Raw genomic sequence first — 143,729 nt, 5'->3', positions numbered from 1 at the left:
ATAGGGCGCGGGTTAGGTTGGCTGCATTGGTTTTAAGACTTTTCATTTACAAGCTTTTCTTTAGCTTGCCCTGTTTGATTATTTAATTTGTTTGGGTCAAATTTGACCCACTTCCAGTGGTCCGCTTGACTTGAAATTTGGCATACTTATGTAAATTTGGCAAAAACACCAATAATCCTGGTACGTATTTATCCCAGCGGTCCAAAGGGGTAATGCGGCCAACATCATGGGAACTCTGCCAGGCAGATCTTTTAGACGGGGTTTCTTTTTATAATTTTTATTTTTATATTAACATATATATATATATATATATATATATATATATATATTTAGTTAAGGTTTCTTAGGTAAGTTTTTTTTTCATCTTCTTATTATTATTATTTTATTTAATTCAATCTGTACTTCTTTTGTTTTTCATCATCATGATTTGATTGGGAACTTCACACGCACCATTGAATCGCTTCGCAGGTTGTGCAGGTTTCCTCACGATGTTTTCCTTCACCGTAAAGCTCGTGGTAAATTTCAAATGTAATTCCGCCACATGCATTTCGAAAAACTCAGAGGTGCGAGATGGGGTTTGAACCCACGACCCTCTGCTTGAGAGGCGACAGGTCAAACCCACTAGGCCACCACGGCTTTTTTGTTTTTTATTTGACTAAATAATTATTATATAGATAGATACATACTTAAATACATATTAGGCATATAATCTAGTAGTGGCATCTTGATGGTCCTCATGGTGGTTTATAACATTCACATTGGCTAACTTGAAAAAAGGGTTAGAACTGTGGCCCCAACAGTTTCAAATCTTAGATTTTGTCATTATTATTTGTTTTTAGGACTTAAAAGGTATTTTATATTATCACTAGCGGTTGCCCGCGACTCCGCCCGCGTAGAATTCGGTTATCACTGTCCCGCGGGAACTACGCAATTTTCCGGGATAAATACTATTCTATGTCCTTCCTCGGAACTCAAACTATATGTATACCGAATTTCATCTAAATCGGTTCAGCCACAAAACACATAGTTCAGAAGTCAGTCTCCTGCACTTCACTTTTCATACCTACGCTCGGCGGTCGCTCTAAGGTTGTCAACTATGGCTTATGCACCAAAAAACTATCGTGGTAGTGGCACTCGTATCTAGTGTTTGATTATTGTGAGATGAAACGGAAATAATGGTAAATAATATATAAATTAATAACTAAAATATTTTAATTATAATGTCATTGTTATATTATCAATTTGTCACAGAAAATAACTTGCGTCGATTTCGTTATTGGCGAAATTCTATGTGACAGTTGCTCGAGCGCACTTGTATGGAGATTGAATTCTGAACTATCTTATGTGAACTATGTTTTGTGGTTCAGCGGTTTAGGCTTGATGAAGTAACAAACAAACATTACAAACAAGCAAACGTACCTACAAGCCGTGGTGGCCTAGTGGTTGACCTTTCGCTCTCAAACAGAGGTTGTGGGTTCAAACCGCCTCGCACCTCTGAGTTTTTCGAAATTCATGTGCGGAATTACATTTGAAATTTACCACGAGCTTTGCGGTGAAGGAAAAACATCGTGAGGAATCCTGCACAAAAACTGCGAAGCGATTCAATGGTGCGTGTGAAGTTCCCAATCCGCACTGGGCCCGCGTGGGAACTTATGGCCCAAGCCCTCTTGTTCTGAGAGGAGGCCTCTGCCCTGCAGTGGGACGTATATAGGCTGGAATGATGAATGATGATGATATAGATTTTTCAAAAAAGCGCTATAAGTAGTTAAAATTTACAACCCAAATTATTTTTTCCTTCGCTAAACATTGCTTTTATGTCTATATTTTCATAATAATGTATAAAGGATAATATGGCAAATTCAGGAGTTGTCAAATACAGTATTGTGCAAATACGTGTATTTGCATTTTTGTTACTCATCACACAAATGAGTTAATGGATTTGGATGAAATTTGGCACACACGCAGCTGGATAAATACCAAAAATACTTTTCATATCAGAAAACTTCATTGTCCAAGCAGAATTTTTCCCAGGCCGAGTCGCAAGCAACAGTTGTAGTCCGCGATCGCGTGGCATAATCGCACCACCCCATCGTCGTCAAACCGCCGTAACCCACCGCCCCCTCTGAACCCAGCCCTATGCGCTGCGCACAAATCCCCGTATAGATCCAGTGCTCAGTTCAGCAGAGAGTGTTGGCAACAAAGCACGATGACACGGTAAGTAGGACAGCTTGCCTCCGTACTAGATTTTTCAGTGAACTTGTTACATGTTACTTTTTATTTACGACAATTTTTTCAACAGAATAAAAAACAAAATGGCTGATTGCTACTAGACATGGTAATGAAAATAGTCTTTGATATTTTAAGCCACACAACTAACATCTAATCTAACCTTTTGGTGGTGAATTTCTAGTTAGACAGACATTGATAAAATTGAATTAAATGAGTAGATGTTTTTATTCAAAGAATTTGTATGAAAAGTGCTGGTTTTTAGTCGAAATTATCGGCAGAGATTGTTTGATATAGGTAATACGCGCGAACAAAGAATTGTATGTATTGTAAAATATTGTAGGCTATTAAATTTTCAAGTTAAGTATTTAGCTTATACTTAAGTTTTATTCATGGTTATTTTTTCTTAATATGTTAATATGTGTATTCTTAGTTTCGATTAAAAAACTGTTTAAAATTCATTGAAAGCCAGGTCAAAAAACCTACTCATTAATATACTGAAAAACTCTGACAGCAGTATTTTATTATATATTTTAAGTTACTTCATTTATTGTATTTCTTTTCTAACACCTTTTTTTAGGATTCGGTACCCAGAGTGCCAACGGAACCCTATTACTGAGACTCAGTCCGTCTGTCTGTCTGTCCGTCTGTCACAGGCCTCTATCCCATGATCCGTAATAGTTAGACACTTGAAATTTTTACAGATTATGTATTACTGTGGCCGCTATAACGACAAATACTAAAAACAGAATAAAATAGATATTTAAGGGGAGCTTCCATACAACAAACGTGATTTTGTTTGGCGTTTTTAGCTTGATATTAATAACGGCAACAGGTAGACGCTTGAAATATTCACAGAATATTTAGTTGTATAATATTTAAGTCTGTTAATCACACTCGCAGACGTCTAAGATACAGGCTCAGCCTGGAGTCCGATAGACATGTTCTTTACTGTATCAAATATGTTCCTGTTAATAAAAATATTTGTATTTGTATCAATTTAAAATAAATAATTAACTACATTATAATAAAATAAATATTTAAGGGGGGCTCCCGTACAACAGACTTGATTTTTTGCCGTTTTTTTGCTAATGTCTAATGTTGTTGTTTCAATAGCGTCTACCTGTTGCCGTTATTAATATCAAGCAAAAACCGGCCAAGAGCGTGTCGGACACGCCCAAAATAGGGTTCCGTAGCCATTACGATAAAATTAAGTAATATTTTTCTAAGGATTTCGTATTTTATACGGAATCTTCCAAGTTTAGGTATATTTTATACCTTAGGCTGCTATTTAAGAGTAAAACTACTAATAATTCTCAAGCAAACTTAGCCGTTATAGTTTTCCTTAAAAGTTTGATATACTTACTACCATCCTGAATTTTTTCAAATTTTTCCACCCACTGGTTTAGATTTTAGAGGGGGGGACGCTCGATTTTATCGAAAAATCGTCTTAGCAAACCCCTAATGGTTTTAAAAGACCTATCCAACGATACCCCACACTATAGGGTTGGATGAGAAAAAAAATCACCCCCACTTTACGTCTATGGGAGGAGGTCCGTTTTAGCCATTTTGGCTCCGGAACCCTAAAAACGGCAAAAAAAACACATTTGTTGTATGGGAGCTCCCTAAAATATTTATTTTATTCTGTTTTTAGTATTTGCTGTTACAGCGGCCACAGTAATACATAATCTGTTTAAATTTCAAGTTTCTAGCTATTACGGCTCAAGAGATAGAGCACTGTGTGACAGACGGACGGACGGACGGACAGACAGACAGCGGAGTCTCAGTAATAGGGTTCCGTTGGCACCCTTTGGGTACGGAACCCTAAAAAAGCCTTAATGTAATTATTTAAATAGGTTGATGGTAGTACAGTTTGTTACGTAAAACCAAAAGATTGGAGTACCCATAAAACTTCTTCATTCCAAAATAATTCGATACATTCTCTTTAATTTAAGACAAACAGTATAGAAAAACAAGCTTAAAATTAATTCAACGTCCTACGCTTTTCGTATCAGCTTAGGCCTAGACATTTCGTCCCTAGGGCGTATTTAAACCCCTCTCAATGGCACTCCAGTCAGTAATAACGTTTGCGTTTTCTTCTTTATTACGAATCTACCACATTATCTTAATCGGATACATGCTAATACTTTTTACGGCCGACCCCGCTGTTTGCAGCGCGTAGAAAATTGCGTTTTGTTCCCTAGGGATTTCTTTCACTTTTTATTTGTATTACAGTATCCAATGATCTCTTGGTTCTTAAAATGTTTTTTTTTCTGTCAATGTGCTGCAGGAAAATATATTTTCTAATATTTTCCGTTTACATACTTTTGATAATGTTTTTTGGAAAAGTTGAAAATTATAATTTCAAAGTTCAATATCTCAAAAATGGCTGAATTAATTTTAATCAAACATAACTAAGAATTACCGCAATGAAAAAAAGCCGTGGTGGCCGAGTGGTTTGACCTATGGCCTCTCAAGTAGAGGATCGTGGGTTCAAATTCCGTCTCGCACCTTTCGAAATTCATGTGCGAAATAACATTTGAAATTTACCACCGGCTTCACGGTAAAGGAAAAAATCGTGAGGAAATCTGCACAAACCTGCGAAGCAATTCAATGGTGTGTGTATGAAGTTCCCAATGCGCACTAGGCCCGGCCAAGCCCTCTAATTCTGAGAGGAGGCCTGTGCCCAGCAGTAGACGTATATAGGCTGGGATGATGATGAAACTCGCTTTCACGTAAAGAAACCATATCAAAATTGATCCATCGATTTGAGAGCTACAGATAGACAGACAGATATTGGCGTCAAAACCTTTAACACCCCTCTTTTTACATCGGTGGTTAAAAACAAAGTATAATATGGCTCCTTGGTCAGGAAAGTTAAGTAAAGCTCTTTGCAAAAATTCAAACGTCTTTTTCTTTACTGTGTTCACAAGAGTACTTTAAACACCAAGGGCGCGAAACCGTGAGTTCCGCACTTAATTAATTTTACCGCTGCGCCTAACGAGCGGAGTGAAGTTGAATTACTATTCTTAATAAATGTCTTTTGTGTTCGAAATTAGATTTCAAAATAAAACAGGTTGTAAAAATGTACAATGATTTAATGTAATTTGGGTAACTTAATTTGAATAAACAAATAATGTTTCGTCGTAATCAGCTAACCCAAAAGAAAGTTTCCATAATTATCTAAGTAGGTGCTTAGAGATCCCAATGCTAGATTTATACAAAGGTCACTAAAGTACCTACTATTCCCGCCCTAGGGCAGAAAGCTGCTATCAAGATCCCCATTCCGGCAAAATTCTTGGAAGTCATGCTTTAATCATAAATTACGTTGGCCCAGGCTTAATGAGGTCATAATCCCGGGAATCCCGGGTTAGAAATCCCGGAGTGATAATTTATTTAACACCTGTTTTTACGATTTTACCCGGGAATTCCGATATGAGTACAAACATGTTGTTGTTGTTAGATTCAGAAAGGTGCGTAACCGTAACGCAAGGCGGTCTCTAGAGACGGTTTAGTGTATTTTTAACACGCTTATTAGTCTCAATGCTTAATTGTAATTTGTTAATTGGAGCTGGCTTGGAGTGGAGCTTTCGTGTACTTAGCTCAAATTTGGGCTCCGCAGAAAACTAAAGTTGCTGCACCCACTGTTTGCAACACATGCTGAGTGGGGACCCTTTTTCGGTGTCAATGAGGGCTATCGTTTTTTGTCTCACTAGATGGCGCACTGTTGCGTGAGGTTTTTAAGTATGGCTTGCAAAGTCTGTTATTACGGGCGTGAAAACAAAGTTTAGATGAAAATCATATTTAATACACCTTAAAACCGTATTATAAAATATCGAGCATGCCACAGTGTTGCATAGTCCCCGTTTTGTTCGGAAAAAAGGGAGGACAAAGGTTTCCGAAAGACAAAACTGTCTCAAAACACAGACATTCATTGCCCCGGAACGCATATTTGCCATAAACAATTTCAGATATTGCAAAATATTCACAAAATTATTCTAATTATAAATTAACCCGCGTAGCTCACCCAAAAACTATGAGATTTGACATTTCGGAGACCTCACGCTACACTAGCGCCTCTAGTGGCGAATTCATACGCGATAGCCCTCATTGGTGTCACCACCATTACATGTAATTATTATTGTTTTTTTTTGTTCCGTGGCGGTACTGTTGGGACCTTAGGTAAATAAACAATTTGTCTTTCTTCCTTTCTCTCTTCACCGGTATCTTTAAACTTGATTTTAACCCACTACTTACTGTGGCATTAACACGTAACTTGGCAATTATTAATTAGGTAGATTTGACGACAACACAATAATATCGTAACAACGAAACGCGTTTTTTGTTTTAGAGCCGTGGTGGCCAAGTGGTTTGACCTATCGCCTCTCAAACAGAGGGTCGTGGGTTCAAACCCAGGCTCGCACCTCTGACTTTTTCGAAATTCATGTGCGGAATTACATTTGAAATTTACCACGAGCTTTGCGGTGAAGGAAAACATCGCGAGGAAACCTGCACAAACCTGCGAAGCAATTCAATGGTGCGTGTGAAGTTCCCAATCCGCACTGGGCCCGCGTGGGAACTATGGCCCAAGCCCTCTTGTTCTGAGAGGAGGCCTGTGCCCAGCAGTACGAAACACGTATTTTTACAAGATGGAGATGTAAACCGCTTCAGTAAGCCACGTTATTTCATCGCAACCAAAAGTAACGTCTAATGGCCCATTTAAAACAGTATTTTTCTGAATCGGTAGATTTTTTGAAGTTCATAACATGCTCGTTTTATTTTGACCGTTAACCAGTAATTGTATAAAGTTGTGTTAAATACTTGTGATGTATACATATCATTTAATAATATTGTAAATCTGTTTTAAAAAAAATATATATACCTCGTTGAGTTTCTTGCCGGATTCTTCTCAGCAGAGGTTTTTCCGAACCGTGGTAGATTTTTTTTGACATTCATAAGTGCTTGTTATAGCCTAAATTGAATAAAGATTTGACTTTGACTTTGACTTTGATTGGTTTATAGCGAGCGCTAAGAGCCACTTTCAGCCCACGGAACGAAAATCTTATTTTTTTTGTCTACAGGAACACTATGCCCATTAGCGCTCTGCTGATCCTGGGCGGGTTGGCCACCGCCCACGGCTGGGGCGGGCTGTTCAACCGCTTCAGTTCGGACATGCTGGCCAACCTGGGGTATGGACGCGGGCCTTATCGGCACTACGCTTATGGACAGGTAACTTAACGTGACGTTTTCTTTAGATAAATAGAGTTTGCAGCACAAGCACTCTCATTCTGAGCGGAGGCCTGTGCCCAGCAGTGGAACGTGTATATAGGCTGGGATAAAACAGAGTTTTTAATGACAATAAGCAATTATCTAGTACAAGCTTTGCTTAGTTTGGGAGCACACATCACATAAACCCAACAATGAGCACCACACTATACGTTTCGAACTCAAGAAGAGTTCATCATCAGAGCAACACAACCATTCACAATGCTACGACATGGGAGACTAACATCTAACACAGTGTGGTGGAGGAGCTGCATGAACATACATTTGTTGCATAGACGTAGTTAGAGTTACCCTAAAGTCACAGGTAAGCAAAAATTAATTGTTTGTAGTTCATTGATATGGAGCTCGGCAAAGTAGCGACCGATTCAATAACTTGCTTCGTTTTAATCTTCTAAACCCTAAAAAGTAATTCTACATGGATGGACCCCAAAATATTCATCATCCCAGCCTATATACGCTCCACTGCTGGGCACAGGCCTTCTCTCAGAATGAGAGGGCTTGGGCCGCAGTTCCCACGCGGGACCAGTGTAGATTGGGAACTTCACACACACCATTGAATTGCTTCGCAGGTTTGTGCAGGTTTCCTCACGATGTTCTCCTTCACTGTAAAGCTCATATTAGACCCTAAATTTACCCGTGTAATTATTTACCCTTAGGGTAGATTTACGAAGCGACACAGCTCGGGAGAGCCCTTTCAGTCGGGTCTCAACCCATCAAGATTTTATACCCTTCTACTAAAGGAATACTTAATAACCCTAATGGTTCTAGAACGTGGCTTTTTGAATTGACTTGATTTCTTGTACTTATTATATTTTTAACCCCCGACGCAAAAAGAGGGGTCTAACAAGTTTGACCGCTATGTGTGTTTGTTTGTCTGTCTGTGGCACCATAGCTGATTGGGTGGACCTATTTAAATGCGGTTTTTTTTATCGGTTTTAACCTCGAGCATTAAACCCATTTTCCACTCGACGTGTCTATCCACCCTCGCCGTACCTACCCGGGTGGCTATATGAACGTCTCGGGTAAAATGAATCGTTTTATGCTCTTGTTGTACAATGGATCCTACAGCAAAAAGCCTAACCAACCAGAAAAAAATCGCAAGACCCCCGAAGTTATTATTTCAAAGTACAATATCTCAAAAACGGCTGAACTAACCTGAATAAAACATAGTTAAGAACCACCGTAAGGAAAACTCGCTTTCATGGAAAAAACGGTATCGAAATTGGTCCATTCCCTTGAGAGCTATAATGCCACAAACAGTCATTGAGTCAGGCGTCAAACTTATACTTAACCCTTAAACTAAAAGAATTTCTTCGCTCACCCGCGACCTTATGATATGCAAGATATGCGTGTTCATGCAGTTCGTCCACTCCACACTGTAAGAACAGACACAAATCACACCAACCTATCTATTACCACCATCACACTACACTGACCGTTTCGAACTCATCCAACCAGAGCTCATCTTCAGAGCAACACAACCGTACACCATGCTACCAGATGCTAGACTAACACACCATAACAAACGTTTAATTAGTCACTGTAACTCCCTAAGTACCTACCCACCTAATTTTTTTCTCAAACAAAACTACCCACAAAATATTAATAAATTTTAATCGTCATACAAAAAAAATACCTTGAAGTTTTATCTATTATACTGTAAGGACGTGTTTTATTAACTGTTATTGACGAAATTAGACTCAAGCCGTAGTAAGGGAAAAGACACTACTTTACCTGTTCAAATCCCTAACCCTAACCTAACCTAGAAGGGTTGGCTTATAACTACTCTTTATTGTAGGGGGTTAAAAATAATTAGACCACATGCGACTCAAAACTAGATCATCAAAGTAACACTGACCTTTCTTAGAATACCTGACCCTTAGCAACCCTAATTATAAACCTCACACCAAAAGGCGAAAGGTTAAAAGGTTAAAATAATTAAGCATTGACCTATACATTAATAACCTTTCTCGGATAAAATTACCTGAGTATTATTAGCGTCCATCTTCCAAAACGCTTATAATGGGAGCTATTTTTAGCAAGTATACGTCTAATTTCGATTACATCTATAGTTTAAAAATCATAATGGACAAAATACATAATGCTTGCTTGACATAATGGTCATTTCACATAATATAAATTTCTAAGAAATAGTCAACTTTACAAGGTTAGAATAGGTCACACGGTCAAAAAAGTTCGTGTTGTAGTTCGCTGTAATGACTTTCTATTTTTGGGCGTTTTCAAAAAGAAAGTGTAACCTTCCTTCTTTTTTTTAATTTTGGAAATAATATGGTTTTTCCTATTCAGAATCAAGAGCACACTGACATTCACTAATTAATTTTTGCAGGTGGTAGGTGGTAGGTAGGATCCAGTCAAATTAAAAAAAACATTCATTCTCCTTTTAAGTAATCGTTTAAATGGGGTAGGCAGAGCACACGAAACGTTACCGCATCGGAGCCACTTTTAGCAATTTTAGGTTTTACCTATACTTACAAACAGGAAAAATCCCAAACGAATACCCTCGGGAACCCCATTTCAAATCTGTCGTATATTTCCCTATACCAACACTTTCACGGTACCTTTCCCCTCTCCTTTACCCCTTAACCTACATAGAAATCGTTTCCAAACATCTTTCCCCAAATTACATTTACCTACCCTCCGATCTGAATGGAGATATGATTAGGGCAAACCCTTTAACAGAAAATCGACGCCGTCTTTGTTATACTTGCAGAAGGGCTAACACGAAACTCGAAACTCGAAGTTAGTGTGGTGCAGTCCCTCTGACACCCTATTTAATACGAACTTCGAGTTTCGAGTTTCGTAGTAGCCCTGCAGAGCGGCTCCGTCACCGAAATGTTGGATTCGGCAATTTCATGAAAGCTTTTGGTTAATGGTTTTCCTTGTTCGTCTGAATTAAACTGGTTCAAGGGTGTTTCTTTGTTTCACAGACAGAAATTTCATAGAATTTCGTTTCGTAGAAAATGTTTTTTTAAACGTATTATATTATAATTAATATTAATTCAATGTTTGTCTGGTCTCTGTATTTTTTATTTCGAATATTATTGTTTAAAGACTATTTTGAATGAAACATTTATTTCACAGAAACATGACTCAATGAATATTACAATGTAATTTTTTAATTCAATAAAGTTATGAAACAGTATAAAGTATTTTTTGACGAATATTGTTTGTTCGGTGTACTTTTTTTACATAAAACTGATCGTGATTGACCCCTATCTCACCTGATGCCACCATCATCATTTTCTATTGTGCGATTAGCACAAACCTTAGTAGGTTAAGTTAGGTTAAAACTGCGACCCCACCAGAAAACGAAACGCAATCAGAAATTGGTGCTAAAAACAGCGAACCCAACCACTGTTATACAAATAAATCATTCATTCATTCGTTCATTCATTCATTCATTCATTCATTAAATAGACAAAAGTACAAGTACCCCAACATAACGATACTTTTTAAAATAAAAGATATCTAGATATTTGTGGTAGAGCCTTAGTGTAACCACTTGCTGGATGCAGTTCGAATGGGCCGGCTCGACCGGGTTAGTACCACACTCCCACAGAATACCGGCGTGAAATAGTAGTTTTGCTACTGTGTTTCGTCCGGTGAGTGGGAGATTCGGAGGCCCAACTCCCCTCCCCCTCTCCACCCTCCCCCATTAGCCCGCTTTTAGGCCGGCAACGCACCCGCAGTCCTAATAATGCTGTAGGTGTCCATGGGCGGCGGTGATCACTTACCATCATGTGACCCGCATGCTCGTTTGCCAGCTATTTGTAATAGTAAAAAAAGTTTTATAATAACTAGGTAAATAGTACAATGATAAAAACTATTTCATTCGCTATTCTATGATGATTTAAATTTCTTCCAAGTAAGTATTCTGCGTGTTGATCATTCTATGAAACGGTAATAAAAAAGTTTTACGTAAAACGAAATTCTATAAAAATGCTGTCTGTAAAACAACGTACAACTATCCACTGCACCTGGCCCTATACCACGAAGTGCAAAACTCGAACTTCGTATGTCGCCGTCCCGCTTACGCTTATGTCATTTAATACGCGAGTGAAAGGAACGGTGCGATACGAACTTCGATTTGCGAGTTTCGTAGTAGCCCCTCTGTACCTACTGTACATTTTAAGCAAAATAAAGACATTGATTAATTTATTGGTAATTCCAACAGGACGTAGCCCCGGAGGAAGCTTATGCCGAAGCTCTGGAAGGCAACCGTATTGACGACGCCATGGAGGAGCCCGCTCACTGCTACAGCGCTCCCTGTGCCACCAACGGAGAATGCTGCCGCGGTCTCATGTGCCTCGAGACAGGTAAGACTATGCTAAAACCAGTTGGGGTCCAGCGAGCTCGTTGGGCAAGACAGTGCAACACATTTTACAGATTAAAAAAACGGCCAAGGGCGTGTCGGAAACACCCGAAATAGGGTTCCGTAGCTATTAAAAAAAAATAGTAATATTTTGCTAAGGATTTCGTATTTTATACGGAATCTTCCAAGTTTAGGTGTATTTTATACCTTAGGCTGCTATTTACTCTTAAACTACTAATAATTCTCAAGCAAACTTAGCCGTTATAGTTTTTCTTGAAAGTTTGATATACTTACTACCATCGTGAATTTTTTCAAATTTTTCCACCCACCGGTTTAGATTTTAGAGGTGGGGGGGACGATCGATTTTAATGAAAATTTTCACTTTAAAGTTAAATATTTTGGAAACACATCACTGAATCAAAAAATCGTCTTAGCAAACCCCTAATGATTTTAAAATACCTATCCACTATAGGGTTGGATGAGAAAAAAAATATTTTTTATTGTACCATTTTGTCGGCATAGTTTACATTAATAGTCTCTGAGCAAAGCCGCGGACGGACAGACAGACAGACAGACATGGCGAAACTATAAGGGTTCCGTTTTTGCCATTTTGGCTCCGGAACCCTAAAAATATCTGTCACAAATACTAGTGTCACAAGTACCGCTGGAGGGACGAGGTCCTGAATGACCTTTTGGACCCGGGATCGAAGGCTGGCAAGAGCTGCCTCAAGATCGCAAAGCATGGTGTAATCTCGTGTTGGAGGCCAAGTGAGCTAACTTTGGGGGCGGCAGACGTGAACTTGCCTTCGAAATCCAAAAGCTTAATGGTTAGTTGACCTGAAATGTATATTTCAGAACTAAATTATTGTTAAGTATTATTATTTTAAAATTTATGACGGTGGAAGCATTCTACACTTCCACTGAACGTAGGTATAGTTTAGATATAGTTAGTGTTTAGTATTGTAACTAAGGGACCCCATACATCCCTGTATTTTTATTATTATTATTTTTTGTATTTTTTTTTTCTTTAATTGTATAATATAGTTTTTAAGTATTTTATTTGTAATTATATTATTATGAAAAAATGACTTTCTGCCAAGTTTCTTGCGGCGCATTCTTCTTGGCAATGATGGTATTTCCGAAAGCGCTGGTAGTTTAAAAAATGACGTGTAAAAGTGCCCATTGCGGCCTATTTACTGAATAAATCATTTGAATTTTTGAATTTTGAATTTTAGACCTACTTTGGGTCATTGCGCCCTAGTAGTAAGTAATACGTAACAAGGGGCACTCACACGCGCGCAAACATTCGTACGTTGACAAAGGTTTTCACGCAAGCAAAAGTGCGGATTGAACCGAATCCAACCCATTGCCAAAGGTTTAGGCTTCTGTTGTTCTTTTTAACCCCGACGCAAAAAGTGTTATAAATTTGACCGCTATGTGTGTCTCTCTGTGGCACCGTAGCTCTCAAACGGGTGGACCGATTTGAATGCGGTTTTGAAATTAGGATTTCTAGCGATGGTTCTTAGACATGTTTCATCAAAACTGGTTTAGCCGTTTTTGAGATATTGAACTTTGAAGTGGCAAAGTCGGGGGTTTTCCTTTGTTGGTTAGGTTAGGTTATTACAGTGTCTAGTTGGTTCTTGTATTCTGGAAAATGTGGATACACATCCAGTTTTACATTAGTCGCGCTTACATTGTCATTAGTGTAAAATGTACAATAAAAGCCGTGGTGGCCTAGTGGTTTGACCTATCGCCTTTCAATCAGAGGGTCGTGGTTTCAAACCCCGGCTCGCACCTCTGAGTTTTTCCAAATTCGTGCGGAATTACATTTGAAATTTACCACGAGCTTTGCGGCGAAGGAAAACATCGTGAGGAAACCTGCACAAACCTGCGAAGCAATTCAATGGTGCGTGTGAAGTTCCCAATCCGCACTGGGCCCGCGTGGGAACTATAGCCCAAGCCCTCTTGTTCTGAGAGGAGGCCTGTGCCCAGCAGTGGGACGTATATAGGCTCGGTTGGTACAATAACAAGCCCGCTGATATTTCCGTGCCTTAACAGGGTGTCATGAACGTACTTATTTGCAATTCCATCCGTGGTCGTAATATGATATACACTAAATGAATATCAACAAAGTTACAACGCGCGAGCTCCCTAGGGCCTTTCCAAACACTTGTCTTTCTTACACACTGTCACCAAAATAAAGTCAATTTTGTGTCAAGACAAAAGTGCCTTCAACATCCAAGTATCACTGAAACATAATTCACTTAGCACAGCCTTACTTTTTGGCCACGGCCACAGGGCACAAGCGGAGCGACGAGTGATTTTCTGTTCATTTCGCGACCGAGACGCTCGCAAGTCAGTGGATTGGGCGTTCGAACTTCAAACTTCTTTATTTGCACAGAATAATATAGTCAAAAAGATGGTTGATTATAATTATAATTTACAGTTCTGAACGTTTTAAAAAAAAATTTACCTTTTCTTTCAAAATGTGTTTAACTTTTTCACACAAATTATATGACTCAGTTTTGTGACGCAACCGAGTGTACGGACTGTCGTAATGTGGCGGTAAAGAAAACTCTTTAATTTTTCATGCTACTTAAAAATCTGATATTTTTCTGTTAATTAGAAAGGTTTTTTTTTATTCGACTGGATGGCAAACGAGCAAGTGGGTCTCCTGATGGTAAGAGATCACCAACGCCCACAAACATCTGCAACACCGGGGGTATTGCAGACGCGTTGCCAACCTAGAGGCCTAAGATGGGATACCTCACGTGCCAGTAATTTCACCGGCTGTCTTACTCTCCACGTCGAAACACAACAGTGCAAGCACTGCTGCTTCACGGCAGGATTAGCGAGCAAGATGGTGGTAGCAATCCGGGCGGACTTTGCACAAATTTTTCGGACATTCACCATTACAATTAGGTATGCTTATTAATCATTCGACAGTTGAATCTTAGCCACATCAATAGGAGCAACAATTTCGGACAATCAAAAATATGCGGAACAAAGTGTATGCCATACGTTATTAGGACAAAAGACGTTATGCGATACAACGATAGGACTAATAATTGTATACCATCCGATATAGACCCCGACAGTGCCTCTAGTGTGGCGTTTTCACAGAACATTCGTTTACTATTCGAAGACGTAAATCGAACGTTCGATCGTCGATACGTAGCTACCACATGTGTGTGTTAACCTACACTCACAAAAGTTGTTGTGCAAGCTTTCCGCTAGAGGCGCTGTTCGTGTTTCCATACAAATTGAGATTTTAACGCGAACGCGATCGAGACGTATTTTGTTAATGGGAAAATACACTAAGCACACTGGACATACCCTGTCATTCAGTGATAGTTGTCGTCTCATCTGTAATTTTATTATATTAATGAAATTATTTTATTGAAAACTTTTTTACTTCGAGCTTTTTGGTTTTGAGATCGACTCGCCGTCAGGGCCAAAGACAAGTCTTGCTTTTTTTTACTCGTTTTTAGTTTGTATTTTGTATATGAGATGCTTCATTTATATATGAAGTGGAGGTATACAGTTCCCAGTTGGGCTCTGCGGCGTGTTTGGGTCAGTCGTCTTTGTTGATCCCCATTGGTTTCGTCCTTGACTGACCCTTTTCATTACAAACGGAAATCGATTTGTTTGCGTTCTTTCTGAAGTGATCTGTCACAGGCAATAAACAGAGATGGGGGAGGTTTACGTCCGACAGTAGACATCATACGGTTAATATAATGACGATGAATGAACAGAGAAAACGCTCCCCGCGCCGCCTATCACGTACCGCATGTCGTTAAGAAACTTAATTTAGTCTCGGCTCAAGCGCAAAAGCTTTTAAATAAAACATCAACTTGTGCTCTTGTTAAAGTGAATTCTGTAATCTTGGCACATACAGATGTTAGAATTTTGCATGAGTTTTTTACAGCTTGTACGGGGTTGTTGACGCTTTTATGTAGATGATATGACAAATTGTCTGCTTCTCACACGGAATGACAACTGTAATGAAGTCTAAGTCTAGGAGGCAGAAAATTCTCAACGAATTTTGAACCCTTATAGTTTCGCCATGTCTGTCTGTCTGTCCGTCCGCGGCTTTGCTCAGAGACTATCAATGCTTGAAAGCTGTAATTTTGCACGGATATATGTAAACTATGCCGACAAAATGGTTCAATAAAAAAAAATTTTTTTTAGGGTACCTCCCATTACCGTAAAGTGGGGGTGATTTGAGTGGGGGTTTGGATAGGTCTTTTAAAACCATTAGGGGTTTGCTAAGACGATTTTCGATTCAGGGATTTGTTTGCGAAATATTCAACTTTAAAGTACAAATTTTCATGAATAGCGAGCGTCCCCCTTCTAAAATCTAAACCGGTGGGTGAAAAATTTGAAAAAATTCAGGACGGTAGTAAGTATATCAAACTTTCAAGGAAAACTATAACGGCTAAGTTTCATCATCATCATCATCCCAGCCTATATACGTCCCACTGCTGGGCACAGGCCTCCTCTCAGAGCAAGAGGGCTTGGGCCATAGTTCCCACGCGGGCCCATGTGCGGAATTACGGCTAAGTTTGCTTGAGAATTATTAGTAGTTATTAAACCTATTTTGGGCGTGTCCGACATGCTCATAGCCGGTTTTAATTTAAAAACGTTTTTCAAATAAAAAGACTCGTCAAGATTGCTTACCCTTTTTCTAACGCTAAAAAAACGAAGTATAGGATCCTACCACCTATTTTGACTATGACAGTAAATCAAATTAATGTTAGATGTTTGTTTTCCTCCACTGACGTTTCGTAGAGGTATATGACCGTATCTAATTTACTTAAAACAAGGAGCGCCTGACACGCCGTGAAGTTGCACGAGCACTCTATTTGATTAATAACTTTGATAACCGACTAAAATATTAACGGAACAATTACAATTTTGATTACTACCGCGTTCATCATGGGAAAACCGGGAAAGTGCGAGTCGGGCTCGCGCACCGGGGTTCCGTACAAATTTGTAGGTTTTTATGTATAATCCAGTCCAAATTTCATAGAACTGGGTCAACGGAAAATACCCTACAAATTTTTATTCCCTTGAGTGTCGAAATATAAGTTTTTTGCGGCACAAGCGGCCGTATGTTTTTACAAGCTTTTATTTAGTTTCACCTGTTCCATTGTCTGTCTGTCTGTAATCAAATCTTGCAAGTAAAATTTGACCAAATTCCAGTAGTCAGATTGACTTGAAATTTGGAATACTTACTTATGTAAATCGCATGACAATACAATAAGTTAACAGCATCGACTTGGAATTTGATATGCAAATGTAGTTTTGGTGACAATTGCAAGTCCAGTCAACAAAAAATAGTCAGCAAAAAAGCTTGTATAAAAATTAAATTTTTATGGTTAGGTTTATTAACACAGTAGGTTCGCTGTTTGAAGTAAGGGATCACCAATGCGGATCGGAATTATTTTCAAATATCCCTGTCCTTGATATAATCATTAACTTCATAATACGCCTTAGATATTAACGTCTTCATAACAATAGATCTGAATGTCGTATCCGCTTCATTGGTAACTTTTTGGAATTTTATTGCAAAACCGTATGCAATTTCCCAAACACTTTTTGGTTTTAGCCAGTCTATAAGATGGAACTTTAAGCTTTCCTGACTGTGTTTCTAGTAGCCTTTGGCTTATCGCCTAACATACATGGTTATTTCAAAAACATAAGGCGACGGCAGGGTTAGGAGATCTGTTTCTTTAAAAAAAGATCTTAAAGATTTACGCGTCTTCACCGTAAAGCCCATGGAAAATTCACACGTGAAGTGCAAGCCCGGGTTTGAACCTAGGACCCTCTGCTTCAGAGGCAGATCAAACCACGCTACCACGGCTCTAGCTTTAAAAATACTGGTACCTAATTTGTTAGCACCATAAATACAATGTACATTGGGAGGCTGCTAGGAAATTCGAAAACCGAAGTTCGTATCGTACCGTCCCTCTCGCTCTCGTATTAAATATTATAAGCGTCAGCGGGCCGGCAAGATATGAAGTTCGAATTTCGCACTTCGTAGTACTGCAGGGCTACTACGAAACTCGAAACTCGAAGTTCGTGTCGTGCGGTCCCTCTGACACTTATGATATTTAATACGAGAGCGAGAGGGACGGTACGATACGAACTTCGAGTTTCTGCAGGGCCTGAATACTAAGGCCCAAGTCACGTTTAGGCCTACAAATTGCGGTTGCGCATAAATTGGTATCAAGTTACGCGACGCAGGTAATAATGTAGATTTTCTTCATAAGGTAAACACGGCAGGGCGTGGAATTTGCATATTTCGCGGTATTTTTAGACGATGTTTTAGGGTACCGTTGGAGTCATGAAAAAACAATGGCTAGGAACAAAATTGATAAAAATAGAAACTTTATTCACAACATTATACAAAGTTTAAAGTAAGTACAATAAAAAAATCTGACTCAGCATATACTGCAGTAACACTCAGTGCTGATATTCTGTAAGAAACCTTGTATATAACAGACAAATATATATTAACACTAGCTGTTGCCCGCGGTTTCGCCCCCGTTGATTTTTTCTATATTTCCTTCATAAAAACCTTCTCCTGACAATAACGAACATAACAAAAAAATAATTAGAGATATCGGTCCAGCCGTTCCCGAGTTCTGCGCTTAGCAACGCATTACGATTAATTTTTATTTATATAGATTATATACCGGGTGTGGCCTGTAACACGGGCAAATAATTAAAACATAGATCATACTCGTCAAACTGAACAGCATTAGTTCAGCGACTTTAAAAAAAATTTTTTTTTATTACACTTTAAAGTTTATTCGAAGAAGCAATGTAAAGCAAAATGTTTGATGTTTGTAGCATGACAGGCGACGTCAGTTGGGTTCTAGGATGGCGTACATTGAATTTAAGATTAGGTTTGTTAGAAAAAAAAACAAAAGTTAAGTTTTAATTTTAGGTTGGCAACGCGTCTGTAATACCCCTGGTGTTGCAGATGTTTATGGGCGGTGGTGATCTCTTACCATCAGGAGACCCACTTGCTCGTTTTTCATCCAGTCGAATAAAAAAATAAAAAATAAAAATTAAGTGGGACCATGATGATCCAATTACTGGTGACCTATAGAACCTCTGTTTTTAATATTATCCCCCGTTCTGGGCCACACATTGTAGATAAACAAAAAGAAATCAGTTCGGTAGGGGGTAGATTCAGATTCAGGACGTTGGTAGCTAACAACAAAATTATAAATAAAATATATACTTAATTATTATTATTGATTTATAATAGCTGCTCCTGTTCGTATTTCTCAACCGATTCTCATGAAATTTTGTATTCAGGTTCGTATTACGTAGAATTCTTTGCTGATTCAGTTTTTTTAATGGCGTAGCTTTGAGTGTCACTCCTCTACGAAAAAACAAAATTCGAACACTATACCACCTCACCTCTCACCTCACCTGCTGAAGAAGCGATAAGGCGACCTATTGCGTACCTTGGAAAATCTCTACATAGATACCTGTCTTTTCTGTACTGCTTACTATGTGTATGTATGTATATATGTAAACTCTTTATTGTACAAAAGAAAAGAAACAAAACACAATTGACAAACTTTGATATACTTTTACAAAGGATGAAAAAAAGAATGAATGGATGAGTTTTGTATTGCATTGATGTTGTATTGTATTAAATTTGTCCTCTTTTTGACATAGAACTCACGCTTGACGCTTTGGCGTAGGTGGACTTTATTAACATAAACATATTAGTTCTGGGAAACTCGTTTATTACGCGTCATGTGGCGGAAAGTTAAACAATGGCTTTGTGGCATTTCGTGATTAATTACATGTCATTAAATTCAGATTTAAAAATACCGTCATCATCATCATTCTAGCCTATATACGTTCCACTGTGTTTAACTTAACTTGCCCGAATTTCACTTGCCAAACCAACGTTTGCCATAAAATATATAGGACCTTGCTGCTTTCAGGATTTTTTTAAATGTCATCATATAGAATGCAGTAGGTCAGGTTAGGTTAGTTTAAAATCAAATCTGAGGAAATTACTATTTCAGAAATAAATCACTTTATGGCAAATGAAAATTTTAGAAAACGATTCATTCGGGCATATGAAATTCGGGCAAACGATAGAGAACCGTTCCACTGCTGGGCACAGGCCTCCGCTCGGAATGAGAGGGCTTGGGCCGTAGTTCCCACGCGGGCCCACTGCGGATTGGGAACTTCAAACACACCATTGAATTGCTTCGCAGGTTTGTGCAGGCTACGTACTTCAGTCAGTCTCAGAGGGGCTACTAAGAAATTCGAAAATCGAAGTTCGTATCGTACCATCCTCCTCACTCTAGTATCCATACTTCCATACTTAATATTATAAATGTCAGTGTGTGTGTTTGTGTGTTTGTATGTTTGTCCGTCTTTGACGTCGAAACGGAGCCACGGATTGACGTGATTTTTGGCGTAGAGATAGTTTATGGGCCAGAGAGTGACATGGGCTATTTTTTATCCCGGAAAAATGCACAGTTCTCGAGGGTTCTCTAGTTAAATAATATAAGCATCAGCGGGACGGCAAAATACGAAATTCGAAATTTCGTAGTATGTTTATGGTTTATGGCCAGGTTTAAACCTTTTTGTTGCTGGCGTCATATTGACATTTCATACATCTGCCAAAGAAATCATAGTGAAATAGGGATGTTGGCACCATTAAAAAATAATTCGAAGACACGACTCCAATAAAAAAACGCTTTATTTTAGCCCTGAAAACCAGATTAATTTTCGATTAACTGTAAAATTAGATTTTTTTGTTGCTTTGAAGTTCCCAAGACGATCCCATAATGATAGAGCTTATGGGAACGAAAGCAATACCATGCCCTCGGTACCGCTCTGCTTTCAGAGCATGACATGAGTTCGTGTGAGCTAACTTTGGGGGCGGCAGGCGTGAGCTTGCCTTCGAAATCCAAAAGCTTAATGGTTACTTGACCTGAAATGTAAATTTCAGTATTATTACTTATTATAATTTTTTTTTATTTATGACGGTGGAAGCAGTCTACACTTCTACTGAACGTAGATAATAGTTAGTGTTTAGTTTTGTACCTAAGGGACCCCATACACCCCTGTACTATTATTATTATTTTTTTGTATTTTTTTTATTTAATTGTATAATACTGTAGTTTTTAAGTATTTTGTTTGTAATTATTTTATGTTGAAAAAATGACTTTCTGCCAAGTTTCTTGCGGCGCATTCTTCTTGGCAATGATGGTCTTTCCGAAAGCGCTGGTAGTTTGAAAAATTACGTGTAAAAGTGCCCATTGCGGCCTATTTACTGAATAAAAGATTTGGATTTGGATTTGGAAATAGTTAGTTGATTGAGTGTGCGAACAAGTGACGTCATAAGTTGCTATTACCATTCAAACTCTATGGGAGAATTGTGTTTTGACAGCTCATAAAAAGTACGTCAATTGATTGGTGGTGTCAACATCCCTATTGATTATGAAAAGGTGTCATCCTTGTACGCGGTACAGTTTCCTTGACTGTACAGTCACCAGCACCAATATCTGGTACAAAAAACGTGCATAAATATCTGATACCACTCTATTTCTACGACCCGTAGGACGAGACAGATATTTTTTCACTTCTCATGCTCGTAAAGCTCGTGTTTATGGATCTGAAGACATAAAAGGATTTTTTATGCTCTAATGCATAAAGTAAAATCTTCGTCTAAGATCAAGGTAATCAGGTGTCAACAGCCACAAACAAAAATTTTTACATATATTTTTTTTTTAATTTACGTCAAATTAAACATCAATCAAATCAATCAAAATAAATCAATAAAACTAATAAAATTAAACTATACGAGTATAGTAATGCATGAAAAATAAAAGGTACATAGTGAACAATTGTTTCCACTGTTGCTATTTCATTTCCTCGCCATCGAAAAAAAAAGCAGTGTAAAACTCGAGTATTAAACCCATTTTTCCTCGACGTAGTGTCTATCCACCCTCGCCGTACCGGCTCAGGTGACTATTATAGACGTCTTGGGTAAAAATGGCTCGTTTTATTCTCTTGTTGTACAATATACTATTGCACGCTCCTTTGTGGCAGATGCAGATGACATTATAATTGAACTACTTTGTATCCAAAATCCTGTTTTAGCAGAGCCCTGCCCGCGGTTCACTCATTAATAGTGTATGTACACCAACTTTTTTCGAACCAATCCGTGGTTCCTTTTCAAGGTAACTGAGTAAAGATTAAATAAGTGCTTTTTGGTACTAGAAATGAGTTTTTGTTACCTTGTAGTCTTTTTTTTATAGCTTAGTCCGCGTGGAATTCGGTTATCGCGCGCTGTTCCCTCGGGAACCGATCATTTTCCGGGATAAAAAGTAGCCTATGTCACTCTCTGGCCCGTAAACTATCTCTATGCCAAAAATCACGTCGATCCGTCGCTCCGTTACAAACACAAACACGCACATTCGCATTTATAATTTTAGTATGGATTTTTTGTGTGCTTTACATGAAAATTGACGTGTGATTGATCCCTATCTCACCTGATGAGAAGTGCCGATGAGGCCAAAGGTGTAATCACTGGTACAATAGCAGCGTATTCACTCTAGCCTTGAAGAGCCCTAGGTTATCTATTTGGGAATACGGTTAAATGTTTCTAATTCATTAGCTAATGGAACAGTATCAAATTCCAAGGTGTGATTATTTAACTTGTCTACAGAATGAACTGAAAGTTGGTACACTTTATAGGGTGATTCAGGAGGTGATTTAGGTCATTTTATGCAAACTGCGCGAGTTTGCGATGTTTAAGCTTTTATAATAAAACATCAGTTTTATTTTTAGTTTATATTTAAAAAAAAAATGTTTGTAAACCACATTTAAAAAAAATCGGCAAAGTACATGTCGGACTCGCGCACGAAGGGTTCCGTACCATTATTTATAGGTACAACATTAGACATTAGCAAAAAACACGGTTTTTTTGTATGGTAGCCTCCGTTAAATATTTATTTTATTTTAATTTAATTAATTATTTTTAAAGTGAATGTACGTCTAGAACGAATGACGAGAATATTATGAATATTTCAGGCATCTACCTGTTGCCGTATTATTAATATCGAGCAATAATCGGCAATGAAAAACACGTTTGTTGTATGGGAGCCCCCATTAGATATTTATTTTATTCTGTTTTTAGTATTTGTTGTTATAGCGGCAACATATATAATCTGTGGAAATTTCAACTGTCTAGATATCACCGTTCATGAGATACAGCCTGGTGACAGACGGACAGACGGATGGACAGAAGGTAATAGGGTCCCGTTTTTACCTTTTGGGTATAGAACCCTAAAAAAAGTTGGTTTCTATTCGCAATGCCTACCATTTTACATTTAAATAAAAAAAATGTACAGAACACTTAACAGTGTGCGAGTCCAACTCACACGGCCGGTTTTTTCACGTTTGCAACCGCCGCATCGCCATTTTGAAAAAAAAAACTGAATTGTCACAAAATTTCATGAGACGGTGGAAAAAAGTGACTTGCAGATGAAACAACCGGCGATCCGACAGTCATTTTTTCCTGAGGAGACAGCGCGCTCAAACCGTGCGGTTAGCCGTGGGTTAGGTTAGCCGCATAGTGCTTACAACCTAAGCTGAAACAGAAACGCTTCGCTACCTCGGTCAATTAATTAAAATAACTTTCGTACCAAACCCGTAAACAATTTATTTACTATTCTAATTAGTAAAGTTTCACTCAAATGTTTCAGTTAATTCAAACTTTGATGGATTTATACAGTTGGTCCCCGGGGTTGTTGGGATTCTAATAAAGTTAGGAAATTCACGGGGATAAAAATAGGACTTCTGAGTTGGGAGAGCTCGTCTAATTTAAAGGATTTAATTTTATAAATGCTTGTTTTGTTTGGGTGTTCGGTTGGTCGAATCCTTTTTGCCCGAATGTGTTGTTGATCGAATGATTGCTTCGTGTAATTTAAACAGTCTACGGCAGGAGCATGCTGAGCACGATTGGGCATTGTGGCATTCTTTGGAGGATGTCTATGTCCAACGTTGGACATTTTTCGGTTGATCTTATAAACATTATACCGAAACTATTGTTTTTTCAGGATAATTACAAAACAGACCTAATCTAAAGTAGCAAATGTAAAGAATTCTACAAAATTATCACACTAAAAGAGCACTTATTACAAGCTTTTATTTCGTTTCACCTGTCCCGTTGTCTGTCTGAAATTCAAAACAAAATTCTGAATCTGAATTTCAAACGTAAACTCAGCCATATTCTACTAGCTGATCAGGAATATAAAAAAACCTGACGCGAGGGCACACTTCTATGTTTTATATTGCAACATTCTTTACACTTACTATACGATACCTACCAGTCATATTGACAACGATGTCGGTGATGTTATATAAAGGAATATTTTCTAATCCCTCAGACTTTTTCTATGCCAAATACTTTTATAAATTGTAAATTATTTTCCTTCTATGCTATGGATAGTCTTCGGCATTTTAACGCACAAAAACACAATACCACGCGCAAACAACGTTAAACTTTTACAGCAATAGACAGATGACATTTGAATTTAGTGTTACCAGTGCAAGAAATTAGTTCTATTGGTTTTCCGCAATATGTCGAGGTTTTTTTTAGTTCTGGTCAGCCTTTATTATGTAAAATAAGGACATTTTGCTGATAGTTCTTTAAATGAACAAATTAGTAATATAACTAGCATAATTGTAAGTTCTAATTAGTAACCATTCATGGGCATGTGTTCAAATTGAATATTATTATTATTAATATTAATAAGCAGTCGTGGATAAACATTTAACTTATTAGAAAATTTCATATTTTTTTAACTCTTTGTTGAATAAAGGCTTAGTTCACATAGCATTCAATAAGTAACCACATTTTTAGGTTTCCGTAGCCAAAATGGCAAAAACGGAACCCTTGTAGTTTCGCCATGTCTGTCTGTCTGTCTGTCCGTCCGCGGCCTTGCTCAGCGACTATCAGTGCTAGAAAGCTGTAATTTTGCACAAATGCCGACTATGCCGACAAAATAGTACATGAAAAAAAAAACAAAAAAAAAATATATCTCATCCAATCTTGTAGTGTGAGGTATCGTTGGATAGGTCTCTTAAAACCATTAGGGGGGTTGCTAAAATGATTTTTCGATTCAGTGATTTGTTTGCAAAATATTCAATTTTAAAGTGAAAATTTTCATTAAAATCGAGCGTCCCCCCCCCTCTAAAATCTAAACCGGTGGGTGGAAAAATTTGAAAAAATTCACGATGGTATATATATCAAACTTACAAGGAAAACTATAACGGTTAAGTTTTCTTGAGAACTATTAGTAGTTTAAGAGTAAATAGCAGCCTAAGGTATAAAATATACCTAAACTTGGAATATTCCGTACAAAATACGAAATCCTTAGAAAAACTACGGAACCCCATTTCGGGCGTGTCCGATACGCTCTTGACCGGTTTTTTTGAACTGGTCTTCTAAGTTGCTTAGGTAACTAACTGTCTGTATTTGCGTAAATAGCAATTGCTCGATAGACAGACAGATAAAAAGATGGATTTACAGATAATATGATTAAAACGGATTCTAGCCCGTACGTACCCGTAAAAATATTACTCCAGACGAAAGTAACGTTAACGTCCAAAAATCCATTTCAGAGACTTAAGTGAATTAATTTAGCCTTGGGGTCGAGACTTAATTATCAGTCCTCTTAATTAAAGACCCTGAGAGGTTTTTAACGTAATTAAGATATATCTACACTTTGAACGTTTCTTCGCTGGAAATAACGCAGAATATGTTGAAAGTTTCAACATATTTCGTGTATTTCTCATACCTTATGCTGAGTGAGTGCGACCGTTTTGCTTTTGCGAGGACACAGAAAATTGTGTGTGTGTGTGTGTGTGTATTATTTTCATGTGTGTTTTCATGTTTTTTTTGTTATTTGTTGTGTTATATTAATAATATTTATTCAGTAAATAGTCACATGAAAAATAAAAAAACTTATCTAAGAAACCTTAAGTAAATATTTATGTACTATATATGTTACTTTAAAAATAAAAATTATAAAAAATCTGCCTGTGGCAGGGTTCCCATGATGCTGGCCGCATTACCCCTTTGGACCGCTAAATTTTTTGTATTTGTGTGTCTTTATGATAGATAGTGAATAAATGCCTTCTTTCTCTCTTTCTTTCAATAATTCTAAGGTTTAGGTTAGGTCTCTGGACTACTGTTATGTGTAACTCTTCATCTCTCTCATCTCATTATCTCATCATCCCAGCTTTACGTCCCACTGCTGGGCACAGGCCTAACGAGAGTGCTTGGGATGGGAGTTTGGGAACTTCACACATACCATTTAATCACTTCACAGGTGCGTGCAAGTTCTCACAATGTTTTTCTTCACCGTAAAGCTCGTGGTGAATTTCAAATGTAATATAGCACATGAATTTCGAAAAACTCAGAGGTTCGAGCCGGGGTTTGAACCCACTATCCCCTGCTTGAGAGGCGATAGGTCAAACCACTAGGCCACCACGGCTTCACCATTATTAAATAAGTACTTAAATATTTAATTTTCTTGACTCTAGCGCAAAACTTATAATCTGACAAACCTGCTGCGCGCGCGCAACTTCTGCGACGTTTAACGCTATCCCGCGGGAGCTATGAATTTTTCCGGGATAAAAACTACCCTTTGTCCTTCTACGGGAGTTAAACTATATCTTAAATACAAACTGAGGCATGGATGCACATAAAAACCAGCCCCCGGTCCCAGTCCAGCGGTGGTGTAGGGATTATAGCACGCAGCACGGATTGCTGAGGACCTGGGTTCGATTCCCAGTGCTGGTCTCTTTTTCTGGTTTTTCTGTGCATCCATGTCTCAGTTTGTATTTACGGTCCAGCAGTGGTGTAGGGGTTATAGCACGCAGCACGGATTGCTGAGGACCTGGGTTCGATTCCCAGTGCTGGTCTCTTTTTCTGGTTTTCCTGTGCATCCATGTCTCAGTTTGTATTTACGATATGGTTTCACGGGATACCCGTAAAAGTAACAAATTTGGCGTTGAAATAAAAAATACGAAAAGACTCCAAAAATCAATCATTATGGCGGTTAAACTATCTGTACACCGAATTTCATCTAAATCGGCGCCGCGGTTTAGACGTGAAAAGGTAACAAACAAACAAACAGACTTACAAACTTTCGTATGTTTAATATTAGACAGTGTTAGTGGGAAATATAAATTACAGACTACATTATAATAGACCCGTAGGGCTAGGTTTTGAGGCTTCAAAAATATTAAAGTTGTTTCTTTTTCGCATATAGCTACCGGAGCATTTGCCCAACCTAATACAAAAAATTGTGTCATTTTGGGTACCTGCATAATTAGAAATTTAGGTATTAGTGTTTTCCATTAGTATTGGGCGAAAAAAAAATTAAAGACGAAAACTTTACTTTCTTATTGATATCTGAGCAGTAACTGATGTACATAGGCATTTTGTGTCATATCCATCCACGGGAATCCTGATTTTTAACCAGTACCTAACATGTCGCCCAACTAACTATAAAAGAATATTACAGTTTGTTAAAAAGATGTCAGACGTTTTAGAATACTGATATCTGCTATTCAAAATATTTTGTGTCAAATTCATCCACGATTTATATATAGTTTTCAAACTACTCAAAGGTCAAAGGTTAACTGGAAGACAAAGGTCAACTGGTTTCACCGGAAGACCGCTCTGACTCCATCCCAGGAGTCCGCATTTATGATGAGGCGATACCTTTTCGCTCACACACAAAATTTTATATTTTTTAATTAAATATTTTAATGTCAAAGTTTATATTTCTACTATTTTTGTAATCATGTGTGTGTCATCATTCATTTCATCATCATTTTCATTTCATTTCAACTAGAAGACAACCCTTTAAGGGATAAGTTCGCCTTTGTACATCTCTTTCTCTTGTTAACCGTTATTTTCATATGTTTTATGTACAATAAAGAGTTATACAATATATGTAATCCATATGGGTTTTCTTCACTTTTGTGTAGGTACGTGAAGGTAGTAGGCAAACAATAAAAATCGTGATGTTAATACAATTATTTCACAAAAAGATTAATTAACACGGGATTAGTGAATCCCGTAAAACACGCTGATTTACCAAAAAAGCAAAAGCCTACACACAGCAATAATAGCCCTCTGAAATCCCTCCAAATCATCCTGTACATAAATTAACAAGCATAAGCTTAATGAGAACATCCTGTGTAATCCCGTAAGCCCCGCCCGAATGTGCTAAGTTTAAATTTTAGGGTAAATATTTCATTCAGCATTTCAGACTGGAATATCTAACGCTAAATATTACGTACCCCAACCCAATGTACATAGCGCACTGCGACTTAGTTCTGGTTTAGTAAACACATATTGCATTTTTAAAAAGAAAGGGGTTGTAGATGTTGTTCTAAGTATACACACACAAACACGTTTCCCCCTATTTTTTTATATTAAATAAAATGGTTCTTGTTTTTCTAATTTGTTTTGTAATATGATGCGTAGTAAATGTGCACTTGAACACGAGTGCTCTTGTATGTGTGCGCATCTGCGTATGTGTATGTCTGTATACATGTACTGACATACCTACATATAATTATGTCGCTCGTCCAACAGAACTTCGACACAATTGCTTTGGGACTATTCCTTAAAAAAGTGATTTAAAGATTAAGATTGGTTTTTGGAATCTTTTTGTATTTTTTATTTCAATTCCAAATATTTATTACTTTTACGGTCATCCCGTAAAACCCATATCGAAATACAAACTGAAATATAGATGCACAGAAAATCAGAAAAATAAGATCAGCGCTGGGAATGGAACCCAGGTATTCGGCATTCCGTGCCGCGTGCAATACCGCTACACCACCGCTGGACAACGGTACAGACACAAATTTGTCTTATGCACCACATATCTCAGCCTGTTTTTGTTTCTTATTTAGTCACTTAAGCAGTGACACTAGCGACATCTATGCTGTAGCCCTCATCGAGAAACTTTCAGCACTCCATTGGAACTAACCGCTCACCCGGACAAGAGATATCGTTGTTAAGCAATCAAATTAAGATTGGTTTTTGGAATCTTTTTGTATTTTTGGATTTAATGATATCAAACCGTATTTACTTTTACAATATGTCATTATTCTACTGGATGAGCGAGCGTTATGCGCAGAGTTATAGCTATAGCTTAGTTTAAGTTATATTTAATAATACAAATGCACCAAGATAAGGTTATAGGTTATCTTGTCTTACCTTGTGCAAGGTCCGCCCGGATTGCTACCACCATCTTGCTCGCTAATCCTGCCGTGAAGCAGCAGTGCTGTGCTGTGTTTCGGCGTGGAGAGTAAGACAGCCGGTGAAATTACTGCACTTGAGGTATCCCGTCTTAGGCCTCCAGGTTGGCAACGCATCTGCAATGAGGGCTATCGTTTTTTGTCTTTCTAGATGGCGCCACTGTTGCGTGAGGTTTTTAAGTGTGGCTTTCAAAGTCTGTTATTACGGGCGTGAAAACAAAGTTTAGATTAAAATATAAATACAAAAACCGTACCATAAAAATATCATGCAACCACAGTGTTGCGTAGTCCCGTTTTGTTCGGAAAAAAGGGAGAACAAAAGTTTCCGAAAGATAAAACTGTCTCAAAACACAGAAATTAACTGCCCCGTAACGCATAATTGCCATAATTAATTTCAGGTAATGCAAAATATTCACAAAATTATTCTAATTATAAATAAACCCGCGTAGCTCGCCCAAAAACTATGAGATTTGACATTTCGGAGACCTCACGCTACACTAGCGCCTCTAGCGGCGAATTCATACGCGATAGCCCTCATTGGTAGTTTGATGTCCAGGCATATTCTGCTGCACATGCAACATACAAATATTGAACATTTATTGACTCCTTCTAAGGCTATGCATATTTATTTAAAAGTCTAAGGTTACATTCAGTTTCAAACAAGTTATACTACAGAAAAAAAAATGGCAATGTCAGTAAAAGCAATGTTGTATAAGATACTTGTCAATGTTTAATACAAACGGTTTGTCTTCTTTTGTTGTTTGTATTGTTTTATTTCACACTTTTCTGTGAAAACGGTATATTAAAACTATTATAACCTATATATATATTTAAAACGGGCTAGTCATTAGCTTTCATTTGATACCCCACTCGATAGGTTTGAATAAAAACATTTTTTGAAAACTTACAATTTGGCGCCAAAAGTCCGCCGTTTTGATTTTTTTAAGAATTTCATGTACCCAGTGTCACACGCGTTATTAAGACAAATCCAATGACGTATTATTTATCAAAATCGGTTCAGCCGTTGCGTAGTTACGAGAGAACATAGGAATAGACATAGTTACATACATACGCGTCAAACACATAACATCCGCTTAAAATTAGTATTGAATCAGGCAGTTAATTTTACAGCGAGGTCTATATAAATGAAATTATTGAAAACTCCCTCACCTTTTACAAATAAGCTGAATGTTTCAAAAAAAATGCGACCTAACTATTGATTTATGTTTTTTTTTGGAAAAATATGGTTAAAATTGAAAATACAAACTGAAACACAGATGCACAGAAAAAACAAGAAAGCACAATCGTAATTCCGCTATACCGCTTAAAACACGAAATGCACCCCATTTTTCTTACAGTCACTTAAGCAGCGACAAAAAAAAGGTCAGTTTTACGGGATGACCGTAAAAGTAAAAATTTGGAATTGAAATAAAAAATACAAAAAGATTCCAAAAAACCAATCTTAAAAATATGGTTTTTCAAGAGCACAATCGATTCCGATCGTTTAAAAAAATGTCCCCATTTTTTCATACAAAATTATATGAGTCAGTTTTGTCCGGCCATACTAGTGTTTGAAAAAAACGGTACACTTTTTTTTTAAAACGCCCAGCTATGTCTATACAATAAATGCGTGTTCATGTAGCTCCTCCATATACGTAGCTATCATAAGTTCGCGACTGAGTAAAGTAGTTGTTTATAGTTCCGTTATAACTCTGTATAAGTAAAGATAACTTAAAAATAGTATTTTCCTGTGGTATGTGGTTCTTTCATTAGATAACACGCAAAATTAAAAAAAGTCAAAATAATTAATTTTATAGGATTTTAGGTACAATAAAATCTTAAAAATAATACTAGCATGACTAAAATCTACCACAAAGGACATGCGAAATTTTACGCAGCCTTTGATTATTTAATGAAATAATACCGGATAACTCACGTCGTCTTAAAACGAGTTTAGCTCGGCATGTTTCGGGCTAATTCGTAGCCCTTCTTGTCGAAGCAACGCGACTCGGCGGCTGCTGTAACACGCGCACTGCGGCTTTAATTACCGAATTGTTGTCCACAGATGATGGCGGCCGCTGCCTGCCAGCCTTCGCCGGCCGCAAGCTCGGCGAAATCTGCAACCGTGAGAACCAATGCGAAGCCGGGCTGGTCTGCGAAGAGGTGGTACCAGGTAAGTTCCTTTAACCAACATGGTTAAAAAAGCCTGTACCTTCGCTTTAACCAGATTATCCGTCCATCTCGTTGGTTACGTCCTACGATGCGCTTGTTGATCTGCGATCTCCATTTTAGAAGATTTCGGCCCAACGGCTGTCATTTTTTCGTGCTATATTGACCAGCCCATTGCCACTTTACCTCGATCTTTTACGTATCTCCTCATTTCTAATTCGATCCTGTAGAGAAACCCCGAGCGTAGCTCTTTTCGTATGCTACAAAGTTCAAAACTCGAACGTCGTATGATCATCATCATCATGTCAGCCGAAAGACGTCCGCTGCTGGACATAGGCCTCCCCAAGGCTCTCCTCTCAGACCGGTCTTGTGCTTTTCGCATCCACCGCGGTCCCGCAATCTTAACCAGGTCATCGCTCCATCTTGTTGGAGGCCTACCGACAGCTCGTCTCGAGAAAGAGGTCACTCGTCGAATCCGACTCGGCTGGGCAGCGTTCGGGAAGCTTCGCAGTGTCTTTTCATCCAAATTACCGCAGTGTTTGAAGTCAAAAGTCTTTGACCAGTGTGTGTTACGGATCTCAGACGTAGGCGCTAACGATGGGCCTCATGAGGAAGCTCAAAGTCACTCAAAGGGCTATGGAGAGGGCTATGCTCGGGGTTTCTCTGCGGGATAGAATCAGAAATGATGATATCCGCAATAGAACTAAGGTTACCGACATAGCCCGAAGAATTGCGAAACTGAAGTGGCAGTGGGCGGGGCACATTGCTCGCAGGACTGATGGCCGATGGGGTCAAAAGGTTCTCGAATGGCGTCCGCGGTCCGGGTCGTATGATGCCGATAACTATTATATAATAGTATTTTATTCGGTAAGAACTCAAATGGAGAGGAGGAAGGGGTTATGCTAGAGGTTTTTCTCGTTGAAGTGGCAATGGGCAGGCCATAAAGCATGGAGAACAGATGGCCGTTAGAACCGAAATGTTCTCGAATGGAGACCGGATGCAAATGGAATGGTTTCGGGTGGTAGGTACCTGATGTTAGACTCAAAGCATGGTGAACGGTTGTGTTGCTCTAAAGATGAGCTCTGGCTGAATTCGAAATGCGCCAGTGTAGTGTGGTAGTGGTAATAGATTGGTTTGTGTGATTTGTGTGTGTTCTTACATTGTGAAGGCGGAGGAACTGCATGCATATCATCATCATCATTTTAGCGTTCAAATGAGGAGGCCTTTGTTCATCAGTCTTCGGCTGCTGCTTCGGATGCTGGTTATGTTGATGACTTGCTTTTAATGTCCAGGTGAAATGCACGTCTGCCGTCCCCCAACAGCCGGTCGTAAGCAGTACAATGAAGACTGTTCAGCCTCCAGCGAGTGCGATATCACCCGAGGACTTTGCTGCGTCATGCAACGCCGACATCGCCAAAAGGCTCGCAAGGTAAACTCCATTGATCAAATTTAAAAATCTGGATCGAAATATTTGTTTTATAAGTAGGCCACAAAGGGCTCTTTTTACCAGCGCTTTCGCAAAGACCATGATTGCCCAGAATGTGCTGCAAGAAACTAGTAAGACGTCGTTTTTTTCAAAACTAAATATACGGGGTGGCTCATTTAGATCGGTCAGTATGGGAATGTTTGGAACTAGATTAGACATACGAATATCCGTCTGTATAGGATGCCACGGAAAATACGCAATTTTCCGGGATAAAAACTACCCTGTGTCCTTCCCGGGGACTCAAACTATCTCTATACCGAATTTCATTTAAATCGGTTCAGCGGTTTAGTCGTGAAGAGGTTGAACAAACGGACTTCTTGGCAACCAGTTTTCTTTCCATGGAGCATCGTTACAAACGCACGTCAGCGGTGCGTTTAAATACGTGGTGATTAAAAACCCTGGCTTATAAAGTACGAAGCCCTCGGTGCACGAGACTTAATCGGACTTATCGAGTTTTTTTAATATCATATTCAAACAATAAAATGAGAGGACTTTTTCTCCGATAAAATATTTCTGAGGACTTTTGCAGATTAAATTACAGGGTCTCTCAAAGTCGAGAGCGAGTTATTGTCTCGTTAAAACTTTTTACTGTGGAGTTATAAATTAGCATAATTGTTTGCTTGTACAGGAAGTTTACAAACTCGTCTCTTGGCCATCTCAATTTTCCTTGAACTTGGATTATAATTTAGCTGACAACTTATATCGCCTTTTCATCATAAACATGAAACTTAGACGAACGAATAGCTAAGCGGTTAGAGAACCTGACTATCTTGACGTCCCGGGTTCGATTCCTGGGACGGATATTTGTATGAATAATACGAATGTTTACTCTTGGGTCTTGGACGTTTAATATGTATTTAGAATGTATTTATCTATATAAGTATGTTTGTCCGTTGCCTATAACCATGTACAAGCTTTGCTCAGTTTGGGTCAATTGCCCCATAATAATTTATTTACCTGCACAAACCTGCGAAGCAATTTAATGGTGCGTGTGAAGTTCCCAATCCGCACTGGGCCCGCGTGGGAACTACGGCCCAAGCCCTCTTGTTTTGAGAGGAGGCCTGTGCCCAGCAGTGGGACGTATATAGGCTGGGATGATGATGATGATGATGAATTTATTTAGGTATTAAAAATATTATCGTCATATCATAAAGCGTCTTTCGTGTGTCCGTGTGCGTGTGCGTTATTGTAGATTTAGTTCGTCCTCCGGCCACCAGTTAGCGCCTGTTACTACACATACAAATTTGGCCATAGAGTTGTAACTCTTTTTCTCTACATAATATAAGCATAATACTCTTTGGACTAGTACCTAAACAAAATGTGTTGCAGTGTGTAGATCAGTGTAGATATACCAGTCATTAGAAATTTACTCTCCATACCGGATATCCGGCTATACGGGACGGCACCGGATATTCGATATCCGGCTTCCAGCGACCTTTCATGGGTGTATGGCTATTGAATATTTTGACTAAATTATTAATATCTACATATTTAGTACCTCTCAATAGATAAAAATAAATAAACAAAAAATTGAACCGACTTCAAAAACCTTGAAAATTATTTTCTACTATAGTTTGAAGTCGGTGCTGACACTGGATATTCATAGATACCTATAAATTTCTACGAAACCTTCGATATCGGTGCACAAATAATCCGGCCGTATTTGGCCAATTTTATTGAAATGTGATTGGCAAAATCTTTTCTACATGTTATCTGAATTAAAAATTCGAATAAAAAAAACTTTGCAGAGAAGCTCAATTAAGCTGACTCAACTATCTTTTCAAATATTGGCGAATAATTTTATGCATTTTGTATGAATAGCTGTGACTTCTGCGTTATTATTCATTGCCACTTTTTTTTTCAGAGTTGCGGCTACTTCAAAGAGCCTTTAGTCTGCATCGGCCCTGTTGCTACCGATCAGATTCGCGAGTTCGTACAGCACACTGCTGGTGAAAAGCGCATCGGTGTCTACAGACTGCACTAAGCGCTATTCGGACCCGCGGTCGCGAAGCAAATAAAAAAGTTGAAACGTCAAACCAGCACTGACAGCTGTCATATATATTTTACAATTTATTTATCTGGCTATTGCAAATATGAGCCATTCAGCCAAGCTGTTAGGTTTTGAATGAAATCAAAATATGCATGCATCAGGTATTCTCTAAATGTGACAGTAATGTTTCAGTGCAGCCGTCAGTGAAATTGGATTGACTTGTTATGAATTTCGTATATTATTTTTTTAAGTTAAGTTTGATATTGTATATCTTTTTTTAGGGGAGTAGGCGCGTTGTTTAGCTTATTTAACCTAAGCTATTGTAGTTTCATAGGACTTTTTGTAGACAATTCAACGCTAGAAATATAGTAAACCGGTTTTGAGAAGACTAAATAAATAGTCGGGCACTCGTAATTAGGTTATACTTAATAATTTTCTTTATTTATTTGCTTCGCGCGTCGCGATTTGTAATATTTTGTTTAAAAAAAAGAAACTAAATTTTAAGAGTTGTCGTTGTTTTTTGATTTAAGTTAACGGCTCTTAACGTTTTTTTTCTTATTTTTGTAATAACGAACATTAAAACCGTTGAAAATTCTAAGACATAAATGATACAATAAAGAAATAGAATTCAACCACTTTTGGCTAGGCGTCAATCGATGCAAGAAATAAAGATATCGTTTTAATTATAAAGAAAATATTTCTCGTTCTGGAGTGTTTTTTTTTTCATTTAACGACAGAAACCATACTGATTTATTTTGAAAGTATTTCTATTTTTTTTATTCTATCATTTAATGGGCGTTATTACAAAACTCGTGTCGATATATAAAAATGAAAAATCCCGCTAACGAAAAAAGGTCGCCGATTTAGCTCCTTTTTTATTTTGAAGCTTAGAGAAAAAAAATAAAAAGATGTAGAGAGTGAGATGACAATTTTTAGTTCATTATACATGTGTAGGTTTAGATTAAAATTAAAAAAATAAATGTTTAATATTTATTCTTATGAATGTCATGAAATTGCGTCTAGATTTCCATGTTTAATAATTACTGTTAAAATTAGATTTAAAACTAAAATTAAGTCTTCAACGATTGAAACATATACATATCCTACTGGCTGAGGCATTTATATCTATATATAGTTCTAATATTGATGTTATAATATTAAAGACATATCATATATTTCTAAAATAAGCAGCTCTTTAGAGTAAAATGTAAAATAAAACATTTTTTTCGCTTATTTTTAACATTAAAATCAAACTATGCTAGGTGCCTAGGTATATACATATCAGTATGTTTTTTTTAATATATAATAAAAATTAGATGTAAAATTCACGTTTATGAAATATCACTGTTTCTTGGTCGGTTATTAATTAGCCTAAGAACTATTGAGGTGACCTAAGAACTATTTTCTGAAATTGTTAATAAATTTAAAAATAAAACATATTTTTCTGCCAAACTTCTAGTTGCTGTTAAAGATATAAGATATCTTTTTTTTCTACCATTTTATTTTTATAAAAAATAAAACTGGTGAAATGGCCTATGTCCATTTAATTATCACTCGAGGGATATATTATTGTTATCAATAGGTACTGTAAGGTACTTATGTAACTCGTATATTTAATAAATAATTATGTGTTAATTATATAAATTATGTCAGCAGTGTAGTACTTATTTCAATCCTTCTACAACATTATAAGTACCACCACTACCACCACAACGGTCTCCTCGCCTCCAATGATTTACTGTCATTCGTTATAAATGGAAATTCGTCCACTTGAATTGACCATTTTGAATTAGGATCAAAATGAATATAACAAACAAAGTGAATTTTGTCAAAATGTTATTGTGCTGAAAAATATTTACAATAAAATTTATTTTTGTTGTAAATTAATTAAACCCAAATGGAATAATAATTAATGTCGATTATAAATTAGGAGCAAAAATAAATAAGCAATAAGTGAATGTTGTCTAAACCAAGTCTTAATATAATATGTACCTACTCAATACTTTATTGCTCTTCCACAATATATGTAGGTATGCCCAAAACAAATGATTTCAGTTGAAACATATTTACAATTTGTTATATTTCTGAGTGTGGTCGTTTTTTTTCGGCATACATCAAATTTGTCAATTTTACCATAGGACAAGGTTCCATTTTCGACGATATTCAGGATGAACAATTTTCCTTGTTGGTGTATTTCAAATTGTTATTTTTCTGCTTTGACGTATAATTTCGAGTTGTCCATTTTCCATTTGCACCAAATGACAGTAAATCTCTCCAATGAACCTTGTCCCAAATTTAGCTAAGCTTGTGTTATGGATACTAGGCAATAAAAAAACATACTCAAATATATACAAGCTTAGGTAAACACTTACTATATGACATAACATGAATAATAAACGCTAAAGACTCAAGAATAAACATTCGTATTATTTACAATACATACAATACAAAACGATAAATTGATAAGTTAATTTGACTGACTGACTGATATATCAACGCACAGCCCAAACCGCTGAAGCTAAAAACTTGAAATTTGGCACCTTGAATATTGTAGAGGCACACTAGGAAGGAATTTTTCGAAATTCCCACGGGATGGAATAAATAGGATTTATATTTTCACTTCAAAATGGCCCTATTTTCGTAACTATAGTTATTAAAGACTTAAAATTTGGCATGCAAAAAGTCGTAAATATCTCGTAGCCAGCCGATCTGATGAGGTTAACCAACAGACTAGCCTGGACCTCCTTAGGCTCGTTGCTCACTCCGGATGCTTTGAGAAACACTTCAAACTGCTTCCGCCATTTTCGCCACGATTCAGAACGTGTGGCCGGACCGCCTTCAAGTGATAACTCTGCCGGAGGACGCGCAGTTTCTATCAAGACAAGTTTCTATCAAAAGTGCAGTGTTTGTAAAAACAACGAACGTTTTTACAAACACTGCACTTGATAGAAACTTGTTTAAAATTGGTAGACCACTTATTTGGTTGATGGTAGGTACTTTGAAATGATAATTATTATTAATAGGTTTCATATTTTTTTAACTTCCTTAAGTTACACGTAGTGCACCAGAGTTGAAATCATGCACACAAGAACATGTCATGTACCATCAGCCAAATAAGTGGTTTTAAACAAATTTCTATCAAATGAATATGTCGCTAAAGTCGAACTTTCAAGTTGACAGACACGTCTATTGGCATTATTTTTTATGACATGCAAACGATTATCAACTTTAGGGTGGTAGACCACATATTTGGCTGATGGTACCTAATGACAGCGAGATTTTGACATTCGCTCATTCATTTCATTCATTTTCCATTTTAACCGACGAAAAAAATGGAGGAGGTTCTCAAGTGGACGCGTAGTTTGTTTTATGCATGCTTTATGCGTTTTGCTCGAAGAATTGCAAAACTAAAATGGCAATGGGCGGGGCACATTGCTCGCAGGACTGATGGCCGATGGGGTCAAAAGGTTCTCGAATGGCGTCCGCGGACCGGGAGACGAGCTGTCGGTAGACCTCCAACAAGATAGAGCGACGACCTGGTTAAGATCGCGGGATCGCGGTGGATGCGAAAAGCACAAGACCGGTCTGAGTGGAGAGCCTTGGGGGAGGCCTATGTCCAGCAGTGGACGTCTTTCGGCTGACATGATGATGATGATGATGATGCGTTTTTGTAGTTGCAACGACAATATAGAAAACATTGTAATTGTAACAATTTAGAACGTCGTTTATAAAACGTTGTTAGATTCCCCATAAACATCTGACAATAAAAACGTTTCATCTGCAACTCACCTTATACGGTTGTGTGGCGTTAAAGTTATTGGTTGCGCCGTATTGCAGTGTGCAAGGAGGTGGACAAGCCTAGGCAACGCTGGCCGGAAACCTCTGATGCCATGCGGTATTCTTTCATTGTCATCTTGTCGTCTGTCTGTCATATATAAACAAATCATTCCGCTTGACAAGCATAATTAAGAAGTTATCCTCAATAATCTACTAGGATTGAGTGATAATACAGACAACGACGTGCACTGCCTTCAAAAGCATCATCGCAAACCCGTGGCCAGTCAGAAGGTCGGCGGCGAACTTGGGTAAGTCCACCTTCCTTCGCCAATTTGGCACGGGCCGCACCAGTTATTTTGTTACACCCAACAATATTTTGTCTCAGTGTGCATGATCACGCGTTACTTTTTACAAAGTGGTCCGATTTTGATATTATTTTTTATACAATCAGTTCTTCATGTACCTAGTTGTGTGTGTAATCATTCACATCAACTCTCGTGGCAATATCTAACCCTATTTAGTTACTGTCTGTATTTACGTAATCATTCAAATAACAAACGCAGGCGTCAGTCATTTCATTCTCACCACCTTGATGAGTGGTAATCTAGCACCGTCTGCTTTAAGCGAAACTTTTTTCCACGCACGACTAAAGTTTGGAACCAGCTTCCTGGGACGGTATTTCCGGAGCGGTACAACTTAGGGATCTTTAAAAAACGAGCCTACTAGTCTCTCAAAGGGCCGGCCACGCACCTATGATACCCCTCATGTTGACAGGTATCCATGGGCGGCGGTGATTGCTTCCCATTAGGTGACCCGCATGCTCGTTTTCCCCTCTTATATATAAAAAAACACCATTTGCAAGACAGACAGATAGGCAAACAAACTTCAATGTATTTTTTATAGAATTTGACTACTTCTTATTTTGAAAAATTGCATAATAAAAAATTCGAAAATGTTGAAAAAAGAGACAAAAACCGTAAATTATTCCGATAGCCAATTACATGTTAAAAAAGTATTGACTAAAAATACCATTTGAATATATCTACGTAGTATTTTTAGTGGAATACCGAAGCAAAATAAAACTATCATCAAGTAAACTTGCATTTTTTTTTATTTGTATATTATTCCATTAGCACCAGCTCTTACTAAAAACTACACAAACTATCACTATAAGTTAATTTCATGGTAGTTTGTTAAATTTCTTAAAAAAGTATTTAAATCTAAATCACTATTTAAATAGTCAAAATCATCACATTTAAATTCGAATCACACCTCAATTCACATCTCGTCTATATCACTGCCACTTGTACCTAAAGAAGGGATGAGGTGAGTAGTACCTAAGCTGATACTATCGATGTCACTGCAACCACCGCCGCAGCGACCAACGCCACCGCTTACCCAAAGAACGACGGCAGCGGGTAGAGCAGCGGCGGTGGGGACGGGGTTAGTAGTCCTCCAATTTAAGTAGAAGCGACGACAAACTACCCTGAAGTCGCCGTAACCACTCCCCCACCGACCAAAGCCACCGCTTTACCCAAAAAAAGGTGGTGGCGGGTAGAATAGCGGCGGCGGAGGCGGAGGGTAGTAGCCACCACCGTAACCGTAACCAAAGCGACGACCGAAGCCGATTACGCCGATGCCACCGTAACCACCGCCCCAGCGGCCGTAACCACCACCGAAGCCGGGTCCACCTCCCCAGGCTTGGGCCAACACCAGCTGAAACAAAGGAGAATAACTTAAATCGGCTAATATTTTAAACCCAAAAGCTTAACATTGTATGTGTTTGACATTTAATTTTTGGGGTTTTATCCCAATTTCTCGATAATATCATAATAAAAAGTAGGTTATGTGTTACTCCGAATATCCACAACTCATTTTACATAGTAATTAAACTATATAAATTAATATACGACTGCCCTTAACTTAAAATACATACATAAAAATAAGAACTAAAGTTACTTAAAACAAAGAAATCTCCGTAGGCAAGGTTCCGGAGATGCTGGGATCTGAATACCTAGTTAAGCTAATTCTTTGTCCGAGGAAGCTGAGCTGCCAGCTCTTCGGTCTCCTGTGACGTCTAGGTATTTCTATAACCTCTTAGATATTTTTTAGTATATCAAAGTATAGTTATCAATAAAAAAACTCACATGCATTAGAACGCAAACCACCATAAATGACAAGATAATTTTGACAGACGCCATATTTTTTTGATTTTCAACTTTTTTAACAATTTCAATTTATAGCTTGAATGGTCAGATCTAAATTGTAACTGTCTCTAACAAATCAATATCGTACATTTATATGCAACCTTTACAATTTTACGTTTGCTTCCAAAATATAATACATTGTGCTCTATTTACACGCAATAAGCAATAAAGTTTAACGATTTGCAGTTTTCAAGTCCTTCAAATTGACATTCTTTGACATAAAGTACGCCATTTTCTTTTTGCTCTCAATCCAGTTAAACATAAACTTTGAAGTTATGAGAATTAGAAGTAAATTCGAATGATTTTTCGTTTTTGGTATGTCACTGACGCATTGTGCATAAGTCATGTTCATTTGTTTATTTTAATATATATATGTGAAGTGAACAGTGAATAACCACCTTGTTTATATGATTTACGGAATTATTTAAGTCATAGAAAAATAGACGGAGAAACCCGTGGAAATCTACACATTGTAAATATTAAACACCGGCCAAGACCGTGTCGGACACGCCCAAGATAGGGTTCCGTAGCCATTACGAAAAAAAAACAAGCAATATATATTATACATTATGTGCACATAATATATATTATGTGCGTTATAACACTAATAAAACACTTACTACTTACAGTCTTAAAATCTATTAAGTACCAGAAAAAGAGCGTATCTTCACGGCACTTACGTCCTTTTGTTGAGAAGCGCAGTTTTTCGGCAATAACTCAAGAACGGTATATCCATCGTCCTGTGACATACGGACGGACAGACAGACAGACGGACTTGACGAAACTATAAGGGTTCCATTTTTGCCATGTTGGCTCCGGAACCCTAAAAAAACGAAAATAATGAAATTAAAGCGCAATGTTTTTCCGAAAATTATAAAAAAAACTGTGAAATGTTTCGCAACGTTGTGACATAATTTTACCGATGATTGATGATTTTTAAATATGTGGTGCAAGTGACAAGACCCAGGTACCACGTTACATTTTTAATAAAAACCAGACGTAGGCTTCACACGCGTAAACTATTAAATCCGGCTATTTAAGAACAATTCCAGAATTTCCCATAAATTACGTCGCAGATTTAATTTACGTTTGCATTTGGCTAAATTTCATGTCGCTAATTCTAGTGGTCGAGAACATACACACATACTTATGAATTCATACAATAATATAATTAATTAATTTAATATGATTTTTTAGGCTAAGTTCCAGTAAAATAGTTCTACTTAAATATAGATATTGAAATACCTAAACCTAATAAAAATTCAAGTACCTACCTATTATTAAAGAGTCACGACTGTTGTGGCTGCTAGCAATTATTTTTTTCGTCTAAAGTTTGTGCCCAAATAAATAAATAAAACATATGTGTAATATTAAATTCTTAAAAAAACCGCTTTTATACGGGAATTAAATAAATCTATGTATACTACTTTTTAGAACAGTAGTGCACTAGACGTAATTAAAGTTATAAATCAAATCACCAGGCATAGACGGAATAAGAGTTAGAGATTTTAAGGCTGAAATTAGCCCTATAATAGCTCACTTAACTTCACCTTGTGTGTTAAAAAAGGGTGTTACCCAGACAAATTAAAAGTATCTTTAATAAGGCCACTATTATAAACAATCCAGCTATTTGGAGTACATCAATTATAGACAAATAGCCATTTTATCAAGAATTAATAAACTGGTGGAGCCGACTTAATCATAAGATGTATGGCTTATAGAATAAATGAGATAAAAAAAAATGCAGAAGGTAGTTGTTGCGCGGGAGTTCAAATTCCCTTCGCATTCGCAGGCCAATGTAATCAACCCGGCCCAGCATGGTTTTCAATGCTGTAAAGGCACTCACCCGGCACTCCAGGAATTTACTGATAAAATAAATACGGAACTCGATAAAAAACAACATGTAATTGCTTTGTTTATAGATTTCACTAAAGCCTTTGAAACCCTGGATCACGACACATTGCTTAGAGCCATGTAGTGCGGAATAGGGGGCCCGTTAATCGATGGTTCGAAGCATACTTATCAGACAGGGAAAATACAAGTCAAAGTAAACAATGTAATTAGCACCGAGAAACGGGTATCTCTTGGCGTGCCAACTTGCTCCGTATATGGGCCCGTTGTAACCAACAAACATGTAAATAGTGTTATTAATGTAGTAAAAACTGTACAACTGTATGCGGATGACACGTGCCTTGTGTTATCGGGATCGGGAACCGACCTAGCTCAAATCCAGCAATGTATAATCACACACACACACACAAATATCACGCCTGTATTCCCAAATGGGGTAGGCAGAGCACACGAAACGTTACCGCTTCGGAGCCACTTTTAGCAATTTTAGGTTTAAAGTTTGACAAAAACGGTACAATAGTGACAGGTTGCTAGCCTGTCGCCTACGGTATACCTTAACCTTATATCCTTTGTCGCCTCTTACGACATCCACGGAGAGATGGAGCGGTGTAATTCTAACCCGACACCACACGGGAATGTATAATCATTAGGATGATTATCGTACGCTGGTCGCACGACAATGGCATTATATTGAATTTAACTAAAACTAAGTACCTATGTACATATTAGGCTACGGAACCCTATTTTGGGCGTGTCCGACACGCTCTTAGCCGGTTTTTTTAGATATAATTTAGTAGGTAAGTTTTTAAGTTAGGTAAGTAGTTAGCTTATAGTAAAGTTTTATATGGTTATTTTTTTAAAATTCTTGTATTTATGTGAATAAAATTACTTATTTTTCTTATAGGCTAGTGTTTTATAGCAGTAAATAATTATATCCAGAAATTAATTAGAAAAGTGCTTTTTTCACATTATCCAGGTAAAATTGTAAAAGTTCTTTATAGATAATTAAACTATTAGCTAATTATTTAATGATAAGTCGTGATAGATATCATGCTTGTTATTTAAAATGCTTGGTTTTCTAATTGTATTAAAACAAAAAAATAATTGTTATTTTTTTATAGTCTTAAGTCATAACATAACACTAACCATATCAAGTCTTAATACTAACTATCTTATGTTAAGCGTTACTTGTGATTTGTAACTTCAATAAACCAAGAGCTATATAAAGTGCCAACAAACTGCTTTGTAGTTTGGCACAACAAATGTAAATTAAAATTGAACTCTTAGCAGAAATAAACTATTCTATCTATCTATAAAAAAATGGACCATCGCTTCCGCTCTCAACTTAGACCACATCTTAACACAAATAATTAGCAGAGATCACCTAAACAAGCTGATTGAAAAAACCCAAGTTCATTGTCATTGGGAAAAGGGGGTTTTGCCGCCGATGACAATGATTGAGACGTGGTCGGGTTTTCACATTGTACAATCCGTGAGCTCTTAGAAAAACCTTCGGGTTTCGGGGGAAATCGGAAGGATTCGTGTAGCAGAAAATGACAATTCTCTTTTTGACGTAGTAGCAATGAGTGTGCACTCGTTGTGTTTTTCATTGATTTATATAGAGCAGTTAAAACCACCACTTACTTATTTATTTAGTTTGCTATTTTTCGGAAATTGATTTCAATGGGGAGTCAACTTAAACAGGGTATTTCTGTAAATAGGCAATCACGGGAAATTGTAAAGAAGCTGAAAGCTTAAATAAAAGTGTTAATCGTAAATATTTTAATAAGGTTCCAGACCAAGTTATAGAAGCAACGAGGATTTCGGAATGTACATTAAAAAAATATTAAACGAAAGCAGATCAAAAAAAAATTTTGACATACCCAAGAGAAGTAGATACTCGTACAGTATAACAACAGCTCTAAATATACTTCCAAATAAAAGTAGTGTGTTAACACGTTCGCGACCAAGAGCCCGGTAATCGGAAAAACGCTGCTACGCGCTACGTAATGGCAAATTGGGGTCGCTAATGTGTAAAGGCGGGGTATAGAACTATATACTAATAATGTAAATAAATCAGAAAGTTTGTGATGATATTTGAATGTTTTTTTGTTTCTCAATCACACAACAACAGCTGAACGGTTTAAAATGAAACATAGCGTACAGCAAAGGTCTTTATTGTGACATAGGATACTTAATAAGTAATGCGTTTCTTTCTATTGATGATATTTTAACTTCTGTTTCTCCACTAGCATAAAAAATATGAGAAGCGGCTCAATTTGTTAATAAAATGATGATTAATTTATATACATATTTATCGTGCTAGCTAAAATAAAATCACGCAATGTAGTGTAACAATTTATTTCTATTACCACTTTTACGCATCTCAACTCTTCACAACGTAAATCACCATTACCTTCAGTCACTTAAATATCTCGAGACCCTTAAAACTATTGAGACACTGGAGCTTGCGACCCTAGATCAATCTTCTTCCCCCATAGGTCCGTCCCATCTCCTGTCCTCGCCATCCTCTTCTCCGACATGTCTTCAGAAGCTGCTTTCAAATCCCAGGCCCATCCCAGCTTCGCACATAAGTCTATGAACATCGTAGTGGAATTGGCGAATGTATTCCCCAGTTCTGAACAACGGTAATCCCAGGGGAAGACGTGGTGGTAATTGTGGAAACTCTCTCCTGTGGATATTATGGAAATGGATGGGAGGTTGGTAGCTGATATATTTTTATCGTAAGGTCTGTGGCCGGCTCTATGATTGGCGCTGTTTATGAGGAAGGTACTGTTGTTATTTACTATGAGACGAAGGTGGGAAAGATGCCAGGCGTAGTTGAAGGTCTCGCCCCAGCATAGCATGGGTATCATGGTTGGTAAGGCCATCCCGAAGAAAATGGTCAGCTCTTTGATGTATCTGAAATAGGAGCATTTTGTTAAGCTACGATCCCATAGACAGACAAATAGACATTGGTATCAAACTTATAACAGTAAACTACATTGGAAAACAGTTTCTACGCCATGTCCTTATTTTTTTAGACCATATGGTCTAAAAAAATAAATAAATAAAAATAGATTACCTAACTTCTTACTTCATTTGCTCAATCGAGCTATGAATATAAATAAATCTATAGCAACCCCGGTTTACAGAACTAATTAAACGAAATACAACAGAAAAACAAAAGATTTTTAAATTAAACATGTTAACGGCTCTATAACGTTGCGCTTGCCGATGTGCGATCTGCATTCGAGAACTTTTCGACCTGTTCTCCATGCTATATGGCCTACTCATTGCAACTACAGCGAACTAATTCACTTGGCTGGGTCGGTGACCCACATTCGTATCGTTCATCTACATATTCCCTCATTTCTAATTCAATCTCGAAGAGAATCCCCGAGCATATCCCTGTCCATAGCTCGCTGAGTAACTCTGAGCCTGCATGTTTATAAGGCCTATAGCAAAGCACCATGTCTCTGATCCATTTAATTTTGTCATTACTGGCAACACACTCTGGTCCTATGTTATGTTTGGCGTGCATTGGGTCGATTAGGCAGTTGGTATACTGCGCCGCAGCAGCTTCCCACGAGCACTAGAGCTGCTTACCCCCCCACCTGCTGCCTACTTAATGCACGCCACAAGACAATGGAAACACTTACTTTTTCTGGAACAGCAACACTGGATTGCTCAAGATGTCAGCCACGTCAATAGTTTTGGACTTTATAACGACGTATGGGTGCTTATCCACGCATAACCAGCCGAAATGAGAGTAGAAGAAACCCCTGGTAGAGTTGTGGGGATCTGCATCGGTGTCGGTGTATTTGTGATGGAGGCGGTGGTTGCGGACCCAATGGATAGCGGAGTTCTGGCAGGACATGCTTTGGCAGAACATTAGGAAGACTTCAAGAGGGCGATTCACTTTGTAAGATTGGTGGGACCAGAGACGATGGGTGCCTGCAGTCACACCCAGCATACTGAACCAATAGGAGATTACAGCTGTAACAGAAAGTAGAATAATAATAATAATAATAGTAAGGTGCCGTATTATAGGTATGTCCCTGCGCCAGTTCTCGAAAATGGTCGTGCCACGCTCTATCGGGATCGATCTGTCATCACGGACAGGACTATTGTAGCCAATAAGCCTGATATCGTGCTGACAGATCGATCAAACCCGCCAGGCAGTGCTCGTCGACATCACCATCCCACATGACAAGAACCTCGTAAAGGCCGAGATGGACAAACTCAGCAAGTACCTTGACTTGGCTCACGAGGTGACTGCTATGTGGGATGTTGACTCGACGATCATTGTCCCGATAGTCGTTTCGGCAAACGGTCTAATCTAACATCTCAAGAGACTCTCGCTAGATGGCTGGATCAAGGGCCAGATCGTCCGGAGGTTCCTCACTCTGCGGCCCTGACCACCGGTAGCTTGGGCCCTGCCCCGTTACCGGCGGCAAACTAGGTTAGGTTTTTATAATATTTTTATTTTGTATGTACTTTTATGTATTTTACTTTTTATAACTATTATAAAAACCTAATCCTAAGAATAAAAAATAAATAAAGATAATAATAATAATAATAATAGAATCCTACAGTGCTTCTAGTTCCTAATAGCCTTTGACAGTTGCCGTGTTCGAATAAACAGGAAGAAAGAGTATAGAACGAGTAACGCTCGATGCAGCTCACTTGCGCGATCTTAATAACATTCTTTTTCATTCATGTTTATTTAGAATACGGGAACTGTCAAAGGCTTTACGAAAGTAGAAGCACACTATTATTTTCATTGTGAAAGTTTGTGTGTGTGTGTGTGTGTGCGTGCGTGCGTGCGTGCGTGCGTGCGTGTGTGTGTGTGTGTGTGTGTGTGTGTGTGTTACTTTTCAATATAAAAAATGGTGTTTAGACAGCTGGATCTGTAGGGATCATTTTTATGGGTTTTCGTGCTACGTAACTGAAAACCAGGCTGTAATTCTTGGGGATTCGAAACATAATTATTTTAAAACATTGCCATAAAATAAAATACTTAAAACTAAACTAAAACACACAGAATATATGAAATTAAAATGAATAAATTAAAAATAATAACTCAAAAACATCAAAATCATCAAATAAATACGTAACATTAACAAAGTTAAAAGAGCTATAAAGTTACAAAATTCAAGAAATTAAAAAATCAAAATTACTCCCTATCATAACCTACTTAACTAAGAAAACAACCCACCCCGCATCGTTCCCGACGCAAACGTACGCATCACACTGGCCACATTACCCCGTCGAACAGCGATGGACAACCTCTGAGGGCCTACTCCGAACTTCGAAAATCAAAGTTCGTATCGTACCGTCCCTCTCGCTCTTGTATTAAATAGTATAAATGTCAGAGGGACCGCACGACACGAACTTCGAGTTTCGTAGTAGCCCTGCTGCACCAGAAACGACCCTGAGCGAGTCCAAACCGCGTTCTCGCAAACGCCGCCCCACTTCCCCAAAAAAGGTCATAGCCTCAGCGCAGTAACACCCAGACGTTTCCATCGCAAGCGGAACAAAAGGGTACCTAGTTCGAGAGAGCCGAATACTTGATTTACCGAAGCATTGACGACCAGATGGCCTAGTGGTTAGAGAACCTGACTACGAAGTTTGAGGTCCCGGGTTCGATTCCCGTGTTGGGGCAGATATTTGTATGAAAAATACGAATATTTGTTCTCGGGTCTTGGGTGTTTACTATGTATTTAATTATGTATCTATCTATATAATCATATTTATCCGTTGCTTAGTACCCATAACACAAGCTTTGCTAAGCTTACAATACAATACAATACAAAGACTCTTTATTGTACACCAGACATAGCTTACTTGCTACTTGCTTGCTTGTTAGCTTGCTTGCTTGCTTGCTTTTTTTTGCTTTTGCTTGGCTTGGCTTAGCTTATAGTTGCTTACTTTGGGACTAGGTCAATTGGTGTGAATTGTCCCGTGATATTTATTTATTTATTATTTATTTATTGTTTTTATTCAGTTAGAGATGTTTTGACATCACATCATAGTGAACGTAGGTATTTAATTAATTAGTTTCTGAGTATTTTTTATTATTATTATTGCTTCGATTTTATTATGGTGAAACACTATTTGACATTTGTCTTTTTTTTATCATTGCCATGAATTTATATATTAGAATAATTAATGAATGTGTTAATTTAAACGTTACAACAATCGCGGCAGAATGTGAGAGCCTTAATATGCTTTTAGAACTGTTTATTTTGTACCATGTTCTCTGTAAATAAATGAATTGGCATTGATCACTTTTTTACAATGTGGTCTATTTCCAAAACCATTTCAAGGAATTGGTTTATTAAATCATTTTATAACATTTTAGTTAAAATATACTTGATGCTTGTGTGTATATTTTCAAAATAGTGTTTGACCTTGGTTTGACTTTCATCGTAAATAAACGTTAGTAACTAAACCGCCTAATCTTAAAGCCAGCCATACACGTTACGGTCCACCGCACAGGCTACCTGTGCAGTTTGCCTTTGCCTATGCACAGGTCAGGTAGCGTATATGGGGATGTTCTTGTGTACCGGAGCAGTCTTCAGTTCTATTTGCGATGGTATCGAGTGAGGACGAGGACGCACTTGCAGCTAGGCCTTGCGTTAATTTTTGGGAAAAACGATACAAGAACAGTGAAAACGAAGCGAAAAAAGTGGTGTAAGCATTGGTTATTAAAAGCGTTTATACCTGCTGAGCTGGCAGCGTTGCATTTTTGTTAGTTTTTCTCGATTATTCCATAAAAATTGAATGAAAATTAATAATGTTGTCTGACAGAACACTTCTTAATATATAAGTTAATATGTCTACTCCAATAATTTTTCGTTATAGATTTTTTTTTAAACCGGTCATAAACATTAATTCGTTTTTAAGGAATATAAAAGTCTATCATGACTTTAATTTCAATTTTTATGGAATAATCGAGAAAAAATAATCGATTTTCGAATTTGCTCCGGTCACCTGCGCAGGTCAAAAAAACTGCACAGGTCGGTCGGCATACACGCTCCGGTCGACCTGTGCAAGTACACCTGCACAGGTAGACCTCTCCGGTAATCCGTAACGTGTAACGGTGTATGGCCACTGCCAGGTGATAGATGACACCATGTTTTTTTTTTAATAATTGCGACGAGCAAAGATAAACGCAGTTTTTAACGCCATGGCAACTATGGTTAGCTATAATTCCGGTAACATATAAATAGGATAAGAAATTTAAAACCCTACTAAAACCAAAATTTAAAAATATTATATCGATATTATTATTTCGATATGGGTTTTACGGGATGACCGTAAAAGTAACAAAAAAATTGGAATAGAAATATAAAAAAAAAAACAAAAAGATTCCAAAAATTCAATCTTAAAAAAAAAACATTGTTTTTTGAGACCAGTGCCAAATTACCGTTATCATTATAATTTATCAAAATATCGAAATTTATTACAACCGCGTTTAATGCTTCACATGCGAACTTTTATCATCATCATCTTGGCCTATGTACGTCCCACTGCTGGGTACAGGCCTCCACCCAGAATCACAGGACTTGGGCTGTAGTTCCCACACGCTCTAGTGCGGATTAGGAATGTCACACACACCGTTAAATTACTTCGCCGGTGTGAGCAGGTTTTCTTGTGGATTTTTTAAATACAAACGTCTACACGTGTATGTATGAAAAATTAAATGATTTAAATAATACCTACCAACAATGCTCCCAAACAATACAGTGATAGAATGTTAACCTGTAACCTGTGAAGGTCAAACCAAGAGGTTATATATGTTTACATAATGTAAACTGATGATAATTGATTATTTTCAACAGTTATAAATTAATTTATTTGACATGCCTACAGTACATGTACAAGACATTTTTTTAAATAAATGTAAATTACAAGTTATGTACAGTCAAGGGCAAAGATATCGACACGGCTAAAGTTACAAAAATACGTATACACGGCCTTCATTTTAAGTGCATAAAGTCGTGTATGCATATTTTTGTAACTTTGGCCGTGTCGATATCTTTGCCCTTGACTGTACCTATGACCCCGCTTATGCACCAATAACAGGCATGCAACAGCATTGATTTGATCATGAGATCATGTTCAGGGTAATACACTTACAAATAAAACCATAAGACTATTTTAATCATGTTAATTAAATTAACAACAAAAAAGGAAACTAATTTTGAGTGGCGTGCGATGGGTTCACCATTTTTCGCTTGTTGTTTGTTTTTTAGAAAAATACGGCTCTGTCCATTGGAGGACTATTTTGCCAGTGTCTAAGGCACTTGTCTCACCGCCAGCGAGGAAGCGATTGGCTATCGACTATTTTCTCGCTCAAGAAACGAACTAAAGATATAAGATCCTGTGTGAGTAAAAGAGACACATATATTAATAGTTAATCGCTGGCTGTTCACACTGTCGGCGAGAACTCGCTCTTACATCTTTTGTCGCAGCGACAAGAGCTATAAAACTCGCTGAGCTATAGATACTCGCTCAGCGATGTCAGCTTGGCGGCCGCCCCGCACGAGCGAGTCGAGTGGAGCGAGTAATCGCCCGTCGCACGCGAACACTCGCTTACAGCCGAGCGACAAAACTACACTCGCTTCTCGCTGCTCGCCCACTCGTTTCTATTGCTCGCTCTACTCGCTTCTCGCTCATCGTCGGCGGTGGGACAAGTGCCCAAGGTCTTGCCGTTGTACGGTAAAAAATTTGTAGAAAACGAAACTAGAGAGGTAATGGTGGATGAACGATGATGATAAAAGTTATCATTTTCATAATCTTTTTCGCTTAATTTAACATTAGAGTCTTGAAAGATGTCCATTTTGAATTGATATTCCAGGTCTATGTGTCGATGAATGATTTTTGGATACGATATATAGTGGAACGGATTTTCCAAGTTTACAATAGATACACAATAGATTATATACCTCTGTACGCTGAGCCAGTTTGCGCCTTTTTAGATACAACTCTAGCTAGGGCCTAGAGTTTGAACCTCAAATTGACCATAACCAACTTAGATGACTACTTAACTAGGTGGAACGTCAAAGCGATTTCGTTAATTGGTCACTTTTAGGCTGTGTTTCCATTAAAGATGTGCGAAGATGTATTGCGAGGAATGTGTTTTTCATAAATCTACAGCATAACGCTTCATTCACCTATCCGCGCACAGCACATCTCTAGTGGAAACTGCTGAGCGGAGCGAGGCGAGGTAAATAAAGCGTTTCTATTGGTTCATGAAAAATACGTTCCTCGCAACACATCCTCGCACATCTCTGGTGGATACGGAACCTTACTGTCAATTTAGGCTCTGGAAAATTAGGTACGACGACGAGCGAAGCGAGGAGTGCTAGGTACTATTGCAACCACAACGCGCGACCCAACGAGCGAAGCGAGCAAATGTCACTTACGTTAATTTTTAAATTTTATATGCGGTGCTTTATGGGAGATGGGGGCGTCCAGTTGGAAAAAAACAATTATGGACGACTGAGCAGGGACGGCCCAGACATTACCGGACTGTAACCGGCTTAAAATCTCGGCTGCACCTCCCCGCTCACGTTCATTAAGAACTTTCTCATACCGACCTGTTGACGAGATCCTTCTATCGCTTCTATTGCTAATGACATGAAATTAAATATGCCATGTATATTGGGACAATGACCAGCACTTGGACTGCCTTATACTTACTGAATAAAATCGTCTGCCATTTGGCTCCAGGTAGCAAATACGCCTCATATAGACCCGCGATGTGCCAGTATAAATACACGGAGAGTACAATATACGATAAAAGCCGTGGTGGCCTAGTGGTTTGACCTATCGCCTCTCAAGCAGAGGGTCGTGGGTTCAAACCCCGGCTCGCACCTCTGAGTTTTTCGAAATTCATGTGCGGAATTACATTTGAAATTTACCACGAGCTTTGCGGTGAAGGAAAACATCGTAAGGAAACCTGCACAAACCTGCGAAGCAATTCAACGGTGCGTGTGAAGTTCCCAATCCGCACTGGGCCCGCGTGGAAACTACGGCCCAAGCCCTCTTGTTCTGAGAGGAGGCCTGTGCCCAGCAGTGGGACGTATATAGGCTGGGATGATGGATGATGACAATATACGATATTTTGTAAACCCGGGGACCAGCTTGAGGACCTTTTAGTTCTAACTTGTCTTCATCAGGCTGGACATTTTCCTGTTTTTCGGAATTAGGAGGCATCTTATTTTTAGACGACCAGATGGCCTAGTGGTTAGAGAACCTGACTACGAAGCTTGAGGTCCCGGGTTCGATTCCCGTCTCCCGTGTCGGGGCAGATATTTGTGTGAAAATACGAATGTTTGTTCTCGGGTCTTGGATGTTTAATATGTATTTAAGTATGTATCTATCTATATAATTATATTTATCCGTTGCTTAGTACCCATAACACAAGCTTTGCTAAGCTTACTTTGGGACTAGGTCAATTGGTGTGAATTGTCCCGTGATATTTATTTATTTATTTATTATTTATTTATTTATCTTGGCAGCAGAAACTGAAAACAAAATGTGCGTAAGTAACCTAACACAAAAATACTACTAATGAACAAGGTGTTAAATAAATTAACTATAAATCAGGTAGGTAGTTGTTGAGTTAAATCCTCAACCAAGCACGTCAAGCTTAATCCCTATGACTACAGAAATTAAGATTATAGGTAGGTACACTTTGGATAATTTTCGCCATTTTATTTTATGATCTCATAATAAGAAACAGCCGTTTATTTTACATAAAATAACGTATATTCTGGATTTGCATTCCGGCTATTTTAGCCAAACTTATGTTTGTAATTCACAGAATTTTTAATTTACAGAACAGTATCTCAGTATGTGTGTTGCCAGTGATCACAGATGGATCTGAGATGTGGTGCTTCACTATATAGGTCTTATAAATAGGCTCAGAGACCTATACTTGGGGTTTCTCTACGGGATCGGATCAGAAATGAGAAGATACGTAAAAGAACAAGGGTCACCGACATAGCCAAGCGAATTAGCTCGTTGAAGTGGCAATGGGCAGGTCATAATAGCACGGAGAACGGATGTTCGTTGGGGCCCAAAAGGTTCTCGAGTGGAGACCTCGGATCTGCAAGCGCAGAGTAGGACGTCCACCAACGAGATGAACGGATGACTTGTTTAAAGTCTCAGGTTCACGGTGGATGCATGCCGCTTCCAACCGAGGCAACTGGAGGTCTATGTCCAACAGTGGACGTCCTATGACTGATATGATGATGATGATGATGATCTTAGTATCTCGATTTACGAATTTCATAGTAGCCCTCAGGGCCCTCCGGCGTATTACGTCAAAGTAGTAAAATGTCCAGTGTCGAAATTGCGTCCACATCGTAAGAGCTCCATGTCTTACATCGTCTAAGTCGTGCCACGTCCGAGTCTCGGGTGGTCCAAATCGCGAAATGTCTAAGTAGTAAAATGTCCAGTTTTTACTAATGTCTATGTCTCGGACGGTCCAAATCGCGAAATGTCAAAGTAGTAAAATGTCCAATCTTTACTAATGTCTATGTCTCGGACGGTCCAAATCGCGAAATGTCTAAGTAGTAAAATGTCCAATCTTTACTAATGTCTATGTCTCGGACGGTCCAAAGCGCGAAATGTCAAAGTAGTAAAATATCCAATCTTTACTAATGTCTATGTCTCGGACGGTCCTAATCGTGGAATGTCAAAGTAGTAAAATGTCCAATCTTTACTAATGTCTATGTCTCGGACGGTCCTAATCGTGGAATGTCTAAGTATTAAAAACCGGCCAAGAGGCTGTCAGACACGTCCAGGACGGGGCTCCGCAGCTATAACGAAAAAGTCGTTGCATATAATTTTAAAATGTGATCGTTTTACTCACAGATCTATATCTATGGTTTTACTACATATTTTTACCCGACGACGGCAAAGCTACAAAGAAAGGTAATGATTTTAGCAGTCTAAATTGGTCAGATTTTACATTAAAAAAAATTAACTATTAAAAAAATCTTTTTGTATCGTAAGCTGGCGCATGAGGTATAATGAGGGCTATCGTTTTTTGTCTCACTAGATGGCGCACTGTTGCGTGAGGTTTTTAAGTATGGCTTTCAAAGTGTGTTATTACGGGCGTGAAAACAAAGTTTAGATTAAAATCATATTTAATACACCTTAAAACCGTACCATAAAAATAACGAGCATGCCACAGTGTTGCATAGTCCCCGTTTTGCTCGGAAAAAAGGGAGGACAAAGGTTTACGAAAGACAAAACTGTCTCAAAACACAGACATTCATTGCCGGAACGCAATTTGCCATAATTAATTTCAGGTAATGCAAAATATTCACAAAATTATTCTAATTGTAAATAAACCCGCGTAGCTCACCCAAAAACTATGAGATTTGACATTTCGGAGACCTCACGCTACAATAGCGCCTCTAGCGGCGAATTCATACGCGATAGCCCTCATTAGATAGGTCTTAAAAATGATCTAGACGTTTCTTAGTAGATTTTTGGCTTAAGATACTTAAAAGTGTTGAGGAGCGCTATGAGCTCCAAAAGTCCAAGTGTGTTTCCAGAGAGCCTAAAATAAACCATTATCAAGCCAATATATAAAATGAACAATAAAGACAGTTTTTTTCGTAGGCAAGTTTCAATTTTTTAACTTTTTTTCATACTTATTGTGATCCAAACTTAGCCTGGATAGTTTTCCTTGTAAGTTCCATTAACTCTCATCATGATATTTTTTTAGAGTTCCGTAGCCAAAATGGCAAAAACGGAACCCTTATAGTTTCGCCATGTCTGTCTGCATGTCTGTCTGTCCGTCCGCGGCTTTGCTCAGGGAATATCAATGCTAGAAATCTGTAATTTTGCACGGATATTTATGTAAACTATGCCGACAAAATGGTACAATAAAAAAAATCAAAAACATTTTTTTAGGGTAGCTCCTATAGACGTAAAGTGGGGGTGTTTTTTTTCTCATCCAACCGCATAGTGTGGGGTTTCGTTGGATAGCTCTTTTAAAACCATTACCAGATTGCTAAGACGATTTTTCATTAAAATCGAGCGTCCCCCCCATCTAACATCAAGTGGAAAAATTTGAAAAAAATCACGATGGTAGTAGGTATATTAAATTAACACTGAAAACTATAGCAGCTAAGTTTGCTTAAGAATTATTAGTAGTTTAAGAGTAAATAGCAGCCTGAGGTATAAAATATACCTAAACTTGGAAGATTCCGTACAAAATACGCAATCCTTAGAAAAATATTACTTACTTCATATTTTCGTAATTGCTACGGAACGATTTAGATACATTTCGGTATACAGTCGGGTTTACTTTTTTGTTAAAAAATTTCGTACTATGTACTATTAATATCAATTTACCACCTGGCAAAGTGAGTTTGCTTAAAAGCCGAGTAGAAGCAACCGCGATAAAACGAAATAAATATATAGACACGAATTAAATAGGATACCTACTTATATATTTGTAAATAGATAGCGTGTAGCATAGATTTTTGTAAAATATTGTAAGTATATTGTTATCTTGCGCTGCTAATTATTCAATAAATCATTATTATTATTATTATTAATATTGGTTTTAATGCTTAGTACCTGGGCGACCGAGCTTTGCTCGGGCTAAAACTCGTTAATCTGGGGGCACGGCAGTGCCCCCGCCAAGTCGAGCAAAACAAAAACAAAGGCACGGCCGTACCTTTTCTCGAAGCCATTCAGATTATTTTCCCAGAGGTAAGACTAAGCTAGATCGATTTTTCATCGCCAAAAACCCCCACACAGCAAATTAAATCGAAATCGTTGGAGCCGTTTCCGAGATTCTGATTTTAAAAAAATATATCTATATATATAACCAACTAATTATCTAAACTAATCTAATATCTTTAAACGAATAATTATTCGAACAATTATTCGTTTAAAGGTATTAGATTAGTTTAGATAATTAGTTGGTTTTAGTTCTATTTTTCTTTGTTTTTATAATAACGTATAATGTCATTTATTTCTAATATTATAAAAGCCGAAATGCCAACAGCGCTAACCCGAAATTAATAAATAAACAAATACGTATACAAAGGACTTATACATTCGTAGATATTGGTTTCTAGGCTTATAACAGGTAAGCTAGTTTTAGTTGTATTTTTTTTTGTAATAACGTAAGTATGTTTGTATTGTGTATATTGTGTGTTAATTAAAACAGCTACTCACTTGAATTCTCACTGGTATCTAAACATATTTCATTGCATCTTTGGGTTTTTATCTTCTGTAGTCATTCTTTTTGCAGCATTGTGCGTCAATGCTAAGAGATGTGCCGATCATGACTTTGGCCGACTAGCCGACTAGCCGATTAGTCGGTTGTAAAGAAGCCGACTAATCGGCCGACTAGTCGGCCAAGCCGATCACAGCTTCCGGGATTTCCGTGACGCTTTGTTAACCAGCTGATTTGGGCGCAAGTCGCAACCGACGCCTGTAAGCGTCTCGGAACCTGTTTATTTTATTTTATTCGTATTATTTTATTTCTAGATTTTTGCTTTTGTATCTAACAAAGCGTTGTTTTGTAAATAAAATATTGTGTAAAAATAATGCCTACTATTATTGATCATTAAAGTGAAAGAGCTAAAAAAAAAATTTAATCATGTTCATGTCAAAAAGAACGGCATCCGAAAAGGCTATAGAACCGTAGACCACATACATGCGTTGCGGTTGCGGCAGGTTATACAGAAGACCGAAGAGTATAACCTCCCCCTTTGCCTTGCATTTGTAAACTACGAGAAAGCCTTCGATTGGATCGAGCGAGACTTGGGCTGTGCTGCAGGCTCTCCAGCGGTGCCAAGTTGACTACCGGTATATCGAAGTATTGAAGTGTCTGTACGAAAACGCTACTATGTCCGCCCGACTACCGGACTAGAGCCCTCATGCAGCGGGGAGTCAGACAAGGAGATGTGATCTCTCCGAAACTGTTCACTGCTGCACTGGAGGATGCTTACAAAATTCTGAACTGGGGAAGGACAAGGCATCAACATTAATGGCGATTACCTTAATCACCATCGATTCGCCGACGATATTGTAGTCATGGCTGAGAGACCATGGAGGACTTCAGTGCTATGCTTGCCGACCACAGCAGTTTCCGACTGAGTTGGCCTGAAAATAAACATAGACAAGACGTAAGTCATGTCTAATGTCCATGTTGTGCGAACTTCCGTAATAGTCGGAGGCTCTGCGCTCGAAGTTGTTGACGACTATGTATACCTGAGACAAAAGGTCCAGATAGGTAGATCCAATTTCGAGAAAGAGATCACTCGTCGAATCCGACTCGGCTGGGCAGCGTTCGGGAAGCTTCGCAGTGTCTTTTCTTTCCAAATTATCGCAGTGTTTGAAGTCAAAAGTCTTTGACCAATGTGTGTTGCCGTGATCACTTACGGATCTGAGACGTAGTCGCTAACGATGGGCCTCATGAGGAAGCTCAAAGTCACTCAAATGGCTATGGAGAGGGCTATGCACGGGGTTTCTCTGCGGGATAGAATCTGAAATGATGATATCCGCAGTAAAACTAAGGTTACCGACATAGCCCGAAGAATTGCGAAACTGAAGTGGCAGTAGGCAGGGCACATTGCTCGCAGAACTAATGGCTGATAGGGTCAGAAGGTTCACGAATGGCGTCCGCGGACCGGGAGACGAGGTGTCGGTAGGCCTCCAACAAGATGGAGCGACGAACCGGTTAAGATCGCGGGATCGCGGTGAATGCGGAAAGCACAAGACCGGTCTGAGTGGAGAGCCTTGGTGGAGGCCTATGTCCAGCAGTGGACGTCTTTCGGCTGACATGATGATGTCAAACAGAAAGTATCGTGTAAGGATTTTTTGAACAATTAGACAATGATTCCCGTAAAGTCAATACTACAAAAATTAACAGCTTAAGGTTTTTATATAATGTAATTCCCCTCTGTATACTTATACCTACATGAAAATAAATATTTTACTGAAATATACGTACAAAGTAAGAAGCCGGATAGTCGGCGTTTTTTGCCGACTATTCGCCGACTAGTCGCCGACTACGAAAGTGGCCGGATAGTCGGCTTTCCGGACTAGTCGGCGACTAGTCGGCACATCTCTAAGCTAATATTTTTAGAATAGAGAAAAAATTAAATGAAAATATTGCTTATGCGTGACAATGTTTATTCAAATCGAATCCAAACCAAGGCTAAGACCACAGATACATTTTTTTTAACCATAGTTTGTATAAACTTTAATATTAAAAATCATTAAATTAAATAAAACTTACCTAAGCTGTAATTACATTCTATTTTGCACAATTATGAGTTTACATACATTAAAAGATACCTTAGACCTTAGATATCTTAACTAAATATATACCTCTATAAAAATGAAAATTATAAAAAGAATACCCCTTTTATAAGCTGCCTGTGGCTGCTGTGCTGTGCCATGACACTAGCCGTATTATCCTTTATAATAATAATAATAATAAAAATGTTTAGGTTGTGTAGGTGGGACGGCGCGAGTGTGTCGACGCAAGTGGCGTCCCAAACCAACGGCCGTCCCATTTTCCATGGCATGAGCGTCATGCCATCGGGCCTCTTGCCGTCGTCGCGGACCAAGCCCGAAGGTTCCAAGACGTCTGGTGCTCCGGCACTGACCAAGGCCCGACTGATGAAGTCGTTAAGGGCTGCATGCCGCGGGATGCGTCCCGCACTGCTGCGGCAGGAGAGGTCATGGTGGCCGATGCAGTCGAATATTTGCTTTCACTTGATACCCTACTCGATAGGTTTGAATAAAAAAAATCGAAAAGTTACAATTTGGCGCCAAAAATCCGCCATTTTCGCCAAGAATTTCATGTATCCAGTGTCACTCGCGTCATCGAGACGAGTCCAATGACGTATCATTTATCAAAATCGGTTCAGCCGTTGAGTAGTTACGAGAGGACATAGGAATAGACATACATACATTTATATCCTCCTTCTTCGCAGTCGGGTATAAAGGACAACTAACCTAACCATAAAAATTTCATTTTTAATACAAGCTTTTTTTGCTGACTGTACTTAACTACTTTTGCATACCAAATTTCAAGTCGATGCTATTTAACCGTTGAGAGTTCTAGTAGATTATTGTATTGTCACGTGATTTACATAAGTATGCCAAATTTCAAGTCAATCCGACTACTGGAAGTTGGTCAAATTTAACTTGCAAGATTTGACTACAGACAGACAGACAGACAGACAAACGGGACAGGTGAAACTAAATCATCATCATCATCATCATCATGTCAGCCGAAAGACGTCCACTGCTGGACATAGGCCTCCCCGAACGCTCTCCACTCAGACCGGTCTTGTGCTTTCCGCATCCACCGCGATCCCGCGATCTTAACCAAGTCGTCGCTCCATCTTGTTGGAGGCCTACCGACAGCTCGTCTCCCGATCCGCGAAACTAAATAAAAGCTTGTAAAAAAAAATAGAAATAGTGCTTGAGGAACTTGAAAGTGAAGGTTATGCACTCCAACGGCCCTATGTAAACCGGAACATTGTAGCAGAGTGGTGCTGAGGCTACAAACTAAATGAGGTCAGGTGTTCTTTGGTGTGTATTCGGAAAGTCATTACAATAAACAATATTTCTAATAGATTAGTTTACTGCAGCGCCCTCTATTAGTTACCGAAGGGACTACTTAGTTAATTCGTTTGCTGCAAACAATCGATAACCTTGAGTCAATGATCAATAACTAATAAGCCATGTAACTTACCTAGGATTCAATAGATGGGGCTGGTCATGCACGTTGACGGTAACTGTACACATTATTATGATTTAAAATTTCTAGTCAGTCAACGGTAAAATAAAAATGGTATAAAGTAGCTAAACATTTTATTCAGTTAAAAAATATGTGTCACAATACAATATAACAGGCCCTGGATGGGTGCAAACTTTCCCCAACCTCGCTTCGCACAAACATCTTTAAAAAACGTATTAAAATAGACGAAATGATTCCCCAGAAATTAAGTCAAACCGAGATTAGAATACGATTGAGCATAATATGACGTTTTTAGGGTTCCATAGTCAACTAGGAACTCTTATAGTTACGCCATGTTTAATCTTAATTTGTATTCTTTATGTAGCAAGCAACGCCATCTAGTAGTTCGCTGCAAAACACGCTAGGTTCCTTCCTAGTTATTGATCCTTCGTCGATATTCCTATCTTTACTCGTATACCGGGCACATCCTGGTATGTCGAAAAAAGAAAAATTTAGGTACGACGAGCGAAGCGAGGAATGGTTAGTATGAATTGTGACCACAGCAATTGTGCCTAGGAATTTCATGATCTGCCTAAACTGGCCAAATCATGAAATGGCGGCGTTTCATGATATGCCTAGGAATTTCATGATCTGCCTTAACGTCACTAAGCAAATCGTTAAACGGTGAGTTTTGAACGATATGGCGGATGTACCTTAGCCAATTCATGAAATGGCGCGTAGAAATTTCGTGATCTGGCGGATTTTATTATATATTTTACATACGCTCGAAAAACATAACCCTCCTTCCGGCAGTCGGGTAATAATTTAGTTTCACCTGTCCCGTTTCTGTCTGTCTGTCTGTGATCAAATCTTGCAAGTTAAATTCGACCAACTTCCAGTAGTTGGATTGTCTTGAAATTTGGTATACTATACTTGCGTAAATTGCGTGACGATATAATAATCTGGTAGTGACATCCTGGTAGTCCGGCCAGGATCGTCTCCACAGGACGGAACTCTTCAACGGTTAATGGCACCGACTTGAAATTTGGTATGCTAATGTAGTTTGAGTGACAATGCAAGTGAACTCGACAAAAAGTACAGTCAGCAAAAAAGCTTGTATTATTTTATTTTTTTTACCATAAATTTATTCCATTAAAACTTCATGGAACCGCCTAGAACAAATGGCAAAATATTTGCGTTAATTGTTTTGCCTTTCTGGAGACAATCCACGAATATTATATTAAGGGGCTGTTTCACCATCCATTGATCAGTGTAAACTGACGGTTAAATGTGATGCCGTCTCTATTTGTTTTGTTCGAATAGACGGAGACGGCATCACATTTAACCGTCAGTTAACACTAATCAATGGATGGTGAAACAGCCCCTAAACCTAGAGGATTGACTAGCAGAAGACGCTGGTTAGAGTATCATTTTATTTAACTTACCAGTATCGTTATTTAATAGTGGCAAAATGTCCATTCTCATTTTTTCCCAAATGTATTTCCCACTACGGTTTTTTTATCACAATCTCATCTTCACAATCGAGTTTTTACCCGACTTCGAAGATGGAGGGTTATGTGCTTGACCCGTATGTACATATGTATGTAGGTCTATTTCTATGTTCTCTCGTAACTACTCAACGGCAGAACCGATTTTGATAAATGATACGTCATTGAATTCGTCTTAATACGTCTTAACACTGGGTACATAAAAATCAAAAAAAAAATGAAAATAGCGGATTTTTGGCGCAAAATTGTGTCTTTTAAAATTTTTATTTTAATAAAGGGACTTAAAAACAAATTACAAAAATATATACAAGTCATGTGTTTTTATTTACCGTTTTCACAGAAATGTCAAAAAGTATGAAATAAAACAATAAATTTAAAAAATCTAAACCCAACTGCGTTAAAAAATACTTGAAACACTAAAAAGAAAAAAATAATACTTGGACGTAGTGGTCTAGAACACTGTTAAGTAGCTAACTTAAGTGGGGACCCATTCAAATCGCGACCAGCTCAAAAATTCTTAGTTGTACCTAATGGGTAAAGTTAGCTACTTAACAGAGTTCTAGACCACTACGTCCACGTCTTGTTTTCTTCTTTTTAGTATTTTTTAACGCAGTTGAGTTTTGATTTTTTTCCCAATTTTAATTGACACAGAAACATAGCTAGGTTAAGGTTATGTTAAGTTTGCATAAGCCCGAAGGGCCAAAAGCCAAAGAAGTAGGAGCTACGTCGACACTCGATGTCGATTCAATTTGGGAAAACCATAGTGGGAAAAAAGCATTAGGAATAAAAGCTAATTTGAATATTTTGCTATTAGGAAATAACAATTCCGGTAAATTGCTTTAACCAGCTCTCAAGTCTCTAAATTTAGGGTAATTTAATAGTACAGGATCTGAAGTGAGATCGACCTTCACCGATTTGTTAACCGGATAAAAATTACATTTTAGCAAATAAATAAAGTTTTTGAACAAAACCCATATTGATTGCCAAAAAATTTTCATGAATATAAATAATAGGATTTATTGTCAATAAAGAATAATAAAAAATTATAATAAGCATTAAATGAAGTTTAATTAAGTTTGTACATTTTTTACATTTACATTTTTCATTTTTTATACTTCGGATGTTAGACCATAAATTATAGCTAATTATTCTTTAAGATGAACTTTCAACTCATTAATTCTAACCAATCCTTTGTTCTACTAAGATGGACGAGCACACGGCATTTGCAACATTACGGCCCTTGTGATAAGAATGCAATTGCGATAATGAATACAATAGAGCACTGGGTCAAGAACAGTTGTGACGTAAGCGGTAACAGGATCACTAGTGAAGTGAAACCGTAATCTGGTATCGATACCGATACTACCTACTAATATTAGAATAAAGTAGCTCTTTGATACCGATACTACTAATAATATAGCAGCGGTGCTTGCACTGTTGTGCTTCGGCGAGTAAGACAGCCGGTGAAATTACTGGCACTTGAGAGAGAGAGAGAGAGAGAGAGAGAGAGACATTTATTTACACATATTCGATACACATAAAAATACATTAGATGGAAAAAAAATAACATCGAATAGTACCCCACTCAGCATAATGTTACGGCAAGCCGCAACGCTGTTTACTTGAGGTATCCCATCTTAGACCTCTAGGTTGGCAACGCATCAAAATTCAAATTCAAAATTCAAATGATTTATTCAGTAAATAGGCCGCAATGGGCACTGTTTCACGTCATTTTTTAAACTACCAGCGCTTTCGGAAAGACCATCATTGCCAAGAAGAATGCGCCGCAAGAAACTTGGCAGAAAGTCATTTTTTCATCTGCAATACCCCTGGTGTTGCAGATCTTTATAGGCGTTGGTGATCTCTTACCATCAGGAGACCCACTTGCTCGTTTGCCATCCAGTCGAATAACATAATTATAATAATAATAATAACTTGGCTCACGAGGTGACTGCTATGTGGGATGTTGACTCGACGATCATTGTCCCGATAGTCGTTTCGGCAAACGGTCTAATCTAACATCTCAAGAGACTCTCGCTAGATGGCTGGATCAAGGGCCAGATCGTCCGGAGGTTCCTCACTCTGCGGCCCTTACCACCGGTAGCTTGGGCCCTGCCCGGTTACCGGCGGCAAACTAGGTTAGGTTTTTATAATATTTTTATTTTATATGTACTTTTCTGTATTTTACTTTTTAGAACTATTATAAAAACCTAAAAATAAGAATAAAAGAAAAATAAAGAACATAATAATAATAACCTACCCGCGACTCCTTCCGCAAAGAATTCGTTTATCGCTATCCCGCGGTAACTATGCTATTTTCCGGAATAAAAACTATATCCTATGTCCTTCCACGGGACTCAAAAGATCTACCGAATTTCATCTAAATCAGTTCAAGGGTTTAGACGTGATAATAATGTAACAAACAAACAGACTTACAAACTGTCTCATTTATAATATTAGCGAGAAGTGGAATGGGAAAGTCTGTTAGTTTGTATGTGTGTGTGTGTGTGTGTGTGTGTTTTTTTTAATAAGGAGGCTAACAAACCAGCGGCTAATCTGATGGGAAATGATCAATGAACTACAAGAAGATTCCGCAGTGCATAAGACTAGAGTCGTCGACCAGAGTGTGTTGCCAGTGATAACTGCTGAGACGTGGTCCTTGACTGTTGGCTGTTACCGGAAGTCCAATAATTTTTCTCACTGATCACTCATATTTTTTTTTAATACTAGCGATCGAAACTCATAATCATCGGAATTCATAATATAACAATTCATACACCTTGTTCATACTAATATTGGTTTTCATATGTTTTATTATACTAACGATCGAAACTCCTAATCATTGTAATTCATAACGCCAATATTCATAATTTTGTTAATACTAATTATTTGTTTTCATATATTTCTTAATCATAAATGTTATTTATCCGCATTAATGAAATTCATAAGAATATCAGAATCATAAGAATTCTTTTAAGAAGGTATAAGTGAGTCCTTTTCTTGAAAGCCCCAATGTCATCTCATAGTTGTCCGGAAACTCTGTTGACGAAAGTTGATTCCACAATTTGTATGTTATGTTTGTAACTTCTTCACACTAAAACGGCTGGACGGATTTGGATGAAATTTGGTATGTAAATAGCTGAACACGTGGGCTACTTTTTATCCCGACATTCTCACAGGTTGAGTATAGAAGTTTAGAATTCCAACCGCTAGGATTAGAGGCATTAAATTTTCCATGGGTGTACTTCATACGAATAAAAAAAAAACTGTTTATTTCAAACCACATTCATGACGATATTTTTACATAATTCCCCTGCCTAATCTTTATTTATCAAGATAGAACAAAATGCTACCAAATAAATCGCTGGGTGTTTTGTATGATAAACAAATTTAAATGCTCGTTGTTATTCATTGTGGGGACGTTCAAATTAATTGACGACCTTTTTTAGGGTTCCGTATACAAATACTCAAAGGATGCCTAACATTGATAAAGTTTACGAAATTTATTTGCGGAAACCATGGCGTAGATATCGATATTAGATACATATGTGTGGCTCATAATGTTTAGTTATGTATAGTGATGTATATAAGTACAAATCCTTATCAGATTTTTCGGTATCTACCTACGATAATTTACGAAATATTATAGTAGCTACCTAAAAATTCGTACGGATTCGTTCGACTCACGCTTAACCGGTTTGTCAAATTGGACATTTCAGTTTATATCATTTGTCTTCATCAGTCCTATGAAAAAGAGAATTCATGATGGTAATGGTAATCCAACAATGAGACTCAAATTATTTGTACACGGAATTTCATCTAAGTCGGTTCACCGGTTTAGACGTGACAAGAAAAGGTAACAAATGAACAGACTTACAACATGTTTCACGTTTATAATAATTTAGTGGGATCATAAGTTCAAGTCAAGTCAGTCAGTTCAAGCCGTGGTGGCCTAGTGGTTTGATCTATCGCCTCTCAAGCAGAGAATCGTAGGTTCAAACCCCGACGCGCACCTCTGAGTTTTTCGAAATTCATGTGTATTCGTTTACCACGAGCTTAACGCTGAAGGAAAACATCATGAGGCAACCTGCAAAACCCGCGAAGTAATTCAATGGTGTGTGTGAATTTCCCAATCTGCACTGGGCCCGCGTGGGAACTATGTCCCAAGCCCTCTTATTCTGAGAGGAAGCTTGCGCCCAACTGTGGGACGTATATAGGCTGAATTGAGACCCACCTTACACTAAAAATTAAAAATTATTTCTATTTATGTAACCAGAATTCATTTTAGTATAAGGAGGCCAGTTATTGACGATTTACTCTCATGAAAAACAAAAATCCGTAACAAATAGTTGAATACGCATTCAATAGGGAATCGCAAAAATATTTGCATTTAGGTACATAACATTATACTCTTGGATTTTCGGTCGCGACTGAACAAAATCCCACCTAGATTTGGCATTTTATGTTCTAAGTATATAGGCTGGGATGTATAAAGTTATCGGCAAGTGTGGTGACCTCACTAGGCATCCTACGCCGCGGTGCAAGGCGCATCTGCAGCGGGTCGATGCAGCCGCCCCGGGGCGGGATGTAACCTGGATGCTGCAGTCTGGTCAGCATTAACATAATGCACCGGGCTGACCCGGTAAAGAGAACCTAGCTATGAGACTTGAGGCCCACGGTTCTATCCCCAGTCGGGCCATAGAAACACGGCGATTTTCAATCAATGGTTTAGAAACCAAATATTAAAGTTGAAGTTGAAGTTGAAATAATACAATTTTCCACTCTAATCCCACATGAGAACGTTTGTGTCTGTTTGTTACCTTATCACGCCTGAACCGCTGAACGGATTTAGATGAAATTCGGTGTGCAGATAGTTTAAATCCGGGGAGGGACACAGGATAGTTATTATCCCGGAAAATTGCATAATTCTCGTGGGATAGCGATAAAGGAATACTACTAGTATTAATTATAAACGCCTGAAAAACAGCTCATAGCAATCATTTTTACATTTATTAAATATTGCTAAAATACCCGGGTTCGTACTGAGTTTTTCGAAATTAAATGTATGAGGTGTACGGTGAAGGAAAACATTGTGAGGATACCTGCACACGCTAGCGAAGAAATTCAATAGTGTACGAAAGTTCCAGGCCGCGTATACTTTATTTTAAATTAATATTGTTTTAAGTAAGTACCTACTCATGTATAATTCATTAAAACAAGATTATTTTTAAAAAATTGCATGTCGAGCTTTCAGCTTAAATACCATAAAAATATTGTAAACGTATTCTGGCAAATAAATAATGACTTACTCAGTTACTGACCCGCGTAAAAACTAGGTAGGTACGGCCCAAGCCCTCCCGAAAACTTTTCGAACAGGAGAGATGAAAATTAATAAATATACATAACTACAAGAATTTGCGATGTGCCAGAGATGTGTGAAGATGTGATGCAAGGAATGTGTACCGACTGCCGAAAGAGGGTTATGTTTTCGAGGGTATGTATTAAGTTGTATGTATATGTAATGTAATGTGGTATGAATATCAAAAAAGATAAAATAAAAAACATTAAACTTAAAAAATCAAAAACCTTCGAATGGGTCCCGACTGTTAAACCTAAATGAGCTTCTTATGGTTTGCTTAAGACGATTCGATTTTATGATTGTTTCGAATATCAACTTTAAAGTGCAAATTTTCATTAAAATCGAGCGTCCCCCCCCCCCCTCTAAAATCTAAATAGGTGGGGGAAATTTTTTTTTTAAATTCAGGATGGTAGTAAGTATATCAAAACTTTCAAGGCAAACTATAACGGCTAAGTTTGCTTGGGAAATACGAAATCCTTAGAAAAATATTAATTATTTTTTTCTTAATGGCTACGGAACCCTATTTTGGGCGTGACCGACATGCTCTCGGCCGGTTTTTTATTTTATTTAATAGATTTATCTTTTTATTTATTAATTATTTTGTCTCACTGCAGAGTCGACTGCAGACGGACCCGCGTTGCGTTTAATTATTTATAACTATAGTATTATTTAAAACCAGACTCGGCTGCACTGTCCAAACGCAGGTCCCTGACCCCAACTGGTTTTTAGGATGGACAGACAGACATATACAAATACAGGGTATTGGTAATACAGTTAAAATGTGCGATTTTTCGCTTCATTTTAACGGAACAGTTTGAGCTGGCCATTTGATGTGCAATATCATGTGAATTGGATAGTCTCCTGAGTAAAAAATTATAATGTTCTATGTACCATCAGCCAAATATATGGTCTACCATCCTAAAGTTGATATTCGTTTGCATGTCATAAAACAATAATGCCATTAGACGTGTCTGTCAACTTGAAGGTTCGACTTTAGCGACATATTCATTTGATAGGAACTTGTTTAAAAATTGATAGACCACTTATTTGGCTGATGGTACATCGAGTGCAAAAATAAGTATCTATTCGAACCACTCAAAAATATGTTATTACGGCCTTATTGCGTCGGAATAAGAGTCTGTGGTACTTATTTTTGAAACTTTGAATAAGTTCTTATTTTTACATTTATTTATTTATCAGGAAATATTCGACATTGTACCTATATTCTTCTTTCCTCTATCAAATAAGAAATGACAAAGATGAAACGCGTCAAAGTTGGGGAGAGGGGGTACGTGACGACACGCAGGCGCAGTGCTAAAGTGTGCTAAACAAACGGCAAGAACCCCCCACCGGGGTCCATGAAGATCTTTATACTATTTGTAACATCAGATTATAATACCATGGTTGTAATTAAATGAATAAATAAATTAATTAATTAATCAATTAATATTAGAAAATATTCGACATTGTCTATTTTTAGGGATCCGTACCTCGAAAGGAAAAAACGGAACACTTATAGGATCACTTTTTGTCCGTCTGTCTGTCAAGACCCTTTTTCTCGGGAACGCGTGGACGTACCAAGCTGAAATTTATATCAAATACCGAGGTCTACTGTCCCTTGGAGCTGTAAAAAAATCAAACTTCTAAGCCAACGCAATCAAAAGATGCAGCCGTTTATGATGCAAATTTTCCAAACTCGCAAGGCAATCAAAACCTACAGGGTACTTCCCGTGAAATCAGAATCAGATAATTGTTTAAAATTTTGCTACTTGTTCCAAATCGACTTAACATACATCAATCTTTTACTTAGTAGAGTCCTAGCCGAACTTATAATGTATGTCAATGCTACTTAAATCTAATCAAGCTAGAATACAATCTAGTACTTTAAAACAAAGTACAACTTTCTTTAAAAACAAATTGCGGTTACGCTGTTTTTGTTAGAAGTAAACACCGACTTCAAACTTTGTTCTCTCGTGATGTCGATAGTAAAGAAGCTTTCTGATTGGTCAATAAAGTTTCCAATACAATTCCAATAACAGAATCTATTAGATACTATCTCGCTGTTCGGCTACAAAGCGATCTTTTCCAGGCAACCTTTATAGAAGAAAACTATCTCTGCTCAAGCTCTGCTGTTTGTCCTGATGATGAACTCTGCTTGAGTTTGAAACGCGCCAGTGTAGTGTGGTGGTGATAGGTGGATTGTCTGATGTGTGTGTGTTCTTACAGCATAGAGGCGGAGCAGCTGCATGAACACACATTTGTTGCATAGGTAAATATTGCTATTGTAAGTTGGCGAGTGAGCGAGGTAGTTGTTTACAGTTCACAATTCAATTAGTAATTCTTCAAATTTATACGTGGGTCATGCTACAAAATTCGATTTGGACCCACAATCTCACTTTTATGGCACTTTGACATTGGCAGTAGGTAAATGTCATCTTTGTGTCATCATTCTTGACAGCAAGGCTACTACGAAACTCGAAACTCGAAGTTCGTATCGTACCGTCCCTCTCGCTCTCGTATTAAATAGTATAAGTGTCAGAGGGATCGCACTACACGAACTTCGAGTTTCGAGTTTCGTAGTAGCCCTGCAGTTTACCATATCACCACAGATACGCATACAGATAAAATTCTTGAAAGAAGCATTGATGTGCCAAAACCAGGTGACACTATTTCCCGGACGTACGGGTATTGTACAATACCGACATGGAAATACCGACATGATATTTTGTGCCACGCCCGTAGAAACTCTTGTCAGTTTGACACCAGTTTGTATGGGCGTGTACACGAAATATCATTTGGGCTCCACAGAAAAACAGCGTTAATGCACATACTGTGCGGGGTACCCTGCCGTGTCACCAAGTAACATAGTTTAAGTGCTAGTTTTAGTCTTAGTTTTAGGTGGTACTTATGGAGCCAAAATAAACCTTTCTTTCTTTCTATCGGGTCGGTATTTCCATGTCGGTATTGTCCGTGCCGATAAATAGTGTCACCCGCAGAACTGACGTCTCATCCAAACTAGTTTAATTCATTAATTTGAAAGAATTAGTCGTGATTTATATGAATAATATTCGAAATTGGTTTCCAATAATTGAATATTAATTGACTTTTCTAATATCTGACTTTTGTATACCTATTAAAAAAAAAAAACTTTTTTTATACAATCCCAATAAGTGCTTAGAGAACCTGACTTATGAAGCATGAGATCCACGGTTCGATCCCCGGTCGTGGCAGTCAATAACAAGCTTGTTTTTTTTTAAGTTTTTTTTTTTTACTTCTTGACCAGTAGTTACAACTGCGTGCGCGCAGCCTAACAAGTCATCAGGTATTCAAGGCAAGCTCGCCTCGAGCCTCCAGTCGCTCGCAAACCGCCGCGCGCGCACGACGCCATCTTGTTTTAAACGTCAAAGTTAAGTTTGCTCAGGTGACAGTGTAGTGGACATGTGCAGTGTGGTAAGTGTGATTTTGTTGTTTATTTTTATGTTAAAAAAGTTACATTGATACTTGTCGAAATCGAAGTTAGAAATGTTACTTTATGTTAACGTATTTTAGGTCTATAAAAGGCTTAACTAATAGTGTTGCTTGTTGTAAAAAAAAACTTTAATTTGACAAGTTTTTGTAAGAGGTTCGTTTTTAATACAATCTTCATTGTCCGTTCCACTGGTGACCATAGGGCTGGCTGTTATCTTGCTTTGCATAAGCATTGCCATACAACGAGAAAATGCAGCCTTATGGCGCCCTGTCCAAGTAACGATCTGTGAACTAAAACAATTACCTTATGATACGTTTATGCAAAAAGAGCGTGCAGAACACACACAAATCACAGAAACCCAACCATCACCACCACCACACTAAACTGACGCGTTTCGAACTCAACCAAAGCTCATTTTCAGAGCAAAACAGCCGTTCACCAAGCATCATCATCAATAAAAGATGATATTTGTAAATATAGGGTTTCAGGCTTAGAATAAGTTAGCCAAGTCGATTACTAGAAGTAGGTGAATTTCCACTTGCAAGATTTGACCACCGTTTAATTTCTCCACAGTCTTCCGTCACCGTAAAACTCATGGAAAAAATCTGAAATTCTGAAAGGCTCAAAAGTGCAAGCCCAGGTTTGAATACATAACCCTCTACTTGAGAGGCCATAGCTCAAACCACTAGACTACCATAGCTTTTTAACCACTCTACTACTCTTTTCTACTGCCTTCATGGCAAAAGGCGGTAGGTATCATATAAAAACAGTTTCGAGTTTTTACGCACCGGACCCGTAGTCCTAATAATGATGTAGTTGTCCATGGGCGGCGGTGATCACTTACCATCAGATGACCCGCATGCTCGTTTTCTAGCTACCGTAAACTGCTTCAACTTTGCCCTGTGGCCCCAACATTGCCTGATTCGATATAGAGTCGATAACTTAGCACTCTTATAGGTTTTAAGCTTTTACCTACAAGGGAATTATTATTACGGGGGGATAAAAGTTTAAAAACCTAAAGGGTGCTAAGTTATCGACTCTAAATCTAATCAGGCAGTGTTGGGGCCAGAGGGCAATGTTGAAGCAGTTTACGTACCCGAAGTTTTACGCAGAAAATATTTTTCGCAAATGATTTCCTGACTGTTTCAAATGGATGAATCCTGAAGTACGGTCGGAACTATGAATGGTCGGAAGCATAAATATTATAAGATAAGGTCGATGTTTATTTAGACGCTATGGCTGTATGTATATTTTTGCATTCGACTGTACTTACAGATTCAGTTTGTCAATTGTATTTCGTTTGTTTGGCGGGTCTCGTTGGTTATACATCGGGTCAATGCTGGGTGATAGGTACGTTTGAGCCAATGACGAGGCGAAGGGTTATTGATTAAATTTGTTTTATTTATTTGATTTATTATTATTTTATTAATTTTATGTTTCAGTTAATAATTCTATTTATTTATTTTTATTTCAGATTTGTGTTTCATTAAGATTTCTATTTTAGTTTGTAAGTGTGGAATTGTGAATTTATTATTTTTTTAACTATCCAGATATTTTTTTTATTCTATTTTGTTCCTTTTCTTTTGTATGTATACAATAAAGAGTTTATATACATACATACATAAACAGTTGAGAAAATGATGATTGGTTATTTGGAGTCTTTTTGTATTTTTTATTTCAACTCCAAATTTGTTACTTTTACGGTCTCTTGATGAGAGCGAAACATAGATGTCGCTAGTGCTGCTGCATAAGTAGCGTAGTAGAAGTAAGCAACCTGAGATATGTATGCATAGGAAAAATTCGTGTCTAAATTCCTGTCCAGCGGTGGTGTAGGGGTTATAGCACGCAGCACGGATTGCTGAGGACCTGGGTTCGATTCCCAGCGCTGGTCTCTTTTTCTGGTTTTTCTGTGCATCAATGTCTCAGTTTGTATTTTCGAGTTGAGAAAATGTTCATTTTGGAAACATATTTTTGGTGAAAAATTAGAAAACTATTTACAACTGTAACTTAAGACATTCTAAGGGGCTGTTTCACCATCCACTGATTAGTGCTAACTGACGGTTAAATGTGATGCCGTCTGAATTTGTTTTGTTCGAATTGGAGACGGCATTACATTTTACCGTCAGTTAACACTAATCAATGGATGGTGAAACAGCCCATAAATCTCCAAAATAACTCAAAAGTGATTTTATTGAGATACCGCCTTCTGCCTTAAGAGGGCAGTAAAGGCTGGTTATATAGCTAGCTCAAACAAATAACACTTCTATTTAATTTATTCCACACCACTTAAGAGCCAAACATATTATTTAATAGCTTCCTTAGCTCTATTAAACAGGCTTTGGAGTTAGAGTCGCTGCATTTACGTATAATATATGACTGTAATACAAATTGATACCTTTTCCTGGTATACTTGGCGGCAAATAATGTAGTTAGTGCTTACAGCCGCTAAGTACGTATATTATTAATAAATAAATATTAGATAAATGTTACGGGACAACTGACCTGGTAGTTCCAAACTAAGAAAAGCTTGTACTATGGTTGCTAGGCCACAGATAAACATACTTATACAGATAAATACATACTCAAATACATATTTAACTTCGAAGACTGGAGAACAAACCCGGGACCTCTAGCTTCGTAATCAGTTCACTAACCATTCAGTTATCCGAACGTATATTGTCTACCCTGAATCTAAGTGTTGATATTATAAGTTTTTTGTACTGCTTTATGGTGTGCAATAAACAATATTTGTATTGTATTGTATTCATCATCATCCCAGCCTATATACGTCCCACTGCTGGGCACAGGCCTCCTCTCAGAAAAGAGGGCTTGGGCTATAGTTCCCACGCGGCCCAGTGCGGATTGGGAACTTCACACGCACCATTGAATTGCTTCGCAGGTTTGTGCAGGTTTCCTCACGATGTTTTCCTTCACCGCAAAGCTCGTGGTAAATTTCAAATGTAATTCCGCACATGAATTTGGAAAAACTCAGAGGTGCGAGCCGGGGTTTGAACCCACGACCTCGGTTTGAGAGGCGATAGGTCAAACCACTAGGACCACGGCTTTTTTTTTTTGTAAAATTTGTATTGTATTGTATATATTTAATTTGAAAGAGAATATTGAAGGAATACTTATTCCGAGCCGTATTAAAAAGCCGTGGTGGCCTAGTGGTTTGACCTATCGCCTCTCAAACAGAGGGTCGTGGGTTCAAACCCGGCTCGCACCTCTGAGTTTTTCCAAATTCATGTGCGGAATTTGAAATTTACCACGAGATTTGCGATCAAGGAAAACATCGTGAGGAAACCTGCACAAACCTGCGAAGCAATTCAATGGTGCGTGTGAAGTTCCCAATCCGCACTGGGCCCGCGTGGGAACTATAGCCCAAGCCCTCTTGTTCTGAGAGGAGGCCTGTGCCCAGCAGTGGGACGTTATAGGCTGGGATGATAATGATGATGATGACTTATTCCGAGATACCGACACGATACAGAATTATAAGGGTCTTACATCTTAGTTTAATTTGGCTCTATCTCCGTAGGTATAATTATTGGAGACTTCAAATAAAAAGATGAGGCGGTGTTACAAAACGAGCGAAGCGAGTTTTTTACAATCAAACTAGGGAATTTGGAAAATGCATAAACTCACATAGACAAAACTCATTTCTCTTCTACTTTTCTACACATCAGCATCTACTGCGGAAATAATTAGCTTTCTAATAGATATATTGACTTACGAAACAAATTACTTTCCGAGGATGTTCATTGTGAGCTTTATTTATACTGCATTGTTACTAAAGCTGTATAGGAGTTGAGTGTGACCGTTATATAGCTTACTGGACGTTACTTAATTCCAACTGCTGGCATAAAAGAACAATGACTACTTGAAACTCCTGGATATAACGTAAAGTACTAAACATGGTTCTTTTATAACAACGCTTTTCAGTCGGTGTGATTTTCTAAAGAAATTTCGTCCGGTGACATAATAATTGCAATTTTGTACCTATTCTTAACGGCGCCAAATTTAGGAAGAAAAAAACCGTTTTTTATTGAAATAATATCTCTATGTATATACTTGTGTTTTCTGTACTGTTTACTGTATTGGTGTGCAATAAAGAGTTATTGTATTGTATTGTAAATATACTTCTTAAATTACTAAAATAACGCGAGTCGTATCGTAATGAATAAAGGTAAAGAACGTTTTTGGAAGGTCCGCCCGGATTGCTACCACCATCTTGCTCGCTAATCCTGCCGTGAAACAGCAGTGCCTGCAGTGCACTGTTGTGTTTCAGCGTGGAGAGTAAGACAGCCGGTGAAATTACTGGCACTTGAGGTATCCCATCTTAGGCCTCTAGGTTGGCAACGCATCTGCAATCCCCCTGGTGTTGCAGGTGTCTATGGGCGGTGGTGATCTCTTATCATCAGGAGACCCACTTGCTCGTTTGCCATACAGTTGAATAAAAAAAAAATTAGTTCCTTATAGGTTTTCACTTGGCAGTGACAAAATAAATTTTATGGGATAGTCTTGTTTTATACATTTAGGCTGTATGTTTAAATAAAATTAAGGGGCTGTTTCACCATCCATTGATTAGTGCTAACTGACAGTTAAATGTGATGCCGTCTCCGTTTATTCAAACAAAACAAATAGAGACGGCATCACATTTAACCGGCAGTTAAGTCAATGGATGGTGAAACAGCCCTATAAATATTAAATATATTGACTGGATACTCACGTCTTAAATCGAGTTTAGCTCGACATGTTTCGGGCTAATCCGTAGCCCTTCGTCTTCGGAGCAACGCGACTCAGCGGCTGCTGCAACACGCGCACTGGATATGAGTGAGTCTCACGGTAGTTTCATGTTATAAAGAGTTATTGTATTGTATTGTAAATAACTTCTTAAGTTACTAAAATAACGCGAGTCGTATCGTTATAAATAAAGGTAAAGAACGGTTTTGGAAATTTAGTTCCTTGTAGGTTTTCACAGGGCAGTGACAAAATAAATGTTATGGATAGTCTTGTTTTAGCATTTAGGCCGTATGTATAAGCAACATTAAGGGGCGGTTTCACCAACCATTGATTAATGCTAACTCACAGTTAAATGTGATGCCGTCTCCGTATATTCAAACAAAACAAATAGAGACGGCATCACATTTAACCGGCAGTTAACACTAATCAATGGATGGTGAAACAACCCCTAAAAATATTAAATATATTGTAACGGATAACTCACATCTTAAATCGAGTTTTGCTCGACATGTTTCGGGCTAATCCGTAGCCCTTCGTCTCCGGAGCAACGCGACTCAGCGGCTGCTGCAACACGCGCACTGCGCGCCGCCGCCCGATTACCCCGAAACATGTCGAGCTAAACTCGATTTAAGACGTGAGTTATCCGGGTCAATATATTTAATATGAGTGAGTCTCACGGTAGTTTCATGTTCAACATTAAAAATAGCCTAATTTCCTCGCTCTTTGACAAACCCTTATTATTTTATATAACACATATTATGTCATACCATCTCTGTATACTTTGTTCAATTAGACAAAGCAGCATCATAGATATCTGTCTCACATAACAACAGGGATTTAACAGAGAGTACAACAGGTATGTATAGTATTTGCCCCGACTAACTTACGCGTAAATGTAATGAAATAAAACGGTTGTTTATTTTAATATGAACGGTTAATAGTCCAGTGAAGAAGCGCCCGACCGTGACGATAATTCATTCGTCCGTAAAATGTTGTAATATGATAGAGTTAACTGAGTAGACTATGTAGTTTACAGGTAACTTATTTAGTTCATTTGATTTGGTTGACTTTGCTAAGCAGACATGACACCCTACACTTCAGTCTACTCGTGAATACGGCCACTGCAATGTGGTCGAAACGTCGAGGTAAGGAGTTAAGATAAGTCCCGTTTATGGTATTTAATTATGTGTGAAAATCACGAAAGTTTAAAACATAATATTATTCAATATAAAAATGAATCCCTCGTAGGTAAATAATATAAACTGTGATTCATTTTGTGGTAGCGTGTCTAAATTCGCGGGTGAAAAAGGGTTAGAAGAATTAGTTTTTCAGGGACTTTCCTTAACGTCTTCGTTCAAACCTTTATATTTATTTATTTAAGGAACAGTTACAACTTACTAACAGATACTATTACTAGACAAAATACGACAAACGGGACTTATCACGCTAAAACACACGAGCACGATTAGTTGTGGTATTTTAAGTATGAGTGAAAATCAAGAAAGTTTAAATGAGATAATATTCTACTTGACACATTTATCACACAAGTAACTAACTATAGTTATATAACTTGATGACTTGCCAATTCTAGTTAATTATATTGTCAAACACCAATTCTTTTCTGCCTGGGCTATACATGTCTGAAAGCCTATTACAGAGCAGACCCAAACTAAACAAATACAAAACCAGGCGTGTAAATATTGGGCGTCCACTAATCCATACAAATATTTGGACACGCGCGGGTTCGAACCCGCGACCCCGCTCTCTTTCAGTCAAGGTTATTTGAAATCCCTGAGTATACATAACAAATAAATGCAATGACTCTTTATTTAACACTACAATAAACTTTACTTTGACGCAACTTTACACGGTTTTCTGTTGAAAAAAAATTACGTGATATTTGTTAAATCCCCCCCTCTCCCCCAAGTGAGATTTGGAAAGATTTTACTTTACCCCTCCCCCCCTTAAAGACCTCACGTAATTAATGGACGCCCCCTTAGAAGGGTTGTTAAAAAGCGAAAGCAAAACTTTCATTAATATGTGTCAAAGTTATGAGTATTCTATGTTTCGCGTGTTTTTTTTTTGCCTTGGCCTCCCGGCCTATGTCCAGCAGTGGACGTCTTTCGGCTGACATGATGATGATGATGGAATATCATAGGACACTTGACACCAATTGACCTAAACCCTACTAAATTGTACTATGGGTACTACGGATAAACATACTTATATAGATAAATACATATTAAACACCCAAGACCCGAGAACAAACATTCGTATTATTAATACAAATATCTGCCCAGGCCGGGAATAGAACCCGGGACCTCAAGCTTCGTAGTCAGTTTCTCTAATCCTTTGGCCTTCCTGTTGTTTATAAAGTGTGGTTTGGTGGTAGCGATTATGAGTTTGGATGAAAATACAAGTACAGTCAACCAATTTGATTTCTAGGCCTTGTAGAACTTTGCCATAAATAATTTTGGTTTGTCCATAGCAATGCGTATTTATATTATATGTTATACGGTTGCCCACAACTCTCGCGATGTCGTCGGTACCTACAACCATCAAAAACTTGTAATAAAAAACCGGCCAAGAGCGTGTCGGACACGCCCAGGATAGGGTTCTGTAGCCATTACGAAAAAAAACAAGTCATATTTTTCTAAGGATTTCGTATTGTACACAATATCTTCCAGGAATCTTCCAGTTTAGTATTTTATACCTAAGGCTCCAATTTACTCATAAACTACTAATAATTCTAAAACAATCTTAGCCGTTATAATTTTCCTTGTAAATTTGATATACCTACTTACTACCATCGTCAATTTTTTCAAAATTTTCCACCCAACAGTTTAGATTTTACACTCGATTTTAATGAAAATTTAAACTTTAAAGTTGAATATTTCGCAAACAGATCACTGAATAGAAAAATAAAAAAAAAGGTTTTAAAATACCTTTCCAACGAAACTCCACACAAAAGGGTTGGTTAAGAAATAAAAATCACCCTCACTTTAGGCACGTATATGGGAGGCACCCTAAAAAATTTTTTTTTTTTTTATTTTACCACTGTCGGCGTGACTGATATGTATATTAATGCCAAATGAGAGCTTTCTTGTACTAACTGTATCTGAGCTTAGCCGCGGCCGGACAGACAGAACGGACAGACATGGCGAAACTTTATGGGTTCCTAGTTCACTACGGAACCCTAAAAAATGAAATTTCTACAAAATAGAACCTAAAAAGGGTTAAAAAAACAACACTGACAACACAATAGCCCCTAACTAGATGGTACTGTAAAAAATATATAGCTATGTTAATAAAGTGGTGCTAAACGTGTAATAAAGTTTTACAGCATATAGCCACAATATTCAAGTTATCAGGCACTAATGTTTATATGTTTATTGCTGTTATCGGATACCGTGTGAATATCCGGGATAACAAATCATACGTTATTTATTGTTAAGGAAACAAGCATGATATTGCACATGGGTGTTGATTAAGAACTCCGGATTAGTTCGAAACATGTCGTGTATATGACTATAATTACGTGAGTGACCCTTGATTTTATAGCTTCGTAACTAAAAAGGAAAGCTTTTTAAATAATAAATAAACATACTTAGGTATCATTTATTTCCAATATAAATTGAACATACTCACCATTTAATACTCGTATTAAAAATAAAAAAAAATGCATAAACTAGCTTAAATCTGGACAATATACCTTGTCAGCCAGTCATACATACATACATTGCAAGTTAAATAAAAGCTTGTAAAAACATTATTTGTATCAAACGCAAATAAGTGATATAAAATACATAAATGCAAGAACTGGTTGTATAGTAGCATATTTATAGCAGACGTCTCTTTTAAAATACTATCTACTTAAAAATGGTACTTAAGTGTGTACACATACAGGATGTATAAAACAATATACACCCACACGAAATGGTATCTGTGTGTGTGTTTTTTTTTTCCCTATTCTATGCTGATGCCTAGTGAAATTATTAACTCCACGCTACTGCCTGCTAGTAAACAAATAATTAAACAATCCGCTGGACCGCATGACGTGGGTAACAATTAACAATTATCGCGGTCGGAATCGAAGTTACAGTCTAGTGCGCGCGCGCTTCTAACCACTGAGCCATCGGCGCGTGGCATGAATCGATTTCTTATCATATCGCTATTAATTGCGTTTCAAATATCATTAAGATTTATCAAATTAAATAACGTTAAATAGCAAATGAAAACTATCCTATAAAAAAGTTTTTTTGGAAGTTTTATTCTTTCCATACACATACCGGGTGTGGCCTGTAATAGGAGCAAAAAATTAAAACATAGATCGTCCTTGTCAATCTGAAACATTAAAAACAACATTAAAAAGTAAGTAGGTTAAATTCAGCGACTTTTAAAAATAATGGAGTCTTTGAATTTTCCTTTTTTCATACAAATTAAATACTGCAATCAATGTACGCCATCCTAGAACACAACTGACGTCGCCTGTCACGCTACAAACATCAAGCATTTTGCTTTACATTGCTTCTTCGAATAAACTTAAAAGTGTAATAAAAATTAAAAAACTAATTATTTTTAAAAGTCGCTGAACTAATGTTGTTCAGTTTAACGAGTATGATCTATGTTTTATAATTATTTGCTCATATTATTACAGGCCACACCCGGTATAAAGTACATGTCGTGTGAATATTATTTGACACCTTTATCATTCTTGATCATATATCTCTTTATAACCATTAGGTTTTGTTTAATACGACTATCAAAAAAAGTTAAAAAGGAGAAAAAAGGTAGGTACAGTCGAGTTCATAAGCTTGTTAGCAGAAATTTGATCAACAATATCTGGACACGCCTCTACGCTGTTAACAATAGAGTCGTGTTCAGATATTTTTGATCAAATTTTTGCTCACAAGTTTATGAACTCGACTGTACAGGAAGCATGGTTTAAATTATTTATTAGGTATACCGAACCAATCAAATCATGTCATGACATATACAATTTATATGATATAAAAGCTTTTCGCGAGATTGTGTAATTTAGATACTTAATTTTTTTTTCGTAAATCTTACGCCAAGTTTTTATATCATATAAATTGTGGAATGTAATGAGTTGATTGGTTTGGTATACCATGATTTTGTAACATTAATAAATGCTCATTTTTAAAAATGTTTTTATTACATTCTTTTTTTAATTTTCATCATTTTAGTTATATTTTAGTCTCTCATAAACTCATATACATCGAGTCCCGACCGAGACTGAGACTAAAAGTTTCATTGCCATATACTCGAACCACTGGTTATCCATAACATAACTATTAATAGTAGAATAATTATCTCGTAATTGAACCGACTAAAGTCGCGGTCTACTGCACTCCGGTAACTGACCATCGAACTGGCGGCGCGTGGCTCTGTGAATCGATATGTCGATCTATCTAAAAAAGTTAATAGAATACTCGCTTCTCCGAATGAACCGTTCCCCCAAAAACTGACCAAGTGCATGTTAGCCGAGGCGTAATGTAAGGTTCCTTACTGATATGTAGTACAAAATTAAATTAAGTTTTATTCGATCATTACTCCGTAACTTGTAGGTGCTTACATTATCTGTGATAGTTTTCCTCATTGCAAATATCTACAATCTTTTTTTTTCTAATAAATAATAAAACTCATTTTTGTTTCAGGTATAAAGTGTGAAGTGCTAGTGACGTGAATTTCAAAATGGCGGCCATCAAGCTCTTACTATGTGTAAGCTTCCTTCACATGGCTTTTGGAAAAGGTAAATTACGTTTATATTTTAAGGTGTCTCTCATACAGACAGTAGTATGGGTATTTATGTTTTTATTTATTTATTTGGGGCTTCAACAGCAATACAGTACATTATAATAGAACTTCGGTACTAAACAGATAGCCAATAACAGATGTCCACAGGAATACAGTTAGCGTATCATACTTAAAACTAACACAGACACAACAAATATTGTTAGTGAGTGAATCTACAAGAATTAGATTGATCGTGTGTGTGTGTGTGTGTGTGTGTGTGTGTGTGTGTAGTTAGCTTACTATTTTTCTGTTATTCGTACCGTAAAACGGAGGTACTTTAAAATGCAGGGGCTACTTTGGAAAACAGTTTTTACGCCATGTCCTTATTTTTCAGACCACCTGAGGCAGTGAAATGCTTACCTTCATAAATGACCTAACTTTTTACTTCATTTGCTCAATCTAGCTATGAATATTTGCGTTTTTATAACCGTTTTAAATCTATCAAAGTGTTTTTTAGTGTTGCCTTGCTACAATCAAATAAAATCTTGCAAGTTTTTATCAAAAAACTTGCGATCGTGGTCCGTCTGTGAAACCCAGAACCTTCACAATTAAGAGTCATTTAATTAACACCTTGTATTTTGTCAGTTACCCTGTATAAGTACAAGATGACCAGATGGCCTAGTGGTTAGAGAACCTGACTACGAAGCTTGAGGTCACGGGTTCGATTTCCGTGTCGGGGCAGATATTCTTGGGTGTTTACTATGTAATTAAGTATGTATCTATCTATATAATTATATTTATCCGTTGCTTAGTACCCATAACACAAGCTTTGCTAAGCTTACTTTGGGACTAGGTCAATTGGTGTGAATTGTCCCGTGATATTTATTTATTTATTATTATTTATTAAGATGAATTGCCACTTGACTGTAGTTTTTCACGCTGTCAACTACCCTACTAACGCCTACACACAGATGATTAATATAATTTGCCAATGATTCATGGTAACGGGACATGTTTGAGTTCACTCACTTAGTAGCCTCTTATGGTGTTGTTTGGGGCTCGACGTAACAAAGAAATTGAAGGGTCCACGGAAACAACATGCCTAATAACCTTTTTTTTAAATTGAGAATTTAATCTCAAAATGTAGAGAGCTCGCAAAGTAATCTGAAAACATATTTTTTTTTTACTTTAAATAAATTGTAACCATAGTAATTGTTCGTGATGACTAACTTTCAAACCGCTATTTGCTTAGGTGACTACCTACAGTGTTTTCATTGTAGAATGGTGCGGGTGACAGCTGTCAATATCACAGACTAGAGAGTGAGTGCCGAAACTTGAGTCGATAAAACTAATAATTTAAAATCTTTAACATAATTAATATGTATGTATGTAAACTCTTTATTGTACGTAAAATAAAATAAATACAAATACACAGAAAGTAGAGCAAAATTAATGTCATTATTAATCTGATTATTACGCATATTTTGATGAGAATATTAGTGAAACTCTAGGTAAGGCTAAACAAAGTTTACAACAATGCTGCTTACCAACTAAAAAGTACCGATATAACTCAAGATCCATTAGGTCCCATCACTAAACGAGCCTCTGGTGTTACGTTACATGCAGATTACGTTTCTTCACTTAATTGTGCTTTGAATTTTATTAATTGATTATAAAAATCTCATAGATTAAATATATGTCGTATAACATAGTTTTTGATGTTCAAATATTTCACGCCAGTCATATTTCAGGCTGCAACTGAAATATATATACCTACTTCCATATATTTAGAACGCAGCAACTTTTTTTGAGTAAAACGAAACGGTGCAACAACGTTCTTTCCGTGGACCCTCCAATTAGCAACATTTATTTAAAAAGGCTAGATTTTTAAAAATATATAGGGTGGTAAAAAAATCCTGTACCTACTATACTGTAACCCATTTTAAGGCTGATTACTAATATGATACAAATGGAAAAACATTGAAATTCGAAAACAAAATTTAAGTTTTGTATGGAAGTTGAGTCACAAAAACACTTTATCTCCAGACAATATAAAAATAATAGTTTCGAATTTCAATGTTTATTCACTTGCATCGTATAATTTATAGTAATCAGTATAATAGTAATCAGTAGTTAGCCCTAATATGGGTTACAGTACGTATAGTACAGAATTTTTTAACACCCTGTATAATTACATAATAGTTAGATTTTCAAAAAATATTGGATATGTAGTTATTTCTTCTTTTGTCAATTAAACAAAAAATCTGGACTTATACGTAGCCAGTTAAAGTTAAGTGTGACGACGCACCTGTCTGTACCGCCCTTGACCGGTTCGCTTAGCACACAGCTCTGGTGGTCACGCAGCTTTAGGCGTTAGCTCATCTTTAACAGACGTGCAAAAAGCACTGTGTCAATGAACTATGAAATTGAGCAAAATGTAACACGTTACTTTACACGGCACAATGGATTCGTTATGCTGGTTAAGTAGTTGATGACTTGACTGTTTAGTGGCTTGATGACGTCAGTAAAATACCGTTTAGTCGGGTTACTTTGGCCAAGAAGGATAATAATAATAATCATCATCATCATCATTCAGCCTATATACGTCCCACTGCTGGGCACAGGCCTCCTCTCAGAACAAGAGGGCTTGGGCCATAGTTCCCACGCGGGCCCAGTGCGGATTGGGAACTTCACACACACCATTGAATTGCTTCGCAGGTTTGTGCAGGTTTCCTCACGATGTTTTCCTTCACCGCAAAGCTCGTGGTAAATTTCAAATGTAACTCCGCACATGAATTTCGAAAAACTCAGAGGTGCGAGCCGGGGTTTGAACCCACGACCCTCTGCTTGAGAGGCGATAGGTCAAACCACTAGGCCACCACGGCTTTTTTATAATAATAATACATATAATGATTTATTACATAATGTTTTCACTTCTCAGGTTTGAAAACTTCGTATTAATGCTAGCTTTATGTCACATAGATCCAGTATGTGGCATAAAATGACTTTTTATGATCTAGTGCAGCGGTCGGCAACGCGCGACCTGCGCCTTTTCCTTTTTTTATTAACCCCCAACGCAAAAAGAGGGGTGTTATAAGTTTACCCGCTATGTGTGTCTGTCTACGGCACCGTAGCTCTTAAACGGGAGAACCGATTAGAAAGCAGTTTTTTTATTTAATAGCAGGGCTTCTAGCGATGGCGCTTAGACATGTTTTATCAAAATTGGTTCAGCCGTTTTGAAGTTACGTCGGGGTTTTCCAACTTTTTATTGGGTTAGGTTTCATTGTTAAATAAATATCTACTGGATTATTCTGGATTATTTATTTATTATAGATGAGGTTAGACGTTCAGCAGGGCTACTACGAAATTTGAAACTCGAAGTTCGTGTCGTTCGGTCCCTTTCACACTTGTACTATTTAATACGAGAGCGAGAGGGACGGTAGGATACGAACTACGATTTTCGAACTTCGGAGTAGGCCCTCAGTATTACTTTTTGTATCCGACCGAAACTAGTATTTCAAGCGGAAACCTTTTCTGTTTGTGTTTCAGTTCCGCCGGAAACAGTTGTCTAGTATTAAAAATCTGAGCTAAGCCTCAGATAGTCTGGCAAAACTATAAGATATTGACTCGCCAAATTAAAAGCACTTTTGATATTGACTCGATACTGCCTCGCCGAATTAACACCACTTTTCATTCATAATTCATAATTAATTTATTTGCAATAGTGATGGTTATAATGGTCTTAAATTTAAAGCAATAAAAAATGTTCGCACATTTAGCTAACTAGAATAGCATGCAAAATATAAAGTTTTATAACCTAAAAATAAAATTAAAATAATATGTCTAAGTGAATAATTATGATAAAAACACATTTCTGTCAACCATTTTTTCAATTCATGTCTAAATTTGAAAATCGGGGTAATGATTTCTTTCAAACGTTGCGGTAAGTGATTAAAAAATATTTTTATGGACATTATCAAGACATAGACAAGACTATTCTTACAAAACAACTTTTTATTCCCACTAATTTGTATTACAATACAATACAAAGACTCTTTATTGTACACCAGAAATAGTAAGCGATACAGAAAACAGATACACAGAGAAAAAAATGGCGGTTAAAAACAGACTGCTCCCATAGATATTAAAATTACCACTACTTACTTACTACAGATTACAACAGTCAGATAAAGTTAAAGTATACCTACAATATATTATAAACAAGCTATCACATTGTAATGTTAGTACAATTTTCACTCTAGTATTATAAAACATGAGGACCCGTTTTGACAGCTGAGCTTAACCAGTATTAAGATTGTTGTTTTTTTTGGAATCTTTTTGTATCTTTTATTTCAATTCCAAATTTTTACTTTTACGGTCATCCCGTAAAACCTAAATTGAAAATACAAACTGAAATATAGATGCACAGAAAAACCAGAAAAATAAGACCAGCACTGGGAATCGAAACCAGGTCCTCGGTATTCCGTACCGCGTGCTATACCGCTACACCACTGCTGGTCAATTTCCCCTATGCACCACATATCTCAGCTTGTTTGTTTCTTATTTCGCCACTTAAGCAGTGACGGTAGCGACATCTATACCGTAGCCCTCATCGAGAAACTTTCAGCACCCCATCGGAACTAACCGCTCACCCGGACAAGAGATATCGTTATTAAGCAATCAAATTAAGATTGTTTTTTTTTATCTTTTTGTATTTTTTATTTCAATTCCAAATTTTTACTTTTACGGTATGGAATACCGAGGACCTGGGTTCGATTCCCAGTGCTGGTCTTATTTTTCTGGTTTTTCTGTGCATCTATATTTCAGTTTGTATTTTCAATTTATCCAGTATTGCCAACTGTAATATCCTGTATTGATTGTAGTATTGGTGCAATGGTTTACCATGCCAATTTCTAACACATATATCGCCATTTTAACTATGGAACCCTAGCAAAACGAAAACATTAGATTGCAATGCGAACAGAATACTACCGCGTTCATTATTAATATTCATAGCATATTTCACGGTCTGACTCTAATATTTGGACCGCGAAGTTGTACCACTGGCCGTATAAAATATTAAACATAACGCTTTTCTTGAGCCGTGGTGGCCTAGTGGTTTGACCTATCGCTCCTCAAGCAGAGGATCGTGGGTTCAAACCCCGGCTCGCACCTCTGAGTTTTGCGAAATTCATGTGCGAAATCACATTTGAAATTTACCACGAGCTTTACGGTAAAGGTAAACATCGTGAGGAAACCTGCACAAACCCGCTGGTTCGATGGTACGTCTGAAGTATATGTTAATTCCCAATCAGCACTGGGCCTGCGTGGGAACTACGGCCCAGGCCCTCTCATTGCGACAGGAGGCCTGTCCCCAGTAGTGGTATATGTCCTGGCATGGTGGACGCTTCTTTTGTAACTGAGTGGAATAGTTTGAAATGACATTTATTCTAAACTCTATGACTTCGGTTACATGCTTTCTGATGTCCATCTTTCTGGTGAGAATGACGACAGAATAACATTGTAACTCTCTCGGACTGACGGATTGATCGTCGAGACTGATGAAAATTAAACGTTTTCAATAATATTCGTCAAGGCAACCAGAACAACTAGCAACTTCTAGTTCTAGGACAATAAAACCTGAACGGGAATGAATGAAAATATAACCTAACCAACAAAAAGCTGGTAAACCGCTGACATTGTCACTTCAAAGTTCAATATCTCAAAAATGGCTGAACCGATTTTGATAAAACATGTCTAAGGATCATCGGTAGAAAACCTGCTTTCAAATAAAAAAACGCATTCAAATCGGTCCACCCGCTTGAGAGCTACGGTGCCACAGACACACACACATAGCGGTCAAACTTATAACACCCCTCCTTTTGCGTCGGGGCACAGAATAAGTAATAGTTCAAGTAGTCGGGGGTTAAAAATTGTTTCATCCCAGCCTATATGCGTCCCACTGCTTGGGCACAGGCCTCCTCTCAGAACAAGAGGGCTTGGGCCATAGTTCCCACGCGGGCCCACTGCGGATAGGGAACTTCACACGCACCAAAAAAAATTGTTTATTACAAACGTAATCGCAACAAAACAAGTTGCCACCTACACACATCTAGTTCTTTTTCTTGCAAATACAAAAACGATTCCTATTCATTCCTAGACCTCAAATCTCACGAGTAATCACTGAACTAAAAGAGCTAAAGGACTGAACTAGTACAGTTGATCGAATGAACTAAGTCAGGGTTACTCAAAGTGGGGTACGCGAACCCCTAGGGGTTCGCTATTCGACGGTAGGGGGTTCGCGACAAGGTTTACTTGACTCCAAAAACCACCAGGCTGCAAGACTAGCAAGATGATTAAGATTGGTTTTTGGAGTTGTATTTTTTATTTTTAGTTTCTCCAACAGTCAATTTTATTACTTTCTTTGGGGGGGGGTGGGGGTTCGCTATCGTCTAGAAACTTTAACAGGGGTACGTGGAGCCATAAGTTTGAGAAACCCTGAACTAAGTAGATCAGATCGCTCAGTTTAAAGACCGAGCTGGAACTAGCCTGATATAAGTCATGCAATTAGAACAATATGTGTACGAGTATAAGAAATTGGTCTTACATTGCACAACAAAAACAAGTTGGTATTGTTCAATGAAATAGCGGTGTCACGAACAGATTCGACCTTGCACTGTGTGAAACAGTCGTTTTGTGTCGCGTCACTTTAAATAAATAAATAATAAATAAATAAATATCACGGGACAATTCACACCAATTGACCTAGTCCCAAAGTAAGCCGAGCAAAGCTTGTGTTATGGGTACTAAGCAACGGATATATATAATTATATAGATAGATACATACTTAAATACATAGTAAACACCCAAGACCCGAGAACAAACATTCGTATTTTTCATACAAATATCTGCCCCGACACGGGAATCGAACCCGGGACCTCAAGCTTCGTAGTCAGGTTCTCTAACCACTAGGCCATCTGGTCGTCGGTTTAAAAAAAACATTTTTTAAACTTCATGACCTCAAACTTTGAAATTCGGAAGTCGCAAGTCGGACTCGCGTACAGAGGGCTCCCTACAAAGGAAAATAGGAAAATTTGTATTAAACTTGATCTACGCTACGAGTATAAGTGGTCACGGATATCCAGGAGTCCCGGGGAAGGACATAAGAAGGGGCGGACGGGGGGACGCTCGATTTTAATGCACTTTTAAGTTGAATATTTTGCAAACATATCACTGAGTCGAAAAATCGTTTTAGCAACCCCCCTAATGATTTTAAAAGACCTATCCAACGATAGCCCACACTACAAGGTTGGATGAGAAAAAAAATCACCCCCACTTTAAGTCTATTCAATTTTATTTTTTAATTGTACTGTACCATTTTGTCGGCATAGTTTACATACATATTCGTGGAAAATTACAGCTTTCTAGCATTGATAGTCCCTGAGCAAAGCCGCGGACGGACGGACAGACAAACAGACAGACTTGGCGAAACTATAAGGGTTCCGTTTTTGCCATTTTGGCTCCGGAACCCTAAAAAACGAAGTACAGGCAAGAATGAATTTGACTTGCGAGGACTATACAGTTAAAAGAGTTTACGTTTTAGTAGGTAGATACTTAAATGTACATCTTACTTACATCGTACTATTGTTTCCTGTCCAATTTACGTTTCGATTGTTTCCACTCTTTTTGTTTGTAGCTACGGGAGCAGAACTTAGTAATTAATTTTAAATTAGAGACAATTTGGGAGGTTCCTTTTTACGTATAACTGCACTTTACGTTTAGATTTTTTAGGGTTCCGTTTTTATGATGTAAGTAAAGAAAAAGTTCCGATACCTAAGCATTTTTTGTTAATATACTTAAGAAAGTACTGACTGACTGATTCAGTCAAAGTCAAAGACAAAATATCTTTATTCAATTTAGACTATAAAAAGCACTTCATGACTGATTGACCACCCAACTGGCCGACCGACTGGCCAATAATTTAACAAATTTTTAACAAAAATCCCACCAAGTTATATAACTTTTCACCGAAAATGTTTTTCCCAAATGATTAATTTCCCAACTGTTTTATATGGACAATTGAACAAACGATTATTTTTAACCTGTAACTAGGTAGTAATACAGGATTATTATAAAACTAACCAAACTTAACGTATAGGGTTCTACAGAATAGTCCTAATGAAATACGAGTATAACCTGAACAGTTCACATTTTCAGAAAACAAACGCTCAATCACATAAAGCTTTTGGGAAATTACATATATGGGAAAAATATTTTCCGTGAAAAGCTAAGATTCGGTTCTGCCTACCTTTACAAATACCTACGTCTACAAAATTCGATTTTCCTTAAGTACTTCTTTGACTGATAAAATGCCCTTAAGATGTGTTAATCTCTTCAAGTATAATTCTTACAAATCCGGTATTATGAATCAGCCTTTACATTATAGTGGGTGTCAAACGTAGGAAGCTACGCACAACTCCCAAATACAGTTATAAAAACTAGCTGCATTCCAATTTCAATCTTATGAGAACCGCTTAAGGTTCAGCGGAAAATTTCGCAAGTGCATTTTTATTATGTTTTGACAAATTTAAAAATGCAATTGAGTAAATAACAGGCATTCGAGTTTCGACTTTATGTTGTTCTGTTAAGGTTGGTTAGTGTGATGAATGGTTGTATTGTTATGTTGTTCTACCCATTTTTGGTTGTAAAGGTCGTTGCACACAGTGTGGGTGGAAGAGATATTAGTTGTATATTAACTACTTGTACCTGCCTACGTGATACGGGCACACATGTACCTAATACTGTGATAGTCAATGATTACATCTAAATAAAACGTTTACTTTGTAATAGGCCGCTAAAGGCGCTTTTACATGTCACTTTTTAGGGATCCGGAGCCAAAATGGTAAAAACGGAACCCTTATAGTTTCGCCATGTCTATCTGTCTGTCTGTCCGTCCGCGGCTTTGCTCAGGGACTATCAATGCTAGAAAGCTGTAATTTTGCACAGATATATATGTAAACTATGCCGACAAAATAGTACAATAAAAAATTCAAAAAAAAATTTTTTTAGGGTACCTCCCATAGACGAGTGGGGGTGTTTTTTTTTCTCATCCAACCCTATAGTGTGGGGTATCGTTGGATAGGTCTTTTAAAACCCTTAAGATTAAATAGCAGACTAAAGTATAAAATATACCTAAACTTGGAATATTCCGTTCAAAATACGAAATCCTTAGAAAAATATCACTTAATTTTTTTGTAATGGCTACGGAACCTATTTCGGGCGTGTCCGACACGCTCTTGGCCGGTTTTTTATACTTACTACCAGCGCTTTCGGAAAGACCATCATTTTCCAAGAAGAATGCGTCGCAAATGACTTTGCAAAAAGTTTTTTTTTTTCTAAAATTTCATGAAGACTTGTAGTTCAAAGGGTAAACGAAAATTTTAACTTCATAGATTGAACTTTTGAACCTTCATACCAGCCTTCCTATATATGTATGTCCACTGCTGGGCACAGGCCTATCAGAATGAGAAGTTTTTGGGCGTAGTTCCCACGCGGGCCTTGCGTGGACTGGGAACTTCACACTCTTGTACTTTAGAATCAAGTTCTAAAGGTGCCACGCTACTGTATATTTACGACCGTAATGTTTGTGTGTTTGTGCTTTCGCAACACTATGACCTGAATGGCCGGTAAAGGACATGGGTGTGCCAATTCTAAACCGTTATGGACACGGTGTAGATATGGCGAAAGACATGATTTTGGAGAGATTTAAAAGTAACCTAACCAACATAGAAGAATTGAAAAATCCCCGACATTCTCATTTCAAAGTTCAATTTCTCAAAAACGGCTGAACCAATGTTGATGAAACATAGCTAAGAACCACCGCAAGGATAGCTTTCACGTAAAAACTCATCGGAATCGGTCGGCGAAAGTGTGTGTGTTTGTATGTTTGTCCGCTTTCTGTGTTCCGTCTCTGTGACGTGATTTTTAGCATAGATATAGTTATAGTGGACGAAGCGAAACAAGTATGTAAGGATCGTAGCAAGTGGAAAGAAGTGGTCTCTGCCTACCCCTACGGGAAAGAGGCGTGATTATATGTATGTATGTATATAGTTAATGGGCCCGAGATTGACAGGCTACTTTTTATAGCGGAAAAATGCACAGTTCCCGAGGGAACAGCGCGCGATAACCGAATTCCACGCGGGCAAAGCCGCGGGCAAAAGCTAGTACTTATCTTCATGTTTTATTTTCTTTTATCAACGAAAATGGTGAAAATGAAATGATGTGTCCATATCCAATACTTTCTATACTTAAGGGGCTCCTAGACGGGCCATATTTTCACTGCAATTTGTGGCCGGCAACTATTGGTGTCCCGCTCTTACTCACTGTTAGACAGGGACACCAATAGTTGCCGGCCACATAATGCAGTGAAAATATGGCCCGTCTAGGAGCCCCTTAACGTAATTTAACTGACGGAGTAAATACATAGTTTTTTTTCCTAGAAACTACCCAATCCTGGGCAGCCAAAGTCTCGGGCAGAAACTAGCTTGTATAATCTTTCATCCATCAATAAATACATCGAATAGCGAACCTAACTTCGTACAAAATAGCACGCGCCGCATACATTCTTCTAAAATATATGCCCGCGTATATTACACAGTGTTATAAATCTTCATTCAACATTGTTCTTTATTTTACGAGAGCTGTTATGCTTGTGCTGTTTTGTTTAAGACTTTTTTGTGGTTACAAACTATTTAGCTGCCTCAGGCGTGGAGTGAAGTGAAGGGTTCGGTACATATAAAATGGTATGTTTTGAATTTTTAACATTTTCACTCATAATTCCACTTATTGATAATATGCTAGTTATAACCAGCCTTTACGTGCAGCTTCGGTTCCGTAAATTTAAAATAAATAAATAAATGTCATTTGACAACATGGGACAATGGACACCAATTGACAAGATTTCATTTTTTTAACCCCTGTAAATTACTACAGGAATCGATAGAGTTTGGCCTCCTGAACATGGGAAAATATTTATTATAATTGATTTCTCCATATTTCAAAAAAATACAAAAAATTTAATAAGTATCTGAATTTGCCAACACTACCACAGAATAGATATGTTTCCTTTGCCTTTTTCACCAGAAAAAGGAGCTGTCGTAATTTTGACAACGTCTACGTCAGATTTACGTGATCTTTTTTTTTAAAAGAGACTAGACAAAAGTAATGAATCTATAGTCTTAGAAATATGAAATCTTGTCAATTGAATGTCCATTGCACGTTCCAAATAGTAAGCAAAGCTTATACCATAGGTATCTATTAGGCAACGGATGAACATACACAGTTTATAGATTAATGCGCATTTAAAACCATAAAGGGACACATTCCCACACATAAAGGCCGGTTTCAAAACGTATCCTACGTATTTTTGTCTACTTGTTTATACCGTGGCAATAAAAACTTTTATTAATTTATTATTTATTTAAAAACATTATCTTGCATGCGAGACTTGAGCACGCACATTCGTATATTTCAAATTCAAATGTGTTTATTCACATAAATGTGGGAACCCGGTTCGTGAATGAAACGTAGCAGTTTTAGCCTTTATTGGCAAGCGAATTTGAAAAGTTGATGCAAATCGTAAAAATAACGTCGGAAAAAAAACACACACATCCGTTTACACCCGTCGCACGTCGTCAACTCATAGGTACTTATACTCTTTGCTTCAACTGTAATTTGTTCTTCACTCAAATTCAGCAGGGCTACTACAAAACTCCGAAACTCGAAGTAGTCTGACACATAGTATGTAATACGAGAGCGAGAGGGACTGCAGGACACGAACTTCGAGTTACGAGTTTCGTAGTAGCCCTGCAGTATTCATTCTTCGTTCAAATTTAAACGTACATCATCTCATTCCGTTTCATAACACGCATACTACACTTCACAAACCACATAAAATATGGTACAATGGGTGATAAATTAACATTTCCAGTACAAAATCTTATTTCGCTACATAACAGCATGCAAAGTAATCTTAAAACTAGACTTATTAGATTAAACACAGGCATCATAGTAAGCATAACACGTAAAATAGCATAGTTATGCATTTGTTTTGAAGAGGGAATTTGTTGAACAAAACATTTTTTCTTTGAGATTGGTTTTTGGAATCTTTTTGTATTTTTTATTTCAATTCCAAATTTTTACTTTTACGGTCATCCCGTAAAACCGAAATTGAAAATACAAACTGAATGATAGATGGTCAACTGATGGACCATCAGTGGTGTAGCGGTATAGCACGCGGTACGGATTACCGAGGACCTGGGTTCGATTCCCAGTGATGGTCTTATTTTTCTGTTTTTTCTGTGCATCTATATTTCAGTTTGTATTTTCAATTTTTTCTTTGAGCCATCTATAAAGTTTACTTTTAAATAAATTCGCACAAATTCTCATAAATTATTATTTAAAATTTAAGGAACCCTAGAACGCTCATTACAAAAGAATTTCACTGGAACGAGTGACCACACGTTAATGAGGTACAGGGCAGGACGCGTACGCCGTTCCGCGAATTATGGACACCCTGTAGCAAGAACGGGATTGCTTTTAGTTTAATATAACTTTTTTTGAATTTGTAATTCGGAGAGGGAACGCTGCCAGCTTCTTCGAAACCTTGCCTAAGGGGACTCCTTTAAATAATTTGTTAATGTTCATAATAGGATGACCACTGTTTGACATAGACCGGCCTCTCTAGTTACTTCGGTTGGAAGCGGCTGCAACCACCGTGACCAGACTACGCGTCTTAACCAGTACCACTACCATGAGTTTACAGTGACCGTACTCGATAGCGACGGCGTAAATTATTTGTATGCAGTACCCTTAGTGTATTTTTTCGGTCAGAAAATACGTCTCGATCGCGTTTGCGTTAAAATCTTAATTTGTATGGAAACACGAACAGCGCCTCTAGCGGCACGTTTGCGCAACAACTTTTGCGAGTGTCAAATTAATGTAAACTATTTCGTCCGCAACCCGATCGACTCGACTAATCAAAACGAATGGGGATGCCAGATGTTTCAGGTTTGGCGGGATTCTCCCGAATTTCAGTATGTCCTCCCGACTCCCAACAAAGTTAAAATAGTACATTGTGTCTTAAGGGCGGTAAAGAAGAAATTACGAACGAGAGTCTATTAGAAGCCCGAAGTCGAAGACTGAGGGCTTTAATGAGTCGATGTTCGTAAGTCTAGTACCGCCTGTGCGACATACAATGTTTTTCATCACATTTGCGAGTAAAATTGTATATTTGTAAAAGTAAAACTAATATTTTTTACAAAAATTGCCGATACCGCTAACTGCGCTCTTGGCAATAATTACGCCGTCGCTATCGAGTACGGTCACTGTAAACACATGGTAGTGGTACAGATCACCCGTCCATCTCGTTAGCGGACGTGCTACGATGGAGTTACCGATCCGCGGTCACCTCTCCATTCAAGAACTTTTTCGCCCCAACGGCCATCCGTTGCCCACGCGTTGTTAATTTAATTTTATGTTTAACTAGCTTTTGCCTGCGGCTTCGCCGGCGTGGAATTCGGTTATCGCGCGCTGTTCCCTCGGGAACTGTGCTTTTTCCGGGATAAAAAGTAGCCTATGTCACTCTCTGGCCCATAAACTATCACTATCGATCCGTCGCTCCATTTCGAAGTGAAAGAAGGACAAACATACAAACATACATTATAGTATAGTATGGATTAAAGTTTTTACTAGCCGTTACCCGCGACTACGTCCGCGGTTCGTTTATCTCTATCCCGCAGGAACTTTACATTTTTCCGGGATAAAAACTACCCTATGTCTTTCTTCGGGACTCAAACTATCTCTGTATACCAAATTTCATCTTTATCGGTTGGTTTAGACGTGATGAAGTAACAAACAAACAAACAGACTTACAAACTTTCGCATTTATAATATTAGTAGATTTAATTTAAGTGTAGGTACTTAGTTTATATAAAGGCACATAACATCTGTACCTACTTGTTGATACCACGGGTTACTTATAGGTGTTTATTTTTAATGGGCAAGAAATGTTTTTCTTTCCTTCCGACCTTATTTGTTACCACGAACCAGACAAGTTTGGTTATTATCTTTAGCAAATGAAAAAAAAACAGTAGAAACATAATAATGCTCGCTCAAGGCGGGAAAAAGCAAAATTGAAATAAGATTAAAAATAGAACGCGCTCCTGCCATGGTAACTTTTTAATTCCTTATCCTGCTTTTTAATATTTAGGTACAGTCAAGGGCAAAGATATCGACACGGCCAAAGTTGCAAAAATATGTATACACGGCCTTAATGTTAAGTGCATAAAGTCGTGTATACATATTTTTGTAACTTTGGCCGTGACGATACCTTTGCCCTTGACTGTACTACAGCCAGACAGTGCCTTTTTCTTCTTTTTATGACTTTTTGAACGTATGTGCATTAGCTTTAGGTTTTTGCATAGATATTAAAAGTACTGTATATATTCATCAAACATATTTCCATTGATATATATCTTACTACCAAACAAAACGGAAGAAACTTATACTAGAATACTGAGTTTGATATTGCAAAAAAATCGTAACTGGCAACCGAAAACTTTTCGTATAGACTATGAAACTGCAATGATGAACACAATAAATGTATTTCTTTTCTTTCTTTCTTTCAATCTAAAAAGTTTTCCGCACAATAAATGCAAAGGTTGCTTCTTTCATTATTGCCAAGCAGTTACACGAAAAGCAAACTTATTAAACATAGAGAGTCTCACAGAGATAAAATTTACGTATTTAACAACAGTGTTAGCTCTTTTGCCAAGTCACTACATTCCGGAAGGATGGTATAAGCCGTCTTGCAGGAAAAAATAATCTAGATTTAGTAGTTAATCCAGGCTTAAGCTTGACAGTTCCATACAATTTGACACTACTAAACTGAGCTTAACGCTTACTCGAGATTTATGTGTTTACTGCAAGTGGGTCTAAGTATAAAAAGTTGTTAATTTTGAATTAGAATTAGAATTTATTTATTTGTCAAAACATAGGTTTATACAGGTTTTAGGTTTACATTAATTTGTTTCACTATGCTTACAAATAGCGTGCATTAAGTATAGCATGCAGCATGCTCACTTATCACAATAAATACAATGTCAAAGTTACAAAAACAAAGAATTACAAAACTGTTCTGTTTTAATATTTAATTTTTCATAAGCCGCATGTTAATGTTATGTTGAAGTAGCATGTTTTCATTAAAAGTTCTTATTTTTTGACACAAAAAACTGTTTTTGTATTCGTTAGCAAAACATTTATAATTTGAATAAATATGGAGAATTACTCATTAAAAATTGTACAAATTTGCACTGGCAATACATTTGTACAAATAGGGACTCGTTTAATTTTTCGAATTTGCAACTTGACGACAAATGTTACGTAATTTTTATTATTATTATTATAAATTAAAACTAAAGGTAACTAACTAAACATACAAACTAAAATTATAAATATGGAAATTGTACCAATGTGTCCGACGGCAAAAATATTTTAAACATGAAACTGTCGTGCGAGCAGAGCGGTGGCGCGTAGTGTGCGTGTTGCGGCAGCCGCCGAGTCGCGTGCTCCTGAGAGGAAGGGCTACGAAATAGCCCGAAACATGTGGAGCTAAACTCGGTTTAAGACGTGAGTTATCCGTTATAATATCATTTAATACGGCAAAAATATTTTATAAGCGTCAAGGGGCGGAACAACACGAACTTCGATTTTCGAATTTCGCAGTTACGAAACCCGAAACTCAAAGTTCGTGTCGTGAGGTCCCTCTGACACTTATACTATTTAATACGAGAGCGAGAGGGACGGTACGATATGAACTTCGAGTTTCGGAGTAGGCCTTCTGCTGGTTCGAGGCGTTCGAATCTCATCCGGAGCACCGAAATCTAACTCGTTTAGAAACAACCCGTGGAACAAACGTACTGCTAATAAAAACAAATCTTTCGCCGTTTACTTAACCGCTTAACCTTTACTTTAATCTTTTTTAAACTGCCCCTTTGTCGGCAGAACAAACAACACTTAATTGCGTCTTAATCTGCTTAATTAACAAATTCTACCCTCATTTGATACGAGAATAGGCTCGAAAACAGGTTGGCCAACATAACGACGGGACCTAGGCACTTTATTCGGGAACTTTAGCGATACAGAAACTGTATGAAAGCCATCATCATCATCATCATCAGCAGCTGGAAGACGTCCATTGCTGAACAGAAGCCCGCAATCCTCACGACGTCGTCAGACCTAGTGGGAGGCCTGCCAACGCTTCGCCTTCCGGTTTGCGATCATGGTCACGGTCACGGAGTAATTTAGTCACTAGGTCAATAATAATTAGAGATACAACGGATATTCGGCCAGTATTCGGTATCCGGCCTATCGGGCCACTATTTTACTATTCGGCCGACGTACTATCCGGCAGGACTCCGGATAGTAAAAAAACTTATAGTTATGATTAAAACTGGTATTTACTCGTATTTATGTATTTATCAATTATTAACTGAAGTAAGAAGCGCGCTTTCTTTCGTTGATAGCCTACAGGTCTATGACCAAGTTGCTACCAGCACGGAGTGCCACGCGCATTCTCGAATTAGCTTAATTTTATTGTACCTAAAACTTGGCCGAATATCCGGCCAGCGGTCCCGCCGGATATCCGGCATCCGGTATCCGGCTAAACAACTATCCGTTGCATCTCTAACAATGAGATATGCAAAGGATATCCGGCCAGTATTCGGTATCCAGCCTATCCGACCACAATTTTACTATTCGGCCGAATGCCGGATACCGAGATGATTCGACCTGGCCTTCTCTTCGCTTCTATATGTCTTAGCCAGCGTTAAATACAGGCCGTGAAGATGGTCGACTTAAGTGGATAATTTTGTGGTTTCAACGAACGCCAGCGGCCAGAAGTTCTACCATTAACTTTAATGCTATGTTATTCATAAAAATACGTGTACTTTTAACGTATACTTAATAGTTTTCTCAAACTTCGGTTTTATCTGTAACAATGCTTAGCAACCTTTTTTTGGAATTTATCCTGAAAATATAATTAAATATAAATGTTCTTAAATAACAAATGTTCTTAAAGGATCACTTGCGTCGTATGTCCGTCTGTCACTGTCTTGCTCGGAAACCACTGAACTGATTGATTAATTAAAAATTGGTATACACATGTTACATAAGTCGGTCACCCAAAGAAGGACTGTAACATAAATAAATGAAATTTAGAAATAGGAGTCACTTGGATTCGTTCCTGATTCGTTATATTCCTAATTGGTCATATTCCTGATTCGACACTTTCCTAACTCGTCATATTCCTGATTCATCATATTCTTAACTCGTCATTGTACAGTCAAATGAAATTACGAACAGTCGTTTAGGTTAAGGTTATTTTTTTATGACCACCCAGAACCGATTCGAGGCACTTACTAACTACATTACAATTATTACATTATTACCTAACCTTACCGATTAAGATTTTGTCGAATAAAAACTTTGATCTGTTTCTGGCACTGTATTATGGTTCATATTATTTTTTCACAGATGATTTAAATATTATAATTAATTTTGTGCAGGCTAAGGAATATGAATATGACGAATCAGGATATGGCGAGTTAGGAATATGACCAGTTAGGAAAGTGTCGAATTAGGAATATGACGAATCAGGAAGAAATCGTCATTTGGAGGTTAAAAATAGAATATTTAAGAAAAAATGTCAAGCTAAATTGTATTTTCTAATTTCATAGTAGCCCCTCCGAACCCCCTTCCCTTAAGTTTGAAATTACAACAAATATAAACTGACTAACATACAAACTCAACTTTGTAAATTAAATTCTCATACGGAAACATATCCAATATCTTAATCTATTTATGTCAAATAGGAGAAGATCGTGAGAATCGATTTCTATCGATCCAAACAATCGCTTGAGAAATGGAATGGATGACAGCACAATTGATTATTAAATGGCTTAATTAAATGCTTGAAGGAACAATGGTGTAAGATTGCATGATGATTAGAACTTGTAAAACGTTTGTCTGTTAAGGTAAACGTACAAGTGTTTGTCACTGTCCCAATAGTTGGCATCTTTTATCTTATGTCATTAGCAGTAGAGATGACAGCAAAGTGTCATCTATTGGGCATTAGCGTGTCGAACTCGGACGTTTACCTTACAGAAGTTTAAATGTGAAAGAAAGAAATCTAAACAACTTAGTTTTAATAAAAAATGACAGCAGGAATTGCACAAAAAATACCCGCCGCAAACTTAATATCTTCCTAGCGTTTGTAATTTTAGAACTTTATCGAATCTATCCACTTACCATGATTTAATTTGCCATAAAATAATTATATGTAGAGCCGTGTTGTTGTACTTTTTTTTACACTTCAACTTGCATATTTTCGCTGATATATCGGTGACTTTAGTTCTTCGACGAATTTCCGTATACCGGATTTTATCGTCCAAAGAAACTCCAAGCATAGCTCTCTCCATACTTTACGTTGCGTGACTATGAGCTTCTCCAAGAGGTCACGTCTCAGAGCAATAGCTCATAATATTAGTAGAATAAATTAGAATAACGAAGAATATCCAGCAGTTTCGCGAGACAAAAAGGTCCCACGGATAGCATAAACCATTTTAATAGCACATTTTTCCACAAATAATTTGCGCACAAAGCTATAAAAAAGATTATAGTGATGTACTGCACAAAATATCGATAAAGCTGTCATAAATCAAATCAAATATCATAGGACAAGCATAAATTATGGGTACTAGGCAACGGATAAACATACTTAAATAGATAAATACATATTAAACATCCAAGACCCGAGAACAAACATTCGTATTATTCACACAAATGTCTGCCCTGGCTGGGGATCAAACCGGGACCTCAAGCTTCGTAGTCAGGTTCTCTAACCACTTGGCCTATCCAGTCCAAATCCTACCAATAATATAATGTTCTTTAGGACTGCGAATGGAGCGTAGTTCGCGCGCATGTTTTTATTTTTTTCAGTAAATTTTTTAGTGCTTCCCTAAGGGTAAGGGTTTTGCAGGTGGTAGGACCTTGTGCAAGGTCCGCCCGGATTGCTACCACCATCTTGCTCGCTAATCCTGCCGTGAAGCAGCTGTGCTTGCACTGTTGTGTATCGGTGTGGAGAGCAAGACAGCCGGTGAAATTACTGGCACTTGAGGTATCCCATCTTAGGCCTCTAGGTTGGCAACGCATCTGCAATCCCCCTGGTGTTGGAGGTGTCTATGGGCGGTGGTGATCTCTTACCATCAGGAGACCCACTTGCTCGTTTGCCATCCAGTCGAATTAAAAAAAAAGGGTAAAGGAAATTGGTCTATGCTTTATATATTTTAAAAGTTTTGTGTCGGTTTCACTGTTTGTTGTTTTTATAAGTTAAATATATAAAATCGTAATGGTCCCAAAGGAAGACCAGCGACATCCGTCAGAGCGGCGTTATGCTGATTTGGGACCATTTCGTAACCATGATACGAATTTTAATTTTTTTGCTTTCCCTATCTCTTCGTAATGTCGTGTATATTTAATTTTTGAAGCATAAATATGTAATGTTACTTTGCTTAAATTTAAACTTCCCTTTTAGAATCAATTAGTTATTCTTGACTTCCTCTCTTGTGTAGAATATATTTGTACAAATATGGCAACATCAACACACTTTGATTTCACGTACCTACGTGTTACCTAAAAGTGCCATCTTGATTGGTTAATTTTAAATATAAGTATGTTAGGTCAATGAGGGCTATCGCGTATGAATTCGCCACTAGAGGCGCTAGTGAAGCGTGAGGTCTCTGAAATGTCAAATCTCATAGTTTTTGGGTGAGCTACGCGGGTTTATTTACAATTAGAATAATTTTGTGAATATTTTGCAATATCTGAAATTAATTATGGTAAATATGCGTTCCGGGGCAATGAATGTCTGTGTTTTGAGACAGTTTTGTCTTTCGGAAACCTTTGTCCTCCCTTTCCGAACAAAACGGGGACTATGCAACGGCGTGGATGTTTTTATGGTACGGTTTAAAGATGTATTAAATATGATTTTAATCTAAACTTTGTTTTCACGCCCGTAATAACAGACTTTGAAAGCCATACTTAAAAACCTCACGCAACAGTGCGCCATCTAGTGAGACAAAAAACGATAGCCCTCATTGAAAATTGTACCATTTGTGCCCAAATAAACATAAAGGCTTGCACGCAAGCAATAAAAGTCAAACAAAGCATGTAAATACAGTAAAATTTTAATGTTGCGGCTTTTCCGCAATTAAAGTTGACAAGCAATAGTCATAAACAATACGTTTAACTTGAAGAGGTTGCGTCTGCATTCCAACAGTTTAAATATCGGTGTTTGTCAACTTCAATAAAAATAAATGTCATCACACTTGCTCACAAACAATATTATAAATCATAAAGTACTGGTTAATTTGGGTTAGCTAAGAGCTAATGCCTTTATTTTTTACTTTGTTGGTACTACGTATTTCCTTATGTAATTCAAACTCAAGTTCAAGCAAAAATGTTACTTACTACCTCAACCTCAACTGTATAGAAATATGATTTTTTGCATTAAACAGTTGTGTCCACAGCTCGCACAATTATTGAATAGAATAATAGAATTGCAGACATTTATTGACATTCACAAAGACCCACACAAAACCAAACTAAAAAAACACAAAAACAAAATGTTACTTAAAACAAATCAAAATATAAAATATGTTTTCCTTGCAAAATGAGTGCCGCTCGGCTCAAATTATCAGTCATATTCTAACGTTTGTCAGAATGTATTGTTTTTCATAACATAACATTTTTTTCTCTGGATCCATTAATTGTCAGAATTGTTATAAAAATACCTAATCTAATCTAGAGTTTTCTATAGGATGACTATTAAAAAGAAATAAAAAAAAACAAACATCTAAGTCCACTGCTGGGCACAGGCCTCCTCTCAGAACAAAGGGCTGGGCCATAGTTCCCACGTGCCCAGTGCGGATTGGAACTTCAACCATTGAATTCGCTTCTAACGTTTGTGCAGTTTATCACGATGTTTTCCTTCACCGCAAAGCTCGTTGGTAAATTTCCATTAATTCCGCACAGAATTCGAAAAACTCAATGCGAGCCGGGGTTCTAATCCACGACCCTCTGCTTGAGAGGCGATAGGTCAGACCACTAGGCCACCACGGCTTTTTTAAAAAAATATGACAAACAATAATTCTGACAAACATTATTATGACTTGTGAAAATTATTCCAACTTTGGCGCGCCCAAATTAGTCACTGCATATTTTTAATGGCATTTTATTTACATCGACAAATCGTAGTCGCTTTTCCCATCCCTTCTCGCTTTGTGTCAAAACAAAGGCGAGATTGCATCTGACAGATTAAAGTTTTTAAAACCGTAATTTAGTGCAATCATAGCATTATCCCACGGCTATGTGAAATTAACTCCAGTTTCCAGCTCTGTGGAATTAGATTTGTTTGTTTATCTGTCTGAGAAAACGGGTAGTCACTATTGTCTCATAATGAGGGCTATCGTTTTTTGTCTCACTAGATGGCGCACTGTTGCGTGAGGTTTTTAAGTATGGCTTTCAAAGTCTGTTATTACGGGCGTGAAAACAAAGTTTAGATTAAAATCATATTTAATACACCAAAACCGTAGCATAAAAATATCGAGCATGCCACAGTGTTGCAAAGTCCCAAAGACAAAGGTTTCCGAAAGACAAAATTGTCTCAAAACACAGACATTATTGCCCCGGAACGCCTATTTGCCATAATTAATTTCAGATATTGCAAAATATTCACAAAATTATTCTAATTATAAATAAACCCGCGTAGCTCACCCAAAAACTATGAGATTTGACATTTCGGAGACCTCACGCTACACTAGCGCCTCTAGCGGCGAATTCATTCGCGATAGCCCTCATTGTGAATATACTCGTATGTCCATATTGTCAGGATTTGTCCTGACATGTCAGTATTTTGACCCTTTGCCATTGCGGCCTGATTTGGCTATGGTTTTTAAAAAAAACCTCATCCATACTAATATTATAAATGTGAAAGTGTGTTTGTATGTTTGTCCGTTTTTCACGTCGATACGAAGCGACGGATTGACGTGATTTTTGGCATAGAGATAGTTTATGGGCTATAGAGTGACATAGGCTACTTTTTATCCCGGAAAATGTACAGTTCCCGAGGGAACAGCGCGCGATAACAGATTCCACGCAGACGAAGCCGCGGGCAAAAGCTAGTTAAATAATAAAATAACAGTGATATCTTTTCATTATACATTTATTACGAAGTTAACACGGTTTTATTTTTGTAAGTGACACCAATTAATATTTCTATCAAAACAATGGAAAATAGGATAAATTACAGCAAAAACAATTTTTATTTTTGCTCAAATTTAAACTCAAGCGTCTCTGTTAAGGGCGATGTCAGGATTTTTATCCGAATATTTAATTTCTACACAGGGTTTCCCTATCATAGACTTATTTACTAACAATGTGGATATATTTAGTTTTTACCACGAGCTTTACGGTGAAGAAAAAATCGTGAGGAAACCTTCACAAACCTGCGAAGCAATTGAATAGTGTGTGTGAAGTTCCCAATCCGCACTGGGCCCGCGTGGGAAATGCGGCCCAAGCCCAGCAGTGGGACGTATATAGGCTGGGATGATGATGATAATAGAGAAGTCTCAAAGCTCTTGCCACAAATCGCCCCGCTTTCGGTTGGGCCTTACTTTTATCTTTCTACGCCGCAGATTTCTTGTTTCTGTGATTTAAGGGTAATCTACGGAGCGGGAAATCGATTGATGCGGTTACATAGTTTACTTTGATCTTGTAGAAAGCGTTCCAACTAGGGTTGCCATTGCCAATTTACGGGAAACGTTTGGTTTTTAGGGTTCCGGAGCCAAAATGGCAAAAACGGAACCCTTATAGTTTCGCCATGTCTGTCTGTCTGTCTGTCTGTCCGTCCGCGGCTTTGCTCAGGGACTATCAATGCTAGAAAGCTGTAATAAATAAACTATGCCGACAAAATGGTACAATTCAAAATTAAAAAAAAATATATGGTACCTCCTATAAACGTAGTGGGGGTGATTTTTTTTTCTCATCCAACCCTATAGTGTGGGGTATCGTTGGATAGGTCTTTTAAAACCATTAAAGGGGGTTGCTAAAACGATTTTTCGATTCAGTGATCTGTTTGCGAAATATTCAACTTTAAAGTGCGAATTTTCATTAAAATCGAGCGTCCCCCCCCCTCTAAAATCTAAACTAGTGGGTGGAAAAATTTGAAAAAAATCAGAATGGTAGTAAGTATATCAAACTTTCAAGGAAAACTATAACGGCTAAGTTTGCTTGAGAATTATTAGTAGTTTATGAGTAAATAGCAGCCTAAGGTATTAAATATACCTAAACTTGGAAGATTCCGTATAAAATACGAAGTCCTTAGAAAAATATTACTTAATTTTTTCGTAATGGCTACGGAACCCTATTTTGGGCGTGTCCGACACGCTCTTGGCCGGTTTTTTAAAGAGGGTACGATAGTCTATTTCGCGCGGGTATTATAAGCGGTCACAGCGGAAGACCAGCGTTGGCCTCTACGGCCAACACTATGCTGAGCTGAGACTGCTTCGCGATTTCGCAAATTCAAATTCAAATTCAAATGATTTATTCAGTAAATAGACCGCAATGGGCACTTTAACACGTCATTTTTTAAACTACCAGCGCTTTCGGAAAGACCATCATTGCCAAGAAGAATGCGCCGCAAGAAACTTGGCAGAAAGTATTTTTTTCATAATAAACATATTATACAATTAAAGAAAAAAAAATACAAAAAAATAATAATAATAAAAATACCTACTACTTATTTTTTTTTTGTTTCCTGTTTGTGTAATTTGCGAAGTGCGAAATAAATATTTTCTATCTTTCTATTTCTATTTCTTTGGACCTGCTGGAAGGTTTAAGTACAACATAAAATATGAGGTAGGTTAAAGGCTGACTAGGAATATAAAAAGCCTGACGCGAGGGCAGCACTTTGACGTTTTATATTGCAACATTCTTTACGCTTACTACATATAGGTACGATACTACCAGTCATATTGACAACGGTGTCAGTGGATAATATTTCTAATCCCTCAGGCTTTTTCTATGTCATTTTTTTCGTATACAAAAACTGACATTTGATTGCGATCGCGAGCTTCAGAAAACGTCAGGCAATTTCAAATGTACATATATTTTTATTTTCTCTTATCTTTAACTATCGCCAGAATGTTTTTTTAATGCATTTGTTAGCTTCACCTTGTCAACGTAACTATTTAAAGAAAGAAAGAAGGAAAATACATTTATTCGCAACACAAGACACAACAATAGTATTAAGTACAAAATAGACAACACATAGGAATAGTACATTACTGTAGAGGCCGGCAACACTAGATTCCGGCCGAGGCTTGTATAGTGCTTTTCTCAAACATTACATGAAATAAAATAAAATAAAAAAAAAAACAAGAAATGAAGCTGGCGGGTAGCTGGCGGGACGCTAGTCTGGTCGCGGTGTTGTGTGGCTGCTGGTGGGCCGCGTGCGTGTCGCAGAGCGCGCGTTGAAACAAAAGACGGTCGCATTGCCGGCCAGCGGCCTGCAAGGTTGTATGAAATCTCTTTGCAGGCCGCTGGAGTGACCGCGCGCGCGCAGCTGAACCGCAGCGCCTGCAGCGCGATACTTCTCAGCCTATTATTTGTAACACAACGTCAATATTTCATGTCACGTTTGAGAAAAGTATATATGTCATTGCGGTTGTGGATCGGTGCAGCATAGTCCTCACCGCTCATGCTGAGCCTGAACCTTTTGCCACATAGCTGAGCATGTACCTTCGCACTTATATGTGTTTTTTATGGGCAATAAATGTTTTTTTCTTTCTTTCAATACGGCCTCAACGCTGGCAACCCTGGCGGCGCAATTTTCCGCAAATGGCTCCGTCCGGTTGTTTGTATGTCAGTGGCCCGTCGCGCGCGCAGACTCGCCGCAGACTGCGCATAACTACGGCATGTTCTAGTCCTTGCCTTTAAGGTTTCACACATTACACCGTATCGTGCCATGACCGTAACAGCAACGTGTCAGGCAAAAATATATTCTTAGTATGATTGGTTTTTTTAGAGTCTTTGTATTTTTTATTTCAACTACAAATTTTGTTACTTTTACGGGTATCCCGTGAAACCATATCGTAAATACAAACTGAGACATGGATGCACAGAAAAACCAGAAAAAGAGACCAGCGCTCTCTCACATATCATCACATCTCATCTCATCTCTTGTCTGGGTGAGCGGTTGGTTCCGAAAGAGTGTGACGTCTCTCGATGAGAGCGGAACATAGATGTCGCGAGTGCTGCTGCATAAGTAGCGTAGTAGAAATAAGCAACCTGAGATATGTATGCATAGGAAAAATTCGTGTCTAGATTCCTGTCCAGCGGTGGTGTAGGGGTGATAGCACGCAGCACGGATTGCTGAGGACCTGGGTTCGATTCCCAGCGCTGGTCTCTTTTTCTGGTTTTTCTGTGCATCCATGTCTCAGTTTGTATTTTCGATATATTCTTAATATCGAAAAGTATGAGACTATGGCCACCAGCACGTTTCGTTAGCAACCGTCGTGGTCGCGTGTCATGTATGCATTTGACATTCCGATTGACATTACGTACCTATGACACGTTCCTATAAGGCTGCGGCTCCACTGAGGCGGAGACGAGCGGAGCGGAGAAGAGACGTGTAGGATCGGCCAATCATATTAGTTGAAATCCACTGTTTCACTTTCGCAGGGAGACACAAAATTGTGTATAATGTATTTAGCTACTATTTTGTGTTTTTCTGTAAGTTTTTTTTTTATTTGTGTAAATTTTGCTGTATACAGGGTGTCCCAGAACTACAACGTCACAGTGACACCAGAGGTAGGTCAGCTCAAGTGGAACCTAACCAGCTTAACATGAACTCAGTAAAAGTTGCACGGTTTTCGAGTTATTTAGCAAAAAAAGATTTTTGAGCATTTTCCCCTTTGAATGTTAAATTAGTACAGTCGTTCATAAACTTGTGAGCAAAAATTTGATCAAAATTATCTGAACACGACTCTATTGTTAACGGCGTAAAAGCGTGTTCAGATATTTTTGATCAAAATTTCGCTCACAAGTTTATGAACTTGACTGTACCAGCATCGACTTGGAAAGCTCTTAATAACAGTGTCTTCTGTGTTAGTGAATAAATGTCTTCTTTTTTAGGGTTCCGGAGCCAAAATGGCAAAAACGGAACCCTTATAGTTTCGTCAAGTCCGTCTGTCTGTCTGTCTGTCTGTCTGTCTTTCTGTCTGTCTGTCTGAAAATTGGTTTCAACATGATCGGTCATACCGTTTTTGAGTTAATGCCGAAAAACTGCGCTGCTCAACAAAACAAAAGGACGTAAGTGCCGTGAAGACACGCTCTTTTTCTGGTAATAGATTTTAAGACTGTAGTAAGTGTTTTAATTGTGTTATAACGCACATAATATTACTTGATTTTTTATCTAATGGCTACGGAACCCTATCTTGGGCGTGTCCGACATGCTCTTGGCCGGTTTTTTCTGTCTTCTCTTTGTATTTCAAAGACGAGATGTAATGATTGGTCGATCCCAACACGTCTCCTCTCCGCTCCGCTCGTCTCCGCCTCAGCGGAGCCGCAGCCTTACGGTCATGCCACGATACGGTGTAATGCGAAGAGACCTTAACTTCGAAGTTCGAAATAGGAACTAGGACATATCGTGCCATCCCGTTCACGCTAATTTTAATCGTATAAAAGTATACGTGACAGACTAACAGAAGGAAAACCATTCATACCATCCTGTATACCTTATATATAGCCTACATACGTCCCTCTGCTGCACAGGCCTCCTCTCAGAATAAGAGGACTTGGGCCGTAGTTCCCACGCGGACCCAGTGCAGATTGGGACCTTCGGACACACCATTGAATTGTTTAGAAGGTTTGTGCAGATTTCCGCGCGATGTTTTCCTTCTCCGTAAAGCTCGCAGTACATTTGAATTGTAATTTCGCACATGAATTTCGAAAAACTCAGAGGTGCGGGTGCGACCCGGGGTATGAATCCACGATCCTCTGCCTGAGAGGGCACAGGTCAAACCACTAGGCCACCGCGGCTTTTTTAAAAGGAAATCATCATAGTGAAAACTGAACACATCAGCGAATATTTACGACAAGCTTTTCGATGAAGGAAATTATCGCGAGGAAACCTGCACGAACCTGCGAAGCAACTCAATGGTGTGTGCGAAGTTCCCAATCTGGCCCTTTACTACGAAGTGCAAAATTCGAACTTCGTGTCTTGCCGTCCCGCTCATGCTTATATTATTGAATACGAGAGTGAGAGGGACAGTACGATACGAACTTCGATTTTCGAATTCCGTAGTGTCTAGTGCAGCAGAACTAAGAGCCCACGAACACAGAAGGTGCCCGTAGACCCTAGTCAGACCGGCATAAATCAAACAACGTAGAATTTGGTAACACAAATTTTTTTTATTAAATTTTATGCCGCTAAAGTATGAAAATCACAAACACAATAAAATTGATATAAAAAATTAACCAAAAGATATATAAAGAATAAACACAAAACAGTTTATATAAAAAAGACCGAAAGTTCTGTAAAAAAAAAACAACACATAGACACAAACAACCAAAAGCCAAGACACAAATTTAAATTTCAAAATTCACACCAAAAATCAGCTACCTAGTATTAAGACGTAAACAGCCAGCACAAAACCGGCCAGTGAAAACGAATGAAAATAACCAAAAAGTATGCAACACGCAACTCGCATGCAGCGTTGTAATGCTGCACTAGGTATGACCTTAATTACGGTAGCGATAACAGAAATACAATGACCCTTTATTGTACACCATAAATACAATAGTTAGCAATACAGAAATTAGCACACGGAGCGAAAATTACAAGGTAAGCAATAGGCGGCCTTATCGCTTGAGAGCGATAATCTCTCCTAGGCAACCTTTTGAATAAAAAAATACATAGAATTACATAAAAAATACTGTACATAATGCTTAATTGGAAACATATAAGACAATCTAGTATTTTTATGACCCATTTATACATGGCCATGTTCGACCGGTTTAAACCACGTTATTTTTAACTTAACGGGTTAAAATAAAAGACAAACTGAGTAAAGGGTTATTTTTAACCGTATAAATACCGGTATTGGTTACTTTTAATCCAACGGGTGGAGCTGGATTATTCTATTTTTAAATATCTATCGGTAACCTATAGGATGGTCACACTTTTCCTTAGAGATGTTTGTAATTCTTTGACGTATCGATACTTTGTTTTAAATTGATACAATCGACTTTTCATTCAGGGAAATTATGAGTTTCTTTTAAAACTTCCATGTTTTCGTGCTTTTTAGCTGTCTTTTTGTTGACCTTATTTGACTATATACCTGTAGCTATCAAAATAACAAATAAGATACGTTTATTGTTTAAAACGTGTACAAATTGTGTTAACAAAGCATCGTAAATCGTAAAGTTTCAACAGTTTGCTCAGTTCGGACCTACAATTAATTACTTAAATAAATTTAAGAAATTTAATGTTTATTACAAATGATATTTTACATTACATTACATTTGAAATTTAGCACAAGCTTTACGGTGAAGAAAAACATCGTTAGGAAACCTGCACACAAACCTGCGAAGCAATTCAACGGTGTGTGTGAAGTTCCCAATCCGCACTGGCCTGCGTGGGAACGACTGCCCCAGCCCTCTCATTACGAGAGGAGACCTGTGCCCTGCAGTGGGACGTATATAGGCTGGGATGACGGGATGATGAATGTTTATAACAAGTTATTTCGATCACAAGAAGTGAATAAAATTCGGCTTTTAAGATTTGACCCAAACAAATAAATATGAGCTTGTAAAAAATCCATTTGCTGCTGAATTGGGAATATTTTTCCAACAAAGCTAGGTAGCTACCAAATCTGGTTTCGAGATAGGACTAAAGGGGCGCTAGTATGAAAGGTCCATTATTTTGACATAACAGTCTTGCTTGCAATTGGCTCATTTAGTTAATTCACCAATCACAAACGTGGCGGAAATGTCAAAGTGGTCAAACAGACCTCACGATCACGCCTCTAGCCTGTCAAAACCCCCATAACGCTTGTATGCGTGCATAAAAATAGAAGGAAAGTCAGAAAAATAGTAGATTGTACAACAAGAGCATTAAACGAGCTATTTTACCCGAGAAGTTCATATAGCCACCAGAGCCGGTACGCCGGTATGGGTTTAATGCTCGAGTTTAACACTGATTTTCACTTAGATTGCGAGAAAAGTAAATACCAACAGTGGAAACAATTGATCACTTACTATGTTATGTAGCCTACCCAACGAAGACCAAAAACTGCCTCTCAGGGGAAAAAACTCGTGTTTAATCGAATTTTGGCATAGTTATAGGTAATGGTGTTTTAAACCACATACTAAAAGTACTGACGGGTGGGGGTGGAGCTAACATGTGTAAAAGTCCATTTTTTAGCTTTTCGTAAATAACTCTTTAACGTTGACCCACAGCAAAAAATATTTTTCATCACACTTGCTCGTAAACAGTGTCGTAACATGCAGGCTACCTTAGTTTGCAACCCCCAAATAAACCCTCGACCTTTAATGTGCTTGTCATGAAACCCGTGGTCGGTAAATGAGTCATTGCGCGTACACATTGTCTTGTCATGAAGCCAAGGTCGGTAAATGAGTCAGTGCCGTACTGATGGTGCTGCGCCGTGCCGCGTGCCCGTGCGCGCGCTGCTGCAGGACTACATGGACCACATGCACACGCACGTTGCGGCGCATGCCGAGGGAGGGGGAGGGGGAGGGCGACGTTGCCAAGAGCACAGCCTAAGGTATCGCCAATATTTGAAGAATTATATTTTTTCTTTTACAAATATAAAATTTTACTTGCAACTGTGATGAAAACATTGTTATGTCGCACGGGCGGTACTAGAATTACGAACATCGACTCATTAAGCCCTCAGTTTTCGACTACGGGCTTCTAATAGACTCTCGTACCCTTAAGACACAATGTACTATTACGACATAAAGACATAAGTAATGTACATACAATTCTCTACAAAAAAGATTCTATAATTTTTTTCTCTGAGATCAATATTTCACGAGATATGGCGGGAAGAAGATGGACAATAAAAATTAAGCACATTTCTTTAAGTTTGGCGATGGATGGATGTTTGTTACTTTTTCACGCAGAAACTAATGAACGGATTTGTATGAAATTTGCCATACAGATGATAAATACCCTGGATTAACATTTAGGCTACTTTTTATTCCAAAATAATCTATGGTTCCTTTGGGATCAAAAGGATCACAAAGTTTTTAACTACATACTAAATCTGCGCGAGCGAAGTCGCGGGTAAAGAAAAAAGTAGCCTATGAATGAAGAGTGAAGATAGTGTGTCATTGCAGTTACTCGAACACTGGCTCAGCATAATGCTGAAGCGATATAACATTAGTCGATATAATATCGATAACTTTAGTCACATCACATCTCTATAATCAACAGTATTTTTAGTCCTACTTATTATTTATTAGTAACCAGTTTATGTATTAAGTATAGTAATAATTCATGTCCAACACTGCAAGTGGATTATAGCTGCTGTATACTTTATAAAGCGTGTTAAAAAGGTGCAAGTGTTTTTATAAAAAGTGCAATGCAATTTATTTTACTGTGCTATAAAAGGTGATAAAATAATTATTTACTAAAAAAATAACCTTAGTAGCTTAGTGGTTTGGTCTATAGCCTCTCAAGCAGTCCTGGATTTGAGTCCTAGCCTAGTGCTCCCGTTTTTTTGGAATTTATGTACTAAATTACGATTAGAATTTGCCGGGGTGGCCTAGTGGGTTGAGCTATGGCTTCTCAAGCAGAGGATCGTGGACTGAAGCCCGGTCTGGCATCTGTAAGTTTTTCAAAATTCTTGTGCGAAGTTACATCTGAAATTAGCACGAGCTAATCGATAAACGGTGAAGGAAAACATTGCAAGGAACCCTGCACAAACCTGCGAAGCAATTCAATGGTGTGTGTGAAATTCCCAATCCGCACTGGGCCCGACTGGGAACTACGGCCAAGCCCTCTCAATGGGACGTATATAGATGATTATGCTATTCGGTGAAGAATAGTTAAGTGAACAATTGTTTCCACTGTTGCTATTCCGTTTCCTCGCCATCTAAGTGAAAAGCAGAGTGTAAAACTCGAGCATGAAACCCATTTTCCTCTCGACTTGTCTATCCACCTTCGCCGTACCGCCTCGGGTGGCTATAAACGTCTCGGGTAAAATGGCTAGTTTTATGCTCTTGTTGAACTACTATTTTCTTTTTTTACCAGTTTGTCAGTATAGTTGCTACATATACCTATCCGTGCAAAATTACAGCTTTCTAGCACTGATAATATCTGAGCAAAGCCGCGGACGGACAGACAGACATGGCGAAACTATAAAGGTTCTGTTTTTGCCATTTTGGCTACGGTACCCTATGTAAATGAAATTAGCAAAAACTTATTTCATTTTGCCTCCGATTCAGTAAAATGACAGTAATGGTCACAAAGGCGGCGCGCGCGCATCCGACGCACGTGACAGGACTGCGCAGACATCGTAACGGACGCTGCATTAAAACCAACGGAACTCTCTTTTGGAAGTTCGGTTAAAAATTGGTTTAGAATTGGTTCATTATTAGACTTTTTATGTCTAATGCAGAGGTTCAAAAGCTACTGCAAACATAATAAAAAATATAAAAAATAACGACAGTTATGACTTGTGAGAGTCGCAGTCGAAATCAAAAATTTATTCGACTCACAAAATATCAAAATACAAAAGGAAAAAGGAAACTTCGTCACGCTAGAATGGCTGCACAGATTTCGATGGAATTTGGAATCTAGATAGCTGGACATCTGGATTAACACCTACGCTGCTTCTTATCTCGATATTCCCGCGAGAACGGGTTCAAATCTCGAAATCTCAACAACTGGGTTTAGAGTCATAAAATTTGGCATGGTTGTTTTAATGCAAAATTTAGGAAAAATCCAAAAAATTCAATTAAATTTAAACATGCGAAGCCGCGGGTAAAGTTCAGTCCTACTAATATTATAAATGCGAAAGTTTGTAAGTCTGTTTATATATAGCATCATCACGTCTAAACCGCTGAACCGATTTAGGTAAAATAAATAAATATCATGGGACAATTGACGCTAAAGCTTGTACTATGAATACTAGGCAACGGATAAACATACTATTTAAATACATATATTATTAAACATCCAAGACCCGAGAACAAACATTCGTATTATTCATACAAATATCTGCCCCGGCCGGGAATCGAACCCGGGACCTCAAGCTTCGTAGTCAGGTTCTCTAGCCACTTTAGCTATCCGGTCGTCAGTAGATGAAATACAGTATAATTTTAGTTACAAATAGTTTTAGTCCCGGGGAAGAACATATAGGATAGTTTTTATCCCGGAAAATTGCATATTTCCCGCGGGATGATAAACGAATTCTACGCAGACGGAGTCGCGGGCAACAGGCTAGTTTATAACCATAGTAGATTGTACAACAAGAGCATAAAACGAGCCATTTTACCCGAGACGTTCGTATAGCCACCCGAGCCGGTATGGCGAGGGTGGATAGACACGTCGAGGGAAAATGGGTTTAATACTCGACTTTTGCTCTCTGCTTGTTACTTAGATTGCGAGGAAATGAAATAGCAACAGTGAAACAATTGTTCATTTTCTAATATGTATCTTCTATTTTTCATGCATTATTATAGAATTATATTTTTTAGTTTTATTGATTTATTTTGTTTGAGTTGATTGATTTTTAGTTTTATATAAACTTAAATAATATAATAAACTTTTTTGTTTGTGGCTGTTGACATCTGACTACCTTGGTCTTAGATGATGATGATGGTCTTTTACTTTATGCACTAGAGCATAAAAAGTCATTTTATGTCGCCTAGATTCAGCATAAACACGAACTATACGAGCATGAGAAGTGAAAAAGGTATTTTATAAGTACTTATACCTTATCACAGTCAATTAAACGTAGCTACCTTATAAGGTGAATTCCTTTAGAGACCCGCCGATTGGAACGAAACGGTACGACGCGTCCTACGAACAATGACCATCCTAGCTTGCGGAGTGCCAAGTGGAATGCGGTTTAAAATATAGGAAGAAGCGATTTTTTTCCAATAGATAGTGTAGTAAACATAAAGTTCCCGTGTGACGCAAAATATAGGCAGCTAATCCTACTTATATTATAAATGTGAAAGTTTGTGAAGATGTTTGAATGTTTGTTACTCAATCACGTCTAAACCGCTAAACCGATTTAGATGAAGTTCAGCATACAGATAGTATATATGTATGTATGTAAACTCTTTATTGTACAAAAGAAAAGAAACAAAACACAATTGACAAACTGACATACTTGTACAAAGGCGGACTTATCCCTTTAAGGGATCTCTACCAGTCAACCTTTGAGTAGATGAGAGTAGCCAGTTAGGGTCCGACAAAGAGTGAGTTTAAAAGTCAAAAATAGTGGAAGCTACTGTACAGTGTTTTAAACAATATAATACATAAACGAATAGTTTATAGTTTGAGTCCCGGGGAAGGACATAGGATAGCTTTAATCCCGGAAAATTTTCATAGATTACTTCAGGGCAACAGCTAGTGTCTTATAAAGTACTAGCAATCTTTGTCCATCAAGCTTAGAATATATTAATAATCAATCAGTCGGCCTATAAAATTCGTGCGACCATCTCACGCTCACACGAGCCATACAATACCTTCTAGGAACCATACACTTGCATATTTACTATTATGCTAATACATACATTTGTATGCGAGTGTCCGCGCGCCAGGGGTCACCATTTTATAACGCTAAAATCCATTGCAGATGCAAGGTGGTCATAAAGAAAGGAATTATAGAATTACATGAATCTGAGTAAAGGTAAACCAAAAATATATGACTATTATCAAAAATACAAACTGAAATATAGATGCATAGAAAAACCAGAAAAATAAGACCAGCGCTGGGAATCGAACCCAGGTCCTCGGCATTCCGTGCCACGTGCTATACCACTACACCACCACTGGACAGTGATACAGACACGAATTTCTCCTATGCACCACATATCTCAGCTTGTTTGTTTTCTTATTTAGTCACTTAAGCAGCGACACTAGCGACATCTATGCTGTAGCCCACATCGAGAAACTTTCAGCACTCCATTGGAACTAACCGCTCACTAGCCGCTAAAATATGGAATTGAAATAAAAAATACAAAAAGATTCCAAAAAGCCAATCTTATATGACTATTGTCTATTGGGCGCTATTGTTCTTATGTATATGGCAATAGTTCAGTATAGTCGGAACAATGGCATCTTGACTTGTCTACAACGTTTACCTGTTAGCTCTGATGTTAATGTGGAAAGGTTTTGTAGTGAAACAGTTTTATTCCCCAAGCGTTTTTTTTTCAGTAGTTTATTATAAACATTATTTAAGTACAATAATCCGTTGTTGACTACTAATCGTTTTGGGCATTTTTTGTTATTGTTCAAAGAAACCACAGTGACACTGACAATCATTAAAATTATTGCCAGTGTAAGAAATTAGTTCCAATGAAATTCCGCAACATGGCGAATAGCCATATATTTCTGGTCAGGCTTTAGATGTATTCTAACATACATACATACATACAATCAATATTTAAGAACATTCCTTTGTTTTATATTCTCATTTCTATGTATTATGGTTATGTATATTACACCAGTTTATTTATTTTTTATGTAGTAGTTTATTTGTTTTTTTTTTTAGTTTATGTATTATATTGTACCTTAATACGGTAGAGGCGATTTAGCAACCACATGCATTGATTTGGAAATTCAACCTTATTGTTTTAGTAATAAGTTACAATATTCATTGTAATTATTGGAAATACTACTAGCTTAAAAAATATCCTTTGCCAAGTATGAATTCGATTGCTGCTTTTGATTCTGTGGTAGTATGCTCCAATAAATGGTGCCTTATTGAGGGTTAAACTCACTTTTTGTCGGTCCTCAACTGATTCATCCTTTCATCCACTCAAAGTTTGACTGCTAGAGATCCCTTCAAGGTACACACTATTCAAAATTCAATTCAAATTCAAATGATTTATTCAGTAAATAGGCCGCAATGGGCACTTTTACACGTCATTTTTTAAACTACCAGCGCTTTCGGAAAGACCATCATTGCCAAGAAGAATGCGCTGCAAGAAACTTGGCTAATTATACTTACTATCAAATTTCGGTAGAATAACATTCAAGCGCTTCCATAACTTGGACCACAGCTAATATTATCTCTATCCAAGCTAAAATATTGTCTTTGCCCACATAGTAGAAAACTCAGGATTCCGAAGTAAACCTTTCACTATTGTTCTATCAGCCAATAAAACCGTATATTCACGTCCCAGTGTTAAGAACGGGAATCTCACATCTTGATTGCTTTGTTTGAAATGTCTATGTGAAGGTAGTCTAGTCTTTTGCCTAGTTGTCGCACAAAGCAGATTATTATGACTTGCCAACGTTGTGGTCGGTTACAACTGCCCGCGGGTCATTGTTGCCATCTCAGATATTTTTTTATCCTAGCGCTACGTGAAATTACCCTAATTAGGCACTTTTTTTTAACCTTATTTTTTTTAAATAAAAACTAAGCAATTAAACAATTAAGCAATTTAAACTACTACACCGTTTCGAAGCATTCTTGGAATGCACCCATAATAGTCTTGACTTTCTACGTCATCTGCAGTTTTTTTATATCGTACATTTTTGTTCGAAAACTTTAACCCAAAAATACCCAAGATAATTTTCCACCCCAAAAAATACCCTAAACATGTAAAAATACCCTAAATTTAGGGTTTACCTGTCAATTTACTTTGCTGTACATTGCTGGCAATTATAATTTTGTTAAAAAGTTAACAAAGTCCGAATTTTACTTTATTAATTAAATTAATGTCATGGTTAATTTACAGAAATACGTTACTTTAACCTCCCTTAAAAAAAACCTGGCTGCCGGTACAACACTGTATAATGTAAGTATGTAGTGTAGGTACTAGTGTTAACTCATTACTCGCGGCTACGCGCTTAAGTCATTTTTATCGTAAATCTCCGACTGGCCGGAAGTTTAGTTTCATACACCTTTTTAGGGTTCCCTACTTCAAAACGAAAATAAGAACCACTATGGGATCATTACGCTGTCTCTCTGTCTTCAAGACTCAGAAACGCGTCGCTTAGGATATCAAGTTGCAATTAATCCTGTTAATACCTATTCATCATCATATCACCCGTAAGCTAGCGTAGGACGTCCACTGTTGGACATAGGCCTCTCCATAGACCTCCTGCATCCACCTTGAACCCGCGGCTTTAACCAGTCCGTCCATCTCGTTGGTGGACGTCCTACACTGCGCTTGCCGATTCGCGGGCTCCATTCGAGAACTTTTCCGGTCCAACGGCCACGCGGCTAATATTATACAGGTGGCTCATTGTAGATCGGTCAGTACGGGAAAGTCTGACTCACGCTACACTAGCGCCTCTAGCGGCGAATTCATACGCGATCTCATTCTCTGAGCTGTCGATAATAAAGATACAACGGAACTAGAGATGTGCCGATTGTGACTTTGGCCGACTGGCCAACTAGCCGATTAGTCGGTTGTAAAGAAGCCGACTTATCGGCCAACTAGTCGGCCAAGCCGATCACAGTTTCCGGGATTTCCGTGACGCTTCTTTAACCAGCTGACTCACGCGCAAGTCGCAACCGACGCCTGTAAGTGTCTCGGGGCGTGTTCTTTTATTTACTTTGCGTTATTTCTAGATTTTTGTCTTTTGTACCTATCAAAGCGGTGTTTTTGTTTATAAATATTTTACCTACTAATAAAAATTTATATTAAAATTTAATCATTTCAAAAAGAAAGTATTTTTATTGAAAAATACATACAAAGTAAGAAGCCGGATAGTCGGTGCATTTTGCCGACTAATCGCCGACTACGATAATGGCCGGATAGTCGGCTTTACCGACTAGTCGGCGACTAGTCGGCACATCTCTAAACGGAACCCATCTATGTAAAGTACTAAGACTCGCACTGGGTAAAGTTTTCACGGTTCAAGTAATTTACTAGTCACGCCTCGCGGCGTCTCTCGTTTTGTTGAATATGACCGCTGAAGAACACAGTAAGGTAAGCGTCCGAGTTCTCGACACGGTAATGTCCAATAGATGACACCTTGTTGTCGCCTCTATTGCTAATGACATAAAATTGAGTCCCCTGTACGCTCGCGTCCCCATACAAACGTATACCTCGTGCCATCCACGAAGACGCGTGATTTTGTCAAAATTAGACATTAATGACATTGTAGCCCATAACGCGCACGCGGAATGACTCTACCTATAGTTTCGTTCTAATTTACAAGCAGCACTACGGATCAAAACGCAACTTTGCAACTATAACGGGAGCAGCCATTACGATGCCTTTAGTTTTGGTTAAAATAAAATTTAAGATAAAAAAACAATAACGATTTTCCATTTCTCTTACAAAACTTAAATTACGATGTTATTTATTTGGTTAAAATAAATGTAACGAAAAAATATAAGCGATTTTATTTCATTTTCATGACAAAACTTTAATATAGTACCGTGGTGGCCAGTGGTTTGACCTATCTTGAAGCAGAGGATTTTCAAACCCCGGCTCGCACCCTCTAATTATTAATTCATGTGCGGAATTAACATTTGACATTTATCACGAGCTTTACGGTGAGGAAACATCGTGAGGAAAATGCACAAACCTAAGCAATTCAATGGTGTTGTAAGTTCCCAATTGGGCCCGGCGTTACGGAGTCTCTTTCTGAGAGGAGGCCTGTGCCCAGCAGTGTACATATAGTAGGGTAATATACAAAAACAAAAGTAGTTTATTTCTGTTCATTTGAATATAACGAAACAGTAATTATAGTAGCAAAGTTGTATTTTGTTCAGTGTGGTTGTTGTAATTAAACGAAACTACTTTTGTATAAAATGCGATCAGCGGCGAGCGTACTGGCGACTCTTAAAGATGGCATCTATTGGCACAGTGACGAGCAGTACGTTTACCTTAATTCATTACATTCAAGTCTCGGAATAACTTTATTAAGTAGGTAACGATTGGGTAGATTCCTGGAAAAATAAGTTTTTGGTAAAAAAATCATTTTTAATTCAAGTTTTTTTCTGACTGTACTTTTTTTGTGACTGTACTTGTATTGTCACCCAAACTACATTTGCATACTAAATTTCAAGTCAATGCCATTAACCGTTGAAAAGTTCCAGCCTGTGGAGACGATCCTGGCCAGACTACCAGGATGTCACTACCAGATTATTGTATTGTCACGCAATTTACATAAGTATACCAAATTTCAAGTCAATCCAACTACTGGAAGTTGGACGAATTTAACTTGCAAGATTTGATTACAGACAGACAGACAACGGGACAGGTGAAACTAAATAAAAGCTTGTAAAAAAACGAGTTTTTTTTTAAATGCCACGATGGATTTAATTTAAATAACGGACTACTTACGATAAAAAAATATCTTCACACTGTTCCAGTCAGTCTATTTATTACATAATATGATATTTAATGAACTAGACTGTAAGAAAGAAAAGAAAAAAAGAAGACATTTATTTACTAACACAGAAGACACACATACAGCAAAATTAACACAAATAAACCAAAAAATAATAATAATAAATTAACGGAAAAAACAATTAAAATAGTCTAAATACATATACACAACTACATACTAAACACCCAGACCCGAGAACAAACATTCGTATTTTTCATACAAATATCTGCCCCGACACGGGAATCGAACCCGGGACCTCAAGCTTCGTAGTCAGGTTCTCTAACCACTAGGCCATCTGGTCGTCTAAACTTAACAATCAACAATATTAACAATCCTACTTAATATTATAAATGTGCCCGTTCCGATCCGGTGCCGGCTCGCGTGTGAACTCAACTTTATGTTTAATGTGCTCATCGCTTTACGTTAATATGATGGGATATTCGAAGTTTGGGAAAGGACATAGGAAAGTTTTTATCCCTGAAAATTGCATAGTTCCCGCGGGATAGCGATAAACGAATACTACGCGGACGGAGTCGCGGGCAACAGCTATTTACCATATAATAATTTCCAAACAACAAAAAATAACTTACCTAAGACAACTTACACTAAAAAAAAAAAACCTAGTCCTAAAGATGGATAGCAAAGCAAGTGGGTCTCCTGATGGTAAGAGATCACCACGCCTAAAAAACTGCAACACTACTTTATTGCACATGCGTTACCAGCCTAATATCTGACGCAACGGCCTGTAATTTCACCGGCTGTCTTTTCTAGGGCCGGAAGGATGTGTCAGATATTTTTGCACGGTCCGCTGTGGCAGATGTTAATGCTGCTGTACGTTTACCTTACCACAACTCTATACAAAGCAGCTGCAAAAAGTTTTAATATTTAACAACAATTATGTACGACATTGGCAGACTCCGGGGTGACGTAACGCAGCGTCACCGTTTAAGGTCAAGTGACACAACCAGCCAATCGGGTTTTAAAATACCTGATTTGCTTTCTTAGCTCATCGATAAGGACTGAATTCTCTTTTAAAATAAATTTCTGTATACTTAAATACTATAATTATTTATTTTTTTACTTACATTATAATATAATACTATACAAGGGTTTACATACGTAATAAAAAAGACAAAAAGAACACCCCTTCTAAAAGATCCGCCTGTGGCAGGGTTCCCATGATGCTGGCCGCATTTACCCCTTTGGACCGCAAGTGCCATCCACTGGGATAAATACGCGCCAGCTCTTGGGTATAAATTTTATTTTTAATACAAGCTTTTTTGCTGACTGTGGGTCAAATACCTTACAAGATTTGCCGTAACAACAATAATAAACATGCACAAACAGCGCAAGTTAGGTACTTCCAACTAAGGGGTTGTTTCACCACTCATTGATTAATTTTATTTGACGGATAAATGTGATGCCGTCTCCGTCTATTCGAAGAAAACAAACAGACACTCTAAAATACCCTTCCAAAGGAATTGTTAAACGGTTGTAAACACACCAACAACCCGGTAAAACGTAAGAAAATACTCAAAAAATATTATCTTGAGAGTGACAACAAAGTACCTAACTACTAACAACTCCGAGTATGTATACTTAAACTTATTTCTCGTAAATAAAGATCTATGTACTGAACCGCTGTAACTCGCCTACTATTACATAAACCCCCAGTGGGTTTTCCATAGCATTATAAGTACATTGTATTTATTTGTTTCAATTTATTAAATAAAATAAAAAATAACTCAGTCAGATAAACTTTTATCAATGGATGGTGAAACAGGGGGTAAATATGTATCTTATTTTTACATTAATACCGTTATTAGCCTTTTATGACACCCACGGGAAGAGAAATTCCGTCCTATTCTAAAACTGGTGAGCGTAGTATAGAATGTGAGTGGGAAGCAGCACTCTTTATGCCATCGCGAACCCCCGGACTCCAGCAGGGCTACTAAAACTCGAAACTCGAAGTTCGTATCGTACCGTCCCTCTCGCTCTCGTATTTAGTATAAGTGTCAGAGGGACCGCACGACACGAACTTCGAGTTTACTTACTTTTTATGCTCTGAAAATGTTTTATACTTCTTAAAATCTAATTCACAATTTACTAAGTAGCATAAAAAGTAAGTAAAGTAAGAGTACCTAGTAGCCCTGCAGCTCTACAATGTGGAACTTTTGATCCGAGCAGTACCACTGAACCGAATTTGAAGTTTCAGATCCTCAATTGACGGATTCTTTAATATTGAACAGTATGACAATTTCTCGGCAGACGTGCCTTTTTGTGCTGCAGACAGAAAAACTGAAAAGAAGAGCAAAGTTTTCGCTGTCATTTGGTCCCGCTATGCACGCCGCCTGGAAAGGGGCAATCTCGGATTACACGGCCAAATGAAAGTATTAAAACGATTTCCAACTTACTGTAAATTAATTCCTCAAAGCGCTTTTAAGGATCTTATTTTATTGGCCTGATTAAGATGTCCAATAAATAGTTATTGTATTTTTCTTGTGTATAAACAACTGTTTCCTTGTCTCCAGGGTCTGAATCGGTGATCGAGTGCACTCCTGAGGTGATGAAAGTGACCGTGCCAATGGATGGTGACCGGCAGATCTCCTACTTGGACCAGTTGAAAGGTAAGAACTGTCAATAGTGAATACATTGTATTAGAACACATTGTGTAATAATAAATACTTGGCATTGGCATTTCTTTAGTTATAAGTAGTAACATACAACTTACCCTATAGTACTAGGGTTTTACGATAGTCAGCCCTGTGTGTCTTACGCACACATTGACGCGTGTACAGACGTCGTCGTGCCTATGTAGATTCAAGAACGCGTATTTTGTATGGCGTGGCCGCCCTGTGACTATACTTAGGCAGGACCTTTGTCTACAGTGGCGCCAACTGGTGAGCGCGAAAACGGTAGCCCTCATTGCAAGCAAGATCGTGACGTCAAACGGATCTAACGCCATCTAGCGAAATTTCACCTCTCAAGTAGGCCGTGATGATAAATATGATTGATTACAATAATTTAAATAATTAAGTACAAAGTTAAGGTGTTAGTTTATACAAACAACCGTGTCGAGGCAAGCGACCCAAATTACTAATTACAACCAACTGTCAAAACAAAGGTGCAGATAAATGGTAATTAATTTTAAATAGGTACTTAGCTTTTTTGATCCAATTAATTCATCGTCATTATCATCATGCCAGCCTTACGTCCTACTGCTGGGCACAGGCCTCCTCTCAGAATGAGAGGGCTTGGGCCGTAGTTCCTACGCGGGACCAGTGCGGATGGGGAACTTTACACACACCATTAAATCGCTTCGCAGGTCTTTGCAGCTAAAACTCTGGTAAATTTCGAATGTAATTTCGCACATGGTTTTCGAAAACTCAGAGGTGCGAGCCGGGGTTTGAAGCCACGATCCTCTGCTTGAGAGGCCATAGGTGAAAACACTGAGCCACTACGGCTTTTTTAAAGTAATTTATTGAATCAGGCGTTACTTTGCGGATCAATGAACTAAAAGAATTCCTTTGCTCACTTGCTTTGCTTTGCTTTGTGGGTAGTTTTGTTTTGTTTGGGAAAAAATATAGGTCGGTACTTACAGTGACAGATTAAAATGGTTGCTGTGGTTTGTTAGTCTAACATCTGGTAGCATGGTGTACGGTTGTGTTGCTCTGAAGATGAGCTCTGATTGAGTTTGAAACGCGTCAGTTTAGTGAGGTGGTGGTGATACATGGGTTTGTGTGATTTGTGTGTGTTCTTACAGTGTGGAGGCGGAGGAACTGCATGAACACGCATATTTTGCATAAGCTTAGCTATCTTCAGGTCGCGGGTGAGCATAGGAATTCTTTTAGTTCATTTATTAACTAGGTAACTTAGTCAGCAATTAAGCCGTGGTGTCCTAGTGGTTTGACCTATCGCCTCTCAAGCAGAGGGTCGTGGGTTCGAACCCCGGCTCGCACCTCTGAGTTTTTCGGAATTCATGTGCGGAATTACATTTGAAATTTACCACGAGCTTTGCGGTGAAGGAAAACATCGTGAGGAAACCTGCACAAACCTGCGAAGCGATTCAATGGTGCGTGCGAAGTCCCCAATCCGCACTGGGCCCGCGTGGGAACTATGGCCCAAGCCCTCTTGTTCTGAGAGGAGGCCTGTGCCCAGCAGTGGGACGTATATAGGCGGGATGATGAACTTAGTCAACATAATTTAAATAGGTCTTAAGGAACGAAGTCACTGCAAACAGTCTAGTGAAAGTAAGCACTAATAGGCCGGTTTACACACAACAATGCTTAATGTATGGAATGAACACGCAAAACGTTACGGCTGGGTTGTGAAAAAGTCGTGTGAGCATACAAACTGAGATTGTGTTGCAACATACAATACCTACATAACCTAACAACTTGAAAATTTGAAAAACCCGCGATATTTCTCAAAAACGCTTGAACCGATTTTAATGACGAATCTATTTAGGTAAATTAGCTGTTCCGAAAATAACTTAAGGGGGCATGAAAGTATTATTTTCAATTCTCATGCTCGTAAAGTTGGCGTTTATCTAGGCGACATAAATTAACTTTTATGCTCTAGTGCATAAAATAAAATCTTCGTCTAAGACCAACTCAAGACCAAGTTAATCAGGTGTCAACAGCCACAAACAAAAAAGTTTCTACATATTTTTTAAATAATTTTTAATTTGTATAAAATTTAAAATCAATCAAACCAATCATAATGATAGATTAATAAAATTAAAAACAATGAATTCAATACTCAATACTCAATATTTTATTGCTTTTCCACAATGTATTGTTACAGATGTTACAAAGAGATTATGTGATCATCATGGATTTTATAATTAATAATTTTTATCTTATAGCTAAATATCACAATCACATTAAACTGACTTACTTTTATGAAATTCTTAATCAATTATTATAATAATGCATAAAAAATAAAATGTACCTACATAGAAAGTGAATTGTTGTTTCCACTGTTGCTATTTCATTTCCTCTCAATCGAAGTGAAAAGCAAAAAACTCGAGCATTAAACCCATTTCCCCCTCGACGTGTCTATCCATCCCCTCGAAGTGGCTATATGAACGTCTTGGGTAAAATGGCTCGTTTTATGCTCTTGTTGTACAATCGACTATTTTTGTTCGGGGAGGCTAGCGGAAATAAACGTTGGGAAACCCTGGTGTCCCTAGTTGTTTATAATATCCATTGATACGGATCTCCGCAAAGTAACGCCTGACTTAATAAATTATAAGTGTGTCCAGAAAATGAAATACTCGGCCTCACGAACACGTCAATCGGACTGTCGGCGCTATATCGCGAACATTCCGAGTGACGTCACAATAGGGCTGCGCAGACGCGGGACGCTTGACGAGATTAATGTGGGAATTTAATGGCGATTCCATTTTTTTAATGGCGACAGGAAAACGCCTATAGGTTAAATGTCCAGGTGTTGGACATGCTTAGGGCGAACGCGCGACAGCATCGCTACTGCATCGCTACAAAAAGTCGTCGTGGGCGAGGGCTTAAACGGCTCAATTCCCAATACATGGTACCTTGCTGTACGAAGTACTAAACCAGTGGTTGTAACGAGGGTTGTCGCGTATGAATTCGCCACTAGAGGCGCTAGTGTAGCATGAGGTACCTACAGGCTACTTAAAAAAAATACTTTGATATATATTTTAGGGTCGCGGGCTACAAATATATTTACACTGGGTCGCCAGCCAAAAAGGTTAACCGCTCTCATAATGGATCCGTTTTTTTCTACCTTCAAAAAAAATTTTTTTTACAAAAACTTATTTATTATTTTTCAGAATACAAACCCTGCAAGCCATCGATGGACAATAATGTGGCCACCTTCATGTTGGACCTCCAAGACCCTCATACGTGCGGCGTCACCCGTGTCCTGAACAAGCTAACTGTAAGTAACTAATTGTATATTGAATCAGGCGTTACTTTGCGAAGTTCCATATCAATGAACTGAAACAATGAGGGCTATCGCGTATTAATTCACCGCTAGAGGCGCTAGTGTAGCGTGAGGTCTCCGAAATGTCAAATCTCATAGTTTTTGGGTGAGCTACGCGGGTTTATTTATAATTAGAATAATTTTGTGAATATTTTGCATTACCTGAAATTAATTATCGCAATTACGCGTTACGGGGCAATAAATGTCTGTGTTTTGAGACAGTTTTGTCTTTCGATAACTTTTGTCCTCCCTTTTTTTCCGAACAGAACGGGACTACGCAACACTGTGGTTGCTCGATATTTTTATGGTACGGTTTTAAGGCTAGAAGGACAAAAACGATAGACCTCATTACTTTGCTCACCCGCGGCCTTATGATCCTAACATCTGATAGCATGGTGAACGGTTGTGTTGCTCTGAAGATGAGCTCTGAGTTCGAAACGCGCCAGTATAGTGTGGTGGTGGTGATAGATGGATTTGTGTGTGTTCTTACTGTTTGGAGGTGGAGGAACTGCATGAACACGCATTTCTTGCGTAAACGTAGTTATCATAAGGTCGCGGGTGAGCAAAGTAATTATTTCAGTTCATTAAATAATGAATGCCTTGATGACTTAAAGGCAACAATACAGTCTTTATTGTACACTGTAGGTATGTACATCACAATAGTAATGGATACAGAAAACAGGTACACAGAATATTACAAGACAATATCTCCAGCACGCACTCGGCTGGGGACTGGACTGCCCTCAGAACGAGGACGTTTGGGGTTATAAAAAATTCTTGTATGTTACGTTTATTTGTTCTGTGAAGCCTTATTTCCTGCCAAATTTTCATAATTCTATATAACTAGAATACCTATAGATTCCCAAGACTTTTCTAAGCACACACTATCGAAAAGTTCTTTTGATTCGATGAAACTCTCAACTAGAAGTTCTAGAAGTTCTAGTTCTAGTCACGCATTTTCGAAACTTTTACTTTTTATATACACTTTCTAATGTTTTTTTTTAATTCTTTGAATTTATTTATAAACAAACAAATAATATATACAATAAATAAAAAGAACTAACACTAACTTACTCTAATGGTTATAACTTTTGTTTCGATAAAATATCCTCATTCGCAACCAGTTACGAAACCAAAAAATTCTGCATTGAACTCTGAACGTCTCATTTCAGGGCAAACGCACCTTCTACCACAAGATCGTAATCGAGACAGCCGGTGGCCGCGAAACGCACACGGTGCGTTGTGTGGTCTCTGGCGTCAAACGACTTGCGAGAGCCGTTGACTTTCCGCTTGATCTGATCGAACCCGAGTAAGTGTACTAATAAAAAATTATTAGGTATACATGAGTGTGTTACTACATAAAGGATACATTAAGTACAAACAGGCCTAGCCCGCCTATTTCACCAACGTGACAATTGTCAGTGACATATGTCGAGTAACAATCAATTATTTGTATCTTTTAATGATTAATTATTTTGTGAAACAAGAATTACTTTTCGTAGTCCAAGTTTATTTGTAGATTTGTCGGTAAATCTTGACATAAGATTAAAGCTGTGTCAGGTTTGCAATACGTGTGTCAGGTTAGTGTTTCATGGTTAAGATACGCGTATTTTCAAAATGATGCTCTATGAAAACCTGTCAGCGTAGTGAAATAGTTCCCTGGTATAATGTGGCCGAAGGTTTAGATCCTAAACTAGGTGTGAACCTGTGCCTTAGGGGCTAGAGTTCATCTAAATTCTGTGCCTTATAGTAAAAAATACAGGTTATTATTATATTTGGTGTCTGATTGGTTGATTAGTTTTTACAACAGCGACCTAATTGATTTCAACCCAACAACTATGTCACAATAATAATAACAATAATTTATTGTTATAACTGTGTCGTTTACATGTAAAATAACCCGAAATATATTAGCTATTTTATGAGTGTCAATTGCGAAAACTGAAAACGTTATATTATATAACCTTTTCTTTTCCAGCGTTATTAACATCACGAGGAATGAACAGGGCCAGGCTCCTATTCCCATACTGACCGCAGTCGTCAAACAAAATGGGAGACAGTGAGTAAAACATATACAATACAACTCTAGACTATTCTTTATTAAGCACCATAAAACATACATTTTGTAATTTGAAATGAATATAGGGCTCATTTGTACCTTTAGCCCGCGTTCATTATTATATTTGCTTAATTGGCTTTGAGAAAAATATTATTTATCGCTATTTTTTCAATTAATGTTCGTAAAAAGTTATTTATGCCAAATGAAAATAAAGTCATCTAAAAGCACCATCCACAAAAAAGTTTGTATTAAAACTGTGTTTTTTTTTCTAGGGTTACAGGTGAAATATCTGTAAGTCCTGGAACCCCTCTGTCCATGGAAATCAACCTGGACGACGAATCGAAGCCGGTCTACGGTCTGCTAGTCAACTATATGCACGTAACCGACACGGGGAAACAGCAAGAGACTATAATATTCAACGGGTGAGCGACTTTTTGGTGTATCCCGTTTTAAGTTTTGGTAACTGGTTGCGAAACAAGAATTAAATATAGTGATAGCCAAATTAATAGCATAACTGATCATGTGTGTAAGACCTACTCTTACGCATACGCACACAAAAGCTGATTATTACATACGAATTTGATGCATACTTTTTTTTTTTTATTCATAATCATAGTGTTACAACAAAAAAAAAGAAGCGAACAAAAACCATACCTGGTTTATCTGTCGCTACGTCGCTTAATATTATTTCACGTATCCATCCACCCCTCACAGAGGCATAAGACCACCAGCATCTCATGCTAACTTAGTAGCATGGAAACCGAGGTAGGCCATCCTCTAGACAGATAATGGGCACCTTACAGGTAGTTATCTATTTAACATGATTTTAGTTGTTCATCGGTTTATAAAAGTGTTAGTTAGTGAGATTCTAGTTTTAGTTACGGACTTACCTGCTTTATTTAATCTGTTAGCGTACACGTTCAAGGACAAACTATATTTCGAAGCATAATTAAAATCAATCCAGAATGGTTGACAAATGTTTCCATATATTGGTCTATGTTCAAAGGCATACGGCGTCGAAGGCGTAAAATACATTATGAATCAAAAATCCGATGAGAAAGTTATACAGAAGTGTTCTGCTGAAATATTCTGTATAAATTATAAAACGCCTTTAATAATAATAATAAATTTCCTTCTCACAATTAACTTTCACACTTCTACTCACAAAATCATTTTGCTTCCAGTTGCTCTGTCGACCCGTACCTCTTTGACAACTTCGTAACCGAGGACGGCGACGTGCTCGCGGCCAAGTTCAGAGCATTCAAGTTTCCTGACACTTCGTATGTGCAGTTCAAAGGGACGGTGACTGTGTGCCTAGATAAATGCCAAGGGGTAAGTGTGTACACTTACGTAAGTGATGATTACCTATATTTAATTTGTTTATTTCCTTCTGAAATAATACATTATATTTAACATACGAGTATCAGAAAATTGTTAGATGCAAAGGGATCGTCATACAATTAATGAAAAAAAATAGTAAAAATATAAGTAAATGTCAGCTAATTAGTACGATTTACGGAAAAAAAATGTCAAATTACAATTTTATTTAAAAACGAAAAATTATGTTGTAAGTAATAATAGCAAATATAAAATCAAATTCAATTCACAAAATAAGAAACAACAAGGTTACAAAACAAGGTACAAAAAAGCTTATGAATTTGAAATTATTTTTCATATAAGCTCTTTTTGCTGATTGTACTTACATCATTATCTAATTTACATATTTATTCCAAATTTCAAGTCAATTCGACTACTGGAAGTGGATTAAAGTCAACCCGCACTGACATGGCAAGTTTAATAAAAGTTTCCAATAAATACTATATAGCAAATCATAATTAAACCATCTACAGGTGCAATGCAGCAACGGCGTAACAGGCTACGGTCGCCGGCGGCGCTCCATAGACTCCAATCCTGACTTCAATAAGGTGTACGAGGTGTCGCTGACGACGTTCATCAAGGTTGACTGGGTGGACGGGGAAAAGCAGGCAGGTTCGTTTCTAGATTAAGTGTACCATTACAACACATCTCGACACCTCCTAAGTATACTGGTACAAGTGCATAATCATAAATTTACAGGAGAGCTGTTCAAAGGTTCCAAAACGTGTAACTTTCTCATTTGATGATATAACTTTTCAAAATTTGCATTGGTTCCAAAGAAAATATTTGCTTTCTACCTGTATTCATGGAATTTTTGAAATTTCTTATAGTTTTTGAGAAAATTGCAGATACACTACTATACGCGTATTTTACATCTTGTAGTTGTGCGGTATACTGAGCTAACTACCACTTGCTCCAGTATACGGCGTAATGCGTAGATTACTGATCTAACGATATTTTTATATTGTATATGAATTTTTAGATGTAATACTTATATGGCTTGCAATGAACAATAAAACAGATGCTCTTTTACCTTCATCTATTGATTTATAAACGTTTTTATCACTTGCATCAATATACGCTAACATTAGCATGCCACTTGTACCAATATACCGCTAGTAATGTTTTAAACGTGCTATACAAAATACAGAAATATAGCTTTATAAAAAACCTCACTTGAAATATAAATGGTTTTATTAAGAAAAGTAATTGTATAAGTGCTTTAAATTAATGGAAGCACATTCAATGGATTCGTATTCCTGTTCAAATGTGTACCTACTCGTATTTTATGTGTTAAGGCTCCTCATGTGATACATATATCGCATCGCACCCATTTGTATCCACATAACGGTTTAGCTTTTTGTGCCTCTTCAGAGTTCCGTACCCAAAGGGTATAAACGGAAACCCTACTACTTTATACTACTTCGCTGTCCATCCGTCTGTCACCAGGCTGTATCTCAGGAACCATGATAGTTAGACAGTTGAAATTTTCACAGATTATGTATAACTGTAGTCGATATAATATATATATAACAAAAAATAAATCAGAATAAATATTTAAGGGGCCCCCATACAAGCACTTTGCTTAAGACAAGCTTTGACATGAAATATTGAGTCAAAGTCAAAATATCTTTATTCAATTTAGATTGTAACAAGCACTTATGAATGTCAAAAAATTTACCACCGGTTCGTAAAACCTCTGTTTGAAGAGTCTGGCAATAAACCTAGGTATATTTGTAAACAGATTTACAATCATATTTTAGTGATATCTATACATCACAAGTATTTAACACAATAACATATTAAAACAGTTCTCAATTCGCTATTTGGAGTAAGCACTCGCCAATGCGGATCGGAAATATTTCCAAATTCCCTATCCATGATATAAAATCATTAATTTTAATAATACGCCTTATATATTTATGTCTTCTTGACAATAGATTTAAATTTGTGTCTGTTTCTGAGTCTTGGAAACTTCTATAACTTCATACGGTTTAACCCGTTTTCGCCATATACATAGCAGGTACCATTTCTTAGGTGTGTATAAAAAATGTGTATAGGGTGTTATTAAAAACCTGTACTATACTTTAACCACATTAGGGCTACTAATTACTAATATGATCCAAGTAGAAAAATACTGTGATTCGAAAAAAAAGTTTTGTATGGAAGTGGAGTCGCAAGAAGACTTTCTAATTTCGATGTTTTCCACTTATATCGTATTAGTAATCAGTAGCCCTAATATGGGTTACAGTATAGTACAGGATTTTTTTTATCAACCTGTAGTATATTGAAATTACTGTTCTCATTTTAATTAAAGCATGCATGCCTTCGCCTTCTTTTGGGGATGCTCAACTAGCAAAATGTAATGTGATACTGCAATGTTATATTTCTAGCACGCGTACATGTAGGTATAGCCGAGGAAACTGAATCACGTACTGGTACTGGGGTGGAACCGTTGTACTACCAATGTTATGTTGACATCCCATACATTTGCCAAAGAAATCATAGCGAAATAGATCACGAAAAGGTTTCACATTGGATTTAGTTTCCATGGCTGTCTATGAGAAATACGGCTATTGTGGTCTGCCAAACCAAAACATGTTTTTTATATATACTATCAAATTATGTGCTCGTAGAACAGTTTAAACGGTCCGCACGCAGCGACGGCTAGCGCGTACACTGAGGCAACTGCTCCAGTTACACTCGACTTCCCCGGCCCCGCGACAATATCGGTGCCGCGTATAGTGGTGTATGTCGGTTGCCTCAGTATATGTTGTACCGATTAGCAAAACGGTGTTAGATGCATTCATATACGTTACTTTATTTCCAAAACTATAGAATATCCGTCCAAATTTTTTGTGGTAGGTAAATAAGGAAATATTAATCACAAAATTGCAAAACTAAAAATCAGAAATTTGTCACTTGTACCAGTATACGTAGGAGGTATCGATTGTGAGTGGACATTTAATTTTGTAAATACAAAATGAAATAAAGATGCACAGAGAAAACAGAAAAATAAGACCATCACTGGGAATCGAACCCAGGTCCTCGGTAATCCGTACCGCGTGCTATACCGCTACACCACTGATGGTCAACGGTACCGACACGAATTTCCCTATGCACCTCATATCTCAGCTTGTGTTTCTTACTTAGTCACTTAAGCAGCGACGCTAGCGACATCTATGCCGTAGGTAAGCCCTCAAACTTTTTCGGCATTCCTTTGGAACTAACCGCTCACCCAGACAAGAGATATCGTTTCTAAGCAATCAAATTAAGATTGTTTTTTTGGAATCTTTTTGTATTAAAAAAAAAAAAAAAAAAATACTTAGTTTTTTGAATATCTTAAAATGTATTTTAAATGTCCGGAGGATGCCATAATATCATATTATTAATTCAATAACAATTTTGGACATATAGCTCTATCGTTACTATCGATGTAAATATAATGTTATTTTGTTACTAGTATATGTCACGAAATTATCCGTCATGGCGACAAACTATAAAGAGCACTGACGTTGTCATGGCGGTTTGTTTACAGTTTGTGCTAGTGTCGCCCCCTGCGGGGAGCTTTGCGTATTAGTTCCCTATTGGAATTAGGGTTTCGGTGGCAGGGTAGATGGCGCTAGTATCGCTAGGTTCGTTTGATAACTTTGACATTGGCATCACGTTTGGGATTGGTTAAATAAATGCGCCAACTGCAAGCAACTGTTACGTGAAATGAACCACACGATACTAACACCATCTAGCAATATTTCGCTAAGAAACCCTTTAACCCGGTAGTTGAGAAGTATTATGATAAGTCAGAATAGCAATTGTCACTTCATCATCATCATCATCAGCCGGAAGACGTCCACTGCTGGACAAAGGCCTCCCCCTTAGAACGCCACAATGAACGACAACTCGCCACTTGCATCCACCAGTTTCCCGCTACTCTCACGATGTCGTCAGTCCACCTGGTGGGAGGCCTGCCAACGCTTGGTCTTCCGGTTCGTGGTCAATTGCCACTTAACTATCGCAAACTGTACGACGAGCGTCGCTCTGGTATTTAGTTCTTGTTTAATGCCCGGTCTGGGCGAGCGACCGTATTGTCATTTTTCTCTGGTATGGATGGGTTCGCGTGTATGATGTCACACAAATCGCAGTAGATACTACGCGGAAAGGAAACAGAAGTGAATATACAACATCACCTATATTTTTTCACGACGCTAACATAATGATCCGTATAATTATTGTTCGTATTTTTACCTGCCCTAGAAATTTACTTACTCTACCAAATCAAACTACAAAGTAGGAAAATAGTTGAAAGATTCCTGTTTCGTAGCCAGTTTCGAATTGGGATTATTGTTACCACTCCAAAGCTGAAGACCATATCTGGCTACGAGATGTTACTAATAATAATTATTAATTAATAAGGTAATTTTCTTATGTTTACAGAAGACGTCCTAGCCCTTCTAAAAAACTTGAAGGTGGCGAACCAAATGCTCGGGGGCGCGGACGAAGACCCAGAATCAGCACAGAGTGACTTTATAGTGTACCCAGAACAAACACAGAGAGAGTTCATTCTAAATCCTGAGGATGTAAATGCTGCCAACACGTTACAATACAGTTGTATTTTAACTTTAAGTTTACTTTTAGCGTTACTGAAATAATTTTAAGCTATTTTGAATGAATCACTGTTTTTTAAATTAGACATAAAATACATCGTGTCTAAATATTAAGGGATTCTATTGTACTGGCACGGAATATTGTGAATTTTTCTAAACCTAACGGACCTGTATTTAATTGGTTGATGAGTTGAGATTTGTGTGATATGTGTTTGTGGAGGCGAAGGTTGAATGAACACACATTTATTGCATAGACGGTCGCGGGTGAGAAATTGTTTATAGTTCATTCAAAAATTGACGTTGAAATATATGAAAAACGTTCATATATTTCACTGTATTTGCGAAATCCACTTTGATATAGGTCCCAGACATGCATTTGAAAAGTTTTTTATAATATGAAGCACACAATTTTACCCTAACATAAAATTAACCTAAGATTTTTAAGTTGGATGTTGAATCTCAAACTTTACGTATTATGCTGTTGTCTATGAAAATAGATCTCAAATGAAACAAATTAAGCTTTGGGAAGTTTAAAAATTGACCACTTTAGCACTTATAAGCTAAAATCCGCTTTAGTAAGTTTACATGTTACTTTAAAATTAAAAGAAGTACTTAACATCGTAAGTTAAAATGTTTAACTTACAAGCAAGAAGTTTATCAGTCTCTGATTACTTATAAAATAAGTCAAAAGTAGGAGACTTCTTTAAACCTTGAACTGCTTATAAGCTAGATTATAAGGCTGCGTATAAGTATGAATTACAGCTAATTATGAAACAAATACCTCGTTGCTAAACAACGAAATCTAGTTATAAGTAAAAGTGATTTAAATAACTTAAGAATAAGTGCCTTCTAACATTCCTTTTTTAAATTAATTAATACACTGCCATTTGGAATGACAATTATAATACATCACTTTTCAATTGTAAGTAGTAGAAAAAAAAATTTTTTAGGAATACACTTACATCATTTCATGATAAAAAAAATTATATAGGTAGAAAAAAGATAGACAAACTGACAGCAAACTGATCTTTGTTGCACTATAAATTACAATTTAATTTTCTTTCAAAATAATTAAATATTTTTAATTACATTTAACAGTTCACTAGTCTTTAACTTAAAGTAATTAATTTACATACAAAATAAGAAATAGACGAATTAAACAATAAATGTGAATATTTCCTCATCCTATCCACTACATTATTTTCTAATAATAGAAACTTCTACCACTGAATGCATTACCACCATATATTATAAGTTTTTACTAAATTTGGCCATATTTTCTTAGTAATTGTGATCTTTTTAAATTAGGATATACCATTTCACGAAACTAAATCGAAAGCTTTTTAATTGAATAAAAATATTAAATTCTATAGCCGTTTTTATTTCCTCCTACCTCTTTCCTTCCAGTATATTTTCTTGAAGATAGTTTTACACAGTTAAAGATTTTACACAGATGTAAAAAAAGAAGATATGTTTAATATGTTTTTTAATAGTTATCTGCAAGGAAAATCTATTCCTCGGCTCGGAGATAGCTAGTTAAAATGTTTAAAAAAACAGCTATTTATAAGGAAAATAAAACCCTTAGAGATAACTAGTTATTTCCGAGGAAAAAACTTCACAAATAACTATTTATCTGGTCATGGTTACCTCCAAGGAATAAGGAACTCCGACACTCGATACCATAGAGACTTCCTCACAGCTCGCATTGTGATTCTGTTCGCCTTGTACACAAAACATAAAGGAGATTGACAAACTGAACATCTGGCAGCGTGGTGATTGGTTCTGTTGCTCTGAATGAATGAATGGACAAGTTTATTCGGCACACGCGTGATACACGCGGTGAAATTACTGGCACGTGAGGTATCCCATCTTAGACCTCTAGGTTGGCAACGCATCTGCAATACCCCTGGTGTTGCAGATGTTTATGGGCGGTGGTGATCTCTTACCATCAGGAGACCCACTTGCTCGTTTGCCATCCAGTCGAATAAAAAAAAAATAATAGAAATACAAAATATGAAATAAAATGGAAAAATTTGTATATGTGAGCGCAAAAAGGTCCCGCCTCAGAATAAATGCGGCCTCCTGGGATGGAGTAAGCGCTCTGAAGATGAGCTCTGGTTGAGTTTGAAACGCGTCAGTGTAGTGCAGTGGTGATAGATGGGTTTTTGTGATTTGTGTGCTTGTCTTTTGTGCGACATTTATCTGGATACGAAATGGAATAAAAAACAAATCAAGATTTCAGTCTTTTAATAGAATAACCTAATAATAACTGATGAATCTAACAATGTACATAGTAACTACTTTGAGAAAAAATATTTCAATAACTTACATAATAATTATTTAAGAAAAATAGGTATTTTGTTTTCATTACAAACGGCAAGTTTTTTTTATAGATAAAAAAGACAACATCTATTTAGAGTTTAATTAAAAACAATATTGGCTCAAATGATAGTCTGTTATAAAAACATTAATTGTTCTTTGAATAAAATCTTTGTGAAAAGTGATTTTAAACAGTTGAAAATATGAGAACATTAATATTTAAAATTTAAATAATAATTACAATATAAACAAGTTAATATCAAGCAATTCCATATTATTACATTAGGAACGCTTAAAAAAAGAAAATACAGTTATGGTAAAATTTTAAGACAAAATACATTTACTAAACACTTATAAGTATTATTAAATGATTTATTTACAAAATTCTAATAACAATTTGAAAGAAATTTTGAGTATTAAAATTGAGTCTGATTCTTAGACTCGTTGAAATTGGTAAAAACTAAACTTAAAACATTTTTAAACACTAAAAAGATTCACAAAAGCAATATCGATTATGAAAATTGCCAAATAACATAATAATCATAATGGTGTAATAATATCGGTAGATACGTTTAAAAATATACAATTTAATAAAAGAAGTATTGTACAACTACATTGTTTTTTTTTATAAAATGAAGAAAAATTCAAATACAGGTTTCTAGCATTAAATAACTTGAACAATGTAATTATTCTAATACACGAATACTCATTTTCCCACTACCTATTATTATACAAAGTAGTGAAATTATTTTTTCTAACAATCGTTTCTTTCCTCACACAAGTTTGTATTGAACATAAAATGGCAGTTATTTAATTTCTAAAATCTAGAATCTAGCTTGGTCAATTTACACCCAAATACCAATGCTCAGTAGGTTTCACATATGTGTGCATAATATACATGTGTTTCACCACAGTCATTCCCAATGGCAAACAGCGATGTGGAATATGATGGTATTCCATCATGGACCACATCCATATGCTTTCCTAGTAGACGCCCATTCGATCTACATTTCAACCAAAACGAAAAGAAAACAAGTCATATTTGTTAAAAAAACAATACTTAGTGACCCAAGTCTTTCTTCGAAACCACATTGGACAAAGGCGAAATATTTTTTTTTTTGCAAAATTTGTAATTGCTATAAAAAATACAAAAAGACTCCAAAAACCAATCTTAATTTGATTGCTTAATAGCGACATCTCGTGTCCAGGTGAGCGGTTAGTTCCGATGGAGTGTTGAAGTTTCTCGATGAGGGCTAAAACATAGATAGATGTCGCTAGTGTCGCTGCTTAAGTGACTAAATAAGAAACAAACAAGCTGAGATATGTGGTGCATAGGAGAAATTTGTTTCTGTAGGTACTCCTGTCCAGTGGTGGTGTAGGGGTATAGCACGCAGCACGGAATGCTGAGGACCTGGGTTCGATTCCCAGAGCTCGTCTCTTTTTCTGGTTTTTCTGTGCATCTATGTTTCACTTTGCATTTTCGATGTTAATATTTCCTTTTTCGCAACTGTAGTTTCTGTTAGCTGTACGATGGGTACTGAAACTAATTAGGGTTTTCCGACAGGCGAAACATCGCTAGATGGCGTTAGTGTCGTGAGGACCGTTTGACGGTTCTGTCACGCTTGTGATTGGTTAAATATCTAAATGATTCGATTTGTAGCATTCGAACATGGCGGATGTAGACGATATCTAATTTTGTTATTTCTGCTTCTTTGGGCTAGTTGATTTTGATGGTGTTTTATGCGGCGATTTTCAACACAGTGAACGGTGATCACAAAATTCTATATTGCTCTCGTGTCTGACATTTTCTAATGCGCAAGTTGTCTACGCGTGGTTTCTGGAATTTTGCTATCAAGTTGCAAAAACTACAATCACCGTACAACGTGAATAAGAAGAATATATCGTCGCTTCGGAGGTAAAGATACTAAAGCGACATTTGGCCAACTTTACAGGAGAGCGATTTAAAGTTTTTTTTTGACGAAAAAAATTCATAACTCGTTTCTTTGTGAACACATTCTAGAATTTCTAAGACTGTATGAAAGTCAATTCAGCATACTATGAACTGAAATGTATAATTTTGACCTAAGTACAATAGTTCAGGAGATAGGTGGCGCTTTAGTCATTCGTCTTCAACTTTTTGAGACAACGCAATAAGGTAAAAGGACTAAACGTAAGAATTGGTTTAATATATCATAATTTCAGATGACTAACGGGATATTTATTCTAGTTTTTTTATCTTCAATTTACTTAATGGCGTTGATCAATTTCTTATCAAACTGTGTTTAATGCTTATTCACCAATAATCAAGCTATTTTACAACTGCATAATGCTTAAGCACCCTTAAATGATAATCATAAAACAATACAAATACTTAATAGACTTGCAAGTTAAATGATTTGAAATACAAAATACTTATTTTCAGATTGCTTTAACGAATGATCACTAAAGGACCGTCTGCAGGGATAATACGAAACTCGAAACTCGAAGTTCGTATCGTACCGTCCCTCTCGCTCTCGTATTAAATAGTATAATTGTCAGAGGGACCGCACGACACGAACTTCGACTTTAATCAATATTACTAAATTCAAAGGAAACACAGGAAATCGTAGAAACTTTTAAGTTTTATTTGACATTGGTTCTTGTTATCGTGTTATCTGCCTATCGTCAACTATTGGGGGATAGAGTTGTTCGCGTCCGTGGGCTTTAGCTCTAGTTGCCCACACGTGTCCCCTAGGTAGCGCCAAATGAACAACCTCATTCCTGGTGGTAGGCTTCGGCAGCGGTTTGTCACCACCCACCTAACTAAGTTATGCTGCAAAACGGTCTTGGCCGTGTTCCAGCATATTAAGTTAGGAGTAACCATGTGGAGGGACGGGTCTGGGCAGGGACTTGCGTGCAAACCAGTTTCGGTATCGTCAGTTTGCTGCACCGGGTGCCTGTTCGTGGAGGGTAGCGGAATCCGAAGCACGGTGCTCCGCTGGCCGACCGCAGTTAGTAGGGGGCCCAAGTAGAGGTTTCGCCAACTTTGAAAGGCTGCCCCGCTAACTTGCGAAAGATCCCGAAGATGTGCTGTAGTGCCGGTTGGCGACCGGAGAGAGGACCCGAAAGCCGTCTTTGGGGGGTTCGGGCATCCCCGCAGTCACCAGACCGGGCTCCTTGTGTTGTGGATCACTTTCGTGTGCTGCTGGGTTAGCAGCACTGTGTCTGTTCAACTACCGTCTTTTCTAACCTATTCACTTTTGTCTTTCTCATCTCCTTCTTCTTTTCTTCCGGTGAAATTACTGCAATGGCACGTGAGGTATCCCATCTTAGGCCTCTAGGTTGGCAACGCGTCTGCAATACCCCTGGTTTGCAGATGTTTATGGGCGGTGGTGATCTCTTGCCATCAGGAGACCAGGATACCCAGACGCAGATAAAATGTCCCTTAGACACGGCGTACTCGCACTACCCACACTACCCAGGGTACAGCCTGGAGCATACTTTTAAGCCACGTGCTGGGGTCTGCTTGTACGTTCGTGATGACATCTGTACTCAGCGTCTCCACAACCTTGAGGATCCTAGCTTTTCCATTCTTTGGCTACTGATGGACACTGGTGTTGAACAAACGGTTTACGCTCTAATCTATATATCGGTCGCACAGCGGTGACTTGGAAACGACCAGGGTCTTTGATCACCTCAGTGTTACAGCACGGCGTGTGGTTCAACAACGGTATCCGCGTGCGTAGTTGGTTTCCTTGGGGGACTTTAATGCTCACCGCGAGGACTGGTTGTTCCCGTATCAAGTCAGAGTCACGGACCATGCAGGAAGAGAAGCGCGCAAGTTTGCGCTTTCGCTAGATCTCACCCAGCTGGTTAAGCAGCCGACTCTCATACCGGATGTTGCCTTGCACACGCCTAATTGCTTGGACCTTCTGCTGACGACTGATCCAGACAGGTACAATGTGTCGGTGTCTTCCCCTCTGGGTACTTCTGACCATTGTCTGGTGAAATTTGTGTCGCAGTACTCTCTTCCCGATTGCTCAATCGGTACTCTGCAAGTATGGCGATACAAGTAAGCAGATTGGGATGAGATGCGTCATTTCTTTGCTTCCTATCCATGGCAGAAAACTTGCTTTCCCAGTGACGATTCGTCGAGCTGCGCAGAAGCTGTTACCGATGTGTTGCATCAGAGTATGGAATATTTCATTCCTTTCTCTGACGTATCCACTGGTGGCAAATCTCGCCCATGGTTTAACGCTGAGTGCGCTCAAGCTGAAGCAATTAAGCACTCTACTTGCTTACTTACTATGGCTGATGCTCGATGTCGCAAAGCTCCGGACAGGACGTACACGTTAAGAAACAGCTCTTCAACAAAGCTGCCATGTCCTGCAAAAAGGTCATACGGAAAGCGCGATTCCTCCATGTTGGTTGTATCGGTGCCAAATTTGCTTTCTACCCCTCTGAGAGTAAAAAAAGAAAAGAAATAAAGAAAATACATTCCATAAGCGTTTTCGTCCTTAGCCAAATCGGTGGAGTCCAATTTCTGTCGTCCGTGACTGCCACCACTGCTGAAGTCGGATAAGTCGCTAGCTCACACTGCAGCGGAAAGGGCAAACCTGTTTGTCTCTCTGTTTGCGGAAAATTCGCGTCTTGATGATGGTAGTGCAGCGCCTCCCTCCATTCCTCACTGTGATACGTTTAAGCAGGAGGTCGAAATACACCAAATAGAGGTTTTAAGAACGCTGCGTTCTCTGGACGTGAATAAAACTAGTAATAAACTATACCTGGAATTGTTTTAAAGACCTGTGCTCCGGAACTGTCTCCGGTTTTGACACGTCTGTTCAGACTCTCCCTCAAGATGAGGTAGGTCCCGGTATCGTGGAAGATTGCTAATGTGCAGCCAGTACCTACCCAAAAAGGGCAGTCGTGCCGACCCGTCGAACTATTGGCCTATCTCAATCACCTCCATACTATGTAAGGTAATGGAGCGTGTATTGAATGCTAAGTTCCTGGTTGGTATATCTAGAAGGTAAGATCTCCTCAATGACCGCCAATACGGGTTCCGCCGAAATCGGTCCACTGGGGACCTTCTGGTATATGCTACTCACATTTGGGGTGAACCTGTTGAGAAGCATGGCGAAGCTCTTGCTGTGTCTCTCTTCCAAGGCATCCGATAGTGTCTGGCACAGAGGCCTTCTTAGCAGGATTCCTCCTGTCCTATGCTCATGGATCTCTGATTTCCTGCGGAACCGATCTATTGGAGTCGTTATTGACGGATGCTCATCTGATCTCATGGCAATCAATGCCGGGGTGCCTCAGGGATCGGTCCTATCTGCAACTCTATCATTGCTGCACATTCACGATTTGCTCATACCCGATGTCTTTGGGTACGCAGATGACGCACAATTGCAGAGAGGTACCTTTCTAACGGCCCAGGCCAGCGATGATAAGATCGGGCACTCAGGGAGGTTATGGTACAGCGGACGAATTCGACCTCGGAGGCCATGTCCGATTGGGGCTCGGCCAACTCGGTCCAGTTCAGTGCTGCCAAGACACTGGCGTGTCTGTTTACCGCTAAGCGGAGACCATTCACTTTGGCTCCTACAGTCCATAGGGGGGCCTTACCAACTAAAGACCACCTTGAGGTTCTTGGGTTAGACCTTCAATCTAGTCTCAACTTCGGTGCGGCTATTGAGTCCAGAGCGAAAACGGCTGCTAAAAAACTTAGTGTCCTATATAAGGTGAAACGGTATTTCACACCTGAGCAGCTTTTTACTCTTTACAAAACGCAGGTAAGGTCCTGTATGAAATACTTCTGTCGCCTTTGGGACGGTTCCGCCAAGTATCAGTTAGCCTCATTGGATTCGGTGGAGCGCCGGGCCCGAAGACTCTTCGGTGACAGTCCGCTGATCAGGAACAGGCTACGTAGCCTCAAGAACCATCGTACAGTTGCTTGTCTGTCTGTTTTTTTTTATATAGTACTTAAGTTGCATGTTATCTCATGTTTTATTTCAAATGAGATCACAGCAGATTTGTTTTTATATAGTAAAGCCTGGACGTTTAAATAGCTAGATGTCAATTCATCATATTTCTATATCATACCCTATTTTCGATACATAGAAGTCTCACAATAAGGTTACCTTTTTATCATGTTCCTTCGTACCTAACTCTAATAACAGTCAATAGAGTTAGTGCACATAATCATAATAATTATTCGTTTACAAACATACCTTTCGTAATCACAATCAATTATTACAGGTTTGTTGCCAACACGCTCTATAATTGCGTTGATATAAAAGACGCGCATAGTACCTTACCTATCCTTGGTAAAGCGATTGTAACTTAAATTCCTAAGATTAAAGTCCAGATTACTTTGGCATGATATCTACAATTCGTATGAAAATATCGTGGCTACTTTTACTAACTGGCCAATATAATGGATTTTTCGTAAAAGAAAAATAACTAAACACTTTCTTTTTTGACAATAAAATGACAGATTATTGACTTACTGGACCAAACATAATCCTTTAATATTATGTTTTTTTACTAATTTAAATATTTTCTTTCTTTTGCTATGTTGTAATGACGCTAATACACCACAGATTCTATTAACTGTTTTGTACTAAATACTCAAACGACTTAAATATATTCTTATCAGTTTAACGAAAATACTAAACGCATCCAAAACTTCAGAATAGACTGGAACAATTTACTAAAGCGACGAAGAATCATATTTCTTGATATGCACAGAGTACTAAAACGCCAAATGTATTTAAAGGTGAAGAATTACAAATGACTTAACAATATAAACGTGTAGAATCTAAAACAGGTAAAAGCACTAATGAGAAAATACTCAATTTAAGCGTCGGATTAGTAAGAAGTGTCCCAATTTCACTGATTTTTCAGGGACTAAAGCGCCTAAAAAGTCCTCTGATCGTCCCGAAACTCCGATAGATCGATGCAGAAAAATTCGCTGATTCCGGTGGTATATATAACTCAATATGGCCCAAAGTGTCGCTTTAGTATCTTTACCTCCGAAGCGACGATATATTTTTTTAATTTATGCTTTCAACATTAGCGCACCCATCGATTAACAACGGGGTGTTTTTAAAGGGGTGGACTGAAAATCAGCGCTGTGTCAGTCAGGGCAGCCAATGGAACCCTAACTCACAGCATACGCTGAGTACATCCCCTTTGTCACAGCAAATGTTAGTGTTTAATTCTAGTTTTTTATATTAATTAAGTCTACGTTGTACTATGTGTTGTGGCAATAAATGATATCTTATCTCATCTTATCTATTCATTGTTGTTGATACTCATTAGCCCAAAATTTATATAGTTAAGTAGCGTTTTCACCAATAAAGTGCGAGGATGTTTTATCATAAATCAACTAGCGGGATCTAATGGTAGATATACATGTGCGGAGCCTCACGTAAACAC

At 37.8% G+C, this 143,729-nt stretch overlaps 3 protein-coding genes across 4 annotated transcripts; 2 read left to right on the top strand and 1 right to left on the bottom strand.

The window, feature by feature from the left end:
- Window positions 1-2,114: 2,114 nt before the first annotated feature.
- LOC141443344 (ITG-like peptide) lies at window positions 2,115-36,488 on the top strand. The gene is made up of 6 exons (XM_074108584.1): window positions 2,115-2,214; window positions 7,308-7,455; window positions 11,708-11,849; window positions 31,254-31,361; window positions 32,650-32,786; window positions 34,708-36,488. The coding sequence occupies exons 1-6, from the start codon at window positions 2,207-2,209 to the stop codon at window positions 34,825-34,827; spliced, it is 663 nt and encodes a 220-aa protein (XP_073964685.1). The 5' UTR covers window positions 2,115-2,206; the 3' UTR covers window positions 34,828-36,488.
- An 8,525-nt stretch (window positions 36,489-45,013) lies between these two features.
- LOC141443342 (acyl-CoA Delta(11) desaturase-like) lies at window positions 45,014-52,468 on the bottom strand. The gene is made up of 3 exons (XM_074108582.1): window positions 52,383-52,468; window positions 46,331-46,667; window positions 45,014-45,590 (listed from the first exon to the last, which is right to left on the bottom strand). Exons 2-3 carry the CDS (start codon window positions 46,642-46,644, stop codon window positions 45,119-45,121), a joined length of 786 nt encoding a protein of 261 aa, XP_073964683.1. The 5' UTR covers window positions 46,645-46,667; window positions 52,383-52,468; the 3' UTR covers window positions 45,014-45,118.
- An 18,158-nt stretch (window positions 52,469-70,626) lies between these two features.
- Window positions 70,627-135,361, top strand: qsm (Zona pelucida superfamily protein qsm). Of its 2 annotated transcripts, XM_074108720.1 has the most exons (10): window positions 70,627-70,734; window positions 81,172-81,266; window positions 122,516-122,611; window positions 125,800-125,906; window positions 127,124-127,260; window positions 127,930-128,010; window positions 128,283-128,432; window positions 129,195-129,342; window positions 129,861-129,999; window positions 133,822-135,361. In XM_074108720.1, the coding sequence occupies exons 2-10, from the start codon at window positions 81,209-81,211 to the stop codon at window positions 134,034-134,036; spliced, it is 1,131 nt and encodes a 376-aa protein (XP_073964821.1). In that variant the 5' UTR covers window positions 70,627-70,734; window positions 81,172-81,208; the 3' UTR covers window positions 134,037-135,361. The 2 variants fall into 2 exon arrangements, with proteins under 2 accessions (XP_073964821.1, XP_073964822.1); XM_074108721.1 differs by lacking the exons at window positions 70,627-70,734; window positions 81,172-81,266; window positions 122,516-122,611 and adding an exon at window positions 123,659-123,813.
- The last annotated feature ends 8,368 nt before the right edge of the window (window positions 135,362-143,729 follow it).

This window comes from Choristoneura fumiferana, chromosome 27 (genome assembly GCF_025370935.1).
Source record: "Choristoneura fumiferana chromosome 27, NRCan_CFum_1, whole genome shotgun sequence".
In the NCBI taxonomy this organism is placed as follows: Eukaryota; Metazoa; Arthropoda; class Insecta; order Lepidoptera; family Tortricidae; genus Choristoneura; species Choristoneura fumiferana.
The sequence above is the reverse complement of the archived record's forward strand: the minus strand, read 5'-3'. Positions and strand labels throughout refer to the sequence as shown.

Bases quoted from the DNA above. Each gene is read 5' to 3' on its own strand.
- LOC141443342 (XM_074108582.1), bottom strand. From the start codon at position 46,644: ATGCTGGGTGTGACTGCAGGCACCCATCGTCTCTGGTCCCACCAATCT. The intron at 45,591-46,330 runs GTAAGTGTTTCC...CTCCTATTTCAG, and splicing joins GTGTTGCTGTTCCAGAAAAA to ATACATCAAAGAGCTGACCA.
- LOC141443344 (XM_074108584.1), top strand. The intron at 7,456-11,707 runs GTAACTTAACGT...TAATTCCAACAG, and splicing joins GGCACTACGCTTATGGACAG to GACGTAGCCCCGGAGGAAGC. The intron at 11,850-31,253 runs GTAAGACTATGC...TGTTGTCCACAG, and splicing joins TCTCATGTGCCTCGAGACAG to ATGATGGCGGCCGCTGCCTG.
- qsm (XM_074108720.1), top strand. From the start codon at position 81,209: ATGGCGGCCATCAAGCTCTTACTATGTGTAAGCTTCCTTCACATGGCT. The intron at 129,343-129,860 runs GTAAGTGTGTAC...AACCATCTACAG, and splicing joins GCCTAGATAAATGCCAAGGG to GTGCAATGCAGCAACGGCGT. The intron at 130,000-133,821 runs GTTCGTTTCTAG...TTATGTTTACAG, and splicing joins GGACGGGGAAAAGCAGGCAG to AAGACGTCCTAGCCCTTCTA.